Raw genomic sequence first — 144,179 nt, forward strand, 5'->3', positions numbered from 1 at the left:
ATCTGTGCATATAAGATCAAACAGCCTTTTTACACAATGCAGAGGATTAACCCCTTAGGTTTCACAGTAAGTATAACAAGCATGCTTTACTGCATATACAAACTGATTTTACTGTTGTGGGTTTAGTAACACTTTAAATGTGAATCGGAAAGCTACATACAACATCACAGGATGGTACTGTGGGTACATAAGGTAACACAGTGCCACGTCCTAATCATAGAACAATATGGGTTATTACTGCACCCACCAACTCCTGCTAATTCTAAATCCACACACACTAAAAATCTCCAAGACCCTGGGGCATGTCCCTTCATATAAATCCCACTCCCATATTACCTAACCCATATACTCCTAACCTCTGGAGATATATCCCCAAACCCCGGGGCCTCCATCATTTAACTGTCCCCCATGCACCCATCACCCTGCACCCTCTGGCAGCAGCAGCAATCAACACAATTTAGTTCCCATTTCTATTCTTCCCAAGACCAGACTTCCTTTCTCTTGTGCCCTTTGGAACTCCCACTCTGTCTGCAACAAACTCACCTCTCTCCATGACCTCTTTATCGCCAACTCATTTAACCTACTCACCATTACCGAAACCTGGCTCTACGAATCCGACACTGCGTCTTCTGCTACCTTATCCCATGGTGGTCTTCTCTAGACTCACTCCCCCAGATCCAGTGGATGTAACGGAGGAGGTGTCGGAATCCTCCTAGCCCCACATAGCACCTTTCAGGTACTTCAGCCACCTCCCTCTCTGTCACTCTCCTCTTTCAAAGCACACTGTATTAGTCTTTTCACTCCAATCTCTCTAAGGATAGACGTGATATACAGGCCCCTTGGACCAGCATCAACCTTTCTTGATGACTTCTCTGCCTGGCTACCCTACTTTCTTTCTTCTGAAATCCCCACAATCATTCTCGGGGACTTCAACATCCCTAATAATACTAACACTCCTGCCACTTCCAAACTTCTCAGCCTAACATCCTCCTTTGACCTGAAGCAATGGATACATGCTCCTACTCACTCAGAAGGCAATATCCTTGACCTCATTTTCTCTCACCTTTGCACTCCATGCAACCTCTCTAACTATCCAGTACCTCTCTCTGATCACCACTTTATTAGTTTCACTCTCTCCCTTTCCTTCACCTCCTCTCCCTCCAACCGCCTTAAAGTTACCTGCAGAAACCTACGTCATCTCAACCCTTCTCTTCTCTACCCTGCTATCAACAACCTCCACGACAAAATCTCACCCCTATCCTGCACCAACCTAGCCACTTCTGTCTACAACGCTTAACTTCTAGCCTCACTGGACTCACTGGCCCCCCTCACTACACACAGAATCAAGCCCGACCCCTTCAACTTTGGCAAACAGATGATACTAGAAGTCTAAAAAAATGTAGTCGTGCTCTTGAGCACCTGTGGTGTAAGACTAAGTCTCAGAGAGATTTCAACCAATATAAATCTGCCCTCCAAAAATATAATTCCAGCCTCCTCTCTGCCAAGCAGACCTATTTTACCACTCTCATTAGCAACTTATCATCCCGTCCCCGTCAACTCTTCTCCACCTTCAACTCTCTACTTCGTCCTCCACCGCCTCCACCCGCCAACTCACTCACTGCCCAGGAGATCGCCAATCACTTCAAACAGAAGATTGATACAATTCACGCGGAGATCTCTACTGTTCTGATACCCTCCACGCTTTATACTTCATGCCCACAGGCACAATCATTACTTCCCTCTTTCAACCCCACCACTACAGACGAAGTTGCTAAACTACTTGCTAATGTCCACCTTACCACCTGCCCTCTGGATCCCGTTCCCTCACAAATGCTACGTTCACCCTCTGGCCCTATGCTACACTCTCTAACCCACATCTTCAATCTCTCCCTCTCTTCTGGCATCTTCCCCAACTCTCTAAAACATGCACTTGTCAGACCCATACTTACCAATCGCTCTGTGTCTGCCACTCCTCTCTGTTAATCCCTCCACTGACTTCCGCTCAGCCAAAGAATTAAATTCAAAATTCTAACAACTACGTACAAAGCCATCCACAGTTTCGCCCCCCGCTACATCACTAGCTTAGTCTCTAAATACCAACCTACTCGTTCTCTTCGTTCCTCTCAAGACCTCCTGCTCTCTAGCTCCCTTGTCACCTCTTCCCATGCTCGCCTCCAGGACTTTTCCAAAGCCTCTCCAATCCTATGGAATGCCCTACCCCAATCTGTCCACTTATCTCCTACTCTATTAGCTTTTAGACAATCCCTGAAAACCCTTCTCTTCAGAGAAGCCTATCTTACCCACACTTAACTGTATTTTAATTTTTTCCATCAACTCATCCCCCACAGTTATTACCTTTTGTTTCCACTTGACCCTCCCTTCTAGATTGTAAGCTCTAATGAGCAGGGCCCTCTGATCCCTCCTGTATTGATTTGTATTGTAAGTGTTCCATCTGCCCTCATGTTGTAAAGCGCTGCGCTAACTGTTGGCGCTATATAAATCCTGTATAATAATAATAATAATAATAATAATATGGGTTGAAAGTGGAAAAATGTACTTTATAGGCACTACTAATAAAAGAAGAATTTTATTTATAACAATTTACACATAGGTTTTAAAATTACATTAATAAACAATACTGTAGCACTCTACAAAGAAGAACTGGATATCTCCAATAGTAGCCATTGGTGTCAGAGATACCAAACCAGATTAACCCGGATATATGAGACATGGCTAGAGAGATAAGGAAGTAACACTAGGACAAGCGCTACATGTTTCATGGGGAACGCTTCTTCAGGAGCTTATATACAATTTCTAGAAAAAGAGACATCAAGTAAGTACTATATATATATATATATATATATATATATATATATATATATATATATATATGGCTTCAATTTATTGAAGACATTATAGAATGACTGTATCTGAAAACCAGCAGACCAGGGGATGGCATGCATAGTGAGCTGTGGGCAGAATGCAGGGGCATGCCTGATTATACTACATATAAGCCAAAAGGAAACAAGATAAATTTCACCACCATAAATGTGTTCATAGTATAGATAGTATAAGAAGAGGGAAGGAGGGGGGGGGCAGCATCACAAAGACACCTGCTATTGCTACATGCATGGTAAGAAGTGGTTTTATTTAAGAGTATTAGGCTTAAAATGCTCTCTTGACACGTTATCTATTTATTGCTCTATTGAAACAATCTGTACCAAACTTACCACCTTTCAGGTGAGATTTTAATAGGTTTTATTTGTTTTATTGGTTACTTTTTTTCACCTCTTATCTTGTCTTCCCTCTCTCCCCTTTCCCCATGTCCCCCTTTTCTTTTCCCCCTTTTCCTCTCTCCCTCCCTCCTCTTTCTTATCCACTCTTCTTTTCCCCTCCCCCTTCCTTTCCCCTTTTTCCCTCCTTTTGATTTCCCTTCCTTCCCCATATCTCCCCCTTCCCCCCTCCCCCCTTTTCCCCTTTTCTTCCCCCTTTTTCCTTTTCACTTTTTACCCCGTTTCTTTTCCCTTCCCCTTTCTCCCCCTTTTTCCCTCCTTCTCTCCTCTCTCCCATCCTTTCCTTGCCCATTGTCAACCCACTTCCCTTTTTCACCACCCCCTGCCCTTTTTCCTGTCTCCCCCTTTTTCAACCTATCTATGTTGTGCCAGAACATTCAACACAACATGTATCGGAATTTATATTTTGATTTCCCCACATAATTAAGTTTTGTATATTCATAATATTTATAGATGGCAAGTCCTTGCCTATGACCTTAATGAGAGCCTTCATACAAGCTCTTTATTTACCTAACATCCACACCTTGATTCTGCCTTTATTTACCCTTTTATGATACTACTAACCGTAGCAGAGATAGGTAATTCGGTCCAGGACTTTATAAAGCTTTAAAACCATTCTTACCATGCATGTAGCAATAGCAAGTGTTTTGGTGATGTTGTTGCCCTCCCCCTTCCCTCTTCGTATACTATCTATACTATGAACACATTTATGGAGGTGAAATTTATCTTGTTTCCTTTTGGCTTATATGTATTGATATCAGGCATGTGCCTGCATTCTGCCCACAGCTCACTATGCATGCCATCCCCTGGTCTGCTGGTTTTCAGATACAGTCATTTTATAATGTCTTCAATAAATTTAAAGCTTGTTCTAGAAAGTGTATATAAGCTCCCGAAGAGTTGGTCCCTGCGAAACATACAGAGCTTGTCCTAATGTTACTTACTTATCTCTCTAGCCGTGTCTCATATATCCGGGTTGATCTGGATCGTTATCTCTGACACCAATGGCTACTATTGGAGATATCCAGTTTTTCACTGTAGATTGCTACAGTACTGTTTTTATATGTCATTTTAAAACCTATGTATAAATTATTATAATTACATTTGTCTTTTTATCAGTGGTGTCTATAAAGTACATTTTTCCACTTTCAACCCATATAACACTTTAAATGTGGCTCATTAGCTGGAATGGGTTGGATTTAGTGCTGTCGACCTTACTCATCTACAGTTGTTAATATATTGTTGATGGTCATGGTGTCAATAAAGAATGTCAAATACTACTCAATCAACACAACAGGTTGTTGCATGACATATATTCTATAGAATTAGGGATCCTTTCTTAATTACGAGTATAGTGCAAGTTGTATTTTTTTTTTAAGCAAACTTGCTCATGTTATTTAAATTAGAGAAACAAATTAAGCTGACAGATGCCCTTTGCTCTCCTTTTTATTCATGACTTTTTTTCTGTAACCTGGTGCTCTTTGACAGTCCACTTCATCTATTGTCAACCTTTTTCCATCACTAATGGCAAAAAGACAGACCGGAGGAGGCACGACTAAAGAAATGCACATGCCATTGCTAAATTCTTCTATACTACATGAATCGCAGGCAGCTTTCACTTTTTTCTTTCATGATAATGTTATCTTATTATAAATTTGGCTCTAAGCCACAGGCTAAATACATAGTTAAAAAAACAGATTACCTGCCAAAGGATGTATAACCTTATTCAGTCAGACTTGTGAACCAGGCCACATTACAGCATAACCAAATCACTGACCCTACTTTTCCTCTCTGCCGTAAAAGCTGAACTGAAAATATTTTGGTACATTTGCCATGTAAAAATAAATGACCTCTAATGATGGGCATCTCATAAATGTTCTCTGAATGAAACTAATACTGGTATCACAGCACCATCTGCACATGGGACACTCATCATTAGAGGTCATTTATTTTTATATAGCAAATGTCCAAAAATAGTTTTTTATTCCAGAATTCAGATTTAAGCAGTATAGCTTGGTCAATGAAACAAAAACACACACATGGTACAGCACACCAGGCTGTTGGCTCTCAAAATAACCCAATGAAATACAGGACACAGTAAATAGTCACCAATATTATACGGTATGAAGCATGGACAGAGAAACCATTTAAAAAAAATATAGATGGCCCACAGAATTCTAGCAGTTCTGCTACAATAACATTTGGTAAGGGCCAAAAGTGTGACCACAAAGCAAATGAACAAGCAAAGAGCACCAGGCAGTGAGGATAAGACAATTTATTAAAATTAATTAAAAACAAAAACTGAGCGCTGTCATCACAGAGCCACATTTACAGCATGGACCAGTGTATGCAGAACTCACTCACTGCCTATATATGAGCCAACATCCAGGCGAGAGAAGATCACAGCAACATCTACACATGAGACATTCGTCATTAGAGGTCATTTAATCTTACATAGCAAATGTCCTAAAATTAGTTTTTTTTTCAGAGTTCAGCTTTAAGCAAACACACAGGGTCTGCAACACCAGGTGTGACTACAAAGCAAATGAACAAGCAAAGAGCACTGAATAGTGAAGATTTATTAAAATTAATTAAAAACAGAGAATTGTACTCACAAAAACTGAAAGGTGTCATCACAGAACCACATTGACGGCATGGACCAGTGTATGCAGACCCCATTCACTGCCTGTATATGAGCCAACTTCCACACTTAGTAACACCGTGTAGCATGCTTCACAAGGCAACCTCACCACACAGATGCTGTCATTAACATGGTTTGATGCTCTGCCTCTTTCCCGGAGTGATGGTGGCATCTCAGGAATCCAAGTTTATTCCTCCCCACCCAAGCCTGCCCCTCCTGTCAATACCCGACCGACATTTGCATGAATACCATAACAGAAACCCTGTCACTAGGGATGAGCTTCGAGTTGAACCCATGTTCGACTCGAACATCGGCTGTTCAATCGTTCGCCGAATTGCGAACATTATGGGCCGTTCGCGCCAAATTCGCGTGGCGCGTCACAGCCCATAATTCACTGCGGCATCGCAGTGCATTGCTGGCTGGTGATTGGCCAAGCATGCACTATGACCCGCATGCTTGGCCAATCACAGCGCCGTCAGTAGAGAGAGCTGTAATTGGCCAAAGCCAGGGTGGCTTTGGCCAATTATGGCTCAGGGGGTTTAGAACACGCCCCACACTATATAAGGCCGCCTGCACGGCGGCCCTGTGTAGTGTGTTCCAGCGTGCTTAGATAGACAGAGAGACAGTGTCATTTCATTTGAGTTAGCTAGATTAGGCAGGACAGTCAGTGAGTTAGCTGCAATTACAGTGTATTGTGTATATATATGCATCCCAGGTGTTGTGTATAATGTATAATATATATATATATATATATATATATATATATATATATATATATATACACTGTATTCAGTTTAGCTAGATCCATTCCTGTTATCTTCCTACTGACAGGCAGGCTTGTCTTGTTACAGTATTTACAGCTACCTGAAGAAAATTGCTGGTGTTCTTTTGATTCTATTAGTACCACAGTCAGGCAGCTAGACTATTTACAGTTAATGTAGTGCGTCCTCCTCACAGTGTTCAGTTAAAGCTACAAGTTAGTTTAGTGTGACCTCTGCACAGTGTTCAGCTAAAGCTACAAGTTAGGGTAGTGCGTCCTCCTCACAGTGTTCAGCTAAAGATACAAGTTGGTGTAGTGCATCCTCCTCACAGTGTTCAGTTAAAGCTACAAGTTAGTGTAATGTGACCTCTGCACAGTGTTCAGCTAAACCTACAAGTTAGTGTAGTGCGTCCTCCTCACTATGTTCAGCTAAAACTACAAGTTAGTGTAGTGCGACCTCTGCATAGTGTTCAGCTAAAGCTACAAGTTAGTGTAGTGCGTCCTCCTCACAGTGTTCAGCTAAAACTAAAAGTTAGTGTAGTGCGACCTCTGCACAGTGTTCAGCTAAAGCTACAAGTTAGTGTAGTGCATCCTCTTCACAGTGTTCAGCTAAAACTACAAGTTAGTGTAGTGCGACCTCTGCACAGTGTTCAGCTAAAGCTACAAGTTAGTGTAGTGCGTCCTCCTCACAGTGTTCAGCTAAAACTACAAGTTAGTGTAGTGTGACCTCTGCACAGTGTTCAGCTAAAGCTACAAGTTAGTGTAGTGCGTCCTCCTCACACTGTTCAGCTAAAGCTACAAGTTAGGGTAGTGCATCCTCCTCACAGTGTTCAGCTAAAGCTACAAGTTGGTGTAGTGCGTCCTCCTCACAGTGTTCAGCTAAAGCTACCTGTAGAAGGTTGGTGGTGTTTTCCTGATCCTATCACTACTGCAGGCAGCTAAATAAGTTACAAGTTAGTTTTTTGCGAGCTCTGCACAGTGTTCACCTAAAGCTACCTGTAGCAGGTTGGTGGTGTTTTCCTGATCCTATCACTACCGCAGGCAGCTAAATAAGCTACAAGTTACTTTTTTGTGAGCTCTGCACAGTGTTCACCTAAAGCTACCTGTAGAAGGTTGGTGGTGTTTTCCTGATCCTATCACTACCGCAGGCGGCTAAACAAGCTACAAGTTAGTTTTTTGCAAGCTCTGCACAGTATATATATATATATTTATATATATATATATATATATATATATATCCCAGCTTAGTGCAGCTACAGGCCATTAGTATGTCTGGAAGGCCAACAAGGAGAGGCAGACAGTCACAAGCCAATAAAAGAGGGCAAGCAGGCTCTGTGTCTAGAGGCAACAGTGCTGGTCATGGAGACGGTGCATCCTCATCAGCACGTGGCCGTGGGACACGCTTGGCCTTTTTTTCAGCAGCTGGCCGTGTTGAGCCGCAACATGCGGAAGACTTGGTCAAGTGGATGACCAAGCTGTCCTCATCCTCCTCATCCTCTTTCACCCATGCTCAGGGTACTTTGTCTGGAAAAGCAGCTGCCAACGCGGCCTCTTCCCTCGGCTCAAGGGCATCAGAGACTCCTTCCCTAGCCCCACCATGTTCTCCTGAGGCGTCCCTCGAACTGTTTGACCACAGTGTTGAGTACATGCTCCAGGAGGATGCCCAGTGTTTAGAAGGCTCTGATGATGATACTTAGCTAGATGAAGGCAGTAACGTGAGCACGGACTAAGGGGGTGCCCTAGAAGGACAGCAATCTGACAGTCATGCTCCCCCTGCTGCAGCATACTGCCAGGTTTGCTCCAGTGATGATGAGGGAGGGGATGATGAGGTCACTGACTCAACGTGGGTGCCTGATAGGAGAGATAGGAGAGAGGAGGAGGAGGCACATCACCAACGAGGCAGGATGCCCTCCAGGGGCCAGCCTAAGGGCAGCAAACTGACTGCATTACACCCCAAAGCTCCGCATGTGCAGGGCGCTGCTGTCTCTCTGCGTTATTCCAAAAATTCTTTGGTGTGGGCCTTTTTTGAGACAAGTGCATCAGATCACACCGCAACATATGTCTCAAGCGTATCTCGCGTGGTCAAAACATCTCCCACTTGGCCACCACATGCTTGACCAGACATATGTTGACCTGCCATGCAGTTCATTGGCAAGCGTATCTAAAAGACCCCCACCAAAGAACAAGGAGGACCTCTCCTTGCTCCTCATCAGCTAAGATCTCCAACTCCACTATACCTTCAGTCCTCTCTGAGACCTGCACTGAGAGGAATGAAGGTGTAGAATTAGGTGTGTCACAGCCAAGTACTTGTGGACAATCTGCTTTCGGTACACCGACGTCAGATCGTACCAGGCAAATTTCCCTGCCCCAGCTGCTGCACCGCCGAAAGAAGTTCGCTCCCAGCCATCCACATGCCCAGTGGTTGAATGCTAGCTTGGCAAAATTGCTAGCACTTCAACTGCTGCCTTTTCAGTTGGTAGACTCTGCCCCCTTCCGCGAGTTTGTGGAATGTGCGGTTCCTCAGTGGCAGGTACCCAAACGCCACTTTTTCTCACGGAAGGCGATTCCGGCTCTCTACCGGCATGTGGAAGGCAATGTCTTGGCCTCGCTGGACAGGGCGGTAAGCGGTAAGGTGCATATTACCGCTGACTCATGGTCCAGCAGGCATAGACAGGGACGTTACCTAAGTTTCACCGCGCATTGGGTGACTCTGCTGGCAGCTGGGAAGGATGCAGGACAAGGTGCAGTAGTGTTGGAGGTTGTTCCGCCACCATGCCTCCAAAATGCCACTACTAATGATTGTGACACACCTCTCTCCTCCACCCCCTCCTCTTCTTCTTCCTCCATGGCCTCTTCCTGTGCTTTGTCCTCGGAACCAGTGGTGCTCCGTAGCCGTTCAAGGGGCTACGCAAGTATGCAGGCCAAAAGATGCCATGCGGTGCTTGAGCTGGTGTGCTTGGGGGACAGGAGCCACACTGGGGCAGAGGTTCTGCCAGCTCTGCAGGGGCAGGTTCAGAGGTGGTTGACGCCATGCCAACTTAAGGCAGGAATGGTGGTTTGCGACAATGGCACCAACATCCTCTCTGCCCTCCGACAGGGACAAATGACCAATGTGCCCTGTTTGGCTCACGTTCTTAACTTGGTGGTGCAGCGGTTCTTGGGCAGGTACCCGGGCTTACAGGATGTCCTGAGGCAGGCCAGGAAAGTCTGTATGCATTTCCGCCGGTCATATAATGCCAGTGCTTGGCTGGCAGACCTACAAAAGGAGTTTAACCTGCCCAAGAACCGCCTAATCTGTGACATCCCCACCAGGTGGAACTCAATGTTGGCCATGCTGCAGCGGCTGCACATGCAGCAGAGGGTCATCAATGAGTACCTGTGCGACTATGGCACAAGGACAGGGTCAGGGGAGCTTGTTTTTTTTTTCCCCACGCCACCTGTTGGAGCACATGCTGCGTGGAATAATGGACAGGGCACTTGAGGCAGAACAGAGGCAGGAAGAGGAGGACTTCCTTAGCTCTCAAGGCCCCCTTTATCCAGACAGTGTTCCTGCGTGCCCGCCGATCACACAGGAAGAGGACAAGGACGAGGAGGAGGAGGATTGTGTCAGTATGGAGGTGGAGCCTGGCACTCAGCATCAGCAACAGTCTTTAAGGGATCAGTCCCAAGAAACACATGGACTTGTACGAGGCTGGGAGGAGGTGGCTGCGGACCATGTCGTCCTTAGTGACCCAGAGGACTCCGGACCGAATGCTTCAACAAACCTATGCTGCATGGCCTCCCTGATCCTGCAAAGCCTGCGTAAGGATCCTCGTGTTCGTGGTATCAAGGAGAAGGACCAATACTGGCTGGCAACCCTTCTTGATCCACGTTACAAGGGTAAGGTTGCGGACCTTATCTTGCCATCGCAGAGGGAGCAGAGGATGAAACATCTTCGAGAGGCCTTGCAGAAAGGTCTGTGCAATGAGTTCCCAGAGACTGGGAGGTTACAAACTTCTGTTTCTGGACAACGTGTTGCTGAGGCTTCGGTCAGTCAAAGAAGGAGCGGTGGAGAAGGTGACCATCTAACCGATGCGTTCAGACAATTTTTTGGTCCGCAGCCCCAAGGTATGATCGGTTCCAGCAACCATTGTCAGCGTCTGTTTTACATCATGCAGGAATACCTAGGGGCAAGATCTGACTTGGACACCTTTCCCACCGAAAATCCTCTGGGTTACTGGGTCTTGAGAATGGATCACTGGCCAGAGCTTGCACAGTATGCAATTGAGCTACTGGCCTGTCCTGCATTCATTCTTTCGGAACACACATTAAGTGCTGCTGGAGGCTTTGTAACCGATCACAGGATGCGCCTGTCCACCGTCTCGGTCGATCGACTGACCTTCATAAAAATGAATCAGTCTTGGATCACCACCAGCTACCAAGCACCTGATGCTGATGTAACCAAATAATTTTTTTTGAATTCTCAGATCCCTTCAAAGACTGCCTATGCTGATGCTGAGTGACTATCCTGAGTAATTATCCTCTTCCTCCTCAATGATCACGCTGATAGCTTGTAAGAACATTTTTGGTTCTGGGCGCCACAAGGGCGTGTAATTACAATTTTTGATGCAATACTTTGCAGCAGGGCTCGTTTCTGCGTTCCAACTAGAGTATCTGTGAGGGGTTGCAGTGTTGTGGCACCAGCACCAGTGCCTAAGGCCCAATTTTTCAGCCCCTGTTTAACAGGGGCATGTAATTACAATTTTTGATGCGATACTTTGCAGCAGGGCTCATTTCTGCGTTCCAACTAGAGTATCTGTGAGGAGTTGCAGTGTTGTAGCACCAGTGCCTAAGGCCCAATTTTTCAGCCCCTGTTAAACAGGGGCGTGTAATTACAATTTTTGATGCAATACTTTGCAGCAGGGCTCGTTTCTGCATTCCAACTAGAGTATCTGTGAGGGGTTGCAGTGTTGTGGCACCAGCACCAGTGCCTAAGGCCCAATTTTTCAGCCCCTGTTCAACAGGGGCATGTAATTACAATTCTTGAGCTAATATTTCAAAGCAGGGCTCGTTTCTGCGCCCACCAAGAGCGAGTGAGGACTTACAGTGTTGTGGCACCAGCACCACCACCACCAAAGGCCCAATTTTTCTGCTCCTGTTCAACAGGGGCATGTAATTACAATTCTTGATCTGATATTTCACAGCAGGGCCCTGTGAGGGCTTACAGTGTTGTGGCCACAACAACACCTAAGGCCCAAATTTCTGCTGAGTATATAGGGCAGGCCCCTACTTTCAAACATCCAACTTACAAACAACTCCTACTTGCAAACGGAAGGAGACAACAGGAAGTGAGATGAAATCTACCCCTAGGAAGGGAAATTCTCTCCTGTAAGGGTTAATATGGGAAAAACGTTTCTCCTTTCCACTGATGCTTTATCACCAATCCTTGTTTCACAAAAAAACCCAAATTTTCAAAAAACATTTGTCATTGGGACAAAAAGTGAGGTGAAATCTTCTGAAGAGGAGCACAGACAGCAAAACAAATGTCACAGGGGTGATAACCCTTCCCTATGTTTTCCAAAAAGCTTAAAATAGATTTTTTGGCTAGAGCTAAACACATTAAAAATGTACCAGTTCAAAATAACAAACAGATTCTACTTAACAACAAACCTACAGTCCCTATCTTGTTTGCACCGCCTGTATACTGCTGTTCAGAGTATATAGGGCCTGGTGGCCCCACGCCTTTCCTTTTTTTAATTTAGGTGCGGGGTTCCCCTTAATATCCATACAAGACCCAAAGGGCCTGGTAATGGACTGGGTGGTACCCCTGCTGTTTGTCTCACTGATTTTCATCCATATTGCCAGGAACCGACATTACATTTAAGCCGCAAGCAGTTTTAAATGACTTTTTTCCCTTTAAAAATGACATTTTGTGCAGGGACTGTTCTAAGCATGGGAAACACGCGCCACTTTACAGGCATACTATAGACACCCCCCAGGTACGATATTTAAAGGAATATTTCACTTTTTTTTAACTTTAAGCATCATTAAAATCACTGCTCCCGAAAAAACGGCCCTTTTTAAAAGTTTTTTTTGCATTGATACATGTCCTCTGGGGCAGGACCCGGGTCCCCAAACCCATTTTAGGACAATACCATGCAAATTAGCCTTTAAAATGAGCACTTTTGATTTCGAACGTTCGAGTCCCATAGACGTCAATGGGGTTCTAACGTTCGTGCGAATTTTGGGTCCGTTCGCAGGTTCTGGTGCGAACCGAACCGAGGTGTGTTAGGCTCATCCCTACCTGTCACTAACGCCTGGTCTGAAGGTAATGAAGTAACTTCATGAGAGGAGGAGGTTTGACTAAGGTCACAGACAGGTCAAAATTTGCAGAGAAGGTTGAAACTATTAGAGAAGCAGCCGGGACCCGAGAACCTACAGTAGGTTTATTCCGCCACGACTTCTGGAGAACAATTTGCCCCCTTTGTTAGCATCATCAACATCTATAGAAGGTTCTCCATCTGCTATGTGGTCATCCCCCCATTAACCTAAAAGGACATGTGGCACACCCCCTTACATAACCAGCAGAAGCACCATGATTACATAGTACTACAGAGTGCTCTTTAAAAGGATTGGAGTCTAGAACCTGACCGATTCAGCTATCAATGGACACCTGTGCAAAACATATAAAATGTCACCATTTTAAAAAAGACCAGCAAGAAAAAAAAAAACTTCAGCTGTAGCACTGTTTTAGGTAAGTAGGGAAACTGTTAGGTAAGTGCTAAAATAGAATTTTCTATTTGTTTACTGTAAAGCGACACTCAAAAGAAGGCACTCAGTGATGCCTGCAACACCTTTCCAGCAGTTACTAAGTGTCCTGAAGCCTTGTAACCCAGGGAGAAATGTTCCCCTTTATGGCCACTTATAGTCCCTTTAGACCTAACGGGGCTTCTAAAGTGAATTATGCATATTGCATGGATCATTTCATAGACCTTCAAATTTCTCATTAATGCTTAGCCTTGTTTACTTATTAAGTTAATTGTGGCATACTAAGATAACTGAGACTTTTTCCCCCAGTGGGAAGCAGAGTATAATCTGACAGCCAAGCTTGCTGATCTTAATAGCTCATTTTCTTGATGTGTGCAAGCTCGTAACGGTCTGCCCAAGAGTATTAAGCAGAAATCTAAGCTGATGTGGCTATGAATTATTTTTGATAACAATATTGCTAACTTATTCTAGAAACCAGAATCTCTCTCTTGTTCACAGTCTAACGGGATAATAAAATCGACAGATGCTGAGGATGCTGAAATAAATTAGTGTTCCGGTGTAGAATTTTCATGTTTAGAGTTTGTAAATTTTGCAACTCAAGGTACAGCATCATTATTACCAAGTTCATTAACACTTTTGGGAACATAAAAAAAGCAGCACCTTGTGCTGCTGGCTGTTTCCGTTGAAATCTTCTTTCTCTGACCCCCCCCCATACTCCTACCACTGTAATCTTCTGACATGGAGAGGATTTAGAGAGAGCGCTGGGGGACCTGCTATATGCACTTATCAAGAGTGCTGACTATGCCCTGCCTTTCTGGCCACCTTCCAGCCTGTACTATTGCTTGTATGAATGAAAAATGATCTATCAACGGAGGATGGGTGAATAAATGAAATGTCCACCTCCTCCATCCATAGCTACTTTTTCACTCATGGAAGCTATAGTACAGCTTCTATGAATGGAGGAGGGGACAGAAAGGGAGGGTAAAAGGTGGTACTCTTGAGTTGGCTTTGAAAGTTGGCTTTTGGCTTCCAAAGTCCCTTTTTATTATCATGTGGCCCTCATGGCACATCTTCCATGACTGAAGACTGGAGATCCACCCTTGCACTGTGTAAACAAAAAAGGAAGAGGCCAGTTCACATTCAGTCCCTTTTTGTTTCTGTCCACTCTGTCCAATATCAGGTAGTGTAGTAGTGTAGTAGTAGGGTAGTGTTATATAATAAGTGTGGGCTCAGCAGAAGTTTCCTAATCTTATAGTACCACTGCATTGTATAACCCTGGGATGTCAGCCACTGTACTGTATTAACTCTTTATGGAAGGTATTAAACTGTGTACAACTGTGATGGAAGACTTTGAACAGTAAAAATCTCTAAAATCAAAGGCAATCTAGACTACCTACCTCAGATGAAAGGCAATAGTTTTTTTTTTTTAAATAAGGATCTTTATCGTGGTGCGTTAGCTTTGAACCTAATGCACTGTATAGTCATGAGAAGGAAGGTGTTACATAGTACATCCCTTGAATAAAACACAGAATGCAGTGTAACACTCAGATGAAAATCATTTATGTAAACCTCTTCTTAATCATTTTTTCACAGCCAGATGACTGCTGTTAGATGGAGATTTGCTTTTCCAATCACACATTCATTTAGATGCAGGTGTCTTAGGGTAAAACGCAGCTAGTATCACAACATTACCACATATTTTATATCAGTAAATCTCTTTTCATTTCATTTGTTTAGGTCTATTAAAAATATAGTGCACTTATAGCCTGAAGATTTGACTTTAGTCTGGTGATTTGATGCCTTTTTAGTTTTCATAAACTTAACAAATGTCACGGGCTTTCCAAAATGAATTACTGGCACTTCGTCTGTTATTGTCAAGATGACAGAAAGATAATTGAGATTGGTTTATTTTTCATGAACTTCAAATGTCAGAATGCCACCAAAAAAACACTTGCGGTATCTACAATGAGAAATCATAATCAATCCTAAAAGCCAAAATGTGTTTGTTTACTTGGAAATGTTTCAGTCAATCAATCAGTCAATCTCTCCCTGTCTTTCCCTCTTGCATTCTGCATTAAATAATTCCTTCTATTAATAGTCTTCAATTATTCTAGCTTTTAATCCTGGGATCTAGGGGGTCTATTTATGACACACATATTGACATAACTTTCACCCAAAATTAACCATTGTTAAAATTGAATATTAGGTGTAAGTGTGTGAATCTTGGGTGATAGTTGTGGGAATTTTAGGTGAAAATATTGATGAAATGTATCAGATCTGATGGGTTATTATGTCTCTATCAGTTGTATATACAAACCTTAGTTATCAAGTCACTGAACAATAAGTAGCAAATGCCTATTCTAGTCTCTTCCTCTGCCCCTGAGGACCTTGCATGAATACATACAGTATTTCTTTAAATATACTTATCTTTTTCTAAAATCTTTAGGCTGGTCTTGTGATGCATAGGGATCCTCTTCACCTCTTCTGTGGCATTGGATGGTCTTCGATGATGCAGAAAGTGGTGCTCACATCATGACATCCACACCCCTTTCTGCATAATTATACTGTGAGTGCAAGGCGTCATGTTTATGCCCCTCCTTTATTCAAAGGAAGACTGTAGAAGGAAGAAATGTTGTGGGATGGAAAAGAGGTACCAAGGTCACTGTGCTGGCATGGGGGGTATTGGCATAGAGTATTGCAGACTGAGTTGTCCTATTTTTTTTTTTTTCAAACAACTGGGAGACATTATATAAAAAATGAGCCTGGAGTTGGGCTTTTAGCAATCAGAATGTGGAATATCTTATGGCATCCTACACTTTTTTCGATGATATTATGGCTCGGCAGTTCAGGCAGAGGATTAATGACCATGTATATTACTCTGCAAATCGGAAGATGTTCACCCTGGTGAAGAGACACCTCAACCTATATCATAAATTTGACACATCTAATGTCTCTTTTATAGCTGTAGTCCCCAAGGATCCCAGGGGATGTAATTGGGACAAAAAAATTCTACAAAAGGAGACTATGTTGATTGAGCACCTAAATGCATGCCATGCACCGGGCATCAATGAAACTCAGTCCTACAGATCCTTTTTTATAAGGATCTGTTCTATCTTATATGGTCTTGGTCTGCCTTGCTGAGTCGTCCTTGCCTTTGAGCCTTCCCCACCTGCCCTTGTGACCAATTCAACAGCACTCTTCTGAGTGGCCACTAATACGGTCCCCTAGGTGGGTACCCAAATTAGTAGCTATGGGGCATATATTCGAATATTTTTGGATACTCATCTCTTTTTATATATATATATATATATATATATATATATATATATATATATATATATATATATATATATATTGTTTATTAGACTGGGATATTATGTGCTTTATCACTATCTCTTTCCTTGATTTTCCTTACTTGCCAGTTCAAGCTTTAATCAGTTGTGTATGTGGCCCGTTCTTGGGATGTCACTGTTCTAACTGCTGGGCCAATACCTGCCTAATTCCCTGTCTCTGTATATCAGATAGTGCCAATTTTTGGATAAATCTTATTTATTATTATTTATTTATTTTCAGGTACTTATATAGCACCGTCAATTTATGCAGCGCTTTACATATACATTGTACATTCACATCAGTCCCTACCCTCAAGGAGCTTACAATCTAAGGTCCCTAACTCACATTCATACATACTAGGAACAATTTAGACAGGATGCAATTAACCTACTAGCATGTCTTTTGAGTGTGGGAGGAAACCGGAGTACCCGGAGGAAACCCACGCAGGCACAGGGAGAACATGCAAACTCCAGGCAGGTAGCGTTGTGGTTGGGATTCGAACCAGCAACCCTTCTTACTGCTAGGTGAGAGTGCTACCCACTACACCACTGTGCCGCCCATCTTATCATTTTTCCCTATTGGTTACACTAGATAATGTTGTTGATCAAGAATCCTCTTATAATATTTTGCTATCTCTGTATGTGTGGGGTCCTGGCTGTTTGTCTTCTTCACATTTAGGGTCCAGCTATGGCCACTGTGCATATTGGAGGCAGGTGCAGTGAGTGGTGATATATGACCATTCATCATCCCCTGGCCTCGTGGGATGTAGTATATGGAGGTTTAGCCAGGTGGCATTGTCCATTTGCATGGTTCATTTGCTATCATTGCCTTGCAGCTTTGCGTAGCCCGCATCAAGCATGACCCTGCAGTCCGATCGTATGACGTCACTGCGAACGCCGTTTACGGGGCATTTCCACATTGTGATGTCTATTTTAATGGCTGACTGTTCCCCTGGACGGCGGTTGTTACTTTGCAGCTATATACTGATGGTATGTGTTTGCTTTTTTTGGCTTCTACGCTAGTAGAGCCTTTTAAGTTTTGAGGTCATGTTACAAATGTTTTTGGCTGTAGGATTGTTCCTTTGTTTCATAGATCAGGATATATTACCACCCCTTCGCTGCAGTTACTGAGAACTAATCTTTTTCAAAAGCCTTGAAGCTCTCATTGTTGTATAGAATTTATAGGCTTTCTATGCCTCTTCTTTATTTAGTGTATCATACCATGGTACTTTTGTAACACATTATCTATTGATCTGAGTAAGTTAGAAAATCTTGAGCCATAACTATGATATGTGCTTTATACTGTGCATATGTCTTCCAACCTCTTTAGCAATTAACCCTATACACTTCCATCATTGATTATATAGACCAGTCATACATGTGATGACACATATCTTTAACATTTGCCTCTACTTTTATCCTTACCCCTGTTTGTTTGTGTATACTGTATACTGAATCGTTTTTCTTATTATTTTTTCATACTTTAAAATGGATTTTTTGTCCTTTTACATATTTTCTTCTTGGTTACAATGTTTTTGTGATTGTATACATACCTAAACCCTTACCACTTTATCACTATAGACGCACTCTGTCTCCTCTGCATTGGGTTCGTTGGGCCCTTGTCCTATGTGTGGTTTGTCAAACAGCCAGCATGTGTTATTTCCAATACCTGTTATATATTGATTATTGATGTACATCAGTCATCTGTTTTAAAGTTTTTTTGTTTATTACTGTTGTCTCTTCATAATAGAATATATGCCTAAAGTTCCTGAAGAAGCGTTCACACGCGTAACATGTAGAGCCGAGCCAATACACATTTCTGACCTACTCGTACCAAGCCTGCCAGTACAATTACAATTGTCTCAACAAGGACATCATTATGATCTTTTCAGGATTATCTTTTGGTTTATGGGTTATGTGCTGATATAGTATATAGGCAATTCTTACTTTGCAAAGCCTTTTAAAGATCACTGTTTGTCTGGTTGTTCTTTTTTAATCAATCTGTAATAAAATGTATATTTTTAAAATACTTTGTATTTTAGTGCCTATAAAGTCTAGTACGAATTTTTCCAATAATTCTAAATTTTTGGGATGTGGCACATAATAGGATTTTTAAAACAGCTTACCTGTAAAATCCTTTTCTTTGAAGTACATCACGGGACACAGAGCCATAGTAGTTACTATGTGGGTTATAGGCCACCTTCAGGTGATGGACACTGGCACGCCCTAAGATAAAAAGTGCACTCCCTGTATAACCCCTCCCATTACTGGGAGTATCTCAGTTTTGTAGCAAAGCAATACACGTGTATACCAAAGAAGGGAGGGACCTCTGTGTCGTGTGATGTACTTCAAAGAAAAGGATTTTACAGGTAAGCTGTTTTAAAAATCCTATTTTCTTATCATACATCACAGAACACAGAGCCATAGTAGTTACTATGTGGGATGTCCCAGTGCAATGCCAACTGAAGGGAGGGAGACACAACAAAAAGTAGGGCATTAGGAGACTAGAGGACTAATACTGCAGCCTGCAGTACCCTGCGCCCAAAGGAGATATCCTCATGAGCTTTTACATCTATTTGATAGAAACTGGTAAATGTATAGACTGAAGACCAAGTTGCGGTCTTACAGATTTGAGCCATGGAGGCTTGGTGATGCAATGCCCAGGAAGCACTAACAGCCCTAGAGGAGTGCTTTTGATTTGAGAGGGTGGAATCCACCTCTTTAACCATGAGCTTGAACAATTACTTGTCGAATCTATTTAGAATAGTAGATTTCGATGGTGCCTGTCCTCCTTTAGGACTTTTAGGCAACATGAATAAAAACATCCTTTTTACCAAATCTGAGCAATCGCTTTTAAGCAGACATTGACTGCTCTCACCACATTAAAAAAATGTAGTGATTTTTCTTCCAAAGAACAGGGTTCTGGAAAAAAGACGGTATAACAATATCCTGGTTTAGATAAAAACCTGATACTACCTATGGTAAAAAGTTAGGATGAGGACGCAATACTACCTCATCTTTGTGAACAACAAAAATATGGCTCTTTACAAGAAAGAGCAGCCAATACTGATACCCTTCTTGCAGCAGATATGGTTACCAGAAAAAATAGTTTCCTTGTCAAAAAAGGACCAAGGGAATATGTTGTATCGGCCCAAAAAAGTCTGTTTTCTAATGCCGACAAAACTAAAGTCCCAAGGGTCCAGGGGGTTACTTAACCGGAGATTAAGCCGAGTTACCCCCTGAATAAAGTTATGGACCAAAGAACGCGAAGCAAGTGGTCGTTGAAATAATACCGATAAGGCCGAGACCTGTGCTTAGAAAGCACTCAAGGCCAGCTTTTTTGCTCGCCCCATCTGCAGAAATAAATCAAGGACTCTACCTGGACTTATATCCTGAGGTGCAGCTCATGGTCTCACACCAGGAGACACATTTTCCCAGACTCCATTATATATAACCATGGAGGCTGGCTCTGCATAAACCAAGGAAGAAAACTACCGAACCTGACAACCCACGCTTCTTCAGAGTGTGGGTCTCAATAGCCAAACTGTTAAATTTATAATTTGTGAGGTAGGATGGAACTTCGGACCTTGCGAGAGAAGGTCTGGCTGTGAAGGTAGGGTCCATGGGTTCCCTACTGCCATCTCTACGATCTCGGCATACCAAGATTTCCTGGACCCTGCTGGGGGTCACAAGAATCAATGACTTCCCTTCCTGCTTGATCCTGTGAAGAAGTTGTGGATGCAGCCAGAATATGAGGGAATGCACAAATCAGTGAGAACCTATTCCACAGGAATAGCAAGGCATCCGTTTCGCATGTTAGCGGATCCTTTGTTCTTGACACAATGTTGCCATTTTTTTTTGTTGATCTTGGACGCAATCAAATCAATGTCCGGGATCCCTCATCCTTGACAAATTGACAGGAAGATATCGGGGTGAAGGAACCATTCTTCCAGGAAAAACTGTTGGTGGCTCAAGTAGTCCGCCTGCCAATTTTCTATTTCTAGAATGAAAAACTGCCGATAGGCAAAGTACATTGTTTTCTTCCCAAGATAGGAAAAGATTCACCTTGTTCTTACCCGCACAACTTCTTGTGCCCCCTTGGTGATTAATATAGGCCATTGCTGTGGCATAAATGGATTGACTTCTAGCAGGACAATACCTTAAACTGAACATTCGGGCCCTCAGAACCAAGTGTTTTCTGCCTGAATTTTTTAAAACGTTAATGGGCAAGGCTATTTATGATCTAGGCCACTTCTCCTGGACAGCTGCCTCTTTCAGGACTGTCCCCCAACCTAAACAAAAAAAGGTTGGCATATGTTGATACTATTTACCAGGTAACTGATAGACGGATTTTCCCCTTCGCAGATTTTTGGATGTTAACCATAAACTGAGGCTCCGGCACACTCAGCCTTAAGCATCTGGTATTTCCAGGTGTTTTTTATTCAGGTATTAACCAGGCCTGACCCTGCTTAGCCTCCAAGATCGGACGAGATTGAGCGCTATCAGGGTAATGTGGCTGAAGGCTTTGGAGTCAGACACATTGGGAATATAGAGCTTGAATTCTCTGTTTCAAGCCGATAGGATACTGCTTTACAGCAGTCTAGAATGAGATTGAGCATAAAGAACGGCCTCAAATGAAGCCACCATCTTTTCCGACAACCTCATGCAAAGTTAAATAGGAGAAAAACATCTTGCTTCGACTACCTAGATCAGTCCTTTATGGCGCTGATCTTAGCCTGGGGTATGAATACCCTCTTCTGGGTGTACCTATGATCAGACCCAAATATTTTCTTCATGTTTTAAAGAAGATTCTTCCTAGGTTGAGAATCTGACCTAGATATTCCAGGTAGTCGAATGTGGTGACCACACTTTTGGTCTAAGCGGGCTACCGACTGGTCTAACAAGAACAGATCGACTAGGTAAACCATAATCGTTATACCTTGGGCCCTCAAGTTGGCTAGAAAAGAAACCAGAACCTTGTGCTCAAGGTGTAGCAGCTAGATCAGAAAGCAGAGCTACACAATGAAATAGAAGATTTTCCACTTTGAAAGAAAATATTACTAGTGAGCGAGGAATTAGGCATATGGGGATATGAATCTTCATGCAAAAAGGGGGAGATTATATTCAGCAATTGAATTTTAGATTTTTAAGATCAAGAATGTCCATTAGGATTTAACCAAATCCCAATCTCTGCTCTTACATGGGGCCACCATGAACACTTTTATCAAAAGATGGACCAATGCTAGAGAGAAAGATTTCTTTTTTTCTCTGGATCCTTAGGAATGTTTAATCTGAGAAAACGAGGAGACGGAAATTCTTGGAACTCCAGTTTGTACATTGGAGCTATTGAGGAAGTTCCTCATTCGTCTTGACATTCCTTCTGCCAGATCCCTGAGAACTGTAGAAGAATTCTCCCTATTGAGCAAGCGGGGGCACCTCCTCATAAGAAGGCTACAGTATCTTATAGGCTTCCCCCCTCAAGACCTCTTTTGTCCCTGGGGTTAACCCTAAGGATTACCCTTTGAACCTGACGGCGGAGGCCATCGTGACTGCCTGGAGGCTGATGCCCCTGGCACAGAAGAAGGAGCTTTGAAACAAAAAACACATTTACTCTTTCACTTAAAAGGCAAAAGGGGTATCTTTCTTTTGCTAGAAATTCATTGGATATATCCAAAATATCCCCAGATAGTTGTCTTACTGCAAAAGGGAAGACTAGCTAGGAGCTTCTTGCATGACGCTTAGCGAAGGTGCAATCTGTCATAGCAACTATTGCAAACATAAAGCTGCCTTCTGGACCTGCTGAGCAGGATAACCTTAAACACCTGTTAAAACTAGTTTCTCAACGATTAACCAATTACTGTCAGTGCAGGCTGAGACACTCAACCTGCCAGAGAAAAAAGTGTTTGTTTTTTTTTAAATAGGAATTCCAACCTTTTATCCATTGGATCCCTAAGTATTTGAGTAGTGTCTGCTGGACAAGTCAAACTTACTCACAAAGGATATAGTAGCATTCATTGCTGGTATACCCCGCTTAGTGAATTTTCTCTACCATAGGATAAAGTATGAAAACTTTTTAGAATGGAAAATAATGCTTATCTGGGTGATTCTCCAGGTACAAAAAAATTTTCCCAACAAGAATGGACAGGAAAAAGCATGTACAGCTTGAGGAGGCTTTAGCGAACCCAAACACTCAGTTAAGGGCACATAAATGTGGAGCGGATCATTCAGCAAGAAATTGTACCATCAATCTTACAGATTGTAAAAGCTGACTCTCCTGCAATTGAAACCTCAGAAGAGGAATCATTCGCCTCACCACAGTCCCCTGAGGGAAACTTCTTCTCCTGCCCCTGGTTCCTCAGTCTGAAGGTCTTAGGAAAATGGAAGAGAACCTGTTGCATCTTAACCATACTGGGATGCGATTAACCACTCAGAGATGCAATTAAAGTTGCTAAACTTCTTTTAAAAACCTACCATGGGTGAGGAAAAAGAGTAAAATGAACAGGGGCTGCAGTGTTGAAAACAGTTGCAAACATTTACATGGCCCCTATGCTCACTCTGACCAGCCATCCCCTCTCAAGGGAGAATGCCATTTGAAGAGTAGGATTTGTAGCGCTTGAGGGAGACCCTTTTAGCTCCTTTTTTGGGGGTGTTTCAACCCTGCCTTCTGAATATAGCCTGATGCACAAAGCAGAGGTACTACCAGAAGAAATCACATCCATTGCTTGAGCAATAGTCAGCCACTGTCGCTGCTATTAACGCTCAGCCTGATGCAATAGTAAATGTGTCAAAAAGAATGTTTGTGTCACCAACCTCTTTCAAGCCCCTCTATGCTCTTGTGTCCCTCCGCATCTTGCAGTAATAACACTAGTGCTTTTAAAAACACTCTTTCATGCGCTGGGCATTGAAGGACGCCAACACTGTGCTAAGCCACGCTCCCCTCTGTTGCCTACGGCCCCCTCCTCTCTTTCAAATGAAGTTTCCCCGCACGAGCGCGGGTCTCTGATCCTATGGGATCTTACAGAGAGGGGAGAAAATGGCGCAGAGAGCCTGGAAGCTGCCGGGTAGTGCAGCGTGCCGTTCGTTTTTTTTGTTTTTTGTTCACTGCTTCTTCCTCTTGAAGAGGGGTAGCAAATAGCACATGTGGGGTCATCTGGTGGGGAGGAAACCCCCCCCAGACTTACCAGGGGGCTGCTGCTGCTGGAGGAAATGGAAGCTGCTGCTCCGGACACATCGTGAGGTCTCTGGAGGAAGCGTGAAAAGGTATGTGCTCTATACAGCCCCTAGTGGTAACATTTACTAACTTAAAGGAGACATTCATAAGAAAATTCAAAAATTTCTTAGAAAAACTCCACTTACCTTTCCTGCCACAGAGTTTTCTGTGGTAAAACCAACAGACCCAATCTTTACCCTTCACGGTGGGTTCCTTTAAACCTTCAGGAGCTGGGGATCCTCGAGGAAACCCACAATACTGGACCTGTAATAGCACCACCGCAAGTAAAACTTTATGACCTTACTACCAAAATTACTGTATCCCGGGGTCCAGCTCTCTAAAAAGATAAGCATTACAGGCAAAAACTCCTTTCTTTGGATACGAGGCCTGAGTACCATTCAATTCGGCCTAAAAGACACTTTGAATGGATCCGGCTGCATGGCTAGCCCCAGCAAGGATTGCTCCAGAGGAGCACAGCACATCTTCACTCGTGACCAACACCTTAGACACTGGTGAAAAAACTCCCAGTAGTGGAAGGGGTTATATAGGGAGTGCACTTTTTATCTTAGGGCATGCCAGTGTCCATCACCTGAAGGTGGCCTATAACCCACATAGTAACTAATATGGCTCTGTGTCCCGTGATGTACGATAAGAAATGTATCATTCTTGGTATCCACAGTACCACTCTGTGCTGTGGTGATACCCTAAAAAGTCCTATTTTTTCGATTATAGTCAAGGTCAGATTTACCACACAATTTGGACAATCAATATCTGATTTGGCGCATTTAATGGTAACTGGATTAAGGTGAATGTGATCAACAATATATATATATATATATATATATATATATATATATATATATATATATATATATATATATACTGTATTTAACAAATCTGTGCCTTAGCTAACCTTTTAATGTGTTCCCAGATCCACCTCCAGTGGTGCATTCTGTGTGCAGGAGAAAACTGACAACAGCTGGTAAATGCCTTGGAAGTGATATCATATATAGACCTACTATGGCGCTTCCACGCTTCCATAGTCAGCTGTCCCTCCTCTACACTGAAGCTGCTGCTAACAGCTCAGCCTGGGACATGACTGCAACTCTAGCAGCACCACAACTTGGAGACAGTGTCAGGTACTCAGGTACTACCATAAACATACCAAATTAGGGGCAGCCGTACCCAACATGGGTCCCAACCTATTCACATTCACTACTGCCTACCTTCTAGGACCTTGAACCCCACCAGCTACCATGACTAACTTCTCCAGCCACAAATCTGCACCACCCACAGCTAGAGATGGGCCAAACACCCCTTGGTTCGGTTCTCACCAGAACTCCCAAACATAGCAAAAGTTCGGACCCTAACATCTAACCCCACTGAAGTCAATGGGACCCAAATGTGAAAAATCTGCCCATTTTGAAGGCTTATAAGTTATTGGCCATAAAAAGGGTATGGGGACCCGGGTACTGGTGAAGAAGTATCAATGCAAAAGAAACTTTTAAAAAAGATTGTTTTTAAAGGAGCAGCGATTTCAATGATGCTTAAAGTAAAACAATTAAAATGAAAAATCCCTTTAAATATAGTGCCTGGGAGGCCACCTTAGTCTGCCTGTAGAGTGGAGCATCTGTACCATGTATAGAACCTACTGCAGCAAAACTGACATTTCTAAAGAAAAAAATTGCATTTAAATTGCTGGCAATAGAAAAATGTGAAAAAAACAGCGTGGGCCCCCCCCAATCCATACCCTTCGGCTCTGGCAAGGATTTCAAGAGGGATACCATGCCAAAATTTGAAAAGGGAATGACAGGGGGTCCCCCCAAAATCCATACCAGACCCTTATCCGAGGATGCAGTCTGGAAGCCTAGAAAAGGGGGGGACGAGCGAGCAGTGCACCCCATCCTGAACCATACCAGGCCACATGCCCTCATGGGGGGATGCTTTGGGGCAGGGGGGCACTGGTCAGTGATGTCACAAGGGGGTAGTGCCACCAGGTGATGGATCTGCCCCTTAACTATGTAAGAACTGTCAAACTACAGAGCCTGCAGTAGTTGGTTAGCCTTCGTTGACGTTAGTTTTTTTTTTTTTTCGGGTCAGCAGTGGCGTCGTTGTCATTATTGATGATGAATCTACATCGGGGGACATTGTATTTTACATTTTTAAATATAAGAATAGTCAAAAACTCTTGTACTGTCTTTATTTAATTTTACACATTTTTGGTGAATGGGTAGGGGTATTATGTACCTGATACTCATTCATATAGGGGGGAACCGGGATTGGGGGCCCCCTTGTTAAAGGGGGCTTCCAGATTTTCGATAAGTCCCCACTCGCAGACCCCCATATCCACCACCCAGGGTTGTTGGGAAGAGGCCCTTGTTCCCATCAACATGGGGAGAAAGTGCTTTGGGGCAGGGGGCAGATCCACCCCTGCCCCAAAGCACCCCCTTCCTGTTGAGGGCATGTGGCCTGTTATGGTTCAGGAGGGCGGTGCTCGCTCATCCCCCCCTTTCCTGACCTGCCGGGCTGCATGCTTGGATAAGGGTCTGGTATGGTTTCTGGAGGGGAGCCCACACCGTTTAAAAAAAATAAAATAAATTTAGCGTGGGGTTCCCTTTAAAATCCATACCAGACCTATACTGACACAATAAATATATATAAATATAGTGCCTGTGGGGGGGGGAGGTTTCCCCTTAGTCTGTCTGATGTATAGAACCTGCTGCAGCAAGCTGCCTCCCCTCCGAATTCATACCAGCAAAAAGTATATAAGGAGGACTCTTATGTGCTGCTAAAGAGGGATAGGGTAAAAAATGTATGGGGCTGCAGACACCCAAAAGTGTTAATAAAAAAAAAAGTTTAAAATAATAAATAGACCAAGTGCTGCGCTTCTCAATCCTTAAATAACAATGTCAACAAAAAAAAAAGCCGGCCAGGAGACAACATAAAAAGCCTGCCTAGAACACAACATGAAAAATAATAAATAGACCTAAAACAAGTACATAAAACCAATATTGAATAAATAAATGTTAAATGTGTCTTGTGATATCACACAAACAACAAACTACTAATTAAAAACTAAAAGCCAGGCTGACCATCTAACACATATAAAGGAAAATTAAATATAAACAGATGATGCCAACTCAAAAATAGAAGATGGTAAAATATTGAGTGTTTAATAATATGAAGAACCAGAATATATATATATATATATATATATATATATATATATATATATATATAGATGAATAGTGAACACAAATAATTCAATATGTGATTGGGTAGTACAAATAATAATTACAGTCCGTGACTCAAGGCTAATCCTCTAGCACAACCCTGCCAAGGTGCCATGAAAAAAACACATGTAATATGTCCAAAACGTGTAAATAAGTTCAAATACATGTCCAGAATGATACACTCAGTGATATAAAATTATCAAGGATATCCAGCTTGATGCACCACTGTGTCTACCACCACCAGGCATGCACGTTCACTGTCCGTACTTCCTTCCATCTCTCCTGCATGTCCTGGATGCTGGAAGTTCCTCCTATTCTATCATTAGGGCAAGTGCGCACTCAAAAAAAGCAAAGAGGCTCCTCATAGTGTAGTAAAATTACTTCCATACCAGACCACATGGGGGGGTGCTTTGGGGCGGGGGGCTTCTTGTCACTAGACAAGTTTTTGACAAGTCCTTTATTAAACAAAAAAAATGTCCCCCGATGGCGATCCATCATCAACACACCACCGGGTGACAGTTCCTATATAGATAAGGGGCAGGGGCCACCAGGTGACATCACCTTGTTGAGGGTGGAGCTTTTTTTTTCCAGGTCTGGTCCTGCGGCGATAGTCGTGATTGACAACTGATCTACATCGAGGGACATTGTTTTTTTTTTTTTAATTTTAAACTTGTCAAAAACTTGTCTAGTGTTTTTATGTATTTTTGACAGTTTTTTTGGTAAATGCGTAGGGGTACAATGTACCCCATACTCAATCACATAGGGAAAGGGTGGTGGGATCTGGTGGCCCCCTTGTGAAAGCTAATTGGGCGCTACGTGTCAGGTGGGCAATGACATCATCACACTCGGTGGGGCTTGGACGCCCTCTTATGCCGTGTACACACGAGCGGAGTTGCAATGGAGTTTCAACGAAACGGACTTGCCTATACACGATCACACCAAAGTCTGATCGTTTTGAACGTGATGACATACGACTGGACTAGAATAAGGAGGTTCATAGCCAGTAGCCAATAGCTGCCCTTCGTTTTTGGTCCATCGGACTAGCATACAGACGAACTGATTTTTCAAATCTTTCCCTCGGAAAGATTTGAAACATGTTCTATTTCTAGGTCCGCCGCGTACACACAATCGGAATGTCCGACGGAATCGTTCCGTCGGACCTTTTCTGACGGAAAGTCCGCTCGTGTGTATGCGGCATTAGAGAACTGTGTTTTGCCTGTGTTTAAACCATGCCTGATTTTATGGATTACATGTAAGTGCAATACTTGTTTTTATTAATAAATATTAATTAATCAGTCTGCATTATTGCGTGTCTTTGCTTCCTTCCTTGATTTATCTGCTATTGAGATAATATTTTCAATCTGATGGTCAGCTCCATGGAATGAAGAGGGATTGAGTCATTACTTACAAAGTGCATATGACTTCATATATTAGTGGGGTATACAGCATCAGGTGAGCGAATACCCTCAAGGGGTGGTGAAGGGCACTGTGGTGGTGTTTTGCACTTGATATTGAGGATCGGAGGAAGTTCTTTGTTTTTTTGTTTCTCATTACACAGATATCGTATGGTCTATGGGACTATTCAGGCTATGAATGTTTTTTGCACTTTGTTTGCACAGTTTTTTATCATTGATCTTCTGTGGTACTTTATATAATTGTTTAATGGATTCACATATGAAATATTTTCTGTGTATATATATATATATATATATATATATATATATATATATATATATATATATATATATATATATATATATATATTTGTTTGTATAATTGTTGCACTTCTCACTTTAATATTATTTTATTAATTTTGGCTTCTGCATTTAGTGTAGTGATAGCACTGTTAGGTGGTAGCTGCTGTCTATAATATATTATATATTTTTATTATTTCTGTGAGTTTTGGGTAGCATATAATAGCGCAGGGATATATACGGTATTTACTCATTCTCATTTAATAATAATTGTTTTGATTAATTCATAAGTGACTTAAATGGTACACCTTTATGTATGTCTTTAGTTAAGCTTTCAGTTTGGGGTTTTTTTTGTACATTTCCTAAATAGTATATAGTAAACTATATTATAGTAAATAAATTATGTGCTTTGCTTTAAATATGTACAGTGATTATTTACCTATCTTCTTGCTGTAAGGCATATGTCTTATAATTTTTCAGCATTTTAATTGTGTACCTTTCCATTTTCACAAAGTGCCTCTGCCGTATCTCAAGATTCTTTACTTGAAAAAGCTTCAGCATTGAGTCAAGAGTTCCTGTTATTTGCAACCTAGTCTAGTTTACCCAGTGCTGTCTTTTGGCCTAGGCCGACAAGGCCCAGGCCTAGGGTGGCACTTTGCTGGGGGGGGGCAGGAAAGCCGCCCCCCCCCATGCGGGAGAAAGCTTCCCCGACCAGTCCTACCGCTCCTGCGGCCTCCCCCCGTGACTGCCTGCCCCCCTCCCGTCTTGATGTAGTGCAGCACTAGTAAATATGGGCAGCAGTCGTTTGGGCGTGCTTGTCCGAGGGGGGTGGAGCGACTAGCGTCCCCATAAGCGGCCGGTGGCTGGCTGCTTTCCATCTGACTGGCGGAGGCAGAGCCTAATGCTCCGCCTACCCTCCTCCGTGCGGCTTTCGTTTACTGGCTGCATCTTCTCCCCGGCCCGGGTGTGTCAGTGATGATAGGAGTCAGAGGAAGAGGAGAGAGAGAGGAGCATGAGGGGAACCCCAGGCAGCGGCCAGGACAGCAGATGAAATTAATTTCTATTGCTATGCTATAGCAGAAATGAGCAGTGCTCATTTCTGCTATATTTTTATGTTTGGATCTCATCTGGATTCTTTAGCAGCTGCCTATAGACTGGATGTTTGTTTGATTCTCACTCACTTGATACTTTAATCCTCATTATTTCCACTAAAATTTCCACTTATTTCCTAAAGCATTTTGTTCACATCTATTTCAATAAATGTATATTACTATTGTAATGTGCGTGTGCCAAGCAGCCAATCATTTAGTGCCTAATATGTAAATATACAGATCATGATATTGCGAAGTGCTCCATGCTACAAACCCATTAAACAGTCCACATTCAGTGAAAGTTTATGTACTGCAAACTTTGCAGTGCATGAACTTTCACTGAATGTGGACGGTTTAATGAGTTTGCATTGATTTCAGCATGTGCAAAGTGCCCCATGCATGCTGAAATCAATGCAAACTCATTAAAGAGGAGTTCCGCACCCACCACCCCCCACCCCACCCTCCCGTGATAAAATTAAAAGGTCTCTTTCACACAGGCGGTCCTCCCGAATGACTCAGCTTTGCTCAGCGGGGGATTGCTCTGTTGATCCCCGCTGAGCAGTCAGATGACAGGTCCGTCTCCGCTCACTGTGCAGGGACAGACCTGTCAGAGCCCCGCTGTCCTGTATGGGGAGATCCGATGAAAACGGATCTGCCTGTCCATTTTCATCCGATCCGCCAGACGGACGGAAAATCAGGTCTCCATCCATCTGGATTTTGCAGACAGGATTGGATCGGATAGCAGCGGGTGTCAGCAGACATGTCACCGCTCCATAGGAGTGAATGAAGCGTCCAATCAGGTCCGCCTGAAAAAGTGACAGACTGACCTGATCAGACAGCCCATGTGAAAGGGCCCAAAGTCAGCAGCTACAAATACTGTAGCTGCTGACTTTCAATATTAGGACACTTACCTGTCCAGGGTTCCCGCGATGTCGACACCCCGGGCAATTTGTGGATTGGCTCTCGAGTGCTGCTGTCGCCATTAAGTCCCATTCCCTAATGCACATGTACGAAGCACGCTGTGCTTTCTAAATGGTGCGGCGGAGGAGGGGATGTGGTTTACAGATTATAGGGTGGGTCTTAAACAGGAAGGGGTGTGGCCTTCACAGGGAGGGGTGGGTCATATTTAAATTATGGAGTGAACAAGTTCAGTTAGGCCTAGGGCAGCACAAAACCTAAATACACCACTGAGTTTACCGTCTGTCATATTTCGACCATCTGTTTAAAGTTTGGTCTGACTGAGAAAAGGAGTTTTATTTTGCAGTTTCATGTACATTAAATAGTGGATACTGGTAAAATGAACTAACTTGTCGCTATATTTTGTCAGTATAATAGGTATTACAAGGAATTACATATTTCCATAAACAAAAAACATAGAATATTGTTTCCAAGTCCCTTGATGGCTTTTACTTCATTTTCCTTAAATTCCAGCTCCAGACAATTATTTTTTAAATTTTGTTATAGATTGGGTGGGAAGGGTAAGAGCCGTTGTCATGTTTATATTGTTTGTGAACCTTTAGATTGAAGGCGCTGGATCCATCTAATGTGTGTGTGGGCCTCCTCTTGAATGAAGAAAATCTATGACATGGGTATATTATCCCTGATAAGGCTGCTCTAAATACTCAAATGGTCCATATGGGGGCGCTTCGGGTCAAATTCACAGATAAATAAAATGGAGCTTGGAAAGAAATATTCATTTCCTCAAATCATATAAGCCAACATTTTTTTTTGTAATATTATATTTTTATTCATTTACCAATATAGCAAAATATAAATACATATTTTACAACATTTTTTTATCAACATGTTATCACCCTCCCCTCAAATGTGCTCTCTTTCCCTTTAGTAATAATATGTTTGTACTACCTTCTTCTTTCTTTTAACAATCTGTCTCCTTCCTTTGTATTCAATGCTATCCCTCCTCCGCCCCTTACATTCCCACCAATTCGGTATATTTAGTTGTATTCTTAAAATCTACCCAGCCTTTCCAGATATTTAAACATTTTTCCATTTTATCCTCTCCGTCAGTGCAGTTCTTCCTTATTATAAATGTATTCAACGCTTTTAACCCAGTCTCTAACTGTTACCTGCTAAGATCTTGGGATCAGCTATTTTGCTGCATTTATTAGATGAGGGATCACCGTATTCTTGTATTCATAAGCCAACATATTTTGGAGGTGTCCACATGTTCCCTTAATCAGTGCTTTTTGGCTGCAAGATCACCTGCTATGATATAGTATAACAGAGAGTTCTCTATGAATACAGTTTTTAAGTAGAACTCTGGCCTTCCATTAAAAAAACATAGGTACTGCAACACCTATTTATTAGTGTATCTGCCTTTTTTTTTTTTCCAAAACAATGTGGTGTTTTATTGGAAGAGTAGGTTACATACAGTGCATACATGGACGACAGTACATTGACATTTTGATCAGCATACACTTAGTGGGGGGGTACATAGAAGGGTAGCAAACGGGGTGTTAGTACATAACAATTAATGTTGAGTGGGACAGCGTTTTGTACAACATATCTACAGTGCCCAATCACTATCCAATGCGCCTAGTTGTGTTCGTTGTTGCACAAATCGGGTAGTTTATTCAGATATTGCATTGCAGGTAGAGGCACTACCCATCCAGGCATCCCAGACCTTACCATATTTTGCAGGGCAGCCCCTATGAACGTATATTTCCTTCTTATATGGTAGAACATTATTTATATTCGAGATCCATTCCTGAAGTGTCGGAGATATGGGTTGTAACCATTTTCTGGCTATCAATAATCTGGCCATAAAGAGTGACTCTTGAAGAAAGATCTTGTGAAACTTGTCTGAATCGGGATCTGGGAAGATTCCTAACAGACATTGTTTAGGGCATAGTGTAAGGGGGGAGCCCATTTCATCATGAATAAATTTTACTATTTGGGACCAATAGTCCTGTATTGCTGGGCATGACCAGAGGAGGTGAAAGAACGTACTGGAGGGGCTATCACATCTGGGGCATAGCGGGTTCTGGTTAGACTTATATTTGGCCAGACGAAGAGGAGTTAGATATGTCCTGTGTATGATATAAAGTTGTGTGAGGCGGTCTGACAATTTTGTGGAAACTCTTTTGCATGTATCTAGGGCAATTTCCCATTCATCATCCTCCAACCCCCCCACATCATCAGACCAGGGAATTTTCAGCCTGTATGCAATTTGCACCGCTGTGGGTCGCAGCAGGAAATTATAAAATCCTGAGATCAGTTTGCGGTGATCTGAGTCTAGCATAATGTAGAGAATGTCTAGTTGCTCAACATCCGGGGGGTCATCCCCAAATTGTGCTCTAAGGGCATGTCTGAGCTGGAGGTAGCGGAAGTGCATAGTGTTAGGAAGATTGAACTTTTCTTTAAGCTGTTGAAACGATTTTAGCACCTTATCTACGTAAACATCTGACAAGAACCCAACTCCATGGTCTAACCACAGTTCATGACCTGGCACCTTGAGCAGTTCCCCTAGGTTTGGGTTGTTCCAAAGTGGTGTATGAGAATGATTGATCTGAGTTCTAAGTTTACGTTGCACCACCTCCCATACTCTACAGTGATGATATAGTAACCCATTTTTATTGTCTATTTTACCGGTACCTCGGAATATGAGTTGGAAGGGATGCGTGAATCTGTGTCCGAAGGGGGAGTCTATTAATGATAGGTATCGTTCCCTATCATGTTTGTCTAGGTGGAAGAAGTGGGAGAGTTGTGCTGCCAGATAATAGAGATTAAAATCAGGTAGCACCAATCCCCCCAGCTCCGAGGGATTTTTCAGTGTTTGCCAGGATAGTTTATGACGACCCGATCCCCAGACAAAAGAATTAAGGATGGTCTCAATGGATTTAAATATCCTTAGCGGTATATACAGTGGGGCATGCCATAGGACATATAGGAATTTGGGGAGGAGCACCATCTTAATTAGATTCACCCTACCCATCACCCCAAGTGGCAATTTAGCCCAGGTTTGCGTTTTAGATTTCAAAGTGGATATTAGGGGTTCTATGTTGAGGCGAGTATAGTCTTCCGGGGAGCGGGTTATCACAATACCCAAATATGTCATAGCGCTAACCCTGAGGAGTGGGGAGCTGGTCTGTATCTCGGTGGGGGCACTTATATCTAGTGGGAGGATTTGGGATTTATCCCAATTGATTTTCAGGCCCGAGTATCTACCAAATCTTTGAATCACTTCCAAAGCCACCCGTAGGGAAGGGCCCGCGTCTGACAGGTATAACAACATGTCATCTGCGTATAAGCTGACTTTTTCCTGTTATATTTTCTCGGCTTAGTCCCCGAACACCCGGGTGGGACCGAAGGGACGAGGCAAGGGGTTCCACCGCTAGTGCATATAATAAGGGGGAAAGTGGACATCCCTGCCTCGTGCCCCTGGATAAAGTAAAAAAATCAGAGGTTTTACCATTGACCAAGACCCTGGCGCGCGGGTTCCGATATAACAGTTTGATCCATTTAATGAACCTGGGCCCAAAACCAAATTTAGCAAGGCATTCCCAAAGATATGCCCACTCAACAGAGTCAAACGCCTTTGCGGCGTCCAAGGACACCACTACTCTGGAGCCTAGGGAGTCATGTTTGGCCTGGATATTCATATGGAGTCTGCGTAGGTTATATGCCGTGTTCTTCGCTGGCATGAACCCAGTTTGATCTGGGTGGATCAATGTGTGAATAACTGTGTTCAGGCGGAGCGCCAGGGCCTTGGCCAAGATCTTTATGTCCAGTTGGAGAAGGGAGATTGAGCGGTAGGACTCTGGGTGTTCTAGATTTTTGCCAGGTTTAGGGATAAGTACAATATTTGCCTCTGACATGGATGGGGGCAGATTCCCAGATTCAAATATGTGAGTGAATAGTTCATGAAGTTTGGGAACCAGACTCTCACTGTATGTTGTGTAGAATTCCAGGGGTAATCCATCTGCTCCTGGAGCTTTGGATGGATTGAGTAGGGACATTGCCTTAGTTATTTCTGTTTCGGTGATGGGGGCCTCAAGTATTTCCACCTGGGATGGAGTTAGGGAGGGTAGCTCTATATCTAACAATAATGAGGCAATTTCCTCCACGGGATTGTTCACGGTGGATGAGTATAAGGACTCGAAGAATGAACGGAATTCCCCAGTCACCTCCACGGGGTCTGTCACTAGTCTACCGTCAGTGGTCCGAAGTGAAACCACCGTGGGGGGCCTACAGTCCAGGTGCGCCAAGTACACCAGTAACCGACCCGCCCTCTCTCCGCATTCATAGTGCCTCTGTTTGTTGTAGTATATTTTCCTGTCAGCCTTTTCAAAGTGCAGATTATTCACAATTCTAGCCTGTAACTTCATCTGGTCTGCTGTGAGCGGCGACGGATTGTCAGTGAAATTTCGTTCTGTTTCCACTAGGGATTGTTCTGCTTGTAGGAGTAGTTGGGAGGATGTCCTACGGTAGCGGGAGATGCGATGGGAGAGGATCAGGTGAGCATGGGATTTGAAAGAATCCCATACTGTGCCAAAGGGTGCCGTACCCCTATTTGTCTGGAAATAGAAATCCCACTCAGGGGTAATCTCCCCCAAATCAGGGATTGCCGTCAGCCAGAATGGATTTAGTTTCCAATTGTATGTTGATGGTGGTGAGTTAATTTTAAGTTTAATCCAATATGGGGCATGATCTGATAGTATACGGGGGCTGAAACCCACTTCTCCCAGTAGGGGGGAGATGGTGCGGGAGATTAGGATCAGGTCAATACGGGACATGACATTGTGCGATGCAGAGAAGAATGAATATGCCCTGCTCACCGGGTTGCGATGTCGCCATGTGTCTATAAGTGCCAGATCATTAAGAGTTCTACCAAATCTAGTGTATTCCAGGGAGAGTTCAGCCTGGGACGCCATGGAGGTACGATCCAGGTCCTTATTCATGACGTTGTTAAAGTCGCCCAGCCACATGGCCAGCACAGTAGGGAATTGGGACATAAATGCCAATCCCTCATGCAGTACAGTAAATTGAAAGGGAGGAGGTATATAAAATGCCATTATTAACAATTCCAGCCCATTTAATTTGGCATGTAAAAATAAAAATCTGCCCTGGGGGTCTGATCTAAGGGTTAATAAGACAAATTGCATTGTTTTCGCTACTAATATTGCTATGCCTCTAGAATTGGCAGTAAACGGAGCCTGGTATAACCATCCCACCCAGGGTTTTTTAAGTGACATCTGAAGTTGACCTGTGAGATGGGTTTCCACAAGCACTATGAGGCCTGCAGACTGTGCTTTGAGGAAAGAGAGGACTGCGGTCCGTTTAGCTTTAGCCCTGATACCCCTAACGTTCCATGTGAGGCATTTAATCTCTAACATATTAGTTGTCTGGTATGAGTATGTATCGATCATTCGCCGTCCAAGACGTCATGCACCCCCCCAACATTGGGGTAGCACGCGACACCCGCCAGCAGTCCTCAACTTGGAGTCTTGCAGGCCAGGACAACCAATTATGGATAGATTGACAGATTTCTAAAGTGGGCACAACTCCACCCCAGTGTAGCATAGCTATAGGTACAAATAAGCACTTGCAGCAATCACTCTTCAATATATGGTTCATATACCAATCATCAACCCAATCAGAACAGTCTGATTGAAACTGTAACAATGCTCCAGAACGCCCGGGTAAGCAATGCATCCAGTGGATAACAAATGCAGTTTGCTGGGACCGGGCGAACCAGGGAAACCAACTTGTTGTAAAAAAATAATAAACGTTGCATTGAAATTGAAAAACAGCGGGTTCTGAGGGGACACCCGTATCTAGGGGAGCGAAACTTCGCTGTAAAGCAAGCAGTAGCAGTAAGAGGGGGACTACTGGAACGGGTAACATAGTGACCAGAGTCTTTTGTCCCATGTGTTCTCTCGGGTTAACACTTGCCACAAGGATCTTAATAGGCGAGTTCAACAGCTTGTGTACACGCTGGGTATCCGTGCGTGTCTCTCCAAAGTGGGAGTACTGCACTCTTGAACAAGGGTATGTACATTCAGGACACTCGGATTTTAGATCAAGAGTTGCAGTCCAGATAAGCAACGGACAGTAAGCTGGGGGATCGGAAGTTCTTATGTGTGTGAGGAGGTTCGTATATGGGTATGTATGCTCAGGGCACTCGGATTCTGGATCGAGAGCTGCAGTCCAGAAAAGTAGCAGGACAATGAGCTAAGGGGATCGGAAGTTCTTATGTGGGTGAGGGATTTCCTATATGGGTAGTACATCAGCAAATTATCGACTAATACTGGTAGTACAGTACCTGAGTGAGGAGGTTGGTCCAGGTGATGTTTTTGTTGAAGTCATGTGTCCCTCTAGGCTTGTGGTGGTGTAAACAAGGGGCGAGATGGACCGCGGAGAATCAAGCGGGCTCACGATCCGGCGCCGCCTTGTCTTCCAACCAGGCAAACACTGCCTCTGGGGTGTCAAAGAAGTGAGCACGGTCTGTACCGACCACCCGTAGTCTCGCGGGAAAGAGCATCGCGTAGGTGTAATGGCGTAGGCGAAGTTGGCGTTTAGCTTCAGTGAATAGAGCCCTCTTCTTCTGGACGTCTGCTGAAAAATCTGGAAATACCTTGATCTCGCTGTTCTTGAAGGGAATATTTCCCTTTAGTCTAGTGAGCCTGAGGATAGCGTCCCGGTCCCTGAAATTAAGTAGTTTGGCGATGAACGTTCTCGGTGGTGCACCTTGGGGGGGAGGTTTCGCCGCTAGCCTATGCGCCCGCTCCACCACGAATGAAGTGGAGAATTCGGACCTGCCGAAGGTGTTGACCAGGAGATTTTCCAGAAATGAAGGGGGGTCAGGGCCTTCCGAGCCCTCTGGCAGGCCGATGAACCGCAAATTACACCTACGTAAGCGGTTTTCCATATCGTCCTGCTTAGCGAGGACCATGGTAAGCTGGTGTTGCAGACGCTCGGTGTGAATTTGCAATGGCGGTATCTCGTCCTCCACGTTGCTGATGCGGGTTTCCGTCTCAGTGACCCGATCCCTCAGCTTCTGCAAATCTTGGCGGATCAGAGAGACATCAATCTTTACCTCCTCGATTTTGCTTGTAAGTGTGCTCTTACAATCTGAAATGGCTTCTAGCACACGTGCCGTGTCCTCAGCAGCCGCGTCTGTGTGAGAGGAGGAAGCGGCGCCATTTTCTCCCCCAGCCTCCTTGTCCGTGTTGTGATATTTAGCCAATTTGGCCGCGGGATCCGTCTTCTGTTTCGGAGGCGACATGATCTACGTGCAGGGGGGAATGTAAGGAATCCAGCGGTAGCCGATAAACGGCAGTTTTGAGTTTAGGATATATAAAACCGGATTATGGGCAAGCGGAGCTCCCGATTCTCACTCCTCACGCCATGCCAGTTCAGGCCACGCCCCCGTGTATCTGCCTTTTTAGTATTCTCTTAGTCACCCTTCGAAGTCCCACAGATAAATGCTAATCATGCCAGCAAAGTTGACCTATGCAGCTTCCTGTAAAGGTGTGGCAATGAAGCTGCACTGCTCCTGAATGCAGAGCAGAGTTGCCACTCTCATGTAGGCTGTGTTTGATTACAGTAAAGTACAATGTGCAAATATTGCAGAAGCACGGTTATCAGCATTTACACTTCTGATTCTTAAGCTTGTAGCTCATCAATCAGCAACTGGTCACACCTACTTCTGCCCACTGCTTTTTGGACTGACAGCACTGCCTCTGTTGTTGAAACCTTCCATAGGCTTGCACACAAGGTGTGCCAGGGCACAGAGGCGGCTCTAGGCTTTGTGAGGCCCTAGGCAAATCTAAGACATGAGGCCCCATTCACATCCATAATGGGAAAAATAATTCAAGCGATAAAAATTATCTGTATAAATTGCACATATTAAGAGTTTTAAATTCCATGAACTATGAATTCACCGTTTATAGAATTTTCTCTTAACAATCCTTCTTTAATCAAATATATATATTACATATATATTATATATTACACGCATATTTATCCATGGGGCTTGTAGTTTTAAAACAGCTGGAGGGCCGTCTGTTTGAGACCCCTGATTTACATGAAGGTCACATGATACAAGAGACGATCAGAGACTGCAGACATGATACAGGAGATGATCAGAGATTACAGACATGGTACAAGAGATGGTCAGAGACTGCAGACGTGATACAGGAGATGATCAGAGATTACAGACATGGTACAAGAGATGGTCAGAGACTGCAGACATGATACAGGAGATGATTAGAGACTACAGACATAGTACAGGAGATGGTCAGGGACTGCAGACATGATACAGGAGATGGTCAGAGACTGCAGACATGATACAAGAGATGATCAGAGACTGCAGACATGATACAAGAGATGATCAGAGACTGCAGACATGATACAGGAGATGGTCAGAGACTGCAGGCATGATACAAGAGATGGTCAGAGACTGCAGACATAGTACAAGAGATGGTCAGAGACTGCGCTGACATACTATAGGAGATGTTTAGAGACTGCAGACATACTACAGGAGATGATCAGAGACTGCAGACATAGTACAGGAGATGATCAGAGACTGCAGACATAGTACAGGAGATGATCAGAGACTGCAGACGTGATACAGGAGATGGTCAGAGACTGTGCTGACATACTACAGGAGATGATCAGAGACTGCAGACATACTACAGGAGATGATCAGAGACTGCAGACATAGTACAGGAGATGATCGGAGACCGCAGACATAGTACAGGAGATGATCAGAGACTGCAGACGTGATACAGGAGATGGTCAGAGACTGTGCAGAGATGATACAAGAGATGGGCAGAGGCTGCAGACATGATACAAAGATCAGTGGTGGCTGGTGCTCACAATTCTTGGGGGGGTGCAAACAAACTGAAAAATTCTAAAAAATACCCATCAATTGCAGCCACTGTGCCAATCAAATGCAGTCACTGTGACCATCAAATGCAGCCACTGTGCCCATCAAATGCAGCCACTGTGCCCATCAAATGCAGCCACTGTGCCCATCAAATGCAGCCACTGTGCCCATCAAATGCAGCCACTGTGCCCATCAAATGCAACCACTGTGGCCATCAAATGCAGCCACTGTGACCATAAATGCAGCCACTGTGCCCATCAAATGCAGCCACTGTGATCATAAATGCAGCCACTGTGCCATCAATTGCAGCCACTGTGCCCATGAAGTGCAGCCACCGTGTCCATCAAGTGCAGCCACTGTGTCCATCAAATGCAACCACTGTGCCCATCAAATGCAACCACTGTGGCCATCAAATGCAGCCACTGTGACCATAAATGCAGCCACTGTGCCCATCAAATGCAGCCACTGTGATCATAAATGCAGCCACTGTGCCATCAATTGCAGCCACTGTGCCCATGAAGTGCAGCCACCGTGTCCATCAAGTGCAGCCACTGTGTCCATCAAATGCAACCACTGTGCCCATGAAGTGCACCCACTGTGCCCATGAAGTGCACCCACTGTGCCCATCAAATGCAGCCACTGTTTCGTCAAGTGCACCCACTGTGGCATCAAATGCAGCCACTGTCCCCATCAAATGCAGCCACAGTGCCCTCAAATGCAGCCACTGTGCCATCAATTGCCGCCACGGTGCCCATAAAATGCAGCCACTGTTCCTTCAAGTGCAGCCACTGTGCCCATCGAATGCAGCCACTGTGCCCATCGAATGCAGCCACTGTGCCCATCAAATGCAGCCACTGTGCCCATCAAAAGCAGCCACTGTGCCCATCAAAAGCAGCCACTGTGCCCATGAAGTGCAGCCACTGTGCCATCAAATGCAGCCACTGTGCCCATCAAAGGGATGCCACACTCTTTGTGGCAGACAGCATCTGTTTGATTGGGGGGAGGATATGTGCTAGGGGGGCTTTGGGAGGGGAGAAAATATGTTCTGGAGGGATAGAGCTGGAATGGGATCGGGGAAATGGATGGAGCCAGAATGGGATCGGGGGATGGATAGAGCTGGGATGGGATCAGGGTGGTAGATGGAGCCTTGAAAGGATTGGGAGGATGGAGGGAGCCAGGATGGGATCGAGGGGATGGAGGGAGCCGGGATGGAATGGGGGGGATGGAGGGAGCCGGGATGGGATCGAGGGAAGGATGGAGCCAGGATGGGATTGGGGGATGGATGGAGCCGGGATGGATGGAGCCAGGATGGGTTGGGGGAATGGATGGGATCGGGGGAATGGATGGAGCCGTGATGAGATCTGGGGGAATGGATGGATCTAGGATTGGATTGGGGGGTGGATGGAACCGGGATGGGATCAGGGGGGAATGGATGGAGCCGGGATGGGATTGGGGGAATAGATGGAGCCGGGATGGGATCGGGAGGATGGATGGAGCCAGGATTGGATTGGGGTGGGGTGGATGGAGCTGGGATGGTATGGGGGGTGGATGGATTTGGGATGGTATGGGGGGATGGGAATCGTATTGGATCAGGGGGGATGGATGGAGCCGGGATGGGATTGGGGTGAATGGAGCTGGGATGGTATGGGGGATGGATGGAGCTGGGATTGGATCGGGGGGATGGATGGAGCCGGGATGGGATGGATGGGGCCGGGATGATATGGGGGGATGGATGGAGCTGGTATGGGATAAGGGGGATGGATGGAGCCGGGATGGGATTGGGGTGGGGTGGATGGAGCCGGGATGGTATGGAGGATGGATGGAGGTGGGATTGGATCGGGAGATGGATGGACCCGGGATGGGATTGGGGTGGGGTGGATGGAGCCGGGATGGTATGGGGGGATGGATGGCGCTGGGATTGGATCGGGGGATGGATGGACCCAGGATGGGATTGGGGTGGGGTGGATGGAGCCAGGATTGGATCGGGGGGATGGATGGAGCTGGGATTGGATCGGGGGATGGATGGAGCCAGGATGGGATTGGGGTGGGATAGATGGAGCCGGGATTGAGGTGGGATGGATGGAGCCAGGATGGTATGGTGGATGGATGGATATCCTCTCCCCCAAATCACTCCAAGTGAACTCTTTGCTTGTTCCCCCTCCCTCGCCCTCCTCTTCATGCCCTCCTCCCCTCCAAGACTCACTTTTAGATGACACAGACCTCAGACCAGCGCGCCTCTCGGTACAGTGGTGTGACTCCTTCCCTCCTCCTCCTCCGCGCACAGGAAAACATCACAGGAGGAGGAGGAGGAGCGGGTTCAGTTCACTTCACTCCACAGTGCACTGTGTGTGTCAGGCAGCTGGGGAGAGATGCCGGCTGCAATGCACAGTGGAGTGGAGCTTGCGGCATGCGGGAGCAGAGACACCCCGCACAAGCCGCAGGCATTGCGGGAATCTGATTTGCCGGGACTCCGGATCGAGAATGCAGGGTGGTCCCGGCGAATCATCAAGGTTGCGGTATGGGCAAATTAGGCGGCCGCGAGGCCCCTTTGGGGGCAAGGCCTAAGGCGACTGCCTAATTTGCCTAATTAGAGAGCCGCCTCTGCCAGGGCACAACCCAATCCCAATCCCAGACATCCCAATCACCTAATGCACATTAGCATTATCGATCTGTGTGCCAGCGGGGAGAAGGGAAAGATTTTCCTCTTACCGGCTCTGTCATAAAAGAAGTGCTTATGCACTTCTCTTTCACTGTACAAGTAGGGTGATCAACGTGCCCAGACCACATATACAGTATGTAGACACACACACACGCACACATGTGTGTTTGAGCTTTGGGGTGCACGCCCTAATGCAATACACTGCGCACACCTATGAAACCCTCCCACTGTGAGCTGCAGTCTGGGAAGGGTGGAATGTGAGAAACAAATGAAGGAAGATTTGACTAATTTAGGGAAGAAAAAGGAAGTTTTTTGTTTTTATTATTAGACTTGCGCATCACATAGTGGAGTATGTACTTGTTTTAGATTGTCATACAGTAATCTTTAGTTGTACTTTATGCTGTTTTTATTTACTATTAGTCATTGCATGCCTTTTTTGTCAGCAACCAATAAAGCCTTGATGAAGGGAGCATCTGAAGCACCAAAAAAGTGTTGGCATATATGAAATGAGGAAATAAATATTCTATTCTGGTGTGTCTTAAATGCTGTGGTGCTCCGTTCTTCTTTTCCGAGGATTTTTATTGTTGTCTGTATCACTGCCTAGCAGAAATATTAACACTTTGCTACTCTATCCATAACTAAATCAAAGAAACCAGAGTTTGGTCTACCGCTTAAGGATCGCCCCATGTACATTTACTGCAGCAGTGTCGACTTTAGGCGTAAAATCACGTGCCCATACGTGATTTCTTTCAAAGGCTCTGGGGCACGCACACAGCCGGAGCCCCGCTCCCACTGTGATTGGACACAGTGGGAGCCAATCAGCGGGTCCGGCGGACCAGATGTCCACCGCAAACCCGGCGATCATTTGGAGAGAGGCAGAACAGCGGTCTGCCTATGTAAACAAGGTAGATCACCATTCTGCTAGTAAGGAAGACGGAGATCTTGTGTTTCTGCTAAGCAGGAACACAGATCTCTGTCTTCCTACAGTGCAAGCACCTGCCACACTGTTAGAAAGCACTCCCTGGGAGCACATTTAACCCTTTGAGCGCCCCTGATGTTAACCCCTGCCAGTGTCATTAGTACAGTGACAGTGCTTTTTTTTTTTTTTTTAGCACTGATCACTGTATTGGTGTCATTGGTAATTTGTGTGCATGGTTCTAAAAGCGTCCTAAAGTAGGGCACTTTAAGCTAAATATGATTGCTGTATCTTTTGAATTTATAAAATATATAATTTTCCCCTTACTTTATTTATACTTTATTTTATTGCCTTGCATGAATCCTTGCAGTCTTTGTATGAACTTTTTGTGGATGCATGTGCACTCCAGCAGTAGCAGAACATCACAATTTTAGCGTGGTGACTACAGCAGGGTATGCCAGGACATTGTCCCGACTACTTGTAATCCAACGCAGGGACATACAGGAAAGTGAGAAAATGCTGTAGCTAAACTTGTTTTCAGATCGACTTTTACCGCTAGCTGGCAAAGGTCACATTGGATGAGCTCCGATAAAGTGTGTCTGGGGGGCTGTCTTTTTTTTTTGTTGCTTCGTGAATCCACACAAAAAGCATGCTCTGCACTTAAATAATCATTTTATGGTTGTTACCACTGAAGGCATTGAAATAACAAGGTATGAAGTGCAAAATAACATATTTTTATTTTAATCACAAGCATGTACTTATAAAGAAACTCCGGGCAAGAACAACTAAAGTCAATAAAAATATGTGAATTGAAAAGGTATTTACTCAAGTCAGCATTTGTTTTTAAAAGCATTGATAAAATTTCATACAGTCTCATACAGAGACCGAGGAATGGGAAGACTGGAAAGAGAATTGTGTTTCTGAGATACGTGTTCAGGGTACTCAAGAAGTAATTAAGTGTTCTTGCATAGCAAGACCACTTACTGTTATCTCACATATATATTATTCTTATTATTATAGCCAAATTTACCACCCTAACTCCTCCCACAGTTTTTACACTACATAGACAAGTAATATACCGAAACGTGCGGATTGTTCCTGAATGGTGTGCTATTACTTTGTGGAACGTTTCGCCGAATGGTTCACGAAATATCGTCGTTTTTGCGGCGAAATTGGTCCCATAGGAATGAATGGGGAAACTAGAGTGGGAGATGACAAAAGCTGGAAAATCAGAACATGATTTCTAAACTGCCACCACTCCCTCATTTTCAAGCCCACCTACACAAATCTTATATCAAAACGTTCAGCTATCCCTGCTGCCACTAAACATGTCCACGGCTAAGCTATAGTCCTGATAGTTTTCACAATATGACCATTTGTTTGCAACTCACGCCGTCCATTGACATTCATTGAAACTACACTCTAGCCCCCTCCAAATTTGAAGGGCAATTTCTAAACTGCGACTGTGCCTTCATTTTTAATATTTCAGAGACATACTATACATCAAAATCTAGGTCTGGGTCTTGTGATTCTCACAATATAAAGATCTTCGCTGTAGGATGTATAGTTTTTAAAATACGGCCATTTGTTTAGAGGTCATTTCAGGAAATTTTAGCCATTAATCAGAGTGTACTGTTAGTGTTTGTTTTGTTGCCATGGTTACCAAAGCTTCTGTTATACACAGGGGGGGAGGTGGCTGGAGCATCTCAGCTGATTACAGAGCCCGGGGGAGGGGACAGACACACCATGTACTGATTTATAATAGAGGAATATGATGGGGCAGTTTTGATGAAGCAGTATTTGGGAAGCATAAACAGGGCATGAGCGTTGCTAGGAAACAGTGGTTGTAAACACAAGATGCTGAGACACTCCAAATGCATGTGACTTCATCTGCTAGACTTGATAATGCTTGTAGACTCCTCCCACAGTTTTCACACTACAGAGACAAATAATATACCGAAACGAGCGGATTGTTCCCGATTGGCGTGTTATTACTTTGTGGAATGTTTTGCCGAATGGTCCACGAAATGACGTTTTTGCGGCGAAATTGGTCCCATAGGAATGAATGGCGAAATGTTCAAAACTAGAGTGGGAAGTGACAAAAGCTGACAACCCCATGATCAGCCAAAACATTATGACCACCCCATGATCAGCCAAAACATTATGACCGCCCCATGTAAAAAAAAAAATATTTTTGAAAAAAAAAAGTAATTTTTGAAAAAAGTAAAAAAATAATTTTTGAAAAAAAAAAAATCATTTTTGAAAAAAAAAAAAAAATATTTTTGAAAAAAAAATATTTTTGAAAAAAAAAAAATTATTTTTGAAAAAAAAAATATTTTTGAAAAAAAAATTACTTTTAAAAAAAATTATTTTTGAAAAAAAAATATATTTGAAAAAAAAATATTTTTGAAAAAAAAAAATTATTTTTGAAAAAAAAATTACTTTAAAAAAAATAATAATTTCGAAAAAAAAATTATTTTTGAAATAAAAAAATTCATTTTTGAAAAAAAAAATTACCTTTGGAAAAAAAAAATTACTTTTGAAAAAAAAAATCATTTTTGAAGAAAAAAAAATCATTTTTGATTAAAAAAAATTCATTTTTGAAAAAAAAAATTACTTTTGAAAAAAATGTTCAGCTCTTTCAGCGAATGATGGAACTTTTTTACTACTATTTATACTTTTTAAAATATTAAGCTTTTTAACACTTTTCACAGTTACTCAAGCCACTCCACCCCACCCAGTTACTCCGCCCACTCCAGTTGTAGAGGCAAGAACACTTTCACAATTTCCCCAGAAATTGTACCTTTTCTAGTTATTATTGTTATCCTGCATGAGGGGAGTCTAGAATACAGCTTTGATTTTAGGGGTCCGGGACCCATTTTCTTGTTTTTTATTGTTATCATATTTTTTTTTAAATAAAGGCCCATTCATACTGTAGTACAGTGTGACTCAAAGTGAACTTGTCACCAACTTTAAAACTACAGGTAAGTACAGATAAATTAAGTGTTTAAAATGCATACTTGCAGTATTTTCTTTTATACTCGCAATGTGTCTTTTAACTTGCTAGAAAATTGGACAAGTCAATTATCTGGCACAACCCCTTTCCTCCTTGCAGGCCGTCTCCTCATCTGGGGGTATTTAATTACAGTCTATGCTGGACAAGCTCCTCTGCAGTGGCGGTGCGTTTATAAGGGCGCACGGGCACCGCCCCCTCTCTCTAGCCTACCCCTCTATGACCAATGGATACATTCATGCATAGCATCCATGGCCGCCGCTGCCACCCCCTATTCAGGCACCGGGCGCCTAAATTACTGTGGTGGGGGGTGTTTTTGAAGCACCTGATTAGAGCCATAGGCTCTAATAGGCGTCAAAAAAGGTTCACCCAGGTGTGTTAGAATAGTGAATGAATATACGCTTTCCTAACACTGATACGCCTCTCCGCCAATCAGGTGCTTAGGTCTGTTACCCGTCACCTGATTGGCTGAAACGACAGGCGCTGTGATTGGACACCTATCAAGAGCTGAGGACAGGAGGGGAAGCATGGAGGACACCACTCGCCACCGTCACCCGCTGCCCCACTGAGACAGGGTAAGTGCCGGGCAGATGGCGAGCGGGCGGGGGGGTCACAGTGGCTGCATTCGATTGCAGAGTGGCAGCATTTCATGGCACAGTGGCTGCATTTGATGGGCACAGTGGCAGCATTTGATGGGCACAGTGGCTGCATTTGATGGTACAGTGGCAGCATTTTATGGGCATAGTGGCTGCGTTTGATGGTACAGTGGCTGCGTTTGATAGCACAGTGGCTGCATTTGATGGCACAGTGGCTGCAATTGATGGGCACAGTGGCTGCTTTTGATGGGCACAGTGAGGCTCCAATTGATTTTTTTTTTTTAAAGAATCCTTCAGTTTGTTTGCGCCCCCCCAAAAAAATTTGAGCTCCAGCCGCCACTGCTCCTCTGTACCCTCTCTCACCTCCCTACATTGTCTTCAATGTAGTTGAGGGAGGTGCCAAGAGAAATACTATAGAGTGGCACTTAAGTGACAGCTCTTACTCTGCTGGGACTGCTGACATCACATACAAGATGGCCCAGTAGCCTCAGGGATTTTGGATGTTTACAGAAAGAAGGATTTTATAGATCAATAACATGCATATAATACAGTAAATGCACATATAATGTTCTAAAAAGATTTTTGTTCAAATAAATAGTCGGTTGATAGTGTCTCTTTATTGCACGTGTTTTTATGCGCTAAGCAGGTGTGTTGCATTAGGTAGCACAATCATTTTGAATGGGCTAGTAGTGCACCTTAATGTATGACGTAATGGGGTTGATTTACATAAATTCGAGAGTGCAAAATCTAGTGCAGCTCTGAATAAAAAACAATCCGCTTCCAGATTTTTTTTGTCAAACCTTTATTGAACAAGCTGAAGTTAGAAGCTGATTGGCTACCGTGCACAGCTGCACCAGATTTTGCACCCTTCAGTTTTAGTAAATCAACCCCAATAAGTTCTGCTGTATTTTTTAAAACACAGAGCACTGCAACACACAGAGCAAAATTCCACTCAAAACTTTTTGTTCTGTTTTAGTTGAGCATTAATGGGTTAAATCTGATCTCCGAATGGGAGATGGAAACATCTAGACCACTACAACCCATCTTCACTTATCTTGATCTCTTATTTTCCTTAAAATCTACACAAATGTCTCAAATTCAAGCCTAAATGAACAACTGTGTGAGAGGCCTGGATCCAAGTCTTCTTGCTTCTTGTCTGTGATGTGGGAAGGTCTGCCTTTAGGTGCCCACATCATTCCCTGGTGACATAGATGGTTCACATTGGCTGAAATATGAGTGCTTTGGTGGGGTTCTTACAGGGTTTTGAAGACTTCAAGCAACTGCATCATTATACAAAGTGCAGCATCAAGACCAGTTGACAGGTCAGGACTACAGCAATAGATCAATAGATTACCAGTTTCTACTGCCAGAAGAGGCACAACAGATGGTCATGAGAGAACAGACTGGTAAGTAAAAATGGGTGCTTGATTGCTTTTTTTTTATTTGTAAATAGGTGTAAGTGGGTTGGATATAAAGGATTGGGGGGGATCTACCCAGAGATTGGCATAATTCTTTGCAGTCCACCAAAGGTGTCACTCTCTGATTATTTTTTGCCCCATAAATCTATCATTGTGTGACCCAGTCATTTAGCTTTGAATTTATCTTTCAATGATTTTTATTCAAGTTTTTTACATTACAAAGTAAGAACCATGGCATTGATTTTAACAGTGTACAATTATCACAAACAAATAAACATTCTTAATATTCACGGATACCCCACTTTCCCCTCAGAAGAGGGGGGATGGCTCTTACGATATTATCCTCTTTTCTCAATTTGCATCTTGTTTTTAGTAACTTTCAACCTTTTATGGGATAAGCCATCCATGTTGCGCTTCGTATCACATCCTGTAATTCTATAACTATTATATAATAAGGGCCCTAGGGGCCGCACCCCGCACCATTAGAAGCCGGACACCCCCACAGAAATTCAGGGATAGCCCGCTCCCCCAAACCACGGAGCAACGCACCCCCGCCTAACTACTCCAGGGATTTTTGAGAAAAAAGTAGACAGAAGGGGGGAGAAGAGGAAGAAGAAAGAGAAGGGGGGAGGGGGAGAAGGACTCCACGCTCTGTGCTAGACCCTTCAGGAGACTCACTAGTCAGTGAGCATCCGGGGGTCGTTTGTCAAGTAGGTGACCCAGGAATCCCATATTTTGTTAAACAACTTTATTTTGTCCTGCACAATTGCTGTCAGTCTTTCATTTAACATAAGCCAAGATAATTTATGTTTGATTTGGTCAAACGGTAAGACTGCTGACTTCCAGTTCCTGGCTATTGTAATTTTGGCCGCAATGAAAATGAACATAAAGAGCCTTCTTTGGGTTTTGGACACTTCATCAATCTCACAACCTAGGAGTGCGTGTTTCAAAGATTTGGTCAGGTTGATCTGTGTAAGGGAGTATATAAAGTTTTAGACTCTGATCCAAAATCTCTGTACTTTGGAGCATTGCCACCAGATATGATACACTGTTCCTTCCTGACCACAGCCCCAAAAGCACTTGGAAGATGCTTCGAGAACAAAAGTGGCCAGTCTGGTTGGCACTAAGTACCACCTTAATAAAACCTTGTAATTTGCTTCAATTATGGACGTGTTAATCAGTGATCTGGAAGCAGCCTATGTCAACGAATGCCATTCCTCTATTTCCAGGTATTCCTGAATATCTAATTCCCATTGGGTCATATAAGGCAGTTTTACATTAGTATATGTCAAGATAGTATATATGACAGATATATGACCTCGAATTTTATCAAATTGACGACACATATTTTCCATAGGTTTCATAGTTGTAAGGTCTTCTTTTCTTGAGAGAGTCTGCAGATAATGGTAGATTTGGTTGTATCTAAAAAGCTCTGAGTCCGGTAGTTGGTATTTGTCTATCAGCAATTTTTTTGATAGCATTCCCTTGTGATCGCAGAGATCTGCAATTCACAAAAGACCCTTATTTGACCACCATTCAAACACAGAGGGGGTGAGACCTGGGGTGAACTCTCCATTTCACAAAAGGGGGGCTAATGGATTATGGGATGACTTAAATTTTTGGGTTCTTACCAGTCTATCCCATATACCTAAGGATAGAGAGAGGGAAGGGCACAATATCGTTGGCCTTTCCCTCATTGGTAGCCACATCATATGTGAGATTGGTTTGGGATGGCAGGAATATAATTCTATAGCCTTCCAGATTGTCTGGGTTTGATGGGAGTGGAGTTTAGTGAGTTGGGCCAGTTGGGCTGCATAGAAGTATTTTTGCAGAGTCCGAGACCTCCCTTCAGTTTAGGCGTGAAGAGTGTGCGCCTGTTCACCCTGGGCCTCTTGTCACCCCATACATACTGTAAAATCTTTTTTTGAAATAACAGCAGATCTACTCTCTTAAGAGCCATTGGTAGAGTGCAAAACAAATACAGGATTCTTGGAAGAATGTTCATTTTTATAGAGTGCAATCTACCGAACCACGATGGAGGGTGGACCTGCCATCTAAACAAGTCGGTTATTAAACGTCTATACAGCACTGAGTATTTCTGTGAATATAGGGTGCGCAAGGAAGAAGTTACATTTATTCCTAAGTATGGTAGGGCTACCAGTTCCCAGTGGAATTGATGGGACTGTTTGAGGGCTTTCTGAGTGGAGGCCTGCAGGGAGACATTCAGTGCCTTTGATTTGTCGTGGTTAATCCTGAGCCCTGAGATGAAAACGGTTGCAATATTGCATATAGGTTGGGGAGGGAGGTGATAGGAGCCGACAGCACCATCAAGATGTCGTCTGCAGGGGGCGTGGCTACCACGCAGATGAATGGATGTTAATCCACAGCTCCGCTCCAGCTCCAGGAACCGAAGCTTTGGGGACAACACAGCGACCCTGCTCAACTCTAAAAATGAGTCTAAAAGCTCTGCCGATACTGCAAGATGACCCGCAGGAAAAAAGACAACACTCAGCTGAAGAAATTACCGGATTTTTTCCAGCTGAAAGACCGCGACCCTCTTCAAGATGGCGCCAGCGCCATGAGAGATCCTCCTTCTCCCACAGGCAGCGCGCGGTCTGCGATATCCAGCCCGGGCTCACATGCAGGCTCCAAACACAGCTCTCCAGGAGCCTCCACACCCATGTCCCGCAGCCCAGCAAAGTCTAAAGCTCGGCTAGCAGAGGACACTCAGCAAGGCAGCATGACTCCGGATGCTATGGAGGACACAAGAGAGCTGGTGGACCCGTTCACAGCATTCCCAACAACGGGTAAGCCTGTATCTGACACCACTTTAAAAGACATGCTTGTCTCCCTACGCAGCTCTATGCACACAGACATGATGCAGTGTGTACACAATTTTAAATATGAACTAGGAGCTCTAGGGGGAAGAGTTAATCACATAGAGGATAAAATGGGAGATTTTGCAGCATCCCACAACACTCTGATTGATGCCCATAACGACCAGTCTGATGAGATCACATGGCTTAGGTCAAAGGTCGCCGACCTTGAAGACAGGTCAAGAAGGAACAACATTAAGATTAGAGGGGTCCCTGAAAATGTTCTTCCTCCACAACTCCAGCAATATGCACAGGATTTAATCCAAACCTTCTTACCTAACATTCCAGATAATGAAATCTACATTGATCGCATTCACAGACTCCCAAAACCGGCACACCTCCCAGACAACATACCCAGGGATGTGCTGATGCGAGTACACTTTTATCAGAACAAGGAACAACTCATGTCTGCGTTCCGTAAAAACCAGCAACCCCCAGAAAGATTTGCACATCTCCAACTATTCGCAGACCTTTCACAATTTACCATGCAAAAGCGAAAAGCCTTATTGCCGGTGACTAAAGCTCTCCGCAACCACGATATACCATATCGGTGGGGATACCCCGTGAAAATAACAGTTACCCATGATGGTAACACCACGGTAATTACAGATGTGGAGGAGGGACTCAAATTGCTCCGATCACTAGATATACTACCTGACCACCCCTCAGCGGGCCCTTCACCCCCCGCAAAACTCGACACTCAGTACGAATGGCAAACAGTGTCCAGAAAGAGCAGCACCAAATGAAACAACTCAAAAGCACCCAAACACAAAACCTAAACCTACTTTATCGCATCAAGGTTCCTGATAAAGCCTGGAGCATGTACCAAAGTTTTCCCCCCTCCTGAGATATGGGCATTTGTTTTGCCCTCAGACGCAAGTTCAACTTCAACGTTATTCTGCAATACTTGTTTTTTTTACAATTATCTTTTACTTTTTCCCCTACTTTGACCTCTCTCTCCCTCTACTGGTCTGAACTCCAAGTGGACATCCTCATCAATGTGGATCCAAGAAGCACAAATCAGCTCAACAACCGTCGACTCTTCAAAACAAGATGGACTACTCCACTGAAACCAAGGTACCGCACGCATCACTTCTCACATTACCTTAAATGGCGCTCAAAATAGTTTCATTTAATGTAAACGGCCTCAATCATCCGGCCAAGAGAGCCTCTGTATGGAAAGAAGCAATAAAACTCCAAGCAGATGTCTTTTGCCTCCAAGAGACACACTTTGCCACTGGTAATACCCCACATTTTCAACACCGGCAATTTCCTCCTGTGTTAATTGCTTCAGCTCCTTCGAAACAAAAAGGGGTCCTTATCGCTATTAGGGACTCTGTGGCCTTTCATCTTTTGGAAACACATGTAGACCCAGCTGGAAGATACCTAATACTCATAGGAGAACTTAATAACAAACCCTTTACCATAGCCAATCTATATTCTCCTAATTCTCACCAACTCCGTTTCCTTAGAAGACTCTACCGTAAAGTCTCTACTGTCCAAAAAGGATCTCTGGTTGTTTGTGGAGACCACAATATATCACCTGACCACTCTTTGGATACTACCTCCAAGGCCAAGCGCCCTCCTCCCTCACTTCAGCCTTTGTTACACTCAGAAAATATATTTGATGTATGGCGCTGCCAACATGCAAATGAGAAGGACTACACCTTTCATTCTGCTAGACATAATTCATATTCCAGAATAGATTTGATTATGGTAGATAAAATGTTATTGCAGGCAGTGTCCTCCTCCACCATACATGACATAACATGGTCTGACCATGCTCCTGTATCGATCACGGTGGTGGAGGGGCACACTCCAAGTCCGGCATACATTTGGAGAGCCAACACACGTATTCTTCAAATGCCACAGCATGTTAGTAATTTAAGTAAAAATCCATCTAAATTTTTAGAATTCAATACTGGTTCGGTGTCTGATCCGGCAGTACTGTGGTGCGCCCACAAAGTGTTTGTTAGAGGGTTGATGCTTCAGATATGTGCAAGGGAGAAAAGGCAGAGGACGCAAAAGCTGAATTCACTAATTAATGACATCAAAGTTCTAGAGACATCTCATAATGCTCAAAAACTATCCCAACTTCGTTTGGATCTCAGACTCCTACTGATCGAAAGATATAACAAACACATACAATACCTTAAAATGTCTCACTACTCATCGGGTAATCATGCAGGCAAATTCTTAGCCCAGAGGCTCAAGACAGCTAGAACCAAATCTAAAATCCCTTTCTTGATACACCCTATCACTAAACACAACATCTACAATCCTAAAGAAATAGCAAACTCATTTGCTGAATACTACTCAACGCTATACAATCTGAAAACAGACCCTGACACTCCACAGCCAACAGAGTAGAACATTCAGGCTTTTCTGTCGCAACTCAATCTTCCTTCTCTATCTCAAACACAACTTGAGACCCTCAATGCCCCCATAACGGAGTCTGAGATCCAAAAAGGGATACGCTCACTTCCCCTGGGTAAGTCTCCAGGCCCAGATGGCCTGCCTAATGGGTATTATAAGGCATTCCAATCCATAAAAGCCCCGACCTTACAGACGGTATACTCTGCTGCAGTGTCCTCTGCCTCGTTTCCCCCAGAAATGCTTAACCCCCCTGGCGGTATTCCCGAGTCTGGCTCGGGGTGGATTTTACATACCAAAAGCGGTATCCCCGAGCCAGACTCGGGCTTGCATCGCAGGATCCAGGAAGAGATTACTTACCTTGTCCCCTGGTTCCTGCGATGTCTCCCCGCTGTGATCGGCGAGCCCGAGCTCCGTTCCCTGCGAGCGTTGCGACGCACGGGGACGGAGTTCGGCGGCAAATTCAAAAGTGAAACACACAGTATAGATACAGCATACTGTAATCTTACAGATTACAGTACTGTATCAAATAACTACACATCCCCTTTGTCCCTAGTGGTCTGCCCAGTGTCCTGCATGCAGTTTTATATATATAAAACTGTTCTTTCTGCCTGGAAACTGGAGATTGTCCATAGCAACCAAAACTGTCTCTTTACATCAAAAGTGGTTTTAGACCAGCTAGAAAAAAGCGATAATAAATTATAATCACTTGCAGAATTGAGCGATAGTGATTTGTGGGGAGATCCGTCATCAAACACTAAAAGTAATAAAAGCTAAAATTCTGGAACTGAGCAAATTTCAGTGTTTTTGATTTGATTACATTATTATATAATTTTTATTATTATTATATTATTATGTGTTTTAATTATTTATAGTTATTTATTATATTATAATTTTTTATTTTGTTTTTCAAACTTTATCATACCCGGGATGTCTACTAGACTCTTGTTTGGACAGATTTAAGTGAACTATTCCTAAGAATTACAGGCCTACAATATAAAACGCCAAATTTCTGTGCAAAATAATGGTACCGCTTTCAGCACCTAAAATCTGAAATAATCATACCGCCAGGGAGGTTAAAGCATATGTGGTAACTATCCCAAAACCTGGTAAAGAGCTTACTTCTCCGACCAACTTCAGGCCAATATCATTACTCAACACCGATGTTAAGCTTTATGCAAAAATATTGGCCCACAGACTACTTCCCATCCTCCCATTTCTTATAAAACCCGACCAATCTGGCTTCACGGCGGGAAGACAACCAGCCGATGCCACCAGAAGGGTCATCGACATAATACAACATGCCCGGTCCTGTCGGACGCCTTCTCTGCTCCTCTCTTTGGACGCAGAGAAGGCGTTCGACAGGATACATTGGGGTTACATGAACCAAGCCCTGCAAAAATACGGGTTCTCTGGCCCCATCCTATCTGCTGTACGGGCACTGTATTCTTCCCCCTGTGCACAAGTTTTCACTTCTAATTTACTATCTGATACCTTTAATATATCAAATGGGACTAGGCAGGGCTGCCCCCTCTCCCCCTCAATTTTCAACCTACTTATTGAACCCCTTGCAGAAAGAATCAGAACACATCTGGAAATTTCAGGTTTCTCCATACAAGGACAATCACATAACATAAATTTATTTGCAGACGACATCATCTTATTCCTCTCTCAACCTAAAATATCATTAAGTCATGCACACAATACCCTAAATGAGTTTAGCAACATCTCCTATTATAAAGTCACTTTTACAAAATCAATTATACTAGATTTAGGAATAACCCCCTCCTTAAAATCCCAACTCCAGACATCCTTCCCCTATACATGGAGCAAGACGAGTATCACCTACCTAGGCCTTACATTGACCAAAAACCCATATGACCTAGCAGAAACCAACTACTCCTCTTTAATCACTAAACTCACCAAAGAAACAAATAGACTAGCCAAAATAGAACTAACTTGGTCGGGCCGTCTTGCCTCATTCAAAATGCTAATCTTACCACAAATACTGTACATATTCAGAACATTAGCCGTCCCAATACACAACACACATATCAAAGCCTTAAACACTCTACTCTCTAGATATATCTGGCAATCCAAGAGACCAAGATGCTCTAAAGTCCTCCTGGTCAAACATAGAATGGCGGGAGGTATGGGACTGGTAGACATCAGGGACTATTATCGTGCAGCAGTTCTTACACAACTTAAAGAATGGTTTGACCCAACATCTGATAACCTATGGTGCGGAATTGAAAGAACTTTAATCCCTTCTAACAACCTGCAATGTTTCCTACTTTTAGATGTATGGAAACCCCATCCATTACACACTTTCCCACTCACTCTCCAAGCATCATTATCAGCATGGAGAGACCTATGTAAAGCCCCAACTCCACCACCTCAACTTCAGGAAATCCCTATACCCATAGCAATTATTTCTCAAGCCATCCCCAATCTTCACATGGGAGAATGGCACAATAGAGGTATTAAACTTATCACGGATTTATATTCTAATAACTCCCTTATCCCCTTCACTACACTGCGGGACCAATATAACCTATGCCCTGCGGACCAATATAAACATAATCAAATAGTTCATCTCCTGCGCTCTATTAAATCATATCACATATACCTACCTAAAAAAGCGTGGAAATATCTCACCTCGAAACCCACTCCTCCAAAAGGTATCTCTCTGTTCTATAATATTTTCCAAGGCAAACTAGATTTTATCAAATCTCAACCTTTCCAAAAATGGGAAACAGATCTAAACGTGCACATTACAAACTCACAGTGGCAATATGCATTTAGATCACTCTATAAAGCTTCAAAATGTGTTAACCACTGGGAACTTTCCCAGAAAATTGCACTTCGCTGGTATCTTACACCTTACAGGATTTCAAAATTTGGAAACAATGGCTCTCCGCTATGTTGGAGAAAATGTGGCTCCATGGGTAACCTATTACATATGTTCTGGTCCTGTAAGCACCTAACTAGTTTTTGGAACTCTGTCTTCCGGTCTATTTCTAGCATCACAGGAATTCTGACCCACCCTAAACCAAGCTTGGCAATTTTGAATGTGGGTATTGAAACTTTCCCTCCTGAATTTAAAACTGTAATCACACATATTCTCCTAGCAGCTAGAACACTAATAGCCAAACATTGGAAGGCAGACAGAGCTCCAAATGTATCCGAAGTTCTCACAAACACCCAGACACACTATGTATATGAATCTATGATAGCCATCAAGAATGGTCAGAAAGAAAAGTTTGATAAAAATTGGAAAATTTGGACAACATGGTTTAAAGGTAACTGACTTTATCAAATATTAAATAAACCATTCAAAACCTAGCTACTTCCACTATGTTCACATGAGATCGGGCCATAGATGAACTTCCTTCCTCCTTCCCCCCTCTTTCCCCTACTCCCTTCCTCCTACCTTCCCTTTATGTTATTATTTTTTTTTTATACGTTAAACTTCCAGTTATATTATATCCGCATATGGATAACATGTTATTCAGTTATATCTATAACAATGATATTAATACACCTTACGAGACCATTGCCTTAATAATTTCTTGGAGGTTAAGATTGTCTAAATAAAATAGCTATACTTTCTTTAATGTAATACTGTACAACACAATGGTGTAACATTGTACTTTGTGTATAACATGCAAAACTTAATAAAAATCATTTAAAAAAAAAAAAGATGTCGTCTGCAAAAAGTTTGAATTTGAATTTAAAAGAAAATTGTATTGATGGTGATATCTTGTCAATTGAGTCCTGAGGCTCGGCTGGCAATCACAAAAAAAAGGTAAGGATGGGTTTTGGCTGGAGTTTTTTCCGTGCGAGCAACCTAATTAAATAGATATTAGTAGTTGTCTTTAATGTTTCACATACTGTATTTCCATATATTACCAATTTACTTCAAATGTCTTTCAATTTTTACAATATTCTCAGTTCCAATAAAAATTGTGTTAAATCACTTGCCCACAGAGAGTTTTATATATATATATATATATATATATATATATATATATATATATATATATATATATATATTGTATATATCAATCACCAATGGATTGTACTGAACAGTGAAAGTTTAAAAAAGTGCCCTCAGTTGAAATTGTAATAATAGAAATTGAAATGATTGGGGAAATTGTTTTCCAGAGGCAGAGCCTAGAGAGACAGCAAATTTAGATTATCGTTCCTTGGCTCCAAGGAACCGCCTGCATAGGAGACAACATGCATATAATGTATTTGTTGTATGAACGGAGAGCTTATGATACATCATGAGCGCCTAACTTCAGCTTTTTCAATTAAGTTTTGACAAAAGATCCTGGAAGCTGATTGGGTCCTGTGCTGAGCTGCACCAGATTTTGCACAATCCAGCTTTAGTAAATCAACCACATTGTGTTTAATGTACTAAAGGAAATGTGCACTCAGGCTTCAGTGTACAAACAGTAAATTTACTATAAAGTGTGGTTTGCTAGAATGTGTATACTTGTTACTCATGTAGGAACAAAACTGCATGAAGTACAAAAAAACTGCATGAAGTATGAATAAAGCAATGGTCCCAACTGTCCCTCATTTGGAGGGAATGTCCATTTTTTGGAATCAAATATCTCTGTTCCTACTCATCTGTCCCTCTTTTGTTTGGGATTAAAGATACTATAAAAGAAAAGTAGTGGCGAAAAAAGCAGTGGTGGGCACATTCAATAATTTTTGCATATCAATTCTTCTTGTTCTGGAAGGAGTAGTAGGGTACGGCAAAGATGTGTGGTTTGCCTGCATACTTTGTGCTTTTAGAAAGTTAGGATTAGGGAGGAGCTGGCAAATCAGCTGTTTGGAGGTTCAGCAAATGGTCGAACTAAATGACCATTTGACTAATCCCAACCTCTGTCTGAAACAGGAAGTGAAACATTTAGCAGCAGTATTACAGCTGCTGCTAAATGTGACAGCTTCCTGTTCAGGGCTTTCATTTGGCAGGTAGCTGGTAACCAGAGCTGTGATACACCAATACTATATTCCTCTAATGGGACTTTGAAGTGGGAGTAAACTACCATGCATGAATTCTACCTATAGGTAAGCCTATAATAAGGCTTACCTATAAATACTGTAAATATAGGGTTGTCACCTGTTCAAGATTCACCCGGGCAGTTCGGGTTTTGAATAATGCGTCCGGGTTTCTCTCTGGTGACATATCCCCAAACCCTGGGCCACCATCATCTGTCTTTGCCCAACGCTCCCATCCCCCTACACCCTCTGGCAGGAGCCGCAACCCACAGAACTTGGTCTCTATTTCTCTTTCCAAAACCAGCCCCCCTTTTCCTGTGTCCTTTGGAATGCACGTTCTGTCTGCAACAAACTCACCGCCCTTCACGACCTCTTTATCACAAATTCCTTTAACCTACTTGCCATTACTGAAACCTGGCTTCATTAATCAGATACTATTTCTCCTGCTTCCCTCTCCCATGGGGGCCTTCTCTGGACTCACTCCCCCAGACCAAGTGGATGGAAGGGAGGTGGAGTGGGAATCCTTCTAGCCCCATGCAGCACCTATCAGGTACTTCACCCACCTCCCTCTCTGACACTCTCCTCTTTTGTGGCACATTGCATTCGTCTATTCTCTCCCATTTCTCTAAGAATTGCTGTCATCTACCGGCCCCCTGGACCAGTATCAGCCTTCCTTGATGACTTCTCTGCCTGGCTACCCTACTTTCTCTCTGCTGAAATCCCCACAATTATTCTCGGGGACTTCAACATCCCTGTTAACACTAACACTACTATTACTTCTAAACTTCTCAGTCTAACCTCATCGATTGACCTGAAGCAATGGATACAGGCTCCTACTCACTCCAACGGCAACACCCTTGACCTTGTCTTCTCCTATTTGTGCACTCCATGCAACCTTTCCAACAATCCTCTCCCACTTTCTGATCACCACCTTATTAGTTTTGTTCTCTCCCTGTCTTCCACCTCTTCTCCCTCCAACCGCCTAACAGTTACACGTAGAAACCTTCGCCACCTCAACCCTTCTCTTCTCTACTCTGCTACTGATCACCTCTATGACAAAATCTCACCTCTGTCCTGCCCCAACCTAGCTACTTTCATCTACAACAGCTCACTGTCTTCCTCCCTAGACAAGCTTGCCCCCCCCACTACACGCAGAATTAGGCCCTGACTGCTACAACCCTGGCAAACAGATGACACCAGAAGTCTCAGAAAACGTAGCCACGCTCTTGAGCACCTGTGGCATAAGACTAAGACCCAGGAAGACTTCACACAATATAAATCTGCCCTCCTAAAATTCTATTCCTGCCTTCACACTGCCAAACAGACCTACTTTATCACACTCATTAACACCTTCTCATCCAGTCCACGTCAACTCTTCTCTACCTTTAACACTCTACTCTGTCCTCCACTGCCTCCACCAACCAACTCACTCACTGCCCAGGAGATTGCCAATCACTTCAAAATTAAGATTGATACAATTCATGAAGAGATCGCCAATGCGCAAAAACCTCCCCCATGCAACACCCCATGTCCACAGATACTATCATTACTTCCCTCATTCAACCCTGCTACTATTACTGAGGTTGCTAAACTTTTATCTAACGCTCATCTAACCACCTGCCCCCTGGATCCTGTTCCCTCGCAAATGCTACGCTCACCCTCTGACTCGATTCTACACTCTCTAACTCACATTTTCAACCTCTCCCTCTCTTGTGGCATCTTCCCAAACTCTCTAAAACATGCCCTAGTCACCCCCATACTTAAAAAGCCCTCACTGGACCCCACCAATCTCAACAACTTACGTCCGATCTCCTTACTCTCCTTCTCCTCCAAACTCTTTGAAAGACTGGTCTACAACCGACTAAGCGACCATCTGACCATGAATAAACTTCTTGATCCCCTTCAGTCCGGTTTTCACCCTCAACACTCCACAGAAACTGCTCTCCTTAAACTCTCAAATGACCTACTAATGGCTAAAACCAGTGGACACTATTCTGTACTACTTCTCCTGGATCTCTCTGCTGCCTTTGACACAGTAGACCACCCCCTCCTCCTCAAAAAACTCCACTCCTTTGGTCTCCGTGACTGTACTCTTCGCTGGTTCTCATCCTACCTATCCCACCGCTCATTCAGTGTCACTTACAACTCTACTTCCTCCTCTCCTCTTCCTTTCTCCGTTGGGGTCCCCCAAGGTTCTGTTCTTGGACCTCTCCTTTTCTCAATCTACACCACCTCCTTGGGTCAGTTGATTGCCTCCCACGGCTTTAAATATCATCTCTACGCTGATGACACCCAAATCTCTCTCTCCACCCCCCAGCTCTCTCCATCTGTCTCCTCACGCATTACCAACTTACTAGCAGACATATCAGCCTGGATGTCACATCACTTCCTCAAACTCAACCTATCCAAAACCTAGCTCATGATATTTCCTCCCTCAGGTGCCACTTCCCCTGATTTCTCTGTCAATATCAACCCATCTCCCCACGCCAAGGTCCTAGGTGTAATCCTGGACTCTGAACTAACCTTTCGACCCCACATTCTATCACTATCCAAAACTTGCCGCCTCAATCTCTACAACATCTCCAAGATACGCCCCTTCCTAACCAATGTCACCACAAAGCTTCTAATCCACTCCCTGGTTATCTCCCGCCTCAACTACTGCAACTCCCTCCTCAATGGTTTAGCTCTACATAGGCTATCCCCACTTCAGTCCATCATGAACGCTGCTGCCAGGCTCATCCACCTCACAAATCGCTCAACGTCTGCTACACCCCTCTGCCAATCCCTCCACTGGCTGCCACTCAGTCACCGAATTAAATTCAAGATACTAACTATAACTTACAAAGCCATCCACAACCTGGCCCCTAGCTACATCTCTAACCTAGTCACAAAATACCAACCTAATCGTTCTCTTCGCTCCTCCCAAGACCTCCTGCTCTCAAACTCCTTTGTCACCTCATCCCATTCTCGCCTTCAGGACTTCTCCAGAGCCTCCCCCATCCTCTGGAATGCTCTACCCCAATCCGTCCGATTTTCTCCTACTTTATCCACTTTCAGGTGATCCCTGAAAACTCATCTCTTCAGAGAAGCCTATCTGGCCCCCACCTAACAACTGTACATTTATCTTCTCAATCAGCACATCACCCACAGTTATTACCTCTTGTATCTCTTGACCTTCCCTCTTAGATTGTAAGCTCTAAGGAGCAGGGCCCTTTGATTCCTACTGTATTAAAGTGTATTGTATTTGTACTGTCTACCCCCAAGTTGTAAAGCGCTACGTAAACTGTTGGCGCTATATAAATCCTGTATAATAATAATAATACTGTCCAAAGCCAGCACTAACAGTCCCCCCCCTCCACACACACACACACAGATGGAAAAGTAGAGAGGGCTCAATTTGCTGCTCTTCTTCCCGATCCTTCTCCTCTTTTCTGCCCACACTTTAATCCCTGGCTCTGTGCCTCAGAAAAGGAAAGTAGGGGTGGGAAATTTGAAGCCCAGCATTCCACAGATACATATGGATGACAGGTGCTGACTGCCAAGGGGTGAGTGAGCTCACATCCATCCCTGTCTGTAACTGAAGTCTCCCCTCTCCCCCCCATCTCTTTCCTGCTTCTGAGTGAGTACACTAAGGTAAATCAGGGTTCTCAGAGCACCCCTTACATCAGAGTTCCCCTTTACACCAGAGGCCACAGTGTTCCCCCTTACATCAGAGTCCTTTCCATACATCAGAGTTCTCCGTTTTCCACCTTAAATCAGGGTTCCCAGAGCATCCCTTATATCAGAGTCCCCAGAGTTCTCCCTTACATCAGAGTCTGCAGAGTCCCCCCTTACAGTGTAAGGGAACTCTGCGAGTTCAGATGTAAAAGGGAACTCTGCGGATTCAGATGTAGAATGGGAACTCTGCGGATTCAGATGTAAAAGGGGAACTCTGTGGACTCTGATGTAAGGAGGGACTCTTGTGATTAACTTCATATGATTAGAAATGTTATTTAATAGCAAAATATATGTATAGTTTATACTATAAAAAAAATTGCTGTGCGCTGTTAAAGTGTTCGGGTTTGACGTGAAGAAAAGGAGGCAACCCTATGCACCGTTTAGGAGATATATACTGTAGATGCAGCCGATGATGTCACCGTCATGTGTGCTCTGAAGGAACGGCATACGAAACAAATTTTATTACAACCCCTAAAAATATATCCATCAATAAAATACATTGTTACAAAAAGTTTGTTCTACAGTGTCATTTTTATAAAGAATTTTGGATTGGAGTCCCTTTGTCTCTTTACACTCAGGGCTTTGAGTCCGAGTGTATCTTTCAGATCAAGGTGCTTATTTATACACTACCATAAACAGGCAAGGTGCTTGAGAAGCTTCCCCTTGCCCCTAGCCGATACTTCTCCTGGCTATACACCTATTGGGGTTTACCTCAGCATTAGAAGGGTAAAAAAGTTCTAGTGGAGTCACACTTTCTTCCTGCTGTGCGTACATATACTCTCCTATTTATTGAATACGTTTTTGGTAAGTGAAGATTCCTTTTTTTTTTTCTACGTAGATAACCAATAGGCACATGTTATGTTTATAATATAATATAAAAAATATAATTCTTAAAAACTAATATCTACATAATTTTTTACTGCTTTGGATATATAAATAAAACTAATATCAAAAATAATCTTTTACTGCCCTTGGCACATATATACGGCTTAGTAGGTTAATAAATTATGGACCAATTTTTTTCATCATTTAATTATTTAGAATGCCTCTTCAATATATCCAGGACCATTGGCATATATATATGTGCTCTTGCATTGGCAATACCTTGCCACACTACTTTATGTGACCAAAAAGTTTTTCATAATCGACTCATCTTATATATACCACAACAATATATATAGTAAAAATGCTTTTTGGTATCACATAGGGCCCCTCCCTTACTAAGCTACATTATTTCAGATAAAAGTATGCCTCTATACCTTGTATTGGTAGGGCAAGTATCCTCTTACTCTCAGTAGGCTTTTCTGGTTGATTATGTCTACATTTCTCTTCCCCTTTATTTACTTTTTCCCCCTTTTTCCCTCTATCTTCCTACACCCTTCATTCCCCTCCTTTCTTTTTTCCGTTCCCTTCCCTCCATTTTCTCTTTTTTCTAGTTCTTCCTTTCCCCTCCCCCCCTCCCCCCTCTGCTCAATCCCATCCTTTCCTCCTGCTCTCTCCCTTCCCCCTTCTCCCCAGCAGTCCCAAACCTTCCTTGATTTAAATAGACACACCTAGTACTAATTAACATTATTATTATGTTACATACGTCCCCATGGTATATGAATACTACCCGGATGATGTGCTAGTACCATCTGTAGGGTTTTTATGGCAGTAATACCTAACGGCAGCAATACCTAATGTACACTATTTTGATAACATTCAGTTATATTCATGTAGCTTTTCCTATTTGTATTTGATCTCACTTACTGTACGTCTAATATATTCTAGTAATCCGTTCTGTGCTCCTGAAGAAGCGCTTCAGCGTGTAACATGTTGAGCAAGTCCTTGTCACTGATTAATATCCTTGCATAGCTCTCCTTTAATTACAATACAACTATATGTAAACTGTTTACTATAACGATTGTACAACTGATGTTTATAACACAGAGCTTTGTATGGAGTGTATATATTGTAAATGTATGGCCATGAATTGATTTCTGGTTATGTCTTTTTATATTTTTAAACAATCTTTAATAAATTGAATTTTAAATATAGCAACTACAGTGATTATTGTGCCAATAAAGTCCAAAGCCCAATCTTTTTCTCTTTACAAGGTGCTTATCTGTCAGGCTTTTTACCGTACCCTGCTGAAGTGATCCCCGCCCATTACTGGAAGACGCTAGAGGTATTCATAATTTTTTTTGTATTCAATATTCATTTTTTGTATTCACCATTAATCTGTGTTTTAATTATTGGTTTGTGCATAAGTACATTTTCTGAGTGATCATCACTTTAGTATTTGTTATTTGCACTTTGTGTCACTTTAATTGTCATTTCTAGTGGAACTTATTTTATTACTTGATTTGCCCCATAGGGATATTTGATGGTTTTTGTTGCAGCTTTGGTTTTTAAATTATGTAATTCTTTAGTGCAGTATTTATTTATTTATTTTTACAGAACATATTGGCACCATAAAAGATGAAGGGGATTTGGTTACAAGAGACAAAGAGAAGGCAAGGGTTTTAAATGCATTCTTCTCAGTTTTCACAAAGAAAATGGGGGGATATCGTAAACCAAGGCTGTAATGTTAATAAAACATCACAGAATGCACCCTCATGGATAACAGAAGACAGTATCAGAAATACACTTGAAAAACTCAACATAAATAAGTCACCAGAACCAGATGGCTTACACCTGAGGTTCCTAACCACCTCAATACTGGGCACTTTCACCCCCTATCTACCCAGACCAATTTTCAGCTTTCAGCGCGTTCACATTTTGAATGCCAATTACTCAGCCATGCTACATTGTATCTAAATGAAATTTTTATAATTTTTTTCACACAAATAGATTTTAGTGGTATTTATTCACCACTCTTTTTTATGTTTTGCGATATAAGCGAAAAAAGAGCGAAAATTTTGGAAAAAAAACAATATTTTCTACTTTCTGTTTTTAAAAAAATCCAATAAAATCACATTTTGGCATAAATTTAGGCCAGAATGTAGTCTGCTACATGTTTTTGGTAAAAAATCCTGCTAAGTGTATGATAATTGGTTTGTGTGAACGTTATAGTGTCTACAAACTGTGCTATGTATCACTGAAAATTGATCAATCCTGATGTACTGACTGCCTCATTTGAGGCCCTAAAATGTCAAGACAGCACAAATACCCCCCAAATTACCCCTTTTTGTAAAGATGACAGTCCAAGGTATTTAGTAAGAGGCATAGTGAGTTTTTTGAAGTTGCAATTTTTTGTCCACAATTGTTTTAAATAGTTATTTCTCACACATGGCATGGGTAAACTTGCAATTTTTTTTTTTTAAAACCACTTCAGCGAATATTTAGCCAGTGTTTTAGCCACATTCACTTTTCAAAACACCCCACCAATGAGTCTTTTGAACATGTCATTTTTTTCCACAAGTTTTTGGAAAATGTGGGAAAAAAAGACACATTTTTTTTACACAAAGTTGTCAATTTATAAATTTTTTTTAAAAATTCTTTTTATTGTAAGAATATAAGGTGAAAAATACAAAATAAAGCCTATTGGGCTTGGAATTTAAAAAAAACAATAAAAAAACAAAAAACAAAAGCAAATAACAACAAGATGATTGGTAACCAAGGCCTAAGGTGACTGAATGTTTCTGGAGTGTGCAAAGTAAGTATCATGTGGTTCTCTCCCAGCATACAGTGCCATACCTAAAAAATAAAAAGAGGCAAAACAGAGCATCCTATGGAGGTGTAGCCGAGGATCCAACAGTATCCCTGAATTCTATCCATATATCCCATACCTTGGAGAATTTTTTTGGACATCCCCTAGATTCATATGTAAATTCATACAATGGAACCATTTTGTTGACAATATTCTTCCAATAATCTAGGGTAGGGGCCTGGGTAGATTTTCAGTTAAGGAGTATAGACTTACATGCGTAAAACAATAAGATGCCTATCCAGGTTCTCATAGATCTAGAGGTAGCCAGTAAATGAACGAGACCTAAAATGCAAATGTCAATAGATAATAGTACAGCAATAGTGGTGACTGTGCAGATACATTGTGAAACTGCTGCCCAGAAAATGTTTTAAGCCCAGACACTCCCAAAATACATGCAGGAATGTGGCAAGGTCAGCCATACAGTGCCAACATTGTGAGGAGTGTGAGGAATACCTCCTATGCAACCTTTGAGGTGTGAGATGAAGTCTATGAAGAATCTTAAATTGTATTAGTCTGTCTCTGGCTGAGACCAAGATTTGTATGGGGTAGTTCCAAACATCCTCCCAGTCTTCTGAATCCAAATCTGGAACCTCCTCGCGCCAGCTCGACAATAACCTGTCGAGGCCGTAGTGAACAGAGGGTTGAAGAGACTTATATATTGAAGAGAGTGGTTTACTTAGACTATCCTCACTTAGCATAGATTCAATTCTGGACAAGGTTATGGTCATAGGTTGATTGCCAAATTGCAACTGGAAGGCATGTAGCAACTGAAAGGGTGCAATAAGGAAGGCTAAGATAGAACATGAATGACTAATAGCGGAGGAGAGCAAAAAAAATCCCAATAAATTTTTTAAGTGTGTAAACAGTAAAAAAGGGAAGACAGACCATATTGGCCCCATAAAGAATGAGGAAGGACATCTGGTTACAAAGGATGGGGAGATGGCAAAGGTATTGAATTTATTCTTCTCCTCAGTCTTCACAAGGGAATCGGGGGGCTTCAGTAAACAAAACTGCAGTGTTTATCCTCATGACACATCACCGGTAGCACCTCCATGGTTAACAGAGGACAGAATTAAAATTAGACTTGGGAAACTTAACATTAATAAATCACTGGGACCAGATGGCTTGCACCCGAGAGTACTTAGGGAACTCAGTCAAGTAATTGCCAGACCATTGTTCTTGTTCCTAATTTTTACTGACAGTCTACTGACTGGAATGGTACCAGATGATTGGAGAAAAGCCAATGTACCACCAATATTTAAAAAGGACCTAAAATACATCCCTGGGAATTACAGACCAGTTAGCCTAACATCAATAGTATGTAAACTCTTGGAGGGGATGATAAGGGACTATATACAAGATTTTATTATGAGAACGGTATTATTAGCAGTAATCAGCATGGATTCATGAAGAATCGTTCTTGCCAAATCAATCTATTAACCTTCTATGAGGAGGTGAGTTGCCATCTAGATAAAGGAAGGCCCATTGACGTGGTGTATCTGGATTTTGCATTTGACACAGTTCTCCATAAACTTCACTGTACAAAATAAAGTTCATTGGCATGGACCACAGGGTGATTACATGGATTAAAAATGGGCTACTAGGGCGAGTTCAGAGGGTGGTGATAAATGGGGAGTACTCGGAATGGTCAGGGGTGGGTAGTGGGGTCTCCCAGGGTTCTGTGCTGGGACCAATCCTGTTTAATTTGTTCATAAACGACTTGTAGGATGGGGTAAACAGTTCAATCTCTGAATTTGTGGATGATACCAAGCTAAGCAGGACAATAACTTCTCCGCAGGATGTGGAAACCTTGCAAAAAGATATGAACAAATTAATGGGTGGGCAACTACATGGCAAATAAGGTTCAATGTAGAAAAATGTAAAATAATGCATTTGGGTGGCAAAAATATGAATGCAATCTATACACTGGGGGGAGAACCTGTGGGGGAATCTAGGATGGAAAAGGACCTGGGGGTCCTAGTAGATTATAGGCTCAGCAATGGCATGCAATGCCAAGCTGCTGTTAACAAAGCAAACAAAATATTGGCATGCATTAAAAAGGGGATTAATTCCAGTAATTCTCCCACTCTATAAGACTCTAGTCCGGCCGCACCTAGAGTATGCTGTCCAGTTCTGGGCACCAGTCCTCAGGAAGGATGTACTGGAAATGGAGCGAGTACAAAGAAGGGCAACAAAGCTAATAAAGGGTCTGGAGGATATTACAGTGGGGACAGAAAGTATTCAGACCCCCTTAATTTTTTCACTCTTTCAGTTAACAAACAAGAATCTCTAGTTTAAAAAATGTCTCCATTATTACCGTTAGGGGGTTTCTGTTGGTTCCCCCGGGGGAGTCATTACTTTTTTTTTTTAAATCTTGGGCTACTGATGGAGACACTAGCTGTCTCAAGCTTATGCGGAATGGGAGATTATGCCCGTTGGGGGGAATACGGTGAGTTTCCAATGGACACCTGGAGGTATCAGCAACTACAGCATTTTTGTACTGTTCACCTACAGGGGATTGGAAGGGTGGAACCTCTCTCAGATTTTGAATCTCTTTGGCATAAACAGCCAATGGATAGTGGCTTGCTCTCTATCTCGCATAGACTGCTGAACAGCAACCTGACAGAACTGGAGAGGATCTGCAAGGAGGAATGGCAGAGGATCCCCAAATCCAGGTGTGAAAAACTTGTTGCATCTTCCCCAAAAAGATTCATGGCTGTATTAGATCAAAAGGGTGCTTCTACTAAATACTGAGCAAAGGGTCTGAATACTTAGGACCATGTGATATTTCAGTTTTCCTTTTTAATAAATCTACAAAAATGTCAACAATTCTGTATTTTTCTGTCAATATGAGGTGCTGTGTGTACATTAATGAGGAAAAAAAATGAACTTAAATGATTTTAGCAAATGGCTGCAATGTAACAAAGAGTAAAAATTTAAGGGGGTCTGAATACTTTCCGTCTCCACTGTATTTATGAGGAAAGGTTGCAAGCACTGAACTTATTCTGTCTGGAGAAGAGACGCTTGAGAGGGGATATGATTTCAATTTACAAATACTGTACTGGTGACTAGGGATGAGCCGAACACCCCCCGGTTCGGTTCGCACCAGAACCTGCGAACAGACCGAACATTCGTACGAACGTTAGAACCCCATTGACGTCTATGTGACTCAAACGTTTGAAATCAAAAGTGCTCATTTTAAAGGCGAACTTGCATGGTATTGTCCTAAAAAGGGTTTGGGGACCCGGATCCTGCCCCAGGGGACATGTATCGATGCAAAAAAAACTTTTTAAAATGGTCGTTTTTTTGGGAGCAGTGATTTTAATGATGCTTAAAGTGAAAAAAAAAAAAAAAGTGAAATATTCCTTAAAATATCATACCTGGGGGGTGTCTATAGTATGCCTGTAAAGTGGCCCGTGTTTCCCGTGCTTAGAACAGTAACTGCACAAAATGTCATTTTTAAAAGGAAAAAATGTCATTTAATACTGCTTGCTGGTTTAATGTAATGTCGGGTCCTGGCAATATGGATGAAAATCAGTGAGACAAACGGCATGGGTACCCCCCCAGTCCATTACCAGGCCCTTTGGGTCTTGTATGGATATTAAGGGGAACCCCGCACCCAAATTAAAAAAGGAAACAGCAGTATACAGGCTCTGTACTCTGAACAGCAGTATACAGGCGGTGCAAACAAGACAGCGACTGTAGGTTTCTTGTTAAGTAGAATCTGTTTGTAATTTTGAACTGGTACATTTTGAACGTGTTTAGCTCCAGCCAAAAAATCTATTTTAAGCTTTTTGGAAAACATAGGGAAGGGTTATCACCACTGTGACATTTGTTTTGCTGCCTGTGCTCCTCTTCAGAAGATTTCACCTCACTTTTTGTCCCAATGACAAATGTTTTTTGAAAATTTGGGGTTTTTTGTGAAACAAGGATTGGTGATAAAGCATCAGTGGAAAGGAGAAATGTTTTTCCCATATTAACTCTTACAGGAGAGAATTTCCCTTCCTAGGGGTAGATTTCAGCTCACTTCCTGTTGTCTCCTTCTGTTTGCAAGTAGGAGTCGTTTGTAAGTTGGATGTTTGAAAGTAGGGGCCTGCCCTATATACTCAGCAGAAATTTGGACCTTAGGTGTTGTTGTGGCCACAACACTGTAAGCCCTCACAGGGCCCTGCTGTGAAATATTAGATCAAGAATTGTAATTACATGCCCCTGTTGAACAGGGGCAGAAAAATTGGGCCTTTGGTGGTGGTGCTGGTGCCACAACACTGTAAGTCCTCGCTCACTCTTGGTGGGTGCAGAAATGGGCCCTGCTGTAAAATATTAGATCAAGAATTGTAATTACACGCCCCTGTTAGACAGGGGCTGAAAAATTGGGCCTTAGGCACTGGTGCTGGTGCCACAACACTGCAACTCCTCACAGATACTCTAGTTGGAACGCAGGAACGAGCCCTGCTGCAAAGTATTGCATCAAAAATTGTAATTACACGCCCCTGTTAGACAGGGGCTGAAAAATTGGACCTTAGGCACTGGTGCTGGTGCCACAACACTGCAACCCCTCACAGATACTCTAGTTGGAACGCAGGAACGAGCCCTGCTGCAAAGTATTGCATCAAAAATTTTAATTACACGCCCTGTTAAACACTGGCTGAAAAATTGGGCCTTAGGCACTGGTGCTGGTGCCACAACACTGCAACCCCTCACAGATACTCTAGTTGGAACGCAGGAACGAGCCCTGCTGCAAAGTATTGCATCAAAAATTTTAATTACACGCCCCTGTCAAACAGGGGCTGAAAAATTGGGCCTTAGGCACTGGTGGCGGCGCCCAGAACCAAAAATGTTCTTACAAGCTATCAGCGTGATCATTGAGGAGGAAGAGGATAATTACTCAGGATAGTCACTCAGCATCAGCATAGGCAGTCTTTGAAGGGATCTGAGATTTTTTTTAAAAATTATTCGCTTACATCAGCATCAGGTACTTGGTAGCTGGTGGTGATCCAAGACTGATTCATTTTTATAAAGGTCAGACGATCGACCGAGTCGGTGGACAGACGCACCCTGTGATCGGTTACAAAGCCTCCAGCTGCACTGAATGTGCGTTTCGAAAGAACGCTGCATGCAGGACAGGCCAGTAGCTCAATTGCATACTGTGCAAGCTCTGGCCAGTGATCCATCCTCAAGACCCAGTAACCCAGAGGATTTTTGGTGGGAAAGGTGTCCAAGTCAGATCTTGCCCCTAGGTATTCCTGCACCATGTAAAACAGACGCTGGCGATGGTTGCTGGAACCGATCATACCTTGGGGCTGCGGACTAAAAAATTGTCTGAACGCATCGGTCAGACGGCCACCTTCTCCACCGCTCCTTCTTTGACTGACCGAAGCCTCAGCAACACGTTGTCCAGAAACAGGAGTTTGTAACCTCCCAGTCTCTGGGAACACGTTGCACAGACCTTTCTACGAGGCCTCCCAAAGATGTTTCATCCTCTGCAATGGCAAGATAAGGTCCGTAACCTTACCCTTGTAACGTGGATCAAGGAGGGTTGCCAGCCAGTATTGGTCCTTCTCCTTGATACCACGAATACGAGGATCCTTACGCAGGCTTTGAAGGATCAGGGAGGCCATGCAGCGTAGGTTTGCTGAGGCATTCGGTCCGGAGTCCTCTGGGTCATTAAGGATGACATGGTCCGCAGCCACTTCCTCTCAGCCACGTAGTGATAGGATCAGAAAAACACCACCAACCTTCTACAGGTAGCTTTAGCTGAACACTGTGCAGAGCTCGCAAAAAAATAACTTGTAGCTTATTTAGCTGCCTGCGGTAGTGATAGGATCAGGAAAACACCACCAACCTTCTACAGGTAGCTTTAGCTGAACACTGTGCAGAGCTCTCACTACACTAACTTGTAGTTTTAGCTGAACACTGTGCAGAGCTCACAAAAAACTAACTTGTAGCTTATTTAGCTGCCTGCGGTAGTGATAGGATCAGGAAAACACCACCAACCTTCTTCAGGTAGGTGTGCAGAGCTCACAAAAAACTAACTTGTAGTTTTAGCTGAACACTTTGAGGAGGATGCACTACACTAACTTGTAGCTTTAGCTGAACACTGTTCAGAGGTCGCGCTACACTAACTTGTAGTTTTTGCTGAACACTGTGAGGAGGACGCACTACACTAACTTGTAGCTTTAGCTGAACACTGTGCAGAGGTCACACTAAACTAACTTGTAGCTTTAGCTGAACACTGTGAGGAGGACGCACTACACTAACTTGTATCTTTAGCTGAACACTGTGCAGAGGTCGCACTACACTAACTTGTAGTTTTAGCTGAACACTGTGAGGAGGACGCACTACACTAGCTTGTAGCTTTAGCTGAACACTGTGTAGAGGTCGCACTACACTAACTTGTAGTTTTAGCTGAACACTGTGAGGAGGACGCACTACATTAACTTGTAGCTTTAGCTGAACACTGTGCAGAGGTCGCACTACACTAACTTGTAGTTTTAGCTGAACACTGTTCAGAGGACGCACTACACTAACTTGTAGCTTTAGCTGAACACTGTGCAGAGGTCACACTACACTAACTTGTAGCTTTAGCTGAACACTGTGAGGAGGACGCACTACCCTAACTTGTAGCTTTAGCTGAACACTGTGCAGAGGTCACACTAAACTAACTTGTAGCTTTAGCTGAACACTGTGAGGAGGACGCACTACACTACCTTGTAGTTTTAGCTGAACACTGTGAGGAGGACGCACTACACTAACTTGTAGCTTTAGCTGAACACTGTGCAGAGGTCGCACTACACTAACTTGTAGTTTTAGCTGAACACTGTGAGGAGGACGCACTACACTAACTTGTAGCTTTAGCTGAACACTGTGCAGAGGTTGCACTACACTAACTTGTAGTTTTAGCTGAACACTGTTCAGAGGACACACTACACTAACTTGTAGCTTTAGCTGAACACTGTGCAGAGGTCACACTACACTAACTTGTAGTTTTAGCTGAACACTGTTCAGAGGACGCACTACTCTAACTTGTAGCTTTAGCTGAACACTGTGCAGAGGTCACACTACACTAACTTGTAGCTTTAGCTGAACACTGTGAGGAGGACGCACTACCCTAACTTGTAGCTTTAGCTGAACACTGTGCAGAGGTCACACTAAACTAACTTTTAGCTTTAACTGAACACTGTGAGGAGGACGCACTACACTAACTGTAAATAGTCTAGCTGCCTGACTGTGGTACTAATAGGATCAAAAGAACACCAGCAATTTTCTTCAGGTAGCTGTAAATACTGTAACAAGACAAGCCTGCCTGTCAGTAGGAAGATAACAGGAATGGATCTAGCTAAACTGAATACAGTGTATATATATATATATATATATATATATATATATATATACACAACACCTGGGATGCATATATATACACAATACACTGTAAGTGCAGCTAACTCACTGACTGTCCTGCCTAATCTATCTAACTCAAAACTCAAATGAAATGACACTGTCTCTCTCTCTCTCTAAGCAGGCTGGAACAAACTACACAGGGCCGCCGTGTAGGCGGCCTTATATAATGTGGGGTGTGTTCTAAACCCCCTGAGCCATAATTTGCCAAACCACCCTGGCTTTGGCCAATTACAGCTCTCTCTACTGACGGCGCTGTGATTTGCCAAGCATGCGGGTCATAGTGCATGCTTGGCCAATCATCAGCCAGCAATGCACTGCGATGCCGCAGTGAATTATGGGCCGTGACGCGCCACGCGAATTTGGCGCGAACGGCCAATATCATTCACAATTTGGACGATGTTCGAGCCGAACATGGGTTCGACTGGAATACAAAGCTCATCCCTACTGGTGACCCCACAACAGAGATAAAACTTTTTCGCAGAAGGGAGTTTAACAAGACTCATGGCCACTCATTCAAATTAGAAGAAAAGAGGTTTAACCATAAACTTCGTAGAGGGTTCTTTACTGTAAGAGCGGCAAGGATGTGGAATTCCCTTCCACAAGTGGTGGTCTCAGCGGGGGGGCATAGTTTCAAAAAACTATTAGTTAAGCACCTGAACAACCATAACATACAGGGATATACAACCTACCTCTGTATAGTATATTACGTAGTGCTTCATAAGAGCCAAGCTGTGCAGCATTAGTCTCATCAGCTACCAACCAGTTGTGGGCCTGAGTAAGCAGAGTGGCAAGGTAATAGCAAATAAATTTGGACATGCCAAACCACCCTCAGTCCATGGCTTTTGCAAGGTTGTCAGCCGAAACCTAGGCTTTTGAGCCAAAGAAATGAGGTCACTGCAGACTCAAATTGCCTAAAATATTTCCTAGGGATCCACACCGGGGCATGGAGAAGGATATACAATATAGAGGGTAACAACATTATTTTAATAGGATTAATCCTACTCGCAAGTGAGAGGGGGAGGTGGGACTATGCTAATAAATGTTGCTTCGTTAGATGCAATAGCGGCAGTAAATTTAGGGTCACATAGTCTGTTGCTTTGGGGGAGATCACTACTCCCAAATATTTGGCAGTAGCGGTCCACTTAAGGGGCCCCGGCCTCAGCCTTCTGATCTATGGGCAGGATAAGAGATTTATCCCAGTTAACCTTCAAACCTGTTAAGGGAGAATACAAGGAGAGCAATGCCAGTGCCTCTTTAAGGGAAGGCCCAGGGTCATTCAAAAAGAGGACCATGTCATCGGCATAGAGCGACACTTTTTCATTGATGGCACCTACCTGACAACCTTTAATGAGGGGGGGAATTATGTATGGCTGGCGCTATTGGTTCCATCACTAGCACAAACAGCGCCGGGGACAACGGGCACCCCTGTCTGGTACCTCTGCCAGTGAGAAACACCTCTGATAACTCGCCTCCCAATTTAATTTGTGCCATAGGGGCTTTGTATAGGATCTTGATCTAGTTACGAAAACGTGGACCAAAACCCATAACTTCTAACACAGCCCACATGTAGACCCAATCTACCGAATCAAAGGCTTTCTCTATGTCAAGCATAACCAGAACCCTAGAAGCTGATTTGTCAGGGGGGAGCTGCAAGTGAGTCAGAACTCTGCATTGGTTAATGTCTGTTAATTTCCTACGAATAAAGCCAGTTTGGTCAATACTAACCAAGGATGATAAGAATTTTGTCAATCTCATTGCTAGCACTTTGGTCAGGACTTTAAGATCGTAATTCAAGAGGGAAATCAGCCTATAAGACGCACAATACTTGGGGTCTTTCCCTGGCTTGGGTATGAGTATAATATATGCCTGATACATAGATGCAAGGACTGGGGGTCATAGCTCTCTGAAAAGACCTTCCATAGCCTTGGAGCTAGGTGTTCAATTTGTAATTTATACCAGTCCCCCGGTAATCCATCAGGCCGGTGAGTTTTATTTGGGGGAGTTAATGGCTTTTTCTATTTCAGAGATAGAAATTTTATGTCTAGTGAAGCAGTCTCCTCTTCAGACAAGGTCGATAAGGAAAGAGTGTGCAGAGTGTCCAGCAAGGATGAGAGATCTGGAGAAGGGCCTCGATGGTATAAGGACTGAAAAAAGCTTTGAAACTCATGTAATATTCCCAAGGGGTTGGTTATAAATTCTCCAGCGTCCAAAAGCAGTTCTGAAACCACCGTCAGATGCCGGGAGTCCACTACGAGGTTTGCCAGCAACCTGCCGTTTTTGTCTCCAGACTCGAACAGCCTACCAGCCTGTAGGGCAGCATCTGCATGAGTGAGGGAGGTGAGGTGAAGTTCCAGGTCCCTACGAGCCTGTGCAAACATGGAGTAGTTGTCCCCTATGGGAGAGGACACAAATTCAGAAGCTGCCACTAACTCGGCCTGCTCCAGCAAGGACAGTTGTGAGTTATATTTGACTCTTGCAGTTTTAATAGCGGAGGGACCACGGGTAAAAGCTTTAAAGGCATCCCACACCAACTGAGGGGATGCAGTAGATTATTTTACCTCCCAGTTGTGAGGACCTGAGTCCTGAAGCAGCTCCTGCACCCTCTCGTTATGAACCCATTTGGGGTCCAGGCGCCAGACACCCATGGATCTACCCTCCCCTACCTTCACAGTAATTTCCATCGGGGAAAGGTCCGAAATGCCAGCCGGCAGATAGGAAGCACTCCAAATGGCAGATAGCATAAGTCTAGAGCCAAAGCCAAATCAATGCGGAAGCCAGATTTGTGTGAGGCAGAATAATGGGAGTAAAAACTGTCTAGAGGGAATGTATGTCTACAGATCTCTGTCAAGTCAAAGGTGTGAGCCCAGGACTCAAGGTCCACACTGGACACCCGCTGAGTATTCGAGGAGTTCAAGTCAGCCTGCAAGACAGCATTAAATTCCCCAGCCCAGATAACTCTAGCAAGCTGTAATGGTGCCAATTCTTCCTGGATGGTGTACAGTATGCCAGGAGAAAAAGGCAGGGGGATATAAACATTAACAAATGCATATTTCACAGTACTAATTTCCAGAACTAAAATGATGTATCTGCCTACCGGATCTAAACATACGTGTATTACCTTATAAGCAAGAGATTTATGTAGAAGAATGGCGACCCCCCTGGCATAACTGGAATAAGTGGCATGAAATGCTTGTTGCACCCATGCTCTGTTGAGGGATAAAATTTTATTAGGAGGTGAGTCTCCTGTAAGAAGAAAATATGTGGTTTGCATGATTTAAGGAATTTAAGCATCAGGGCTCTTTTAAATGTATTATCGAGACCCCTTATGTTCCAAGAAACTAATTTCAACTCCATGTGGACACTATAGTAGATATGCATAGCAAAATGGGCACAGGGTACAGAGAGGTATAGGGGTCCCTGAAACCAGCCCTCCAGGGGAGCCACCACACCCCCATGGACAACAGCGCCTAGGAAATTTACCTCGATAAAGGGCACTCCAGCAAATTAGGATAAATGTTAAGCAAGGCAATTGGTTACCAAATATCACAAACATAATGAACTTAGTAAATTTAGCAAACTCCCCACTGACCAGCAACCCCAACAATTATGCCAGTCAGTTTGATACCCGTAACTAACAAAATGAGAGTCTTCCTTGAAGAAGTCCCGGAATGCGGCAGTGGCAAAAGCCACTGAACCCTCTTCAGGAAGGCAGAACCTGAAGGGATAGGTGCGTAAACTAAGTACTTAACTAGCGAGGTAGCTCTGGCGAAAAAGGAAAAAAAAAAGAAGGGGGTGTATAACATGACTAGGATCATAAGGACTGCTTACTTCCAGAAACTCAGTGTAGAAAGTCAGATATAGCAGCCCCAGGGAGCAGACCTAACAGTAACAAGGGACAGTAGGAGTGTCTTTATGAGAGTAACACACGATTTAGCCAGGGACAGGATGAGTATTAAGGAGGTCAGCGGGATTAGCTAACTTGAAACTAGGAGCTGGATACAGAACAACCAAACTAACGGATCTTAAAGTAAGAGGCCATTACCAGAACAACTCTTAAAAGTGACTTGTTATGTTGAATTGATGTAACTTGCTCATTCCAGGTTATTTAGCTAGTCACCCGCATCAGCCGGGGAGACGAAGAAACTAACCGAGCCCTATATGTTTGACCCAGAGACGGCCAGGATACATCATGCTGAAGGACTGAAAAAAGCTTTGAAACTCATGTATTATTCCCGAGGGGTTGGTTATAGATTCTCCAGCATCCAAAAGCAGTTCGGAAACCACCGTCAGACGCCTGGAGCCCGCTACAAGGTTTGCCAGCAACCTGCTGTTTTTGTCCCCAGATTCAAACAGCCTACCAGCCTGTAGGGCAGCATCTGCATGAGTGAGGGAGGTGAGATGAAGTTCCAGGTCCCTTGTTAGTTACGGGTATCAACCTAACTGGAATAATTGTTGGGGTTGCTGGTCGGTGGGGAGTATTAAGGAGGTCAGTGGGATTAGCTAACTTGAAACTAGGAGCTGGATACAGAACAACCAAAATAACGTATCTTAAAGGAAGAGGCCATTCCCCACTCTTAAAAGCGACTTGTAATGTTGAATTGATGTAACTTGCTCATCCCAGGGTATTCAGCCAGTCACCCATATAAGCCGGGGAGTCAAAGAAACTAACCAAGCCATTATGGGAGCCAGAGACGGCTAGGATACATCATGCTGTATTTAATGTTCTTTTCACGTAGGCACTTACAAACCTCGTTAAAGGTTTTCCGCTTATGTTGCAGCTCAGCTGAAAAGTCCAGAAACAGTAGGACGGAGGAGTAGCTATACGGAAATGTAGGGTGTCTACGAGCTTTGGAGAGAATCCTGTCACAATCCCTGTAGTTGAGAAAACGAACATGGAAAGGTCGGGGGGTTTGCTCCAGAGATGGGTGGGTACATGATGGGCACGCTCAACGACATTTGGTTGAAAATAGGTTCCATAGGTTCCAACATCAACAGGATCAGATGTTTAGTCACCACATCCTGGTTATATAGAAAAAAAGGAAAAACCCCCTTGGGAAAGTGGGATTTTAAAAGTGACCAAAACACCAATTGGTAATATAAAGAATATTTTATTACAAAAAGTTTTTGACATAGTTTAAAAACCTGTCCCAAAATGGAGAGAAATGCACAACAATATGTGAATAAATAGTATTGATACATATACAGACACTCGTGACATCTTTGATGAACCCATCTTTATACAAACAGGGCAAAATTTCTATCAAAAGAGCACATACATGATTCTAGAAACAGTGAACATAAATTGGAATAAGACATAATTGAAGACAATGGTACTGTAGATAGCAATATAGATCACATACCAGTGGTATCAAATAGTTGTACATGAATGTAAAATCCCTCAGGGGTCCTCAGAAAACAGAAAGGCTGGACGGACAGGACTCAAAAGAGAAAAGACCCTCCAAGTAAAAGAGATATCTCAGCAAAGGTCCAAAAAAGGGGAAGGCCACAGAAAGACACCAGAGCTGGTCTGATCTAAAATGAAAATATATAGAATACAATAATAGCCAGTGCCTCTAATGATCGTAGATCAAACACCAAATAGGTATGTGTTGTATATGTGTATATATATAAAGTGTACACACCTGGATGGTAAGCATGGCTCATAAACAGGAGAGTGCCCCTAACATATAAATCCCAAAGATGGCCGGGAAGAAGGGCATCAATCAAGAAACGTTGGGTTCATCAAAGATGTCATGAGTGTCTGTATATGTATTAATACTATTTATTCATATATTGTTGAGCATTTCTGTCCATTTTGTGACAGCTTTTTAAACTATGTCAAAAACTTTTTGTAATAAAATATTGTTTATATTACCAATTGGTGTTTTGGTCACTTTTAAAATCCCACTTTTTTCTATATAACCGGGATGTGGTGGCCAAACATCTGATCCTGTTAATGTTGGAACCTATTTTCTATTATTAGGGTAGCAAATACCCACTCCCCCAACTTTTTCCAACAACATCAGAATCTTTAACTTGGATATTTTTTGCTTACAACATTTATATATATTTTCACATTGTAGACTTTTTTGGTGTTTGACTAGATTGTTGGCTGTGATCATGTTCAAGAATAAGGACTTTGAGGGTCTCATGACCAAATACAAAGAGCAAGAGAAAAAGGAGGCATAGGAATCTGAGATGATGGCTCTTTTCTCACAGCTATTCAAGCTGGTTGAGAGAAAAGCTCATCTTCTCTGGCACATTGAAGGTTTTGAACAATACAATAAAGATGACATAAATCCTTTTGGACTACGCATCCAGATATTTCCAAATTTTGAAAACACTGATGACATGTTTAAAAAGAGATGGGAACATAATCCACAGCAATGCAGAAAAACCATGAAATTGTTGACAGAGGAATACCACAAATGGGTTACCCTGTTCAACAATGACATCGACAAAATCTATGGGCAATTGGAACCCTTTAAGGATTTTGATGGTTACACAAACCAAGAGGAAAATAAAAAATACAATTAGATCCATTAGCAAAGGAAACTCTAACAATGAAAGAGCGCAAATTCAGGAGGGACAAAACGGCCTTCAAGGAAGGCAAAGCATAGCGCAGGCATAGTAGGAATACCCGGACACGCCCTATGACAAATGAAATGAAAGCTGCAAGGGGAGAAAGAGGGTCAAACACAGGGCCGGTGCTACCACTAGGCGAAGTAGGCAGCCGCCTAGGGCGCACTACCGCCTAGGGCGCAGCCATGGCCTGTCTCTGTCTCTATCTCCAGGTGTGTGTGAGCTGGCCCCTGTTCAGTGCTGGCCCGCTGTCCCGGAAAAACATCTACTGCGTGCCGTCAATGTCCCGCTGAGCGCCCACTGTTAGTGTCACATCTCTTCACACAGCACCGCTCCGGGACTCCTTTGCTCCAGTGTGTCCCTCTGCTGCGGCGCTGTGTGTCTGTGTGTGCAGCGGAGGGGCGGGGCTCGGTGGAGATAGGAGCATCGAGAGGTGCAGCATCTGTTAGCTGACCTCCCAGCCAGCGGGGACACCATGGAGCGGCTGGATGGCGGCGCTGGCAGGGAACACCTTATCAATACTGCCCGCCCAGCACTGTGGAGATCCCTGGTGTGATGGTCGCTGGAGTGCAGAGGTAAGGAGGAGGATGGATCCTCCTCATCTACATCGAGAAGTGTGTGGGGGATGGGGGAGTGAGTAATGCAGGAAATAGGAGTCAGGTGAGCCAGTGTATGTTTCAGGTAGGTAGGTCAGTATATATGTCAGGTAGGTGGGTCAGTGTATGTGTCAGGTAGGTAGGTCAGTGTATGTGTCAGGTAGGTAGGTCAGTGTATATGTCAGGTAGGTAGGTCAGTGTATATGTCAGGTAGGTAGGTCAGTGTATGTGTCAGGTGGGTCAGTGTATGTGTCTGGTGGGTCAGTGTATGTGTCAGGTAGGTGGGTCAGTGTATGGGTCAGGTAGGTCACATGTTACAAGGGCAGGGCAAAGGGGGTGGAGTCAGGGGTGGAGCCAAAGGGGCGGCAAAATGAGGTTTCGCCTAGGGTGTCAAAAACCCTTGCACCAGTCCTGGTCAAACATGTCTTTAAACTCTTCTGTTTCTTCATCCTCACAGTCGGTCTTCGGAAAAAAGAAAAAATCCCAGAAAAATAAATGGAGATCACCAAACACGGAATCCAAGTTCCCTAAAAAACGCATGGTGGAGGAGTCTTCAAATGCACATTCTTCTATTCACCCTTCTAGGGGTCTCACAAGTACACAGATAACTGACACACGTGGTGGCCCATCTGGGCAATCTTCTCACAAACTTTCAACTTCACATACTCCTAAGACTAATTCCAGAGATATCGCGAGTCAGGGAATGGCTGACGATTTTTGGAACACACTTTGAATCAGGAGTGCAGCCTATCTTAGCTGATCCTTTACTCACTAATAATAATTCACTTAATATTATTAACCTTTCGGATTATATGCTTTCAAATGAGGAGACATCGGTTCTGTTGAAGGGATTAAGCTTCTGCCCTGAATCTGATGCAGACAAGTTTGAAATTATTAATGATTTACAGCTCTTTGCAAGAAAACTCCTGCTAAAGAGTATGTACAATAAAGATACAATATAAATAGAAGAAAGAACACAAAATGAGAAAGCTTTGGATGATCTTATTGATCTGCTTGACGAACAGGGCGGGGCTGATCTAAACGACAGACTCGATGTAGATGCACTCCTCAATGAAAGCACCACTATTAAGGATGATAAATCAAAGGTAAAATCCACATTAAAAAAGAAATCGGAAAAATTTCCCTTGCCAAACATAAATTTAGGGACATTTTTGGCCATGACTACCAGAAGAATAAAAAAACTCAATACCCATACTACAGTGACACACAGTATGTCTGCCCAGGAGAAAAAAGCCATTGATACCCTGATTAATCAACACCACTTAACAATAAAACCAGCAGACAAAGGGGGCAACATTGTCATCATGACCAATGTCCAATATAAAGCTATGTGTCAAAAAATCCTAAATACCAAACTATAGTATAGACAGATTTCAAGATCTTTGATTGAAAAATATGATAGAGAATTTTATTCATTAGTGGACAGTGCATATTTACATAACCGAATAAACAAACAAATCTGGGATTTCATACGTACCCCTCACCCAAGGATAATTACTTTTTATAGTTTACCCAAGATTCCTAAAAACAAAAAAAATCCTCCAGGAAGGCCGATAGTATCCGGTTGTGGTGGAATAACAGAAAACCTAAGCAAATTTATTGATGAACAAATTAGACCATATGTGATTAATTTGCCCTCTTACATCAGAGATACGATGCATCGCCTCCAAAACTTGGAGGGGCTAACTGTACCCTTGGATGCCCTACTGGTGGCAGTCAATGTCAAAGCTTTATATAGCTCCATCCCCCACCAGTTGGGCATCAGGGCTATTGGACATGCCATATCACAGTTACATAAGGATAATCGGGCCTTCGATTAATTCATACTTTCGGCCTTGGAACATATACTTACACATAATGTCTTCTCCTTTGATGGTTCCCACTACCTCAAGGTACAGGGCGTGGCTATGGGCACTTGTTGTGCCCTGTCCTAAGCCAACCTGTACCTGGGGGAGTGGGAACAGTCCTTTTTGGTTGATGAAAGCCTTGCTTTTTTGACTGAAAACATATTAAGTTGGTATAATTATATAGACGACATTTTGATCATCTGGAGGGGATCGATCGATTTGTTATATTAATGTATTACAGCTATGAACAATAACGCATGTAATCTAAGTTTCACTATGACACACATTTCATCGAAAATGAATTTTTCAGATGTTGCTATATCCAAACAAAAGGATGGCACACTTGCTAGCTCTCTGTACTGTAAGGATACAGCGGCCAACATGATACTCCATGCAAGTAGTACACACCCACAACCTCTAAATAAATCCATTCCCTTCAGCCATAATTTGCGGATACGCCGCAACTGTTCAGATGACGATATGTTCCAACTGGAGGCTAATAAACTAGTAAAGAGAGAGATTACTACATCGAGGCTACTCCCCTACGTGCCTCAAAAAGGCATATAAAAAAGCTACAAAAAGATCCAGGTAGGACCTGCTTTTTAAAAAGTAAACCCCTAATAAACTAGCTGATGATCAGTCTAAAAATCTGAGGATCCTTACGCAATATACCAAACAACACAATAGAATTAAAGCAATTATATCAAAATACTGGCACCTATTATGTATTGATCCCTCCTTAAGTTCCTTTATTACACATAGTCCATCCATAACCTTTCTTAAAACAAGATCCCTCAAAGATGCACTTGTGCATAATGAATTCACAGGAGAATTCCATAAGGATCCATGTAAACGTCCGGGCACCTTCAGGTGTGGCGGATGTGGATACTGCCAATATATGCACACAGGAAGCAACATTAAACTTCCCAATGGTAGGACGTTTAAACCAACCCATTACGCCAACTGCAAGACAGTGGGGGTGGTTTATATGTTGTCCTGTCAGTGTGCATCTTTCTACATAGGAAAGACTAAACAGGAATTTCACAAAATGGCCCATCAAAACTGCCCCATCATATTGCCCCCATCAAAACTGCCCCCATCAAAAATGCCCCATCAAAACTGCTCCATCATATTGCCACCATCAAAACTGCCCCATCAAAACTGCCCTATCAAAACTGCCCCATCCAAACTGCCCCATCAAAACTGCCCCCATCAAAACTGCCCCATCATATTGCCACTATCAAAACTGCCCCCATCATATTGCCCCCTATTAAAACTGCCCCATCAGAATTGCCCCATCAAAACTGCCCCATCATATTGCCCCTATCAAAACTGCCCCATCAAAATTGCCCCTATCAGAATTCCCCCATCAAAACTGCCCCATCATATTGCCACAATCAAAACTGCCCCATCATATTGCCATCATCAAAACTACCCTATCAAAACTGCCCCATCAGAATTGCTCCATCAAAACTGCTCCCATCAAAACTACCCCATCATATTGCCACCATCAAAACTACCCCGTCATATTGCCACCATCAAAACTGCCCCCATCAAAGCTACCCCATCAGAATTGCCCCCATCAGAATTGCCCCCATCAGAACTGCCCCATCATATTGCCACCATCAAAACTGCCCCATCAGAATTGCCCCATCAAAACTGCCCCATCATATTGCCACCATCAAAACTGCCCCATCAAAACTGCCCCCATCAAAACTGCCCCATCAAAATTGCACTAATCAGAATTGCCCCATCAAAACTGTCCCCATCAAAACTGCCCCATCATATTGCCACCATCAAAACTGCCCCATCAAAACTGCCCCCATCAAAACTGCCCCATCAAAATTGCACCCATCAGAATTGCCCCAACAAAACTGTCCCCATCAAAACTGCCCCGTCATATTGCCACCATTAAAACTGCCCCATCAAAACTGCCCCCATCAAAACTGCCCCCATCAGAATTGCACCTATCAGAATTGCCCCATCAAAACTGCCCAATCATATTGCCACCATCAAAACTGCCCCATCATATTCCTCTATTATAAATCAGTACATGGTGTGGCTGTGCTGTCCCCCGGGCTCTGTAATCAGAGCAGAGATGCTCCAGCCCCCACCGCCCATCACTGTGTATAAGAAGCTTTGGTAACCATGGCAACAAAAGCCTGGTTGCCCTTATTTGAAATGGCGCTGGCCGCCTTGCATCTCTTCATTTCTGGTTTTGAAATAACGTGATGCTATGGCCCAGCAATGCCTATTGCCTCCTGGGATTGATGACAAACATCTACCAGGAGGCATTGCAGAGAGGGGAGGAAATGCTCGGCCGAGGACAGGAAGTGCCAACAGTATGAAAGTAAAAGAACTGTCACCTGCGAGGACGCGTCATGCGGCGGGTGCCTCCCATGGAGGCGGGTTGGTGCGGCTTTTTTTTTTTCTTTTTCGATCCATCGGCGGAGCAAGAGAAGAAGACTTCGTGGGACATTTTTATTTCTTATTTTTTAATAAAGGGCTTGTCCCAAGCCGTGTCTTGTCATTTTTACCATTTTGACACTTTTTTTGTGAAATGGTAGGGGTACATTTGTACCCCGTTACCATTTCAAACAGGGGGAGGCCGGGATCTGGGGTTCCCCTTGCTAAAGGGGGCTTCCAGATTCTGATAAGCCCCCCGCCTGCAGACCCCCAGAACCACTGGGCAAGGGCTGTGGGGATGAGGCCCTTGTCCCCATAAACATGGGGACAAGGTGCTTTGGGGTGCTACCCCAAAGCACCCTCCCCATGTCAAGTGCATGTGGCCTGGTATGGTTCAGGAGGGGGGGGAGCTCTCTCATCCCCCCTCTTTTCCTGTGGCCTGCCAGGTTGCATGCTCGGATAAGGGTCTGGTATGGATTTTTGGGGGGACCCCCACACCATTTTTTTTTTATTTTGGAGCAGGGTTCCTCTTAATATCCATACCAGACCTGACGGGCCTGGTATGGAATTTGGGGGGACCCCCACACAATTTTTTTTTAAATTTTGGTTCGGGGTTCCTCTTAATATTCATACCAGACCCTCTTTGGGTCTGGTATGCAGGGACTGTTCTAAACACGGGAAACATGCGCCACTTTACAGGCATATTATAGACACCCCCCAGGTACAAAATTTAAAGGAATATTTCACTTTTATTGTTTCACTTTAAGCATTATTAAAATCACTGCTCCCGAAAAACGGACGTTTTTAAAACTTTTTTTTGCATTGATACATGTCCCCTGGGGCAGGACCCAGGTCCCCAAACACTTTTTATGACAATAACTTGCATATAAGGCTTTAAAATTAGCACTTTTGGTTATTCATGTTCATGTCCCATAGCCTTTAATGGTGTTCGCGTGTTCGAACAAATTTTTCGCATGTTCTGCTGCCAGGTGTTTTTTCACTTCAATGCATAGGATTTATGAGGGTTTACAACCCCTTTAATGTTGAAAAATGTAAAGTAAAAATGTAAAGTAATGCACCTGGGTGCTAAAAATACGAACACAAGTTACTCGTGAGGGGGAGAACCTCTGGGGGGAATCTAGGATGGAAAATTACCTGGGGGTCCTAGTAGATGACAGGCTCAGCAATGCCATGCAATGCCAAGATGCTGCAAGCAAAGCCAACAGAATATTGGCGTGCATTAAGAAGGGAATTCACTCCATTGATAAAACGATAATTCTACAGGACTCTGGTTCGGCCATATCTTGAGTATGCCATCCCGTTCTGGGCACCAGTCCTCAGGAAGGATGTGATGGAACTGGAGCGAGTCCAGAGGTGGGCAACAAAGCTAATAAAGGGACTTGAGGATCTCAGCTATGGGAAAAGACTACAAGCATTGAACGTATTCAATGGGGATAATATAGTGATGTACAAACCGTACTGGTTACCCTAGCATAGGGAGAAAACATTTCAGTGAAAGGGAATTTAAAAAGACACGCAGTCATTTACTGAAATTGGAAGAGAAGCGGTTTAACCTTAAAGTGCGTAGAGGGTTCTTTACTGTCAGAGCAGTAAGTATGTGGAATTCTCTTCCATAAGCAGTGGTATCAGCAGGGAGCATTGATAGTTTAAAAAACTATTGGATGGGCACCTTAAGGATCGCAACATACAGGGATATACAATGTACTATTGACATAAACACAAGCGCACTCACACACCACAGGTTTCACTGGATGGACTGGTGGTGTCTTTTTTCAACCTTACCAATGTAACTATGTAACATCTATACCGAACCCTCATCAAGGATAATGGTCTGGTATGCATTTTTAAGGGGAACCCATGCCATTTTGTGATTTACTGGCAATTTAAAGGCTTTTTTCTTTTCTATATAAATGTCAGTTTTGCTATAGTTGCCTTAGTCTTCACAGACATTCACCACAGGCATAGGCAGGCTGAGGCATCCCCCAGGCATGCTATTGAAAGAAAATTTTGCATTTTAAGCATCTTCAAACACATTGCCCTCCATCAAACTCAACTTTTTACACATTTTCTTTGTTTTAGTACATATTCCCCAGTACATTGCCCAGCCCTCATGCCATTTGTTTAGCAATCTCTTGCCTGTTTGCCTAAAAAATGGCTGTTAGTTTTTTAACATTGAACTCCCATTGAATTCAATGGGGTTCGAATTCAGCATGCAAACTTTTCTTAAGTTTGCAAACTCAACCTAAATCTGAACTCTGAGTGTTTGGCTCATCACTAGTTAAGAGGTATGATAAAGATTACTATAGGAAAAGTAAAAAAAAAAGCACTGCACCTGCTGTTCCAGGGTATCACATTGCACATGGCTAGATTACACAGTGTGGCTGTAATTTCATGCACTGTTGCTTGGAAGGTAAGTCCCAATAATCAATATGAATAAATATGTTTTTTTTTTTTATTGCTCTGACAGCACAGTCCATGGGTTCTTTGGTTAGATGTCCTACTTGCATGTGAATTCTACTGATTAATGTGCATTTTTTAAAATTTCCAGACAGTAAAGGAAAACAATGTATCTCATTCACTCTAAGGGAACCAAGAGTTTGATGCATTCAAGGTGTGACAACCGATTACTGTTTATTGTAACAAAAACAACATTGCACATATGTAATAAAAGTTCTATCCAGTTCAAGATCTTTACAAAAAATAACTCACATTTGACTGTCCTTGAGCTGAGCCAGCCTGCGCAATGTGTCCCTCCTTCAAAGCCTTGATTTAGACACAGATATCTCATGAGCCAAGTTTCATGCTCATGGTGGCGCGTAATCCATGAAGCCGAATAGAGCTGGGTATTTTTAAATTTAAAGCTGATTGCAAGGACGCTGCCCTGAGGTTATTTACTATGAAGGAAGTCCTCCTGACATTTCACCAGTAATTCTGGCTTTCTCTTTAAAGTTACGTAGATAAGGTTGAAAAAGGCAGACAGTCCATCAAGAAAACACAGGTCCAATGAAAAGACACAGGTTCATCAAGAAGACACAGGTCGATCAAAGAGACATGGGTCCATAAATTGTAGAATTATGTTTAGGTGATAACTTTTTTTTTTTCATTTTAAGTTTTAATTGAATCCAACCATAAAGTTGTACATGACCAAACAGTCAACAGACACCAAGCCATTAGTGTCTCATAACCATAGACACTTCAAAAGAAATCAATGATACAGTAAAAAACATTATTTGCACACACAGATGCCAACAAGGTAACAAAGTAGCAATCCTTAAAGCCTAAGGATTGACCCGACCAACTTGAAATCAAAAGTATAAATGAAAGAAGTATATATATAATCAATACTGTACGGATGTATCAAGACCAATAAACCTCATGGTAAGTATGTATCAAAGAAAATGGAATAGAACACAGAGGCCCTTTAGAAACTACCCCATGGATGAACCATAAAGTTTTATATATTAATCACAGGAAGATGTGCGCATGCAGGGAAACTAGACACCCATGCAAAGGAATGAACAAGGGGAAACTAACAAAGGTAAAAATAACCCATCTGGGAGACAGTACACAAAAAAGGGAGGGAGGGAGAGAAAAAAAAAGCCAAACCCCCATGCAGTAACACTGTAGAGACTCCAAAAGTCACAGCTGTGCACCAAGCACAGCCCAAGTATTACTGAACTAGATAGGTGTGGTAGTCCTTAGAGAATGAGAAAACATTCTACAACCCCTGGCAAAAATTATGGAATCACCAGTCCCTGAGGATGTTCCTTCAGTTGTTTATTATTGTAGAAAAAAAGCAGATCACAGACATGGCCAAAAACTAAAAGCATTTCAAATGGCAACTTTCTGGATTTAGGAAACACTAAAAGAAATCAAGAAAAATAATTGTGGTGGCCAGTAACAGTTAGATTTATAGAACAAGTACAGGGAATAAATTATGGAATCACTCAATTCTGAGGAAAAAATTATGGAATCACCCTGTAAATTTTCATTACAAACACTAACACCTGCATCAGATTAAATCTGCTTGTTAGTATGTAGGTAAAGAGGGTAAATCATCACGCAGTGTTGCACAAGATGTTGGTTGTTCACAGTCGGCTGTGTCTAAAACATGGACCAAATACAAACAACATGGGAAGGTGGTTAAAGGTAAGCATACTGGTAGACCAAGGAAGACATCAAAGCGTCAAGACAGAAAACTTAAAGCAATATGCCTTGAAAACAGAAAATGTACAACAAAACAAATGAGGAACAAATGGGAGGAAACTGGAGTCAACATCTGTGACCGAACTGTAAGAAACTGCCTAAAGGAAATGGGATTTACATACAGAAAAGCTAAAAGAAAGCCATCTCTAACACCTAAACACAAAAAAACAAGGTTACAATGGGCTAAGGAAAGGCAATCGTGGACTGTGGATGATTGGATGAAAGTCATATTCAGTGATGAATCTCAAATCTGCATTGGGCAAGGTGATGATGCTGGAACTTTTGTTTGGTGCCATTCCAATGAGATTTATGCAGACGACTGTCTGAAGAAAACATGCAAATTTCCACAGTCAATTATGATATGGGGCTGCATGTCAGGTAAAGGCACTGGGGAGATGGCCATCATTAAATCTTCAATAAATGCACAGGTTTACACTGAAATTTTGGACACTTTTCTTATCCCATCTATTGAAAGGATGTTTGGGGATGATGAAATCATTTATCCAAATGATAATGCATGTTACCATAGAGCAAAAACTGTGAAAAAACTCCTTGAAGAAAGACACATAAGGTCAATGTCATGGACTGCAAACAGTCCGGATCTCAATCCAATTGAAAATCTGTGGTGGAAGTTAAAGAAAATGGTCCATGACAAGGCTCCAACCTGCAAAGATGATTTGGCAACAGCAATCAGAGAAGGCTGGAGCCAGATTGATGAAGAGTATTGTTTATCACTCATTAAGTCAATGCCTCAGAGACTGCAAGCAGTTATAAACACCAGAGGTGGTGCAACAAAGTACTAGTGATGTGTTGGAGTGTTATTTTGTTTGTTTTTCATGATTCCATAATTTTTTCCTCAGAGTTGAGTGATTCCATAATTTATTCCCTGTGCTTGTTCTATAAATCTAACTGTTACTGGCCACCACAATTATTTTTCTTGATTTCTTTTAGTGTTTCTTAAAGCCAGAAAGTTGCCATTTGAAATGCCTTTAGTTTTTGGCCATGTCTGTGATCTGCTTTTTTTCTACAACAATAAACAACTGAAGGAACATCCTTAGGGACTGGTGATTCCATAATTTTTGCCAGGGGTTGTAGTAAAACCAGGTCTTCTGTTCCTCTTTCCGTCTCACAGCAGCAGTCAGCTCCTCTATCTGCTGATCTCTTCAAACACGGCAAACCATTTCCTCATCGATGGAGGCTCAATACACTTTCTGTGTGATACAGACCCTTGCCGCATTTATTAGATGGACTAGGAGCAATTTGTTATAGCGGCTTTTGGAGATCACTGTCTACTGAAGCAGAAATGCCTCCAGGTGATTTTCAAGCTGAATATCCATTAATTAGAGTATCAATTTCTTCCAAAATAGGCATATTAATGGGCACTGGCAGGATATGTGAAGAGTTTTGTTGGCCCTCGAACACTGCCAACACAATGGAGATAGTGTCAGGAACATTTTGTTTAGGAGAGTGGGAACTCTATACCACCTAGTTAATCCTGGAACCTGTTTGCAAAAGTAGATTTGTGCGCAAAAACAACAGAATATGATCCCTCTGTTCATCCGTTAGGTTAAGACCAAGATCCGATTTCCTACTTATGCAGAAAAGATGGGACAAAATTTGCACCCTGATTTACAAGGAGCGTATAAGACTTCGAAAGGGCATGTGGGGAACATCTGAACGCAAGGAGTAAAAAGGGAGAGATTGACCAGTGTTAATAATTTGAGGATTCATGGAAGAAAGAAAATATTTAATTTGCAAAGCCTGCCAAAATGGTTGGTGGGGAAGAAAGCATAGATTGGATGTCACTAATAGACTTCCAACCACCTCCAGATACAAAGTTACATAGCCGGAACTGATTCGTGATTAAGAAGTTCTTGAAATGCTAACCAGCAGCACCAGGAGGAAACCCCATAGAGCCTATAACAGGGGACATTCCAGATAGGCCAGAAGAAGAAGATGAAAGACCCCCCCCTTCAAAAAGACAGCTAATGTAATGGCAATTAATGGGTGTGCTTTAATGGAAGAAGGAAGCATAGACCATTACCACTGTAAGGTTTGCAGAGGCCGGATGACCATATCTTGTTCTAGCCCTACCCAATGTTTGAAGGCACCATGCTTAATCCAGTCAAGGACTGTATACATTTGAACTACTTGGTGATATTTGAAATGGTGAGGAATCCCTAAACTCCCACAGGTCTTGGGGAGAGTCTAAATGTGGTTAAAAAGTCCTCTTGGCCCCTAAGGACCAGAGCAAAGGAAAACCCTAGGGATATGGATTAGGAGAGTTTGTAAAAGGTACCAAGGGAGAACATTCATCTTTAAAATTGTATTGCTCCTGGTAGACAACCCAAGGAATAGAGCTATGTTTTTGTTGGATGCCACAATTGGCATTTTACAGCGTAGAGTGGTCCTACCTGTGGGAAGTGCTGTCGTGATTTGGCCTAGGCTCTGTTTTTATTAAGTGGACCCGTATCCTGTATGCGGCCCCATCGGCCAAACTTCGGGTGAATGGGGAGCTGTCAGAATCCTTTCCACTATCTAGGGGCACTAGGCAGGGGTGCCCTTTGTTACATGTTTGACCTGGCGTTGGAGCCACTGGCTGTACACGTCCATGTTTCCCCAACCATCACTGGGTTCTTACATGACCCCCGGGAGGATGTTATTTCACTGTACGCTGATGACACATTATTATATCTAGGAGATACCCAGAGGTCCTTGCAAAATGTTATGGCATTTATTAATAACTTTGGGGCACTGTCAGGATTCTCCATTAATTGGAGTAAATCGGTTCTTATGCCATTGGATCCACTTCCTGTCCTTTTACCTGATTGTGCTAATTCAGTACAGGTAGTCTCTTCGTTTCCTTATCTAGGCATTCAGGTAACTCCTGACCCTATGCAATATATAGAAATTAACCTGCTACCATTACTTCCCAAATTCCGCTCTAAATTTACGGCCCGGTCCAAGCTCCCATTGTCGTTGGTCGGAAGGGTCAGTCTTATTAAAATGGTGTGGGACCCCTAATTATTGTACGTATTTCATAACTCTCCTATTTGTAAATAGTTCTCTCAAATTGATTCCCAGTTTAGGGCCTTGATATGGCATAATAGCTTATCCACACTACAATTTGGGAAGGATCAGGGTGACCTCGCTGTTCCCCACTCCAGATATAATTATGCTGCCTCCCAAATTCAACACCTAGGGGCATGGGGCCTTAAAGACCCTCTGAATTCTATTTGTAACTTACTAGTGCCTTGGGGATCCCCTAGTCCTGCCTTGACTTTTTTGGAAGCAAGTTTTTCCCATCTAAAGTCTACCGTTCCGTCTGTGCTTTTGTTGAATACCTCATGGTCTTATGTTAGACATACTCTGAGTATACACAGTTATTGTTCCTACACCCCAATATGGTGCAACTCCAACTTTAAAGAATTGTCCAAATTGCAGGGCTTCCAGGCTTGGAAAGGTGCAGGTAGTATCTACATATCCCTATTATATAATAGGTTGGTGTTTAAAATCCTTCTCGGATTTACAAACAGAATTTGCCCTTCCCAGAAGTCAGTTCTGTGAGTACCTACAACTCAGGCATGCAGTGCAGGCTCAGGATCGCATTACTAAATTCACTCCCGTTGACCATCCATTAATGCCTGGGGTTTTGCTAGAAAAAGATAAAAAAGGGATGATTTCTAAGGGGTATTCTATTCTCCTCCAATCTACACAGGATGTGTCTAAGCTTCCCTATAGGAAAGGGAAAAAGATCTGGGGGCTATAGATAGGGATAAATGGGATTCATGCCTAACCTCTACTCCATTCGTGTTGGTCTTAGCCTCTCAAAAACTTTCCCATCACTACTTACTGCACAGAGCATATAATGCCTCGTTTCCACTGAGCGGATCGCTTCGGTTCGGTATGGTACGCTATTTTGGGTGTTTCCATTATGAAAGTGGTCCATACAACCGAACCGTACTGCTCCATTCAGGGTCCTGTTTCAGATGTGGGGCCATAGAAAATGGAACGGTTCGGTTAGGGCGGAGCTACAATACATTCCACTGATTGGCTGACAGAAAACCCTCTGCTGTGCTATGCTGAGGCATTTTTTCTAAACCCTGTATGGCCCCTTGTGGTCCCACTTGCAGTGGAAACGCTCACCAGAATAGACCAGACCATTCTAGGCCATTCAAACTGTACCGACCCGAACCGATCCGCTCAGTGGAAACGAGACATAAGAGACCAGTTCAGCTCCATAACTGGGGTAGTAGAATCTCTCCATTGTGTCCGAAATGTGAAAGGGATAATGGAGATTTGATGCATATGGAGGTGCCCCAAGTTATTCTGATAAAGTGTCATTAACACTATCTCACATGTGTTTCAATTTTAAATCTTAAGTGACCCCATTGTCTGTTTACTTCCCTCCCCCTACGAGAAAGAACTGCTTACACCGCAAGCTCATACGAGGGTACTGTGATTGCTATACCTTGCTCGCAAATTGATAGCTCGCTATTGGATATCTCCTCAGGTGCCAACAGTGGGTAGAGCAAGTCAATAGCATGCTAATAGGTGAAAAACTCACATATCAGTATAGGAATGTACCCAAAACATTTTACACTATGTGGCAGCCATGACTGGATTCGCTAGGCCTCGCACCGCAGCGATTGGTAAAGGATAGGCTTCTATAGGGCTGATCCCTATCGCTAGGGGGTTAATAAAGGGTTTAAAGCACCCGCAAAGTGCCGCTGCCGCTGCGCTTTGCTGGCGATTTGGCGTCGCTGCCCATTGATTTCAATTGATTTCAATGGGCAGGGGCGCTTTAGGAGTGTTGTATATGCCACTCCTAAAGCGGCTCAAAGATACTGCTTGCAGGACTTTTTTTAACATCCCGCACTTGGACTTTCACACTGGAGTGACAGGAGAGGCCCTTTACAGGCACTTTGCAGGCGCTATTTTTAGCGCTATAGCGCCTGTAAAGCGACTTAGTGTGAAAGTAGCCTTAAGCACTCTGTGCAAGTATGTGCATTTTGTATTATGCTTTGTATACTTAGACCATGACTCTTATGCCGCGTACACACGGTCGGACTTTTCGTCTACAAAAGTCCGACAGCCTGTCCGACAGACTTCCGACGTACCTTCGGCGGACTTGCGGCAGACTTTCTTACGAACGGACTTGCCTACACACGACCACACAAAAGTCCGACGGATTCGTACGTGATGACGTACACCGGACTAAAATAAGGAAGTTCATAGCCAGTAGCCAATAGCTGCCCTAGCATGGGTTTTTGTCCGTCGGACTAGCACACAGACGAGCGGATTTCGGGGTCCGTCGTACTTACGACGTAAAGATTTGAAGCATGTTTCAAATCTAAAGTCCGTCGGATTTGAGGCTAAAAAAGTCCGTTGAAAGTCCGGAGAAGCCCACACACGATCGGATTACCAGCCAGCTTTAGTCCGTCAGCGTCCGTTGGACTTTTGTAGACGAAAAGTCCGACCGTGTGTACGCGGCATTAGGTTTTGTTTTTTTTTTTTGTGGTTTTTTTTTTGTCCCTGCTATCCACAGAGTACTTTTTAGTTTCTGTTGTGGTATTGTTGCTTGTATGTAATCGGTATGAGGGATTCTGTACTCTAAGTATCCCCTGGTTTATTGTCCTTTGGCTATTGTATTTTAGCCCATGCTTTCTGCTCTATTTGCTGTTTAATTATAATTTTTGTACGCATTACTATGGCAGAATGTTTTACATGAAGCTGTATATTTAAAGTGGATGTTTGTTATCTCAATAAAACCTTTTTTCTTGATTGAAATTTTTTTATTCCTTCTAAACCAGATAAAGGTTTGAGAATGCCAACATTTCAAGTAAGATCGGATCCCTGATGGAAGGGGTGGAAAGTTTTCTTTGAAGATATTTGTGAGGGATAGTGTAATGTTGATACAAAGATACCTAGTTTTGGTGGAAGCCTACGTGATGGGAAGTTAGCTTCAATGGCAGCAAGTCTGGACTGTGGAATATTTACATTCATTGCTTTAGACTTCCCTACAATAATCTTGTACTTTGAAAGAGATGCATAATGTCACAGTTCTTGCAACAGGACTGGCAAGGTAGTTTCAGGTAGTGTAATGAAAAACATTAAGTCATCGGCATAAGCCGTGACCTTACGGGAGTCTCTTCCAACCTCTAAACCCTTGATGTCAGTATTCGCTCTAACATGGCACAATAGGGGTTCCTGAGTAAGAACAAAAATTAGTGGCAAAAGAGGACACCCCTGCCTGGTGCAATTACTGAGAAAGAAGTAAGGGGAAAGCGCCTCATTCATCTTAAAAGCAGCCGAAGGATGGGAATATAATGCATCAATCCACCTATGCATATTCCCCCCAAGGCCAATATATTAAAGTGTACCGTTCAGAAATTCCCAGACGACCCGGTTGACAGCCTTCTCCGCATCCACTGAAAGCAGTAGAGTAGGGATGGCTCTCAACTGGGCAAAGTGAAGGAGGTGAGGACCCTATTAGTATTATACAACAAGAGAGAAAGGAAAAAAGGGCGCACCAGCCATGTGCATTATCTTTTGGATAAAAATGTACTGAAAAAAATGATGAAAAGGAACTACTCACAAGCAGTTGTAGAAGATGGCACAAAAATACACCGACTAGCAGCATGCGGTCTAGGATGAGCGGAACCTTCCAAAGGTAATAGAGGAACTCACAAGCATCACTACCAGCTGACGCTTTTCGAAGGGAATGTCCCTTTTTCCTCAGAGCTCAGCAGTGGACACTCCTTCAACAGTCCCTATATATGTAAGCCTGAAAGAACTATCAGTGGATCAGAGAGAGCGCTTAAGGCCCCTCCCCCTTACGCCTCCATGGTGGGCTTCCTGAAAGTGCCGAGGAACTGGATATTTGACTCGTGTGTTGGTGATGTCACATTTATGTTCGCCAATACGCACTCTCATGGGACGAGAAGTACGGCCCACATAAAGGCGCCCTACAACACGTGGTCCGTCCCACAGTTAATAAACTGCTTCAAACGGTGGACCTTGCCGTCCTTACCAGTGACTGTCTTTTTTCTGTGCCACATGTATTGGAATGTGCCACAATTCCTGACACTACATTTGTAGCTACCTTTCTGGTCAAAAATGGTCGACCATGCGTTGGTAGACCTACTCGAGGATTTCCTCACCATACTGGGAGCTATCAAGCTTCTTTTGCAGGGGTCACATTGGTCTTTTTCGGGGGCCACATTGCCCTCTGTCCCGAACTTGTTGCTGCCTGTACGGCGGCTAAATGGTCAGGCTGACGTCGGGTGGCTACGATGAGAGGCTTGCCTTTGACCTTTTTATTTTTGCCCCCAGCAATATGGCACCGATCAGTCCTTCGCCGCCCATGTCACGACGAATGACGCGGAGAAAGTGATGTGTAGCCTGCCCCTTCCTCCCGCCTGGAGCGCAAACACACTGGCATGCGTTCCAGGACGCGATAGCCACCAGGAAGTGATCAGCGTATGGCTGTAGACCTGACGGCGCGGCTTCTCATATTTATGGAAACCTTGAGAGGCTACTGAAGGTATTTTCTACTTTGACACCACAGTTTGTGTTGTGGGGGGGGTCCTCTTATTAACCATCTCCACACACCATATGCACATACCATCTCTGCACGTCATAGGCACGGTATGCCACTGCCTGCAACTAAGGTCTAGTTATGCTTCTACTATTGGTGGTTTTTTACTAGTATCATTTATTTACACTAATTCATTGTTTTATTTGACCGCCCACAGGGCTGAGGGGTGTAAGGGGGAGGGGCATAAGGGGGAGGGGCCCTAAGCGCTCTCTCTGATCCACTGATAGTGATTTCAGGCTTACATATATAGGGACTGTTGAAGGAGGACCTTTGGAAGGTTCTGCCCATCCTAGACCGCATGCTGCTAGTCGGTGTATTTTTACATTGTGCCATCTTCTACAACAGCTTGTGAGTAGTTCCTTTTTATCATTTTTTTCAATAAATTTTTATCCAAAAGATAATGCACATGGCTGGTGCACCCTTTTTTCCTTTCTCTCTTGTTGTCTATTAGGATTCCCCATCCTTGAGGGCAGCAAGGCCTGTGTCTTTGCACTACTTGTCTGGTTATCCACTTGTGCGCAGGGGCGATATCTTTCCCTATTAGTATTATCCCTGGCTTCTCTCAGGGGCATGAAGTTTACTTGATCAGGTGATATCTCTTTCAGGTAAATTAAAGTGGTTGTAAACCCACTTAAAAAAAAAAAAAACTAACACCTGCAAGACAAAGGCATAATGAGCTAGTATGCATAGCATACTAGCTCCTTATGTGTTACTTACCTGAGATCGAAGCCCTTGCTGAAGTGCCCGTACACCTCTCCGGCGGCCGTCATCACTCCCAGGGGTTACTTCCAGTTATAGTGGTTCCGGTGCTGTGATTGGCTAGAGGCGCGATGACATCACTCCCGCGCATGCGTGCAGTAACGGCACACTCACTGAAGCAAGGGCACATATGTGCCCTTGCTTCAGTTTGTGTCAGTGCGCATGTGCGGACGATGTCAGCACATGAAAATACAGGGGATATCTCCTAAACCGTGCAGGTTTAGGAGATATCCTGGGTAGCTACAGGTAAGCCTTATTATAGGCTTACCTGTAGCACAAAGTGGTCTGTAAGGGTTTAAACCACTTTAAGTTATGTAAGATACTGTACATGCCTTTACAACAACATGTTTGGAAAGCTTGTATCATTAACCCCTTGCCGCTGCCATTTAATATCTGCCATTTAAAATCTCTAAACTTAAAGTGATTACTGCAATAAAAGCTGGATTTGATTTTTTTTTTTTTGATAACTGGTAACATTGGATGTCAAGTATAAAAGCCTTATATCATACGTTGCATCAAGAGAAGCATGTCATACATCATATAGAAGTATACATTTCAAAGTAATAGTGATATTGTCAGGAAGTAATTTAAATTTTCCAATACTCAGATGACTATCATCATGTATGTTATACATAGGTTTAGTTAAATCAGCAAGGTCACGATAGTCGCAATGAAAAAAAATTCAAATGTTTTGTACATATATCCGGTTATTGAAAGCTATTTATGTATCTTGGCATGCTGTTGGATTGTTCCCTGAAGGCCACCTACAAGCACCACTTCCAACTTCTTTTGTGAGTGTTTTATTGTTGTATACCGATTAAATGTTAACCTTTTAATGGCACTAGATCCATGCATGCTCTTTTCTCTATTTTCTTCATACTTTAGTTGTAGTCTATACCAAGTCTACTGTAACCAGCATTTAGGATAATTGCTCCTCTGTGTGTGTCCATGGTGTAGCATGAATGTAACAAGAATGGATAATGAACACTAAATATAAACCCTACTATCATGTGCTACTCCACAATGTATCTATGGATCCCCCCCCGTCGCTGAAGCACGCACCATGCACCATACCCCCCCAAGTTTACTCACCCTGTGCTGCCCTCGGACTGACATGTGGAGAAGGCTTCCCCCCTCAGTTTCCTCCGTGTCTTGGCTTCGTCAGTCGGGCTTCCCATGCGTCTCCTCAGTATCACAGCGGCCATACGTCTCCTTCATCCCCTCCTCCTTATAGGCCAATAGGATGGTTTCTCCTTTTGGCCAATTTCCTGATCCTTTTGCCCAATCAGGATAGGGGTCTCACGACCCCTTTTCTGATTAGCGGGTAGAAGAATCAGTGTGACAATAGCGAATATTCATTTGCTATTGTCAGACAACTGGGAGGGCTCAGGACGCAGTGTGTAGAGCCCAGAACCCACCCTTTTTTGAAGCCTATTAGAGCTTCTGGCTCTAATCGTGTGCTTAAAAAAAAAAAAACCCTCATTAGAATCCATGCGTCCGACGCCCTGCACTTCATGTAGATTAGGGGGCGGATGCATGGATAGAGGGGCAGTGCCCCTGTGCCCCTAATGGATGGCCGTCACTGGATCTTACATGTCTAAAGTTTGTACAATTTCTTGTGAAATGGAAATCACTCATCTGTTCCAGTCACAATTATGAGGCATGTGTAGGTGGGGTGCAGTGTGGTGCCACAATAACACACAGCCAAGTACGATGAAAGGACTTTTATTGAAATTATGCAAAGTCAGTTCACAATAAACAGCTCAACTGGGAACACTCACAGGAGTTAGGAGTCCCAGTGTTAGGAGGGGCAGAATGCAGCCTGGCCATATCATGCCCAAGCGGAAGTTGTCCAGAGAAATTTTGAGCCCTATGATTTCCTTTCTCATCAAGAACCTTTCCCTGTGACTAGTTCTGTCCCTACCAAGTGGGGTACCTGTCCTTACTCTACCACTCGCAAAATGCAGCAAGCTTGGGAGCCAAGGCCTTAAATACCTTGTTCCTCTTGACATCTTCTCCAACTGCAATGCCACTGCAGACAAGCACCACCTACAGTAGAGAAAGTAGACTGCACCTGCCTACATGTAGATGCTTAAAGAAACACTGTCACCTTGTCCATGCAGGGTAACATGACAGTGCCTCTGCAAAAGAAAGCTTGACCCCCTTATACTCACCTTGGCTGTTCTCCCTTGCTGCGCCTTCATCTGCTGGCACTGAAATCACTCTAGTCAGCAATCGGAATGACCTTCAGTGCTCAGACCTAGCAATCAGCAGATAGGCCCCAACAGGATCAAAAAGGAGAAGGTCACATGCTTCCACATAGCCAGAAATGTTAGGTAGTGTTGCCTGCATGGGCAAGGTGCCTGCATGGGCAAACTTTGCCTGAAAGAAATTTCAGTCTGTTCTCAGACCAAACTGCTTTCTCATGTACTTGTGCCCATTAAGAGGCTTCATGTTGTCCACAGAACATTTTGACCACACATATACAATATTAATTAAGAGTATTTTAAGGAGTGGGTCTACTCAACTTATGTTTCCCGGCAATTGCTGGTTGGATGAATTTACCAATGGCATCTTATATCTGTCTCAAACTCAAGCATACTCTAACTGGAATCTCTGTCCTTTCCACCAAGCAGTCTCATTCATGACTGCTGAGAAGTACAGACATTAAGTCATACCAACAAATAAAAATAAAGCCTGGCTCAAACAAGACATGAAAAGAAGGTAGATATGAAAGGACACCCAGTCATCCCCCCCCTCTCCTCCTTCCTCCCCTTAGCATCCTACCAAGCTAAATATGTAGTGTACTTCATACTTTTAGTATCTATCGTCTAAATATCTCAGTCTCCTCCTTTAACTTTTCTCCCCTTTCTATTGTATTTAAACTGAATGGGATACTTTGCATAAATACATCATTTCTGTTACTGCTACATGTATCATTGTATATGTCATGTTTGCAATGCCCTTCTGTAAAAGATATGATCATGTATCCAATGTAATAAAAATAATATAAATATACATTGGAAAGGGCAAGGTTACTGCTTCTTTGAAATGCAACAGTCAAAATATAAACTGTACCAGTTATGAGCAACAAACTGACTAACGCCGCCCATAGATGGAGCAAATTTCTTTCCTGTAACCACTGCTTGATTTCTCCATCAACATAGTCAGTGTTGATGGGGGAATCCCTCCCGTGGTGCCACTGTGTTCTCCCGGCAGAGGGAACGGTTCTGGCTGGGAGAACATATTACTGCTAGCTGCAATAATCGTGTGTAAAATCCAACAGGCTGGCTGCACACAAATTAATTGATCGATCCTTTTGGGTACATTCAGCCTCCCAATCATGGTTTGTATCACTGCTGATCCCTGCTGAACCAGCCGAGATTCAAACCATCTATGGTCGGCTTTAGCTTCAATCCCTGCACTTACCATGAGTGTTACCCCAAACCCACCTGAGGGCATAAAGCAGTAAACAAATGCTAACCACTAGCAAGGCCAATAAAGCTGCAATAAACAGAATTGGATACAGGAAGGAAGGATGAGATGCAAACGGCAACTCTTCAGACAGTTGGCAATTATTCAAACTCAGTGTTCAATATGTTACCCTATGCCATCGCCCAGTATATAGCAGCCAATCAGATCCAAGCCAAATAGAAACATGATGTAATACTCTCCTAAGCTAAGGATGCCAAGCAAATTAAGCGTGGTTTGCTCTGTAGCCAGAAGAGATGCGATCTGCTGTTTTGGCCTGTTCTGGCTCCACAGTCTAGGCATTTGATTGAGTCCCCCTGAGCCTGTTGAGGACTTTCCAGAGCTCAGGGCAGGGAAATTTCAAATGCCTAGGCTGGGCCATTACCTTGCTTCAGCCAGTCCCTGAGGAGGTGTGCCCAGATGGTGTGTGGGAGGCAGGTAAATAGCTGGGAGTCCAGAGAGATGTGTTCTTCAGGGGGCTGTGAAGCCCTAGAGCCCTCCTGAGTGTCTGCAGGACTAATTCTTCAATTGGATTGAGCCCATGGCCTTGCTTTTACTGAGATTTGTGAGTAGAGCCAAATCTCCTGAGCTGCAGTTTAGTTTTGGTCCTCAGCTGTGGATGTTAAAAACTGCTCCAGGGTGCCTAGTGTGCTATTCTTCAGCTACAAGAGCCCAGACTGTTCCAATCTGCTCCTAATAACTGCCCAAGCCTATCTTGTAGTCATTATCTGCAGGACACTTAGACTGTTCCAGTCTACTTTCATTTCTTACCCATGTTCTGACATTCTCCTGGTCTACAGCTGGGAGTGAACGATTGTTGCTACTACCTAGTAAAGTGCCTGTGCTAATTTTGTGCCTAATATCCCCCTGGTCCACAGCTGGGACTGCAAGACTGTGTTGCTGTCAGCTAGAGAAGTATCCTCTGCAACTTTCTGCCAATTTTTTGGGGAGAATGCCATACCCCACTGTTCTCCCAGGTTACAAGTTTCTGCATAAAATTACAAAAATACATCCCCCTAGACTGATTTCTGATTCAGAGTGAACTGTTGTGTGCCTGGCTGCTTCTGCACTAATCTTGGTAAAGAACCATTTTAAAATGTTTTAATCCCCTTTAAAGTGCCACATTTTTTATAGTTATTCCTTCCACTAAGGCTCTAGAAGTTTTCATCTTACTGAATCCTACATTCCTCCTGATAATAGATGATGCAACAAACAGGAAGAGTGGGATCCCTTGTTATGGCAGGCAAGAGCAGAGGAGATTTGTGCTCCTACTTGGTGATTCCACACATTATTGGTGATTCCACCTGGACATATTCATGAAAGAATATGTAAACCCAATATTTTATATTCCTGATATGTGCCTGCTGTACCATGTACTTGTGTGAAAAATTATTCTGTTCTCTATGTATTGCATTCTTTGTGTGAAATCCCTGGTGTTCCTGACAGTCCCTCTGCTTTCCTATTAAAAACCGAGCACACTAGGCATGAGAGCACAGTGTGGTCAGTCAGCTATTCACTGGGGAGACTAGTGTGCTGCTGTTTTTCCTACTCTAACTTTCTAAGATCCTTATGCCCTTATGCAGCTGAGAACAGAGGTATTTATAATGTTTTTTATATCTATAAACAAAAAAGAAGTCCAGAAACAATGTATTAATAATCAAAATGCTCAGGTATAGCCAACACATTTTGGAGGTGCATTTTTCCCCCCTCATCAGGGTGAAAAATATAAGAGATTATAGAAATACCACAGATGCACACCCACACTCATACTCCGAAAATCCACAATGGCTATATATTATACAAAACACTAAACAATTTTACTCACTGGAAACAAAACATACTTTTTTCTTTAATTGTCCCACAGGGAATTGACAAGTTCTTTTTAGAAACTGTCACATCAATTCCTACGCTGTGTATTCCAGATATAAGAGCAGTACATTCATTTATTCTCATATAGCGGTTTCTGTTCCGCTAACAATGTTCCATGGAGTGACAGACATGACGGGCTATATATTACTTCTCTCTCTTTCTGTCTTGCGGTGTCATTGTGTCATGCTGTAGCGTCAGACTTGATTGGTTCTGTTTTGCTTTGTTTCACATTATTTAAAGAGATTTTTTTTCTGACTCGCTGTATTTGCTTCCTTTCTATCTCTTTGGTTGGACAAGTTGACCAGCTAAGCCTATTATTCTTGAAAGATGGAGAGTCTGTTGTTTTAGCTCTGTTCTTCATATCACAAGCAGGTTCTTGCAAGCTAATACTCTGTTTGACAATGTCCTATTGTGCCGATGAAGACAGATTTAGTGGGCACTAAGGTCCTTCTGTTTATGTTTTATACCGTGATGAACAGAATTGATAAGCCAAAAGGTTCATCTCTTGCTGTGTAGCTGGGTTGAGAGTGGACAAATCAAAACTACTTAAGCTTTTCTCCTTTTAATCCTTGTTTTTGGATGCCAGCTGCTGATGGATCGAGTGAAAGTCCTGCTCAAGATTTTTTCTACTTTGTCATAGTTGCTGCATCTTTAAAATGTATGTAAACCCATAGACTAAAATCTCATATAGGCGTTGTAAACACATGTACTTGTGATTTAAAAAGCCATTTTCAATATGTTAAAAAAGCTTTAAATAAATTATTATATAATATTTGGTGCTCTTGCCATGAAGGTACAATATCTCACAAAAGTGAGTACACCCCTCACATTTTTGTAAATATTTTATTGTATTTTTTCATGTGACAACACTAAAGAAATTACACTTTGCTACGATGTAAAGTAGTGAGTTTACAGCGTGTATAACAGGGTGAATTTGCTCTCCCCTCAAAATACCTCAACACACAGCCGTTAATGTCTAAACCGCTGGCAACAAAAGTAAGTAAACCCCTAAGTAAAAATTTCCAAATTGGGCCCAATTAGCCATTTTCCCTCTCCAGTGTCATGTGACTCATTAGTGTTACAAGGTCTTAGGTGTGAATGGGGAGCAGGTGTGGTAAATTTAGTGTTATCGTCTCACTTTCTCATACTGGTCACTGGAAGTTCAATATGGCACCTCATTACAAAGAACTCTCTGAGGATCTGAAAAAAAGAATTGTTGCTCTACATAAAGATGGCCTAGGCTATAAGAAGATTGCCAAGACCCTGAAACTGAGCAGCAGCATGATGGCCAAGACCATGCAGTGGTTTAACAGGACATGTTCCACTCAGAACAGGCCTCGGCATGGTAAGTTGAGTGCACGCGCTCAGCATCATATCCAGAGGTTGTCTTCGGGAAATAGACGTATGAGTGCTTCCAGCATTGCTGCAGAGGTTGAAGGGGTGGGGGAGTCAGCCTGTCAGTGCTCAGACCATACGCCACACACTGCATCAAATTGGTCTGCATGGCTGTCATCCCAAAAGGAAGCCTCTTCTAAAGATGATGTACAAGAAAGCCCGCAAACAGTTTGCTGAAGACAAGCAAACTAAGGACATGGATTACTGGAACCATGTCCCGTAGTCTGACAAGACCAAGATAAATGTATTTGGTTTAGATGGTCTCAAGCATGTGTGGCAGCAACCAGGTGAGGAGTACAAAGACAAGTGTGTCTTGCCTACAGTCAAGCATGGTGGTGGGAGTGTCATGGTTTGGGGCTTCATGAGTGCTGTCGGCACTGGGGAGCTACAGTTTATTGAGGGAATAGGGATGAGCCGAACACCCCCCGGCTCGGTTCCCACCAGAACCTGCCAAAGGACCAAAAATTTGCATGAACGTTAGAACCCCATTGAAGTCTATGGGACTCGAAATCAAAAGTGCTAATTTTAAAGGCTAATTTGCATGGCATTGTCCTAAAAAGGGTTTGGGGACCCAGGTCCTGCCCCAGGGGACATGTATCAATGCAAAAAAAAAGTTTTAAAAACTACCGTTTTTTCGGGAGCAGTGATTTTAATGATGCTTAAAGTGAAAAAAAAGTGAAATATTCCTTTAAATATTGTACCTGGAGGGTGTCTATAGTATGCCTGTAAAGTGGCGCATGTTTCCCGTGCTTAGAACAGTCCCTGCACAAAATAACATTTTTAAAGTAATAAAAGTCATTTAAAACTGCTTACGGCTTTAATGTAATGTCCGGTCCCGGTAATATGGATGAAATTCAGTGAGACAAATGGCATGGGTACCCCCCCAATCCATTACCAGGCCCTTGGGGTCTTGTATGGATATTAAGGGGAACCCCGCACCCAAATTAAAAAAAGGAAAGGCCCCAGGCCCTCTGAACAGCAGTATACAGGCGGTGCAAACAAGACAGGGACTGTAGGTTTGTTGTTAAAGAGGAGTTCCACCCAGGGGCTCCATTAAAAAAAAAAAAATTAAAAGTCAGCAGCTACAAATACTGCAGCTGCTGACTTTTAATTGGACACTCACCTGTCCCTGGGTCCAGCGATGCGGGGGATCGAAGCCCCGCTCGTCCCCCCCCTCCGCTCGTCGGCATTTCAACTGTGGGCGCTGGGCTGTGGCTTCACAGCCTGGCACCCACTGCGCATGCGCGAGCGGCGCCGTGATTGGCCGCTCAATCACCTGGGACCTGTAATGGGTCCCAGATGATTGACAGGAGGGAGGGAGCAGAGCCGAGCCCTTCCTGTGCCTGGGGGGAAGTGATGTCACCAGCCCAGGCAAAGGAATAGGCAGACTACGAGGGACCACCTAGCAACAGGCATTTAGAGGTAAGCAAAAAAAAAAAAAATATTCAAATATTTTTTGTTTTGTTTTTTACAATTTTTCAGGTATTTTTGTTTTTTTGGGTGGAACCCCACTTTAAGTAGAATCTGTTTGTAATTTTGAACTGGTACATTTTTAAAGTGTAGCTCCAGCCAAAAAATCTATTTTTAAGCTTTTTGGAAAACATAGGGAAGGGTTATTACCCCTGTGACATTTGTTTTGCTGTCTGTGCACCTCTTCAGAAGATTTTACCTCACTTTCTGTTCCAATGACAAGTGTTTTTTGACAATTTGGGGTTTTTAGTGAAACAAGGATTGGTAATAAAGCATCAGTGGAAAGGAGACACGTTTTTCCCATATTAACTCTTACAGGAGAGAATTTCCCTTCCTAGGGGTGGATTTCATCTCACTTCCTGTTGTCTCCTTCCATTTGCAAGGAGGAGTCGTTTGTAAGTTGAATGTTTGAAAGTAGGGGCCTGCCCTATATACTCTGCAGAAATTGGGGCCTTAGGTGTTGGTGTTGCCACAACACTGTAAGCCCTCACAGTTACTCTTGGTGGGCGCAGGAACGGGCTCTGCTGTGAAATATTAGATCAAGAATTGTAATTACATGCCCCTGTTGAACAGGGTCAGAAAAATTGGGCCTTTGGTGGTTGTGGTGCTGGTGCCACAACACTGTAAGTCCTCACAGTTACTCTTGGTGGGCGCAGAAATGGGCCCTGCTGTGAAATATTAGATCAAGAATTATAATTACATGCACCTGTTGAACAAGGGCAGAAAAATTGGGCCTTTGGTGGTGGTGGTGTTGCCACAACACTGTAAGTCCTCACAGTTACTCTTGGTGGGAGCTGGAATGGGCTCTGCTGTGAAATATTAGATCAAGAATTGTAATTACATGCACCTGTTGAACAAGGGCAGAAAAATTGGGCCTTAGGCACTGGTGCCACAACACTGCAACCCCTCACAGATACTCTAGTTGGAGTGCAGGAATGAGCCCTCCTGCAAAATATTGCAACAAAAATTGTAATTACATGCCCCTGTTAAACAGGGGCTGAAAAATTGGGCCTTAGGTACTGGTGCTGGTGCCACAACACTGCAACCCCTCACAGATACTCTAGTTGGAGCGCAGGAACGAGCCCTGCTGCAAAGCATTGCATCAAAAATTGTAATTACACGCCCCTGTTAAACAGGGGCTGAAAAATTGGGCCTTAGGCACTGGTGGCGGCGCCCAGAGCCAAAAAAATTCTTACAAGCTATCAGCATGATCATTGGGAAGGAAGAGGATAGTCACTCAGCATAACAGGATAGTCACTCAGCATCAGCATAGGCAGTCTTGTAGGGATCTGACATTTCAAAAAAAATCATTTGGTTACATCAGCATCAGGTGTTTGGTAGCTGGTGGTGATCCAAGACTGATTCATTTTTATGAAGGTCAGTCGATCGACCGAGTTGGTGGACAGGCGCACCCTGTGATCGGTTACAAAACCTCCAGCAGCACTGAATGTGCGTTCCGAAATAACACTGGATGCAGGACAGGCCAATAGCTCAATTGCATACTGTGCAAGCTCTGGCCAGTGATCCATCCTCAAGACCCAGTAACCCAGAGGATTTTCGGTGGAAAAGGTGTCCAAGTCAGATCTTGCCCCTAGGTATTCCTGCACCATGTTAAACAGACGGTGGCGATGGTTGCTGGAACCAATCATACCTTGGGGCTGCGGACCAAAAAATTGTCTGAACGCATCGGTCAGACGGCCACCTTCTCCACCGCTCCTTCTTTGACTGACCTAAGCCTCAGCAACATGTTGTCCAGGAACAGGAGTTTGTAACCTCCCAGTCTCTGGGAACGCGTTGCACAGACCTTTCTGCAAGGCCTCCCGAAGATGTTTCATCCTCTGCTCCCTCTGCGACGGCAAGATAATGTCCGCAACCTCCCTCTTGTAACGTGGATCAAGGAGGGTTGCCAGCCAGTATTGATCCCTCTCCTTGATACCACAAATACGAGGATCTTTCCACAGGCTTTGCAGGATCAGGAAGGCCATGCAGTGTAGGTTTGCTGAGGCATTCGGTCCGGAGTCCTTTGGGTCACTAAGGACGACATGATCCACAGCCACCTCCTCCAAGCCACGTACAAGTCCATGGGTTTCTTGGGACTGTAAATGATCCCTTAAAGACTGCTGCTGATGCTGAGTGCCAGGCTCCACCTCCATGCTGACACAATCCTCTTCCTCCTCCTTCTCTTCCTGTGTGATCAGCAGAGATGCAGGAATACTGTCTGGATAAAGGGGGCCTTGAGAGCTAAGGAAGTCCTAATCCTCTTGCCTCTGTTCTGCCTCAAGTGCCCTGTACATTACTCCACGCAGCGTGTGCTCCAACAGGTGGACAAGGGGGACAGTGTCACTGATGCATGCACTGTCACTGCTCACCATCCTCGTGGCCTCCTCAAATGGTGACAGGACAGAGCATGCATCCCTGATGATGGCCCACTGGCGTGGGGAAAAAAACAAGCTCCCCTGACCCTGTCCTGGTGCCATAGTCGCACAGGTACTCATTGATGGCCCTCTGCTGCGTGTGCAGCTGCTGCAGCATGGCCAACGTTGAGTTCCACCTGGTGGGCATGTCACAGATTAGGCGGTTCTTGGGCAGGTTAAATTCCTTTTGGAGGTCAGCCAGCCGAGGACTGGCATTATATGACCTGAGTAAATGCACACAGACTTTCCGGGCCTGCCTCAGGACATCCTGTAAGCCCAGGTACCTGCCCAAGAACCGCTAAACCACCAAGTTAGGGACGTGAGCCAAACAGGGCACATGGGTCAGTTGTCCCTGTCGGAGGGCGGAGAGGAGGTTGGTGCCATTGTCGCAAACCACCATACCTGCCTTAAGCTGGCGTGGCGTCAACCACCTCTGAACCCGCCCCTGCAGAGCTGACAGAATCTCTGCCCCAGTGTGGCTCCTGTCCCCCAAGCACACCAGCTCAAGCAAAGCATGGCATCTTTTGGCCTGCGTGCTTGCGTAGCCCCTTGAACGCCTATGGAGCACCACTGGTTCCAAAGTCAAATCAGCACAGGAAGAGGCCATGGAGGAAGAAGAAGAGGAGGGGGTGGAGGAGAGAGGTGCGGCAGAATCACCACTAGTAGTATTTTGGAGGCGTGGTGGCAGAACAACCTCTAACACTACTGCACCCTGTCCTGTATCCTTCCCAGCTGCCAGAAGAGTCACCCAGTGCACGGTGAAAGATAGGTAACGTCCCTGTCCATGCCTGTTGGACCATGAGTCAGCGGTAATATGCACCTTACCGCTGACCGCCCTGTCCAGCGAGGCCAAGATATTGCCTTCCACATGCCATTAGAGAGCCGAAATTGCCTTCCGTGAGAAAAAGTGGCGTTTGGGAACCTGCCACTGAGGAACCGCTCATTCCACAAACTCACGGAAGGGGGCAGAGTCTACCAACTGAAAAGGCAGCAGTTGAAGTGTTAGCAATTTAGCCAAGCTAGCATTCAACCACTGGGCATGTGGATGGCTGGGAGCGAACTTCTTTTGGCGGTGCAGCAGCTGGGGCAGGGAAATTTGCCTGGTATAATCTGACATCGGTGTACCGATAGCAGATTGCCCCCAAGTACTTGGCTGTGACACACCTAATTCTACACCTTCATTCCTCTCAGAGAGGACTGAAGGTATAGTGGGGTTGGAGATCCCAGCTGATGAGGAGCAAGGAGAGGTCCTCTTTGTTCTTTGGTGTGGTCTTTTAAGTACGCTTGCCAACGAACTGCATGGCAGGTCAACATATGTCTGGTCAAGCATGTGGTGCCCAAGCGGGAGATGTTTTGGCCACAAGAGATACGCTTGAGACATATGTTGCAAATGCGGTGGGATCTGATGCACTCGTCTCAAAAAAAGCCCACACCAAAGAACTTTTGGAATAACGTGCAGAGACGGCAGCGCCCTGCACATGCGGAGCTCTGCGGTGTGATGTAGTCGGTGTGCTGCCCTTAAGCTGGCCCCTAGAGGGCATCCTGTCTCGTTGGTGATATACCTACTCTTCCTCCTCCTCTCTCCTATCAGGCAGCCACGTGGAGTCAGTGACCTCGTCATCCCCTCCCTCTTCATCACTGGAGCAAAGCTGGCAGTATGCTGCAGCTGGGGGAACATGACTGCCAGATTGCTGTCCTTCTTGGGCACCCCCTTTCTCTGGGCTCACGTTACTACCTTCCTCTAGCTGGGTACCATCATCGGAGCCTTCAAAACGCTGGGCATCCTCCTGGAGCATGTACCCAACACTGTGGTCAAACAGATCGGGGGTGTCAGACTTCTACTTACCAGACTGATGAGTCCGCTTGGGCAGAGGGTAGACTCCCTTACTTATCCGACTCACGGCCCCTGGTAGAGCAGACAGGAGGCACGGGAGTGCGGAATGGTATGAGAGCCTGCTGAAGGGATCCAGGTACAGGATGAGAGATGATCTTCAAGTAGCAGGTCAGTAGTCAGGAACACCGGTTACAAGTGCTGAGCAGGAGCAAGACAGGCAGATCGGGGCACAAGCAGGGTTCGGCAACAGGCTGGCAGCAAAGGTACAACAGGAGCAGGCAGAAGCGGAGTCAAACAGGCCAAGGTCAGGTACAGGCAGCAAACAGGAGAATCCAAAGGCAATCCGGGTCGTAAAGAGATCAGGTACACAGGAACACGAGACAGGCAACGGGAACTAAGGCACAGGGAGCTGATGATCAGGCAGCACTGAGCAGAGTGCATGGCAAACCTAAATAGGCCGGTTGGCGCCAATGGCGCGCACGTGCACGCCGATGCTCACAGGCGCGCGCACGCCCACGCGCGCACACACACCCGCGCCCGCACACCAGTACACACACCAGCGCCTGCAGGAGCGTGCACAGTGGCACGCACAGGAACGCGCACACCGGCGTGCCCCAAGGCGGCCAGCACCACGACCAGCAAGGTAAGATCTCTGACAGGGGGACTCCTCAGGAGGACATGGTGGGGCTAGGGAAGGAGTGACTGATGCCATTGAGCCGAGGGAAGAGGCCGCGTTGGCAGCTGCTTTGCCAGACAAAGTACCCTGAGCCTGGGTGAGGATGAGGATGAGGAGGATGAGGACGGCTTGGTCATCCACTCTACCAAGTCTTCAGCGTGTTGTGGCTCAACATGGCCAGCTGCTGAAAAAAAGGACAAGCGTGTCCCACAGCCATGTGCTGATGAGGATGCACCATCTCCACGACCAGCACTGTTGCCTCTAGACACAGAGCCTGTTTGCCCTTTTTTATTGGCTTGTGACTGTCTGCCTCTCCTTGTTGGCCTTCCAGACATACTAATGGCCTGCAATGAGATGTAACTGCACAAAGCTGGGATGTATATATATATATACTGATACTGCAGCGAACAGAATCAACTGCCTGCCTGTAGTATTATTAGTATGAGAACACCAGCGATTGTCTTAAGGTAGCTTTAGGTGCACACTGTGCAGTAGATGCAGTACACTAACTGTAAATAAGGAAGGACACCACCAATTTTATTCAGGTAGCTTTAGGTGCACACTGTGTAGAGGACACACTACACTAACTGTAAATACTGTAGCTGCCTGCCTGTGGTATTAATAGGATCAGAAGAACACCACTAATTTTCTTCAGGTAGCTTTAGGTGCACACTGTGCAGAGGACACAGTGCACTAACTGTAAACACTGTAGCTGCCTGCCTGTGGTATTACTATAGGATCAGAAGAACACCACCAATTTTATTCAGGTAGCTTTAGGTGCACACTGTGTAGAGGACACACTACACTAACTGTAAATACTGTAGCTGCCTGCCTGTGGTATTAATAGGATCAGCAGAACACCACTAATTTTCTTCAGGTAGCTTTAGGTGCACACTGTGCAGAGGACACAGTGCACTAACTGTAAACACTGTAGCTGCCTGCCTGTGGTATTAATAGGATCAGCAGAACACCACTAATTTTCTTCAGGTAGCTTTAGGTGCACACTGTGCAGAGGACACAGTGCACTAACTGTAAATACTGTAGCTGCCTGCCTGTGGTATTAATAGGAGCAGAACAACAGTAATTGTCTTCAGGTAGCTTTAGGTGCACACTGTGCAGAGGACGCGCTATACTAACTGTGAATGCTGTAGCTGCCCGCCTGTGGTATTAATAGGATCAGAAGAACACCACTCATTTTCTTCAGGTAGCTTTAGGTGCACACTGTGCAGAAGACACAGTACACTAACTGTAAATACTGTAGCTGCCTGCCTGTGGTATTACTATAGGATCAGAAGAACACCACCAATTTTATTCAGGTAGCTTTAGGTGCACACTGTGCAGAGGACACAGTACACTAACTGTAATTACTGTAGCTGCCTGCCTGTGGTATTAATATAGGATCAGAAGAACACCACCAATTTTATTCAGGTAGCCTTACGTGCACACTGTGCAGAGGACACAGTACACTAACTGTAAATACTGTAGCTGCCTGCCTGTGGTGTTAATAGTAGCAGAAGAACAGCAATTGTCTCCAGGTAGCTTTAAGTGCACACTGTACAGAGGATGCACTACACTAACTGTAAATGCTGTAGCTGCCTGCTTGTGGTATTAATAGGAACAGAAGAACACCACCAATTTTATTCAGGTAACTTTAGGTGCACACTGTGCAGAGGACACACTACACTAACTGTAAATACTGTAGCTGCCTGCCTGTGGTATTAATAGGATCAGCAGAACACCACTAATTTTCTTCAGGTAGCTTTAGGTGCACACTGTGCAGAGGACACAGTGCACTAACTGTAAACACTGTAGCTGCCTGCCTGTGGTATTAATAAGGGCAGAACAAAACAATTGTCTCCAGGTAGTTTTAGGTGCACACTGTGCAGAGGACGCACTACACTAACTGTAAATGCTGTAGCTGCCTGCCGTGGTATTAATAGGATCAGAAGAACACCACTAATTTTCTTCAGGTAGCTTTAGGTGCACACTGTGCAGAGGACACAGTGCACTAACTGTAAATATTGTAGCTGCCTGCCTGTGGTATTAATAGGAGCAGAACAACAGCAATTGTCTCCAGGTAGCTTTAGGTGCACACTGTGCAGAGGACGCGCTACACTAACTGTGAATGTTGTAGCTGCCTGCCTGTGGTATTAATAGGATCAGAAGAACACCACTAATTGTCTCCAGGTAGCTTTAAGTGCACACTGTGCAGAGGACGCACTACACTAACTGTAAATACTGTAGCTGCCTGCCTGTGGTATTAATAGGATCAGAAGAACACCACCAATTTTATTCAGGTAGCTTCAGGTGCACACTGTGCAGAGGACACAGTACACTAACTTTAAATACTGTAGCTGCCTGTCTGTGGTATAAATAGGAGGAGAACAACAGCAATTGTCTCCAGGCAGCTTTAGGTGCACACTGTGCAGAGGACGCACTACACTAACTGTAAATACTGTAGCTGCCTGCCTGTGGTATTAATAGGATCAGAAGAACACCTATAATTTTCTTCAGATAGCTTTAGGTGCACACTGTGCAGAGGACACAGTGCACTAACTGTAAATACTGTAGCTGCCTGCCTGTGGTATTAATAGGAGCAGAACAACAGCAATTGTCTCCAGGTAGCTTTAGGTGCACACTGTGCAGAGGATGCACTACACTAACTGTAAATACTGTAGCTGCCTGCCTGTGGTATTAATAGGATCAGAAGAACACCACTAATTTTCTTTAGGTAGCTTTAGGTGCACACTGTGCAGAGGACACAGTACACTAACTGTAAATACTGTAGCTGCCTGCCTGTGGTATTATTAGGAGCAGAACAACAGAAATTGTCTCCAGGTAGCTTTAGGTGCACACTGTGCAGAGGACGCACTACACCAACTGTAAATATTGTAGCTGCCTGCCTGTGGTAGTAATAGGATCAGAAGAACACCACTAATTTTCTTCAGGTAGCTTTAGATGCAAATTGTGCAGAGGACACAGTGCACTAACTGTAAAGTAGCTGCCTGCCTGTGGTATTAATAGGAGCAGAACAACAGCAATTGTCTCCAGGTAGCTTTAGGTGCACACTGTGCAGAGGATGCATTACACTAGCTGTAAATACTGTAGCTGCCTGCCTGTGGTATTAATAGGAGCAGAACAACAGCAATTGTCTCCAGGTAGCTTTAGGTGCACACTGTGCAGAGGACGCACTACACTAACTGTAAATACTGTAGCTGCCTGCCTGTGGTATTAATAGGATCAGAAGAACACCACTAATTTTCTTCAGGTAGCTTTAGGTGCACACTGTGCAGAGGACACAGTGCACTAACTGTAAATACTGTAGCTGCCTGCCTGTGGTATTAATAGGAGCAGAACAACAGCAATTGTCTCCAGGTAGCTTTAGGTGCACACCGTGCAGAGGACGCACTACACTAACTGTAAATACTGTAGCTGCCTGCCTGTGGTATTAATAGGATCAGAAGAACACCACTAATTTTCTTCGGGTAGCTTTAGGTGCACACTGTGCAGAGGACACAGTACACTAATTGTAAATACTGTAGCTGCCTACCTGTGGTATTAATAGGAGCAGAACAACAGCAATTGTCTCCAGGTAGCTTTAGGTGCACACTGTGCAGAGGACGCACTCCACTAACTGTAAATACTGTAGCTGCCTGCCTGTGGAATTAATATAGGATCAGAAGAACACCACCAATTTTATTCAGGTAGTTTTAGGTGCACACTGTGCAGAGAACACAGTACACTAACTGTAAATACTGTAGCTGCCTGCATGTGGTATTAATAGGAGCAGAACGACAGCAATTGTCTCCAGATAGCTTTATTTGCACACTGTGCAGAGGATGCACTACACTAACTCTAAATACTGTAGCTGCCTGCCTATTTTATTAATAGGATCAGAAGAACACCACTAATTTTCTTCAGGTAGCTTTAGGTGCACACTGTGCAGGGGACGCACTACACTAAATTGTAAATACTGCAGCTGCCTGCGATATTGTACTAATAGGGTCATAAGAACACCAATAATTTTCCTCAGGTAGCTTTAGGTGCACACTGTGCAGAGGACGCACTACACTAACTTGTAAATACTACAGCTGCCTGTGGTACTGTACTAATAGGATCAGAAGAACACCACTAATTTTCTTAAGGTAGCTTTAGGTGCACACTGTGCAGAGGACGCACTACACTAACTTGTAAATACTGCAGCTGCCAGCGGTACTGTACTAATAGGATCAGAAGAACACCACTAATTTTCTTCAGGTAGCTTTAGGTGCACACTGTGCCGAGGACGCATTACACTAACTTGTAAATTCTGCAGCTGCCTGCGGTACTGTACTAATAGGATCAGAAGAACACTAATTTTCTTCAGGTAGCTTTAGGTGCACACTGTGCAGAGGACGCACTACACTAACTGTAAATACTGTAGCTAATCGGACTAATAGGATCAGAAGAACACCAGCAATTTTCTTCAGGTAGCTGTAAATACTGTAAACACCTTCCTGCCTGTCAGTAGTAGGAAGGGAATAACAGGAACGTAACTAGCTAAACTGAATACAGTATATATATATATATATATATATATATAACACCTAGGATGTATATATATATATATATATATATATATATATATATATATATATATACACAATATACTGTAAGTGCAACTAACTGACTCGCCTGCCTACTCTATCTAACTTAAATCAAATGACACTGTCTCTCTGTCTATCTATCTCTCTCTCAACGCTGGAAACACTACACAGGGCTGCCGTGCAGGCGGCCTTATATAGTGTGGGGCGTGTACTAAACCCCCTGAGCCATAATTGGCCAAAGCCACCTTGGCTTTGTCAAATTACGGCTCTCTGTACAAACGGCGCTGTGATTGACCAAGCATGCGGGTCATAGTGCATGATTGACCAATCATCAGCCAGCAATGCACTGCGATGCTGCACTGAATTATGGGCCATGACGCGCCACTCGAATTTGGCGTGAACGGCCCATATCGTTCGTAATTCGGCGAACGACCGAATAGGCGATGTTCGAGTCGAACATGCGTTCGATTCGAACACGAAACTCATCCCTATGAGGGAATAATGAATGCCAACATGTTCTGTGACATACTGAAGCAGAGCATGATCCCCTCTCTTCAGAGTCTGGGCTGCAGGGCAGTATTCCAACATGATAACAACCCCAAACACGCCTCCAAGACAACCACTGCCTTGCTAAAGAAGCTGAGGGTAAAGGTGATGGGCTGGCCAAGCACGTCTCCAGACCTAAACCCCATTGAGCATCTGTGGGGCATCCTCAAACTGAAGGTGGAGGAGCGCAAGGTCTCTAACATCTACCAGCTCCGTGATGTCATCATGGATGAGTGGAAGAGGACTCCAGTGGCAACCTGTGAAGATCTGGTGAACTCCATACCCAAGAGGGTTTAGGCAGTGCTGGAAAATAATGGTGGCCACACAAAATATTAACACTTTAGGCCCAATTTTGACATTTTCACTTAGGGGTGTACCTACTTTTGTTGCCAGCGGTTTAGACATTAATGGCTGTGTGTTGAGTTGTTTTGAGGGGACAGAAAATTTACACATTTATACAAGCTGTACACTCACTACTTTACATTGTAGCAAAGTGTATTTTCTTCAGTGTTGTCACATGAAAAGATATAATAAAATATTTACAAAAATGTGAGGGGTGTACTCACTTTTGTGAGATACTGTATATCCTTAGGCATTTCCTGTAAATTAGTGACAATGCTCTTTCCCTGTCTTCTCCTAAGTTGTCGCTTTGGGGCTTTAACTGAGACTAGAAATGGCCATTTCAAAACAAATTACACAATCATGGTCCACTGTAATCATCATAAGTAAACCTAGCCTGAGGAATGCCATGGAGATTTGTGGGGTGCATGTATGTAGACAGGAAGAGGCTGTAAAGAGGATTTAGGTGATCAGAAAAATAGAGATACAAAGAACACAAAAAGGTTCAGATTTTATGAAAAAAAGCATGCCAAATGTTTAGGATTTATAGTTTAGCAAACCAAATGTAATTAAGGGTTTATGTTTACTGTAATGTATTTTCTAGAGCAGTGGTCTCCAAACTGCGGCCCATGGGCCGAATGCGGCTCTTCATTTGCCTTTATCCAGCCCTTGGAAGACTATTCCTTCCATTGAAGGCACCATTCCTTCCATTGATACCAACAATGTGGAACCAAATATGGGACACTATTCTCCCCACTGATACCAATAATGGGGAACTATTCCCCCCAGTGATACCAATGATGGGGAACTATCCCCGCCCCTCCTCCTGACACCAATGATGGGACACAATTCCTCCCACTAATATTAACCACTTGCCGACCAGTGCACGACGATATACATTGGCACAATGGCACGGCTGCGCAAATGGGCATACAGGTACGTCCCCTTTAAGAAGCGGCATTGTGGGTGCACGTGTGCCTGGCGCGTGCTCAATGACCGTGCCCGCGGGACCCGCGGACTCGATGTCCGTCAGTGTCCCGTGATCATGTCATGGAGCGGCAGAACGGGGAGATGCCTATGTAAACAAGGCATTTCCCCTTTCTGCCTAGTGACAAGACAGAGATCCACTGCTCCCTGTCATCAGGGTGCAGAGATCGCTGTCATGTCCTAGGTAGCCCATCCCCCCCACAGTAGGAATCATTCCCTAGGACACACTTAACCCCTTGAGCGCCCCCAGTGGTTAACCCCTCCCCTGCCAGTGTCATTTATACAGTAATCAGTGCATTTTTATAGCACTGATCGCTGAATAAATGACAATGGTCCCAAAATAGTGTAAAAAGTGTCCGATGTGTCCGCCATAATGTAGCAGTCACGATAAAAATCGCAGATCGCCGCTATTACTAATAAAAAAATAAATAAATAAAATTGCTATAAATCTATCCCCTATCTTGTAAACGCTATAACTTTTGCGCAAACCAATCAATATATGCTTATTGCAATTTTTTTTACCAAAAATATGTAGAAGAATACATATCAGCCTAAACTGAGGAAAAAAATCGTTTTTTTATATATTTTTTGGGATATTTATTATAAGAAAAAGTAAAAAATATTGCTTTTTTTTCAAAATTGTCGCTCTTTTTGTTTATAGCACAAAAAATAAAAAACGCAGAGGTGATCAAATACCACCAAAAGAAAGCTCTATTTGTGGGAAAAAAAGGACGTCAATTTTGTTTGGGTGCAACGTTGTACGACCATGCAATTGTCAGTTAAAGCGACACAGTGCCATATTGCAAAAAGTGCTCTGGTCAGGAAGGGGGTAAATTCTTCTGGGGCTGAAGTGGTTAATGATGGGGCACTATTCCTCCCACTAATACCAATTATGGTGCACTATTCCTCCCACCAGTACCATTCCTAGATATTCCTGTAATTTCTTACTCCCACTTACTACCAAGTCTGAGACATTGTTTATTCCCACTGATGCTGGGACATTTCCTCCCACTGGCCATTCTAGTTTGATCTAAAGTATTAAGGATAGGAAACTGGCCCTTTGTTTAAAAAAATTTGGAGACCCCTGTTCTAGAGCAACAGTATTCAACACTTTTTTTGTGGTGGAACCATAAGTGCCAGTTTGCCATTAATATGACTTAAATCTGATATTGATTTCAGTCCTGACCTATAGGAATCTATTTATTAAAACAGAGAAGATGACTTTTACAAATATTTTTTTGATGATATTTTCTTGCAAATAGATTTTTTTCAACTATAGACGATTGATCTAATGACAAAAAAGTGAATTTTTTCTACTTTTTCAGTGTCAGAGAATAAAAAAAAATATTGATGCATGCAGATAAAACATATACATTATATTCTATAATGTGTCCTGTTTAAAATACTAAAATTTTAATTTGGCTACAATGCATTGCAAATGGATTTACAAATGAAATAGAGGCTTTCGTTTTTCATGTTGTGCTTGTTGTGACACTGAAAAACAAACAAAATGTGTAAAAAAAATATGTAAATGTAATTATTAATGGTTAGAAAAAAAAAAATAATAATCAGAAGCATAATATTTAGAAGTGTAAGAAGTCTTCAATTAAACTAGGGGTTAATAAGGGGTTAAATAGAAACAAAGAACATTTTTTTTTAATTGTTAGGTTGCTTTAACTGACATCATATGCAGATCAAAGTTAATCCGTTTTATCTGCACATGAATAAAACAGAGAAGATCCAAAATAATTCTAATTTTATTATCTCTCGATGTCCCCTATAAACATTGTTCAGAAGTTTCTACAGAACTTGTATTGAGGCTGGGTTCACACTGGTGCGACACGACAGCCGTCCTACTTTGGATCCGACTTTGCCCTGCGACATAAAGCCAGCATGTGTCCGACTTTCAATGAACGGGGATCCGACTTGGATCCCCGCCAATGCCCGGCATTGGTTGGTATTAGGGGGAACTCCGCGCCAAATTTTAAATGAAAAACCGGCATGGGTTCCCCCTCCAAGGGCATACCAGGCCCTTGGGTCTGGTATGGACCTTGAGGGGAACCCCCTACGCCGAAAAAACGGCGTGGGGGGTCGCCCCCAATCCATACCAGACCCTTATCCGAGCACGCAGCCCGGCCGGACAGGAATGGGGGTGGGGACGAGCGAGCGCCCCCCCCCTCCTGAACCGTACCAGGCCGCATGCCCTCAACATGGGGGGTTTGTGCCTTGGGGGAGGGGGCGCGCTGCGGCCCCCCACCCCAAAGCACCTTGTCCCCATGTTGATGAGGACAAGGGCCTCTTCCCGACAACCCTGGCCGTTGGTTGTCGGGGTCTGCGGGCGGAGGGCTTATCGGAATCCAGGAGCCCCCTTTAATAAGGGGGCCCCCAGATCCCGGCCCCCCACCCTATGTGAATGAGTATGGGGTACATGGTACCCCTACCCATTCACCTAGGGAAGTGTCAATAAAAAAAAAACCACAGTACACAGGTTTCAAAATTAATTTATTGGGCAGCTCCGGTATCTTCTTCCGACTTCTCCCGGTGTTCCGCCTCTTATCCCGGGCCCCGCCGCTATCTTCTTCCAGCTCTATTGCCAGCGAGGGGCCCGGTCTGCTGCCGCTGTCTTGTCGCCGCTGTCTCGCTGCTTCTTCTCTTCATCTCTTCTTCCGATGTTGACACGACGCTCTCCCCGGCTGGAATGCTCTCTGTGCGCTCTGCTCTGACTTATATAGGCGGTGACCCCGCCCCCTTATGCCGTCACAGTCCCTGGGCATGCTGGGACTGTGACGGCATAAGGGGGCGTGGTCATCACCCGATGACCACGCCCCCTTATGCCGTCACAGTCCCAGCATGCCCAGGGACTGTGACGGCATAAGGGGGCGGGGTCACCGCCTATATAAGTCAGAGCAGAGCGCACAGAGAGCATTCCAGCCGGGGAGAGCGTCGTGTCAACATCGGAAGAAGAGATGAAGAGAAGAAGCGGCGAGACAGCGGCGACAAGACAGCGGCAGCAGACCGGGCCCCTCGCTGGCAATAGAGCTGGAAGAAGATAGCGGCGGGGCCCGGGAGAAGAGGCGGAACACCGGGAGAAGTCGGAAGAAGATACCGGAGCTGCCCAATAAATTAATTTTGAAACCTGTGTACTGTGGTTTTTTTTTATTGACACTTCCCTAGGTGAATGGGTAGGGGTACCATGTACCCCATACTCATTCACATAGGGTGGGGGGCCGGGATCTGGGGGCCCCCTTATTAAAGGGGGCTCCTGGATTCCGATAAGCCCTCCGCCCGCAGACCCCGACAACCAACGGCCAGGGTTGTCGGGAAGAGGCCCTTGTCCTCATCAACATGGGGACAAGGTGCTTTGGGGTGGGGGGCCGCAGCGCGCCCCCTCCCCCAAGGCACAAACCCCCCATGTTGAGGGCATGCGGCCTGGTACGGTTCAGGAGGGGGGGGGGCGCTCGCTCGTCCCCACCCCCATTCCTGTCCGGCCGGGCTGCGTGCTCAGATAAGGGTCTGGTATGGATTGGGGGCGACCCCCCACGCCGTTTTTTTCGGCGTAGGGGGTTCCCCTCAAGGTCCATACCAGACCCAAGGGCCTGGTATGCCCTTGGAGGGGGAACCCATGCCGGTTTTTCATTTAAAATTTGGCGCGGAGTTCCCCCTCAAGAACATCCGAGCACAAGTCGCGTGCCGAAGTCGGATCATGCAAGACGGCAATCCGACTTTGATCCGACTTCAATGATAGTCAATAGGCTGAAGTAGGATCAAAGTCGGACCAAAGTAGTACAGGGAGCATTTCTAAAGTCGGAACGACTTGTGTCGGACCAGTTAGGACAGCTCCCATAGGGAAACATTAAATTTCACACGTCATGCGACATGAGCTCTCAATGTCGGAGCGTTTGTCGGACCAGTGTGAACCCAGCCTTAAACAGCAAATCCCAGCTGTCATTTTGACAGCTGAAAATTGCTGGCAAGTGTAAGGGGAACCAGCATTGGGGAAAAAAGTCAAGGCTTCTTTTATCCACAATTAATTAAAATAGGGAAAACAACATAAATGGGTGATATTTAATTTACTATACGATATTTAATAAAACATGATTTTAATCTTTTTCATTATTTTTTTCATCTTGTTTCAGCTGATCTTCTCCGTCCTCTTTCCATCATGTCCAATGTACATGTATGTGTTGCAGCTTCTGGACCGGCTTCCTGATGGGCACCATGCTAGCGCAATTGTGTCAGGACGGCCACTTGTGACATGAGTTACAATGTAGGAGCACAACTAAGTGTGGAAGTGCCTGAACATGCCCTTCATTACAGGATCACCACATTTTCTTTTAATGAAAGCTTCAGATTAAAAAAAGATGGAAAACTGTTTTTTTTTTTCTAATGATATTAACATGGCAAAGTCTACAGTATATCTATTTTTCAACAACTTGATGAGCTTTCTCAATGCTTCCTGCCCTGATACTGGTGTCACTTGGGACAGGAAGAGAGGGAAATTCCTCCTACAGGGACACAGACAGCATTAAACTATTTATAACCCAACCACACTCTTTCCCAGATCTAAAATATTTTGGCTGGACTACTCCTTTAAGGACTAGTCCATTTCATTGATTCCCATTCTGGCTCAGTGTAACTCTAATAAGTAATACTGAAACTCTACAGAAAATCAACATTTTTCTCCCTCTTTTCATATTAATATTACACATTAAATGTAGCAATTTGTCTTGCAAAGGCAGCCGCTAACAGGCACAGCTGCTCTAATTATCCCTATTGTGCTGCGTGGCTTGCTGCTCGATGTCACCACTCAGCAAGTGAAAAATAAAGCTGGATTTCTCAGATACAGCTTAGATGGACTATGAAAGCGTGTGTTTTCTCTATTCCTAGTCATCTCTTTTTTTTTCAGGACAAAGATAAGCAACATAATGTATTCAATATCTTTTATTAGAGTGTGTGGCAGTAATGTTATGGCTATTCTGATCCTGAATAAATAACTAGACCCCACTATGGTAGGTGAGGAAGATCTTCATGGTCCTATGCCTAAGAGCTGGTTGATCTACTTGTGTACTGAATGTATGGAAAATACCTATATACTGTACACCAGTGGTCATCAACCCTGTCCTCAGGGTCTACTAACAGGCCAGGCCAAGATAACTGAAATACATCACAGGTGATATCATTTGCTGCTCAGTGATTGCAGTATTCTACTCTGCATCTCCCCCAAGGTAATACATAAAACCTGGCCTGTTAGTGGGCCCTGAGGACAGGGTTGATGACCACTGCTGTACACTGCAGCGAAAAATCTTCTGATCTCCGTCCATTTAGAATTGATCCATTTTAAACATAAAGGAATATGAACATTTTTTCAGTTCAGAACCAGTGTACATGACTGTTTTTAACATCTTTCTACATATAATATACATCATTTTTGTAAACCTCTGTCTATATAAAGTGATTTTAAACCGGAACTCCAAAGATCTATATCTGTCCATCCAATTCTGAGATTTACAAAACTGTACCACAGCACAGCCCTGTGACTGGATAGTGAACAGAGAAGAAACACACTGTTGAACTCATCTCTCTGTCGCTCTGCTCTCTTCTCCTATCAGCATGTTCTTCATTCGGCACATGAGCATTTCAAGCACAGCTAACTGGCTCCTTGTGTGATTTCTCCATCTCCCAGTCTGAGCTCTGCTGTGCAGAGACTGATACCTGGTCAAAGCCAGATATATGCACTGTTTGCATTAAAAAAAAAAAAATGTAATGACATATTAGACTATATGGGTAGAGATCAGTGTTTATAAACGTTTTTTATATATGTACCATCATCCCTGAAGTAGTAAACCAAAAAATATGTAGAAAATGGGATTTTAAAGGTACCCCTGATATAGGAAAAGACATTATCTACTAAAAATATCTCAAATATTTATTAAAGCAGTTTTACAAAAAAAAAAAAAAATATATACGATAAAATGTGAGAACAGTTTTACATTCACAGTCAAAGGTATACATCCTCAACCTAATATTGACAATGAAACATCTCTAAACATAGGATGGAAACACCTATTAGCCGTCATGTGGGGCTATACCACAATTTCGATTTAAAAGTTATCGGCTTTTTCAGCCTTGAACACATACCATAACATGAACGAGGAGGTGATATAGATAATAAACATCTCCAATTGGAGACGAGATGGATCTATTGTTTACAGGCTACTCGGTCCCCCGGCCTCAATGAGGGGATTAGCTATAAGCCTTTTCTATAAATATCCCCCCCTCTTGTGATCTGGTCACTTCTGTCTCCTTGGGAGCATGTGCCCCATTGAGTGTCCTCCCTTCCCTTGTTTTGTTAACATTTACTGCGTTTGAATATCATGGGATCACCAGACGTTTACTATTCCTCTCGCGACTAATTCTGGATTGGTTGTCTAGGCCAGAATTGCCTCTATTAGAAACAATACATCTTTTAGAAAAGGGATACTAACATATATTGAGTCAGCTGCAATGATATGCGTATTGATCCAGCTTTTCATATGTGGATGTAAATTAGTGGTACAATGTTGTAGACAAATCATTGTAATGTGCAATCATGACCACACCCAAACCTTGGGGAACCCCTCTTTCCCCTTTATTTATTTATTTTTTACCCCTCCCCAGGCTCTATTTTCCCTCGTTTTTACCCCCCCTAGTTCAGTGCCATTTGATCCCCGTATGGACGCCCAAGGGTGTATACTAGGTTGGACACACATCCCCCTTGGGCTTTTCTTTTCCTGGGGGTTGCCAACCCGGTATGCGCCCGCCTTGAGGTCTCCTTATAGTCCTTGGCATACCGGTAAAACCGTATCCCACAGCCATCTTTCCAACTGTCCAAGTTTTCCTTCTTGGCTCAGCACTGTCTCCAAAGGGAGTCTTAGTGCTGTTTTGGGCACACAGGAAGTAGTTTTACTTCCTGTCTGTCGTTTCCGGTTTCGGGTCATTAGTCCTTGGACCAGGAACTTCCCCTTTGGGTCCGCTTGGCTCCAGTGCAGTGTGATGACACGCACAGCATTCTGGGGTCATGGGGAGGGATATTTAAACCCCACACATTCAGATGCTTGCTAGCAGTCAGGGAGCTCATGTTAAACATGGACGCCGGCATCAGGTAAAACTAAACATTGACCGTTAATCGGTTCAACACTCTGTGATATGTCTAATTGTAAACTAAAGCACCACTTTTGGTGCTCTATTTCCTTTTAAACAAATCTATTTTTTTTTTTTTTCCATAGGAAGTGACTTTTTTGTGGCCCACTACTTTAGGGTGCCCCTTCAGCAGCGCCAATAGAAACGTGACGTACTTGCTTACATAACGATGTGATATCTTTTCAAGGTGAGCAGGTGCTCTTGAAGATTTAAAACTGCAGCGTACATATGTTTCTCGTCGCATTGAAGTTTAATATAGCTACTTTTTTTTTTTTTTTTATATACTTTTTCAGAAACTGTGGAGCAGCTTTGTCTTCACCTACACAGGAGCTTTTTTACAATTGATATTGTGCCATTCAGTCCTCATGAGCTCCCAATACAAATACTCTTCGGGGGGTTGGTGAGTGGTGTCCACTGTCTAGTTTGTCTTGTGGTCTACCTCTCTCTTCACCCGCAATATGTGTGAAATTTTATTATCTATGATATCTGTTACAGATACCGTAATCATCCTTTTTGCTTGTGATGATTTTCATCCATGAGAATATACATCCCTCCCTACGGGTGATCAGGCATCCATCTGGACTACACAGGGGGGAGTCACTTCTGGGGGCACCCCTCCTCCCCTCTTCTCTCAGTTGATGCCTCGTATCCTGCGACTTCCCCAGAACTCTATTACAGAGGTATGGAGTTGACGCGGTGGTTGTGTTGGGTGGGAGTATTAGGGGAGGGTTGGGTGTGAGCCTGTGTAATGGGGGTTGTTGGGTTTTTTTTTTTTTTTTTTTTGTAGGGGGGGGTGGGGGAGTGGGATGGGGGGGTGGGATGTTTTTTGTTCCTGTTTTTGGAGGGTGGCTTTGGTGGAGTTATGGTTGCACAAGCTAAAGAGCTTTCAAGTTACATAAATGTGAATGTTTTATGTATTTTTTTCTGTGTATTTACCCTTTTTTTTTTTTTTTCTCTTTCTCTTTTGAACATCCAAGGTTGTTTTTATCGAAATATTGTTGAATAATTGAAAAGCCTCGTCCATTTTCCTGATGAAGCCTTCTGGGCGAAACATGTTGAAATTATGTGGACGTGGTTATGCTTTGAACTCTTGGTGACCACAGTTTTTTTCATTGTCAATATTAGGTTGAGGATGTATACCTTTGACTGTGAATGTAAAACTGTTCTCACATTTTATCGTATATATATATATATATTTTTTTTTTTTTTTTTTTTTTTGTAAAACTGCTTTAATAAATATTTGAGATATTTTTAGTAGATAATGTCTTTTCTTATATCAGGGGTACCTTTTAAAATCCCATTTTCTACATATTTTTTGGTAATGACATATTACTGAATCCAGCGCTTCACCAATTTGTGAACAGAACTGAAAGAAAATCCATCACAAATTTGAGATGCCTGGCTGAGCCACAAACAAACATGAAACAAATGAAATTCAGCAAATAGTCAGAATTTCCTATCTCTATACTTTGAATATTAAAATGATACTAAACACGCACTGTTTCATTCACATGGTCCCTTTCTATTTTGTAATCGGATGATAGCACTGTAATTATTTTAATTAAAAAAGTACTTTTTTCCTATTAGATATATAGCTGTCACATGACCCAGCTCTTTCCCAGCCTGTCTGCAGGGAAACCTAAGCAGGAGGCATTTCTAGTCATAGTTGCTGGTCACGTGTTCAAAATAAAAAAGACACCCTTTAAAATACAGAGTAAAAATAAATAATTAACTTCAATAAACTGTTTTAAATTGTCATACAAATATATATTTGAAATTACATTTTTATTATTTTTTTGGCAATGACAGTGGATTTCTGACAGTCACAGGCTGTGTCACACACCTCCAGCCTGTGTCTTAGAATAAGAGGGAGGTGAAGCCTCCATTGATCTACATGTAATATCCCACCCCTATTGTATTTATCTGGTTAGTTGGCATAGAGGAGGAGGGAGGGAGTGGGCTGTCTTTACCACTGTTTATATATGCCCGCATGTGTGAATCTATAGTCACATGGGCTGCTCAGATGTGATAGGGTGGAAATGCTCAGCACTGAAAACTGAGCATGTGCAGAGTTGCCACCACAGATGCAAAATCCCTAGCTGAATTGGGGACATGAACAGAAGGTGGAGATAGCGAGCAGCAAGGTCAACCAGTTTTTTTGCAGAATACAGAAAACAAATCTCATAGTGACTGAGTATGAACAGCATGTAATACAGAATTTATTGAGAGATTTTTATGATGTGGATTTAATGACACTTTAAGGTCAAAAGACAGCCAGGCTGCTAGTATTTTCACAAAAAGAAGTCTGCATTGGTAGCCTACAGTTCTATCCAGTCCTGGGACAAGGCCATTTGGTGCCCAGGGCAAAGATGGCAAACTGCGCCCCCCCCCCCCCATTTTTAAGAAAGAATCAATGTCATTTCAAAACAAGGATATACTTAAAACAATACAAATTCAATTAGGTTTATTGTGATAGAAACAGAGTTCACTCACACCTTTTAATTATATGTACAGTCAGGTCCATAAATATTGGGACATTGACACAATTCTAATCTTTTTGGCTCTATACACCACCACAATGGATTCCACCACTGGTCCACAGTGGGAGGATTCCCCCTTCCACCTGGAATGTGTAGATGGGGGAATTGGAACATTCTTTTATTTTTTCATTCAACCTAATAGTTGAATGAAAAAAGTGATCAATGTATGGGCTGCCCAAGAGCGAAGACTAAGATAGTTTAACCTCTTGACATCCACGCTATAGCTGAATGACAGCCACAGCGTGGACCTGAATTTCCGGAGTGCACGTGCCCTGTGCGCGCTGTGATCACCGAGTCACTGAGTCCCGGCCCCTTATACAATGTGATCAGCTGTCAGCCAATGACCAAAATCACATGATCAAAACAAAAGCTCTGTGATCGTTTTTTTTTTTCTCCTCACACTGACAGCGCGAGGAGAAAAAAAAGCTGATCACCGGCTCATCTGCAAGGGACATCGGTCCCGAAGAGGAAGAGGCAATTATGCCTCATCTGTGCCACCTGCCATTGCCACTTACCTATGCCCATGAGTGCCACCTTTTAATGCCCACGAGTGCCACCTATCAATGCCACCTATCAGTGTAACTGATCAGTGCCCATCAATGCCGCCTCATCAGCGTACATCAATGAAGGAGAAAAATTACCTGTTTTAAAATTTTACAACAAAATATAATAACATTTTTTTTTTTTTTTCATTTGGTCTTTTTACATTTTTTTTAACAATAAAAAAAAATCACAGAGGTGATCAAATACCACCAAAAGAAAGCTCTATTTGTGGGGGAAAAAATTATAAAAATTTCATTTAGGTACAGTGTTGTATGACCGCGTAATTGTCATTCAAAGTGCGTCAGCGCTGAAAGCTGAGAATTGGTCTGGATAGGAGGGGGGTTTAACCTCCCTGGCGGTTTTCCCGAGTGTGGCTCGGGGTTAAAATTCAGTACCATTAGCGGTAACCCCGAGCCACACTCGGGATCGCATTGCAGGATCCTGGGGCGGCGTTACTTACCTTGTCCCCGGGATCCTGCGATGTCACCCGCAGTGTCCGAGGGCTCCGTCCTCCTCCGAAGCCTCTCCGTGCCAGGCTCCGTTCCCTGCGAGCAGCGCGACGCACGGGGGCGGAGCCTGGCAGCAAATTAAAAAAAAAGTAAAAATCATAACACATACAGTACTGTAATCTTACAGATTACAGTACTGTATGAAATGATTTCACATCCCTTTTGTCCCCAGTGCTTTGGCCCATGCCCTGCATGCAGTTTTACATGATATACACTGTTCTTTCTGGCTGGAAACTGGAGATTGTCTATAGCAACCAAAAAGTGTCCCTTTACGTCAAAAGTGGCTTTAGACCAGCTAGAAAACAGCGATAGTAAATTAGAACACTTGCAGAATTGAGCGATAGTGAATTGTGGGGAAATTTATTTTATTACTATTTTTTTTTTATTTTTTTTAATTATTTATTTGTATTTATTATATTATAATTTATGTTTTTGTGTTTCAAACTTTATCATACCCGGGATATCTACTAGACTCTGGTTTGGACAGATTTAAGTGTGTTATTGTTAAGATTTACAGACCTACAATATAAAACGCCAAATTTCCATGCAAAATAATTGTACCGCTTTCAGCACCTAAAATCCGAAATAATCATACCGCCATGGAGGTTAAGTGCCCAGTAAGCCAGTGGTTAAATGTCGGCTGTTTCAGCGAGAACTGGCTGAGATTGGAACCATTAATGGGCAGGCTGAATGTACCAAGTTGATCGATCAAATTGGGTACAACCAGCCTGCCGGATTCTCTTATGATTATCACTAGCGGTTGCAATATCTGCTAGTGATAATCACCGTTTGTGGGGACAATACAATTGCTCAGCAGAAGGGATTCCCCTGTCAGCACTGACTGTGCTGACAGGGGAATCATGTAAATTTCTTTCCTGCAATCTGTGGTTACTGGAAAGAAATTTGTACCATCTATTGTCTAACTGAAAGTGAAAGTGAAAGTTAGTGAATATCTTGAAAGAACATGAGGGGGGAGGGTGAGGGGGAGACAGATGGAGATAAGGACAGTTCAGTGATTACATTGTACTGTGGTGTACACAGTTGCTCACTCACCCAGGTCCAGGCTGGAAGATCAGGCATCTTTGGAATCTGCAGCCTGCAGCTGCTGTTTTCATATCTCCCGCCCACACATCCCCTCTCTTCAGATACATCTGCACGTCGGGGATAGTGTGGGCGGGGCGGAAAGTCACTGAAGGAGCAGAGGTGGGAGGAGGAGGAAAGCTGTATTCCTCCCTGATCTCCCGTCAGTGAGGGGGGGAGGTAATGTGTTCGCTGGGCTGTGTAAGTGTCACAGTCAGACACACTTACACAGCTGCAGCCACCAGTCTCACAATGTTACAGACTGAGTCTCCTATCCTACGGACGGGAGAAATCAGTCTGTTTCCTCACAGTTACCAAGATAATGGGAGGCTTGTCCGCCCCTCCCCCTGCTGGTTCAATCCCTCTAAAGTCGCTCTCCTCCCTGACAATGAGGGGGAGGGAGCAGATCGGTCGGAGCAGCTTTCACATTATGCTCAGAGTCAGCGAGCAGAGGGAGGGGGAGAAATCCGCCCCCTCTCACACTCCGCCCAGGGCACCCGTCCCTCTCGCCCACCCCTTGTACCGGCCCTGGTTCTATCTCATGACAAGCTGCGAGGAGAGAGTAGTGACCTAAAGTTAGAGATAAGTTTAAGTGCACTGTATGCAAAGCCAAATCTTTCTTTCTAGTTTTGTACAAAGCTTTTTTTTTTTTTTTGCAGTTTGTGTCATGTTGGGCAGATTTCCCTTTACGTCCTGCCCCTGAGATGCAGCCGGAAGAAATATTGCATCTCTGCAAAGTGAGGGGAATTTCATTTTTATAATTTATCACCAACTAAAAGGCTTTTCCTGGTGCCTCCATGGCAGCATACCTGTGATAAGCTCCGTCCGGAATCCTCCCCTCAGGATAGTTAATAATTATAAAAAGACAACTCTACCCCCCAATAGCATTCCCCTTTTTTTCCTCATACCTGATGGATAGTCAGTGCGGGTCCTTTACCTCTGCCTCAGGCAGTTTCCGTCTGCGTTCAGGCCTCTCCCAGATGCGGTCCCCTGTCTTGGGCTGCTAACAACACTGATAAGAGGGGAGCCCCTTCTCAGGGTCTTTTGGGGCAGCAGCGTTTCCTAACTTGGAACATACAGTTCTGCGTGTAATGGCTAAGCTGAGAGTTTCAGTGGGGGCAGGTAAGGATGCTGTGATAGTCCTGTTCCTTCACCTTCTGTGCCTCTCAGGATGGTAAGCGCCATGGCGTGAACGCGCCGCTGTACTCTGTCTTTTCTCTTCCAGCGTTGCTGTCGATGGGCCGGGTGGCGTTTCCAGCCGCTCGGCGCATGCTGCGGGCGTCTGGCGCTCGCGACGCCATCTTAGTTATGGGCAAATATATGAAAGTTTTCCCTTAGTTAGGTAAAAGTGTAGGAGGTGGCTTAGAGACAGGGGGACGGGTGTTCCCACCCCTCCTTACACACTTTAAAGGTCTCAGGTTGTCATTGTAGCCTTAGGCTTTCCCCAACAGGTCCAGCCTCTTGAGTAGTCCTCCAGTACATTCTCTTGTATGGTGAGTACTCATTTTTGTTTTTAAAAGCTGTAAATTGTAATAATAAATAAGGGGGTTTATTTTTGATGGTGGTAATATGTTTTTTCTTGTAAAAAAAAAAAAAAAAAAAAAAAAAAAAGGGGGGGGAATGAAAAAAATAATAATAATAATAATAAAATATAAATAAGATTAAAAAAAAATAAAAAGTAAAAAAATAAAAAGAGGGGGATTTTATAATGAGGGAATTGTTTTCTTTTGTGCGTTTGGAGGTAAAGGCTGTCTTCTCCCCATTTATTATTAGCTTTCCATTTTCCCTTTCTCTAGTGTTTGCTCTGCTACTTGTCACCCTTAGCCTGCCCCCACGATCACGAGTCAGCCGCCGTCAGATCAAGACCCTCGATTTCTTAGGTAAGGGCTCGCACCTAATTAAAAAAAAAAAAGAAAAAAAAAAAAAAAAGGAAAAAGAACTTTTTATTTTTGAGCAAAAGAGTGCCTTACGCTGTTACTCTAGTTTCAGCCCTTTACGCCTAGACATGTCTAACAAGACTTCTGGCCATCACAGTGGACAGTCCCGTCCAAGCTCCAGTCACAGTCGGTCGACTAGTTCCCGACACCGGTCTGATGGAAGGTTGGCATCTAAAAGACGTCGGTCACCTAGTCCTTCCAGACGAGAAAGTTCAAAAAAGTGCCGAGCTTGTGGTGCAACCCCGTTGCCAGATAAATTAATCTGCAAAGATTGTCTGCGAGGTTATGCTGATCAAGAAAGTGCTGAAGTCCAGCAGGTCATGGTGTTAATAAGGAAAGTGGTAAAAGACTCATTAGCTGAGCTAATGGACTCATCTCCCTCGCATGTCATAGCGAGGTGATCAAGTGCATCCTTCGGAGCCATCCCTGCCTGGCCCATCATCAGCAGTGGTCGCATCAGTACCACCTCCCCCGACAACAGGGAAGAATGACGAATCAGAGGATTCAGAGGAGGAATCAGAGCCTTCGGGCTTCAGCTTCTCTCTAGTACAACCTTTTGTTTCTGCGGTCAAACAGGCCATCGGTTGGGAGGAGGTGGAAGAGCCACCTAAGAAGGCCAAGTCCTTTTTTCCATTTTTAAAGAAAAAACTTTCCTTTTTTCCCTTTATGGAAGAAATAAAGGATCTGATAGAAGGGGAATGGAAAAAGATAGACAAACGCTTTTACCTAAACCGTCTGCAGAAATTATACCAGTTAGCAGAGTCCGACTCAGTTCTCTTGGACACTCCTCTGGTGGCCAATGCTGCAGTGGTATGCCTAGCTAAAAATGTCACCCTTCATATGGAGGACTCAGCCTCTTTTAAAGATCCGCTGGATAGGCGCCTCGACTCAGATCTGAAGAAGGCCTACCAGTTGGCGGGAGGAGCCTGCAGGCCAGCCATAGTGTTAGCTTCAGTATCTAATGCCATCAGGGTCTGGTCTGAGAACATTGAAGTGGCCATTCGTCAAGATGTTCCGAAAGAGGATATCATAAAAGTACTGGAGTTCTCTGCAGACTTTGTGGGGGAAGCAGCAATTGATTCAGTAAGGTATTCAGCAAGAACAATGTTGCACATGATTATGGCCAAGCGGGCTCTCTGGTTGAAGCCTTGGGCAGCTGACGCGGCCTCCAAACAGAGTTGGTGCAAGATCCCCTTTGACGGGAAAGCTCTGTTTGGGGATAGACTAGAGTAGGCAATTTCTTGGGTGACTGGTGGAAGATCGGGATTGCTCCCCCAAGACAGGAGGGTTAGGCGTTCTCAAGTCTTCTCCTCTAAGTTCCAGTCTTCAAGAAACTTCCAGTTCCAGTCTTCAAGAAACTTTTCTCACTTCCGTCAAGGCAGAAATACCAAAAAAAATTGGAGAAGTACCCAGGCGACTTTTTTAAAGTCAAACAAAGAAGTCTTCCCAATCCCCAGGAAGGAACAAAGTCCTTTTGACAGAAAGCCACTCCAGCCGCCCCCAGTCGGGGCCAGGCTGAAAAAAATTTGCCGAAGTCTGGTCCAGCCAATGCAAGGATCCCTGGGTGGTATCCACCGTCTGTTTCGGACATTTCTGGACGTTTCTAGATTACCCTCCGGGAGACCTTTTTGTCCCAACAAAACTATCTACTTCTCCTCTGAAAGCAGAGACTCTGCAAAGATATCTTCGCCTTCTACAGACGCAGCAAGCGGTAATTCACAGGTTTCTATTCTCCTCTCTTTCTTGTTCCCGGGGGACTGGATGGTCTCAGTGGACCTTCAGGATGCCTACTTTAATGTGCCCATTCTGCCTGCCTTCTAGATATATCTAAGAGTGGCAGTGGGTCCCATGCACCTCCAGTTCCAGTGCCTTCCCTTTTGGCCTGTGCACATCCCCAAGGATATTCTCAAAAGTATTTATCACAATTCTGGCACCCCTCAGGGAAAGGGGGTTGCGAGTGTTCCATTTCCTGGACGATATCCTGCTGTTAACCCCCAGTCCAGCACAACTTCTGGAGCACAGAGAGGTTCTCCTGTCTACCCTGAAGAAATTTGATTGGTTGGTGAATACAGAAAAGAGTTTCATGACTCCAACCCAGGTAATGATCTATCTAGGTGCCCTTTTCGAAACCTCAGCTGGAACAGTATGCCTTCCCCAGAAAGTGGCGGCTATTGTCCAGAAGGTGTCCCATGTGAGAACACTGTCTCACGTGTCAGCGTCAAACTGCATGAGTCTAATCGGGACTATGTCATCTTGTATCCCGATGCTACCCTGGGCTCATTGGCATCTGAGGATTTTTCAGGTGGGCTTTCTGGCCCAGTGAAAGAGGAAGTCACTATGCCAGCGGATCTTGATCTCAGTATCCATGAGGAGAGGTCTCCTCTGGTGGTCGAAGAAGGATCTAATCTCAAAACCCTGTCTACTTCAATGTCCATCTTGGACCATCCTAACCACCGATGCGAGCTCGTTGGGTTGGGGGGCACACTGCGATCACCTTGCAATACAGGGGAAATGGGACTTCCCAACAAAGGGAATAGTCTCCAACATCTTATAGTTAAGAGCAGCTTTTCTAGCCCTGGTGAATCTGAAAGATCATCTTTGACAAAATTCGGTCTTAATACGTCTAGACAACAGGGCAGCAGTGGCATATATTCAAAGGCAGGGAGGGACATACAGCATACCTTTGCTGAGGGAAGTAGAGCCCATTATGTTGTGGGCAGAAAAGAATCTGCTGGATCTGAAGGCGGTCTACCTGCCGGGCCATCTGAACAAAGAGGCAGATCATCTGTTTCGTTATTTCAAGACGACAACAAATGGTCTCTTCACCCGGCAGTCTTCGACTGGATCTTGAATCTACAGATTCCTCCAGAGATAGACCTGTTTGCCTCGGCAATAAATGCCAAGCTACCACGATTTCTTTCTCGCCTACCTCATCCTCAGGCGGAAGCAGTAGATGCCCTCTCGAGTCCATGGAATTGCAAGATAGCATATGCCTTCCCTCCCCAGGCCCTTGATCTCGAAGTTCCTGCTCAGGTTGTCGAAAGAACCAGTCAAGGTGGTAACGATTCTACCATACTGGCCGAGGAGGCCATGGTTTCCCTGGGCAATATCCCTCAGTACGTGTCGACCTCTCAAGATTCCAATTCTACCTCAACTTCTGTCTCAAGGGATATTCGTGCATCCAGCCCCTCACAAACTGAATCTGAATGTCTGGATTTTGAAAGGGAAAGATTCCAGTCTTTAGGATGCTCTTCTAGTGTCATTTCAACTCTTTTGAAGGCCAGGAAACCTTCCACAAATTATGTGTATTTAAAGATCTGGAATAAATTCAAGTTTTTTATGGGAAGCAGAGGTTCGGCCCCCACAGATCCATCTACTGCTCTCCTCTTGGATTTTTTACAATCTGGCCTGGACCTTGGTCTCAGTCTAAGTTCACTGAAGGTTCAAGTGGCAGCTATTTCAGCAGCTACCCAAAAAAGATGGGCAGAAGAGTCGCTCGTCGTTCAATTTTTCAGAGCAGTTAAAAAGATTCGTCCACCAGTAAGGCAATCTTTTCCGGCTTGGGACTTGCCCTTTATCCTGGACTGTCTGATGTCTCATCCTTTTGTTCCTCTAGAAACTGCTTTACTAGGGAAATTAGCGCTCAAGACGGCCTTTTTAATTGCAATAACCTCAGGAAAAAGGGCTTCAGAGTTGCAAGCGTTAGGGTCAGAAGATGACCCTTTCTTCCCGGATAGAGTGGAACTACGGACAATACAAGGTTTTGTCCCAAAAGTTTCTTCTCAGTCCTCTCTATCAGAAACATGGGCGCGACCTACTTTTACAGATCCACTCTCAGGCGCTCTGCAAGAACTGGACATTGCCAAAGTTCTAAAATGCTACCTGCAAGCCACAAGTCTGTTTAGAGCATCAAACAGATTGTTCGTTCTGCCTTGGGGCAGAAATAGGGGGAAGGAAGCCACTCCAAGAACAATCGCCTCCTGTATTTGCAAGTTGATCCAAAAGGCGTATAGGGCTAGAGGGATGGATCCTCCGGCGGTGAAGGCCCACTCAACTAGGGCAGTTTCTGTATCATGGGCGGCAAGTGCCAACATGTCTCTGGAAACTATTTGCAAAGCAACCACGTGGTCATCCCCAAACACATTCATGCGTCATTACAGGATTGACCCAGGGGCACTCACTTCAGTGGAATTTGGAAGAAGGGTGATTGAGTCAGCTCTTGTGTTGCCTTATTAGAATTTTCTTATAAGCATTACCTACCTTGTTGTTATCTATTCATTTTATCACAGGTATGCTGCCATGGAGGCACCAGGAAAACGGAAAATTGTATCATACTTACCATAATTTTCCTTTCCTGGTGCCTATTCATGGCAGCATACATGCCCTCCCATGGTATATGATGTAATAGGAGAATGCTATTGGGGGGTAGAGTAGTCTTTTTATAATTTATTAACTATCCTGAGGGTAGGAGTCCGGGGCGGAGCTTATCACAGGTATGCTGCCATGGATAGGCACCAGGAAAGGAAAATTACAGTAAGTATGATACAATTTTCCGTTTTCCATCACTTTAAGATTCAGTGACAATAGTTTCCAGGATAAATAAAGAGGGTGAATACATTTGGCAGGGACCCAGATAGCAAAAAAAAACTTGAGGCCTGGTTCACACTTATGCAGTTTTTTTTTTTCTTTATCCGTATCTGCAGTGCTTTTTGTGATGTGCCTTTATGTTTTTGCACACATGTTTTTTACGTGTTTTGCAGACCTTTTTTATGCGTTTTGCGTTTTTTAATGCTTTTTTGGCCAATTTGTTGTTGGAGCAGATTAAAAACCACACAATGCATCAAAAATACTTCAAAAACATGTCAAAGTAGCACTACATGCTTTTCTGTATCATCTCCATTGAAGTCTATTAAATTAAAAACCTTTCCAAAAACGCAGTGGCTGAAAAAAAGCATAGATGTGAACGTGTCCCATTGGAAACTATGTTAAATGGACTGTAGCGTCTTTCTGCAAAAAGCACCAAAAAACGCATAGGTGTGAACCAGCCTAACAGGGGTTTTAATATTTGCTTACTCTATCCAAAGCTTAAATATTTTGGCTATACAAACACTTTAACTTTCTAAAACCAGTTATGATTTGCTATTGTGTTTTGGAGTGTAAATATTTACCACAATTTATGATAGGCTTAACCACTTCAGCTCTGGAAGGTTCACCCCCCTTCATGGCCAGGCCATTTTATGCGATATGGCACTGCGTTACTTCAACAGACAATTGCGTGGGTGTTCGACTCTGTACCCAAATAAAATGTGTGTCCCCAAAATAGAGCTTTCTTTTTGTGGTATTTGATCACCTCTGTGGTTTTTATTTTTTTCACTATATACAAAAAAAGACCGTCAATTTTGAAAAAAAAAACTATATTTTTTACTTTCTGCTATAAAACATATACATAAAAAAAATGTATAAAAAAAAAAAATCGAATTTCTTCATCAATTTAGGCCAATATGTATTCTGCTACATGTTTTTGGTTAATTGTTATGGATTGGTTTGCACAAAAGTTATTGCGGGTACAAACTATGGTATATTTTTATTTTTATTAGTAATGGCGGCGATCATCAACTTATAGTGGGACTGCAATATTGTAACGGACAAATCGGACACCTAACTGACAATTTTGACACTTTTTGGGGACCAATGACACTAATACAGTGATCAGTGCTAAAAAATATGCACTGTCACTGTACTAATGACACGGGCAGGTACATGATCTGGAGCAGAGCTGCCGCCCTGCCACAGTAAATTTACAGTAGGCGGTCTCCAAATGGTTGCATTTTTTTTTCTTTTCCAGGAAAAATAGACAAAATGCTGTATCCCACACAAAACACCCCTTTTTATTTGGGGTACAGCAGTTCTTAACAGGCACAATGAATCAAACAAACAAGCACTGGAAGTAGAGATGTTTTCCAGCAAGGAAAAAATCTGTTTTTAAAGCTGCAGTGCATGGGACCCAAAGCAATATTGAAATACCGCAAAAGAGATTTAAAAGATGTAAGATTATTCTTATTATAAAGCTCATTGCTAGGCAAAATGATAAAATGGCGAAATTCCAGAAGGTGTGGGAACCATGTCTAGTGTTCACCCCTACAGGGGCTGCTGATTTTGTAACAGGTTCTTCTCCCAGATATATACCACCACAGCCAAACAGCAACATTCACTATCTGCCTCAGTAAACAATCTAGGGGTTGCTGTTGTAAAGTTTTTTTTACAGATTAACCTGGATGGTGCAGAGGGAAGCTGTGGGATACTCACAGAAATGTGAGGACACTCTTATCTCTGCTGCTACTTTTCAAAACAGTCTATTCAGCCATAGGACATCATTGGGACAACATAAATAGCGTTACTTAAGGCAAGCCTTAATGTTAGTGCACCAGGATTAACAGCAGAAACAGTCACTAGGATCCTTCATTCAGGTCTGTACTCAAAGTGTCTCTGGGTACCTGCCTCCATCCAGTCTCAGCAAGCACTATCCTAAGTGCATCTTCCAGACTGGATCCTCAGTGAAACCCTTCTTTTAGCTTCAAGAGAATTTGCAGCATTTATACAACCCCCCCCACAGCTATGCACAGCTGGGACATCGATAAAAGTTAGGCAGAATCTTTAGCTGAACTGCCCTTCTGGCTTGGAACCTCTCCTCCTGTGGAAAAACCCTGCTGCCTGAAGCTCAAAACTATTTATGCACTTTCCAGGCCACCTTCTGAGCACCTCCCCGCAGGGGTTGGCTAGAACCACATGAATATTAAGGATGTCCATCTGGTTTTCACACCCACTATATTCTGGAAGCCTCCAGAAAACAGGGGGAACCACAACAGAACTAAATATGGCTATCTTCCCTAGCAGTCTATCTGGGAGGGTGCTACACATGGATTATGTCTTATTTTCTGCCTACTTTTTGCCCTGACTCATTAATCCTATTTAAACATTGACGCCTCCGAACCACTTAAGTGTCCCCCCACCCTCTTTTCCATCCACCTCAACTTCCCACGCGTCCCCCCCTTCCCCTTTCCCTTTGTCTCTTTCTTTATTTTTGTCCTCCTCTGGGATTGAAGAAGGCCCAAAATTGACATGCTAACCGTCTCTTCCCTTAACCCCAACATTTCCTTTTTATTTTTTCAGCATAATTGTGTGAGTATGTTCTACCCACAAATACCTTTATAGAAGGTATAATACATAATACAATTTCCCATAACCCTACAGCTGCCCCTTTTTATCCACAAAAAAAATAACAATACCCAAATAAGCCATACCGATAAAAAACATAACTGCTGGTTATGAGAGGGGTCTTTGGTTTTGGCTTGCCAAAAGGCTTGACTAAGATCCACCCTTGTCTGCAGCTGCACCCCACTGACTCAAGTACAGCTCAAAGATTGATCATTTCTGACTTCCCAATTTACTAAGACACTGGTAAAAGAACCAATACCAAAGGAAAAGCAGCATACCACCAGATCCCCCCCCCCCCCCACCCCCACTTTGTCATTTTCTCACTTTTTTCTACAGCCTTCTAAAATACCCCCTTAAATGACAAGCTAACGTAACAATTCCACGGAAATCCCAGTCTGTTATCCAACAACAAATGCGAGAAGGTGAGTGGGACAACTTTCACTCTCTTCCTGTCAACCTTTTGGAATAAACATGTGCACCCCCCAACATTTAACTTTAATACTTTTCTGGTGCTATTCTTCACCATAGTCAAACAGCCCCTCTTGTTCATTTTATTCCTCCTGGTCTGTCTTTAGTGACGTGTTTAAAATATATATTAGTATTAAAAATAGACAGTGTTTTGGAAAACTGTGGGAAAGATTTACTAAAACTGGTGTACATAGAATCTGGTGCAGCTGTACATTGTAACCAATCAGCCTCTAGGTATGAGCCCCCTTTCACATCGGTGCAATTTGACATGTGATTTGACATGTCAAATCGCAGCCTTTTGCTGGCAACGGCACTGTCCCAATCATGCGACGCCGACTTTGCAGAGCCCCACTGTTTTCTAAAAGTAGTTCCTGCACTACTTTTGGCGACTTTGGGGGCGATTTCAATAGACATCTGTGCATGAACCCACACAGATGTCTTTCAAATCACCCCCGAACTGGCACTGAAATGTGGGTTTGAAAGCTCAAACCTACCTTTATTGTGAATGTACCCTTACGCTAGGTTCACACCTATACGTTTTTAGTGCGTTTTGCAGTTTGCAGAAACGCACTACAGTGTATTTAACATGGTTTCCTATGGTACACATTTGCATCTATGCGTTTTGTGGCTTGGGACTTTTTTTCTGTGTTTTGCATGTAATAGACTTCAATAGAATCGCACCAGAAATGCAAGTGTTGTGTTTGTGACACGATTTTTTATATGATTTGCGTTTTAAAATGCTCTCCTTAAAACACTGTATACTGTTCCCCACTGACAGCTGAATGTAAACAAAAAAAATTGCTGGCAAAAAAAATTGTAAAAAAAACGGTATGTGGTCATACTAGACCCTAAGGGCCTTGTATGGACCTGGGGGGAACCCCATGCCCTTTTTTTTGCATTTTTTTTTTTTTTTTTTGCCTGCAATTTTTTTTTTTATATTCAGCTGTCAGCAGCCTTTTACCTTTTTACCTTTCCTTTTCAATCTGCAGCTCTGTCATTTTCTGTAAAATGCAATGCAATATGGCTACCTGGAGGTGTTCTGTAGACAGAATGTGTACTGAACACCCCCCAGAAACATCATTTCCTGCTTGTGTTATTGGCTTACTGATTTTCCTAGAAATCTGCACTAAGATACAAGTCAGATTTCAGGCATCCCCTGCAACAAAAATTTCATTTTTGGTGAGATACTCCCAATAGGAAATCACATCTAAAGGGATGCAGACCTTGCAACTTTCCTCATTAGAGTCCTGCAGGTGCAGCAGCTGGTTGATAATTATGAAACTACTCCCGTTAGATTCACTTACTACATGTAAGCAAGTAAAGGCGCAAAAAGGCTGGGCATTCCTATGTTCCCATTATGTAGATGGCAAGAGGTAATTATGACTAATAAAGTCCATAAGAAGTCTATGTGGGCAAACAGACTCAATAAAAAATTCAAAGTCCACACAGATGGCTGCCTTCCTGGAAGAGCTGAACCTAAGCCCCAATAATCTGCAGAAAAAACACAAGGAGAGGAGGCGCCTCTAAGTGCAGTATTTAAAACCAGATTTAATAAAAAACTCTGTGCAGAACACTCACATTTAGTAGAATAACATAAAGCATGTAATGTAGTTAAAATCCAGGGAGAAGGGGGTCCGTCAGATCCATCACAACAACGCTGGGTCCTGCTATGCGTACGGCTGTGCTTGAACACCGCTGAAGCCGGCCGCGGTGACGAAATTCCAAAGCGAGGCCTGGGACGCTGATGGAAGGCAGGCGCGGAGCTGTGACGTCACTGGAATGCGACGCGTTTCATGAGCGTACGGGCTACAATGTCACGGTAGCCGCGCTCCTTCATCAAAGCTTTGATGAAGGAGCGCGGCTACCGTGACATCGTAGCCCGTACGCTCATGAAACGCGTCGCATTCCAGTGACGTCACAGCTCCGCGCCTGCCTTCCATCAGCGTCCCAGGCCTCGCTTTGGAATTTCGTCACCGCGGCCGGCTTCAGCGGTGTTCAAGCACAGCCGTACGCATAGCAGGACCCAGCGTTGTTGTGATGGATCTGACGGACCCCCTTCTCCCTGGATTTTAACTACATTACATGCTTTATGTTATTCTACTAAATGTGAGTGTTCTGCACAGAGTTTTTTATTAAATCTGGTTTTAAATACTGCACTTAGAGGCGCCTCCTCTCCTTGTGTTTTTTCACTTACTACATGCACTCAGACAAACACTCAGGGATTTATTCAGAATAACAACAATTGTTAAAATCCTTGTAATGTACATAGAGGGGAATGTTTTTTTCTCAACAAAAGTGGAGTTACTCTTTAAGTCCCACATATGATTTAGATCAGAGAGAAGGATAAGTTGGCCAAAGACTATAGGCAGAACTATTTTTTTTTTTTACAGAAAAGAGAGAAGTAGAAAATGTAATCAAAGACAAGTCTAAGAATGTATACAGTTATATTGTGGAAATGTAAAATGTATTCAGTGCTTGAAATTAAACTTCAATGGTATGTTGAACAGCACAGACTTGTTAAGTTGTCACAAAAGAAGTCTCAGTAAAGACATATTAAGAACATGACACGTAAGCAAAGGTCTGGTTCAGTGAGTTTTCTTTATATGCAGAGTCCTCTTATATCTAAAATAGAAAAACTAACCAAAAACAATGTATTCCCCCAAGCTTTTTGTAAGTCACAGACAGCTCCGAGATATCTCTGAATGATGTTTCATTTTCATTCTCGTTTCTTGAACATCTGATCTTCCTCTAAGAACACAAAACACTTAGATGTTCTGAGCGTAAACAAGAATTTTTCTAAAAAACAGTACATAAAAAACACAAGAGAGGTGAGTCAGAAGATTCCTGTGGGATAATGTTCCTGTGATGACGCATGGTTTCTTACATACCCCAAACTGCGTATAACCTTACAGTTCATGTTTTGTTTATGACTTAAAAAATGCTGTCTAATGCATTAGTTCTACAGATTTAGCATCCATTTCTGAGAACTAGCTGTCCTTAATTCTTTATTAATGTACACATCATTGTTAGTTCAGGAAACCTATTTGACATCACAATGCACAATTTACTCACTCTTCCTCAGTAGCGTAACTATAGCCATAGCAGTCAAAAAGTAACTACCTGCACTGATGGTCTTTCCTGTCAACTAGAGATGAGTTTGATGTTCGGGATGAACATAAGTTCGACTCGAACATCGGGTGTTTGCCCGTTCGCCGAACAATGAATTATGGGGCGTTTGCGGAACATTTGAGCGCCACGGAACATCCCAGAGTCAGGGGAGCTTGCATTCTTTTCGCCACACCTGCGGCTACTGATCAAGGATGCATGCACTGTCCTGCCACCATCTGAGGAGGCCACAAGGATGGTGAGCAGCGACAATGCATACATTAGTGACACCATACCTCCCAACTGTCCCTGATTTTGAGGGACTGTCCCTGATTTGGAGCAATGTCCCTCTGTCCCTCATTCCTCCTCATTTGTCCCTCAGTTTGGTCTGATCTATATAGTTGTATATAAAATGCACTTTTTATCTATCAAAAAGTGTTTTCCAGCACTAAACCTTTCATCTGATTTCTAAATTGCTGCATTTGTAAATTCCAAAAGCCAATATAAAGGAATAGTAGTGGTCAAAAAAGCGCTTGTGGTTTTAACCAATCTTGTTTTTTTTGTACAATTCTCCTTTAAGGGGGTGTGGTAAGGGGTCTGTCCTATGCCTGCATACTTTTGCTGATATGTGTCCCTCATTCCCATCTCAAAAAGTTGGGAGGTATGGTGACACTGTCCCTCTAGTCTTCCTGCTGGAGTACACGCTTTGTGGAATCATGGACAGGGCACTTGAGGCAAAACAGCGGGAGGAAGAGGATGACTTCCTTTCCTCTCAAGGCCCCCTTTATCCAGATAGCATTCCTGCAGGCCCACCAAACACACAGGCAGAAGAGGTGGAGGATTGTGTAAGCATGGATGTAGAGGAAAATACTCAGCAGCAGTCTTTAAGGGATGGTTTTCAGTCCCCAGAAGCCCAAGGAGTTGTACATGGTTGGGAAGAGGTAGTTACGGATCATGTGATCCTTAGTGACCCAGAGGACTCAAAATCGAATGCAAACTTATGCTGCATGGCCTCCCCGATTCTGCAAAGCCTACGAAAGGACCCTAGGATTTGTGGTATCAAGGAGAGGGTTCATTACTGGCTGGCAACCCTTCTTGATCCACGTTACAAGGGTAAGGTTGCAGAACTCACCCTGCCTTCGCAGAGGGAGCAGAGGATGAAACATCTTCAGGAGGCCTTGAAGAAAGGTTTGTGCAACGCATTTCCAGACCCTGGGAGGTTACAATTTCCTGGTGTTGGACAATGTGTTGTTTAACAGGTGCATGTAATTACAATTTTTGATATAATATTTCAAAGCAGGGCCCATTCCTGCACCCAACAAGAGTAACTGTGAGGGCTTGCAATGTTGTGGCACCACCACCACCACCCAAGGCCCAATTTTTCTGCACCTGTTTAACAGGTGCATGTAATTACAATTTTTGATATAATATTTCACAGCACAGCAGGTTCCTGCTCCCAACAAGAGTATTTGTGAGGGCTTACAGTGTTCTGGTGCCAACATCTAAGGCCCAATTTTCTGCAGAGTATATAAGGCAGGCCATATAGTATATATACTGCTGTTCAGAGTATATAGTGCTTGGGGGCCTGGGGGACCTCCACGCCATTTTTTAAAAAAATTGGGTTCGGGGTTCCCCTTAATATCATACCATACCTGAAGGGCCTGGTATGGATTTTAGGGGTGACATCCACGCAATTTGTTTTGATATTTTTATCTATATTGCTGGGATCTTACAATACATTACAACCACGAGCAGTTTTATATGACATTTTTGTCTTTAAAAATGTTATTTTGTTGTGGCACTGTTATAAACATGGGAAAGGTGTGCTACTTTACAGGCATACTAAGGACACCCCCCAGGCATGATATTTAAAGTAATATTTCATTTTTATGGTTTCACTTTAAGCATTATTAAAATCACTGCTCCCGAAAAAACGTCAGTTTTTAAAATTTCTTTTGCATAGATACATGTCCCCTGGGGCAGAACCTGGGTCCCCAAACACTTTTTATGGCAATAACTTGCATATAAGCCTTTAAAATTAGCACTTTTGATTTTTCACATTCGTGTCCCATAGACTTTAACGGTGTTTGTGTGTTCTAACAAATGTTTTGCCTGTTTGCATGTTTTGCTGCAAATTGAACCAGGGGGTGTTCGGCTCATCCTTACTGACAACTTACATCCACAACACTGGTCCCTAACAGTGTACTGACTATGTTGTCCCAATCTGGGACTTGGCTGGAGCTGCCTCATATAGCGCTGGTCACAAGGACTGTACTTTGCTGTGCAAGAGATCCTCTTTTTCAGAGACTTGATGCTCAAGAGATCAACTGTTCTGGTGTCAGTGCCTGGACTTGAACCTGGGACCTCAGCTGTGTCTGGTAAGGACTCTGCTTGCTGAGCTTCCTGGAATGCTGGACAGTTCCCTGGACAGTTCCTTGAATGAACCTGCCTTGATTT

Source organism: Aquarana catesbeiana, linkage group LG03, assembly GCF_042186555.1.
Source record: "Aquarana catesbeiana isolate 2022-GZ linkage group LG03, ASM4218655v1, whole genome shotgun sequence".
NCBI lineage: Eukaryota > Metazoa > Chordata > Amphibia > Anura > Ranidae > Aquarana > Aquarana catesbeiana.